We start from the raw sequence: 109,037 nt of genomic DNA on the forward strand, positions 1-109,037 counted from the left end.
GATACACTTCTGCCACAGACAGGAAATTATGGTGGCGAGGGAGTGGGGGGGAGGCAGTTTGAAACTTCTGTTTTAAATGAGTTTCTAAGAGAATTTCTTGTAGCCCTTGCATCGAATTTCCTGAAAAGTGGGTGGAAACCTCCATATTTTTCTTTTTCTTTTTTTTTAAACATGCTTGTGAGGTAGTAGTTTTATTTTATTCTGCAGTAGTTGGATAATGCACTTAATCAGGGAATGCCAAAAAATTTCAGGACCAAGAGTGTAGTTTCATGAGCATTTCTTTCCACGTCAGCTCTGATATGGGCTGCCCTGACCTTAGCTTCTTATTCCTGCCTTGTCCCTCAGTTGTGCTGGTATAACTAGTTAGTGTGCCAGGTGGCTTTACAGCAAAGTAGATTGTGGAATTTACCATCAGAAAAATATTATTTTTAACCTGGATCGATTCCCTGACCGGCCTCTCTGCTCAGCTGCACAAACAGTTGTGCCAGCACAGCTGAGGAATGAGGACTGCTTAAGCTGGTACTGCAGTGGAAAAAGTGTTGTGAAACTATAGCTTAATCTGTGTATTCTAGGTACAGTTGTACTATGCTGGCAAAATATTCCTCACATAGATACAGCTTTTATTAGCACAGTTTGATTGTGGAACGGAGAAAAGGATAATTGTGGATTTTGCTCTGATATATTTATATTGTCAAAATAGGTCTATAAAACCTGTCTTGACAGTTCTGTGTAAAATTTATTGTTCTTTACATAAACTGATTTGAACTACTATGGATCATTAGAAAATTGAAGAACTGTAAAATCAAGACATCCTTTGTTTATTTATGCTGTCTACTTAGAATATATGTAATGCTGAGATAGGTGCTTCCATCTTCAACCACGTCGGTGTTCCTGCAGTTCATTCAGCCTTTATTTTTGAAGGTGAAAGCAACGGAAAGTCTTGCAAGAAATGAAATTCACTGGTTTTTTAGTAGGTACGATAAGAAACTAAATGATCTGAAGAAGAGATTTAAGATTTCAGGAGATAATATGCAATTTTTTAAGAATTCCTTCTTTTGTAGCTATGGGTCTTTGCTGAATCTGTGTAGCTATGGGTCCCCTTGGGAAAGAAAGCATAAAAATGCTTTCATTCTTTGTCCTGAAACTTTAGCTCTCCTATTGCTTGTCAAATGTCCTGTACACAGACAATTAGATTCTTTAATTTCTTTTCTGATTGGATTTCTGTGTCGTTTTAGATGTCAGCTTCAGTTCTCAGTCTCATGCTATTTATTGGGTGTGGGGAAAGGCAAGTACTCTCCCTTACTCGGGCTAGTTAGTTAGAATTTTGTGATGCTTTGCTTTTAAATTTTGTAATTCTGCATATTGGTATGCATATTATACAGCGTTGAATAATTAAGAGCTGATATTACATTTCTTTTTATTCAGGTATCATTCTGCTAAGGTGGGCTTCCTTCAGTCATATGTGCCTAACAGTATATTTCTAGAATTTTTTTTTAAATGCTGCAGTATTTCATGGTTTTTGCTGTCTAAGTTGGTAAATATCTAAGCTTTTGTGTGGCTGTGAAACAGTTTCATTTATTTCATTTGGTAATGAGTCTTTGGAGTGCCTTCTACCCAATTCAGTTTCCAAATATCCGTCTGGCATGGACTTAAATACATGCACAATGAGAAGTCTTAGGTTTTGAAACAAACTAGTATTCTAAATGCTTTTGTTCAGCTTTACTTATCATGTAATGTTAAAGTCGAACAATTACAAATCTGTTGAGAAATGTAAAGTAGTGTTACAGTAGAAATTTGTGCTTTGTGTATTCCTTTAAGGGTTCACTATTCCTATGGCAACAACTGGAAAGAGCTTTTTCTAATTATGCAAAGTTTAAGGTTTCATTAAAATGGAGGGGGGGAAAAAGCAGCTCCTAAACTACTACGTTTTGTGGCTTGGAAAGGAAGCACAAATCTGTTCTTTTTAGACAGTTTTTTTGCTGACTGTTTGTAGCTTTCCTATGCACTGAAGAGAAATTTTAATATAAGAGTAAGCTTACTGATCTGTGCAAGAGTGAAATTGTTACAGTCACTGATATTTGAGAAAATTCTGCAGTAGTTGGGAAGCTGTAAAGACAACTCCTGCAGAATTTCCTCTGATGTTGGAAAAAAGAATATGGGCAATGCATTTCACTGTAATTAATAGTGGTTTCGTTTGCTGCATCTGTAAGAAATCTATTTCTAACGTCCGGTGTTGTTTGTAATGAAATTTTCTTTATAGAATTTTAAGTTATGGGAAGAGCTGTCTTTTGTCTCTTATAAATCGAGAAACAAGGAATACTTTTCTTAAAAGGCAAGTTACACATATTGCAGAGTTTAAGTAATTAATTGTTACATTAGCTTTTACTATGAAATGTTATAGTGAGTAGAATGTGTTTTTATTCTACTATTACACATATTAATTTTACTATTAACTCATGCATAGAGGCATTTCATAATTCCTCATTCTAAATTCATATAACTGAAATGGCAGTGTTCACAGTAGGTTTTATTGTTCTAGAATATGTTGATACGATACAAAGCCTCTCAGGTTGGTGGTATTGGTGGCATTTAGGGTTTTTTTGACTGAGCCATCAATCCTGTTAGGAGTCACTGCTGATAAAAAGGGATTGATTTTACTATAGCTGAAACAATGAAGGCAGTGAAAATATTTCAGAATATATTTTAACATCGTGAGGTTAAATGGCTCTAGATTTATTAGTTTATTTATTATGACCAATGTTGCATTATGACAAATTCAGTGCATTCTTTGAAAGACTGAAATCTTTGAAACAGACTGAAATCAGTCATGCATTCTAAACGTATCTTAACTCTCATTGATATAAAAGAGCACAGTATGGTCAAAATTCTTGCTGTGATGTCTCTGAAAATTTGTCTCAGTGTGATTTAGTTGGTTACTGTCACACCTAAATTGCTGTATATGTCCTCTGTGCCTCCCAGTGAAATGGGTAAGATGTGTTGGTCAGTGTCATTAGAACTACTGCATAGTAATAGTGCAGGAGAGGCCTCATCAGTGGTCCAATCACTGAGGGAACTGCTTTTTTAAGATGTGCGTAAGAGTACCTTGACAGTGTCAAAATAAGGATGCAACATTTCCAGTGACAGATCACTGACTTTTTTTACAGCTTGAACATAGCTTTTTTAGGGTAAGGTAGGAGGACATTTAAGCTGTTGTTCTGAGGACTTCTTGTGTAATGACCAAAAGGGATTCTCTGTCAGTCTAGAGACTAATCAGAAGACAGTCTGGAAGACCTGTAGGATAAGAGGAAGCCAGAGCATTTCAAATATTTTAAATCTTTTTTTATTTCCACATAAGGAATTATCTATACCACCTAATTTAAAATAACTAACCATTCATTTGCAACATGGTGGTAACTTCTATTTAATGGAAAGTGTGGCAGTTTCCATTCCTTGTTGGAAAGAAGCAGCTTTTCAGGGCAGTGAGGGAAAAATGAAGTTTAGAAGTCCATCTGAAAACATTTGGTTTTGGTTTGGATTTTTATTTTTTCCTTAGTTTCATAATGACTGGTGCCAGTAGCAACTTATAGTAGCCCTTTTTGATACCTGTATGCCTTTCCATTTGCAAGGCTTACTGTTCTCTTAGCCAATAGATGGCCATCCTGCATTTATCCACAAAGGCAGAGCAAGATCTGCCAGCTGCAATGACATGGGAAGGTATGGAGCTTGACAATTTTTTCTTAACTTCAATATATGATATTGAAAAAGCTTTTCCAATGTCTATGCTGCCATCAAAACTTTCCTGCTGTGCAAATAATGTTAACAATGGCTTTGATTTTTGGCATTAAAAAGTGTAGCATTTTAAAATTTCAGTTTCAAGTATTTAAATGTGTTTCCTGTGATGTCTAGAGAGGACATATGTCTGGGCTAGAAAGAAATGTCTTGCTCAAGTGGAACCAAATTCCACCGAGGTATGTAAGCATCTAGTTAGTGGAGAGGGATCTAAAGGTCTGGAAAAAAGCGTTGGGACTCACAGAAGCTACTGATTAAGGATTTGCATAGAGCCCAACAGCAGCAGAGAAATACTTGTTACAGAGATTTGAATTGCACTGTGTCACAAATTGCACTGAGGCCTATAATTTTTCCTGTTGCTCTTCCTCCTGCCTTATTCAGACCCATAACTTTCATTTCTCTCTGTGTCTTTCCCTGCTTCAATTTTTAAGTAGGCAGCTGTCAAGCCTGAATGGTTTTCTCTGGGTTCTGCAGAAGAGGGAGATGGGGGAGATGTGTGTATTACACATGTAAAAGTAGAGAAAGAGTATTTCTGTACCAGTTACTGTATTTGCTTAGATACCTAGCTTTACTTGATTTATAATACAACTGCTGGTGCAAAAGCACTGTAAAAGCATCAAGTTAATTAACCTTGTTTTTAGAAAAGCATCTTTCCATCAGCAGCTGTGAATGGGCTTGAAAGTACTTCTTAGTATGACAGCTTGTCAAAGAATAAGCAAAAGGGCTTTCCAGACTGAACGTAAGAAATAGCATAGGCAGCATATGGTCGGATGTGATTATTCCTTCTCTCTCCAGCACTTGTGAGGGTGCATCTGACAGCCTTGAGCCTGCCATTGCAAGAAATGCTGACAAATGGGAGCAAGTTCAGCTGATGGAAATAAGATGGTTAGTGATAGAAGTGGAGAGGCTGAGGAACCTCAGCATGTTTAATGTGTGGAAGAGTGGTCTAAAGATGGACTAATGTACAGTTAGAATTTACAGGCAATATGGGGCAGATGCTTTTCTCAGGTAGCAGACAAAATGATGAGAAGTAATAGATTGCAACAAGGGAAATCCCAAGTGGATATAAAAACTAAGTTCCTCTTAGTGTGTGTGATTAATCAGTGTAGGAGATTTTCTGGAAACCTAGTGGAATCTCCATCCTTGGGTGTTTTCAGAATTTGGCTGCTCAAGGCCCTGTGCACCTGTTTAAAACCTGAAGTTAGTCATGCTTTGAATAGTATCTGGAGGAGCTGTTGACCTCTGTGAGTACCTTCCAACCTAAATGTATCAGTAGTTCTATGAAGATAGAGTTGTTTTTTATTGCAGTGTATTCAAGAACTGTAGGCCCAAGTTTAGAAACATTGTAGATCAATATTGTTTTGTCTGGGATGCTGCTGGATGTGCTTTGAGACAGAGCGGCCTTAGATTATATAGTTACAGCTTTTTTGAGGCTCCATGAATTGAGATTAGTGCTTCCTAAAGTATGCTTTTACGTGTTTCTTAGAAATGCTTTTGATTTGTTTTTTTAGGCAGTCACTGCTCTTCTGCACCTATTCTAGCTGTAGAATTGGTTTAACATGTAGTCCCATAGGAGTATAATAGGATTGGGATATAAAAATGATGCAGTCTTAGCACTGATCCAATGCTGGCTGCTGAAGTAACAACACGTGGCCTGTAACTCCCTGCTCCAATTCAGCTTTTGGTCTAGCCATGCTTACAGGGTCTGTAATTCAGATTCTTAATTACAATTTTTGGAAAGGAGGTGTAATTTGTCAGCCTAGTTCACTGTTCCTTTCAGTTTAGCAGTAAAGTTTTTGATTTCAGAATAATGCATTTTCAGGCTCTTTGCATGCTAGGATCTTCCAGTCTGCTGGGTGTGATACAGTTGAATGTATCCAAGATGGTTTGAACTTATGCAGCAGCTCATCACTGCTGAAACATAAAGAGAAATCCAACAAAAAAAGAAAGGTATTATCTTCTAATAGGTTAATGTCTTGAATTTGATGTGGAGAAGAGGTGGACAAATATCATGGCCAGAGCAAGAAAGAGGGCAGAATTGCAGAGTCTAAGTAGAGTGGAGAGGAAGGCAAGGTATGTTCACTTACTGAAGATTTTGGTCTGTTCAGCTTTCTGATATAGTTTCACCCTGTATCTATAAGCACTTCATTAGTAAAGAAGCATGCAAGGCTGGCTATTACTGCCACAAAGTTAGCTTCATCTCATAGTTTTCTCATAGGGGAAGATTCATGTGATAATTTTATCCTCACAGTGAGTGAGAATAGTGATTGTGGACTTCTGATGGTCTTCAGTGAAGCTAATGAAGCCGGTTCTGTGCTTTCCTGGCTAAGGTGGCTTCTTCACCAGCCTTGTGCCACAGGAGGCAGCTGACAGATGTAATAATGCGAGTTCTGGAGCTTCTCTGTTGGCATCTGGAACTATGAGTGGCCTTTACCCTTGATTTGAAAAGGCTCATAGAGATTTCAGACATATATATTCAAAGGATTTTTTTCTCTACTTTTTTTCCAAAAGAAAGTAGGCCAGAGTATTCATTCTGGAATTACTCTGAAAAGTTGAATGTTAGAAAACTTTCAGTTAGCTGACTAGCCAGCTTTCATTTGTATTGGAGCCAGTAGATTTTTATTTAAATATTTAGAAATATCATTTGCTTAGGGCACCCTAATGACAGGCCTTAAATATTTTGTTTTGGTAAAACTTTAACTGTTTTGCGTTAGTATTTATTTGTTATTTAATTAAGAAAGAACAAAGAAGATCAGTGAGATGAGTGTTACCTGTGGAGTCCTTAATCTGAATGAGCACAATTCTCTCTTTAGCAACTAATTTTTTTTTTTATGCATATAGGTTTTGCCATAAATTATGCTCTTAGTTTGGCAGTCTGATTTATAAGAAAGGTCCTGCTTTTGAGAGATTATCCGTATCATTACCATCCTGGACCAATTATTTAAGTTACTTGAATAGTTTTAGGTAATTTTAATTGATCTGAGTGTAATTTTTTTCTTTGAATATGAATATATAAAAAAAGGAACTTTTTGTATATAGATCACAGACTTGAGAGTGCTTTCTGAAAGGAGTATCTGGAAAGTAAAGGGAATACTTGGAGTTACTCTTCAACTTTTTGGATTTCTTGTAGCTTTTTTGTGACACATGCATTCACTGCTTTGTGAATACCAGAGAAAGTGTAATTCGATCATTGAACCACGTTTGGTAAATACCAGTTCTGTGGGGACAGCCTGTTCTGTCCATGGGGGAAAAACTCCCTGCCAAAATCTAAAAGCTTTCTCTGTTATTTGGTTGTCTGTTATTTTGCTCTAGAAGACTGAAATACAGATGTGTGTTATTTGTGACACAACAACAGCTGTATTTGTGTGAGTTGCTGTAGTGTTTGATTAATAAGGTTTCAGACTACACTTGATGAAATATGGCTAAGTAGTTGAAAACTTCTGATAGATGATTTCGCAGAACTTTTTCTAACATATATTCAGTGAAACATTAAAATCTGATGTGATGCCCATAGCCTGCTCCTGTTAGCAACTGTTTGAATACTTTCTTAAGTCTGGTATACATGAAGTAGAGCTATTTTTGTTCTGTTGTTTGATGCGTTCTTTAACGGTCCAAAGCTACTTCCAGTTTTTCTGTAAATAGTGTATTTTAACGCGTGACTCCTAGGAGGAAGTTGTGTGGTGTCATGGCTATACATGACAGCTAGGAAGAAGTAAACCAACCTGTTTCTTCCACTTCTAGTGCAGTGTACTCAGCTATGGGTTACTGATAATCCATCAAATGCTTTCTGCTATGGCTTTCATGGAAATGGGATCACAGATCCCACCGCCGAGCTTCCAGCTACACTTGTGTGTGGTGTCAAAGGTACATTTTGGTGTGCAGGTAACTGCACTTTACAGGAAAGAGCAGTGAAGACGGAAGGTGATGAAGTTGTTTTGCTCTTAAATCATACAGTTTGTAACTTGTAATAGCTTACAGACTAGCTCAAAATATTATTGCTCAAGCTATGCTTGGTATCTTTGCTTTTCTCTAAGTAGATAATCTCTCTAAAGCCAGTTTACTGCTCAGAAATTTTTCACTTCTCTTTTGAGTGATGTTTTGTATAAACCAGGCATTCTCAAAGTAGTCAGTGAATCACAGTGAAATGCTATATGAATGTGGCTTCAGCAAGCTGAATGGAGTTATTTTGTGCACATTGTATACAAGTGCTGACAGTGCCCTTGCTATAAATTTTTGCAAAATGTTAATGTTCATCTTAAAGTGCCTGCTTAGCATATGGGGAATCAGAGATTTTGACCCTATGACCTGGAAAAATTCTTGTTTCACAAGTTAGAATTGCTGCTATGTTTTAAAATGAGATCAGCAAAGAGACTGCACTGATAAGAATGTTTGGAAGATGATATGGTTCAGAAATGCAGTGTTTTGCCTGCTGCAATAAAAAAGAAAGATGATGAATGAGCTGGAGTATGATAAGAAGAGAGGAATTGTCTCTTTGGTTGCGTTCCAGTGTGTTAAATTCAGAGTGTGCAGCTCCCTTCCTGGCAGTACGGTGGAGTTCCTGCATGATGGTAGGCAGGACTTGAGTGATGTGTGCACGAAAGCACATCATGTGCCTTAACTGTGATGTTACATTTTTACTCTTAACTTCCCAGTGTTCTATGATTTTTTTTTCTGCAAAAGTAATGTTATTTTATGTGTATTTAAAGCCTTTACTGAGTTGTCACCATTAATATAGGCTGCTCTGTAGTAGATACATCAACTGTTGAACAGATACAAATGAAAAATAAGTAATGGAAAACAAGATATATTTAAAGAAAGTACTATTTCTAGAGTTTGGTTGTCATTATGTGACTGAACTGGCATTACGGTTACATGTAATTCGGAGTATCGCGACTATTAATTTGCCTTTGGTACAATCATGCTTTTTTGAGGCCTTTTATTCAGTTACTGCGTTGCTCCGGCTTTTCATTTGTAGAGTATGGTGAACAGTACATAGCATGGCTACAAGGGCAAAGACCCAATAGCAATATTCATAACAATGTTATTGTTCATAGTAACCTTACTGTAGCAGGAAATGGGAATTTAAAATACTTTTTTCTTTTTTATTGTTGTTATTGTAATATACCTACTGTCAGAAGCTTCGTTTCAAAATTCAGTAATGAGAATTCCTCAAGCTAGAGGCCTCTCTTGTTGTGTGAAATGTTATTGTATCTCGTTGGCTGAGTTAGAAACTTAGTAAAATATGTTTCCCTCCATGGCCGGAGGAGATTTCGGCAGTGTGCCACAACAACTGCATTCAAAAACACTACCAACAGTGGTGCCCTTGCTGCAGTAGTAAAAACCTTTAGAGCAATAGAATAAATGAAGGATGGAGAAATCTCTTGGCTGGTTGGCTCTGTTTTGGGAATTACAAAGAAAACAAGATTAATTTAAGTCTTAGTGCAGAGATGGTAGTTTCCTCCAAATCAGTTTTCCAGACCTGGGTTCTTTTTCTCCAGCTTCTTATTATGGCAAGAGTTAGCCTTATATCCTTTATATTCCCTTAGATTCTTATAGTTAACCTTACACTTCCATCCTCAGTAGGAGGATGGACTGAACTGTCAACCTTTAGACAAGTTCTGGCCACTCATATTGGTAAGTCGGGTGGGGCTATACTGACACCTTTTGAATTTGTTCCATCTGCTTGGCTAAACCACAATTAAGTTACCTACTTACCTGGTTTAATCACATGCAAGAGACATAAAGGGAACAGGGGAGAAAAAAAAAAAGACCATACTTGCCAAATATAAATATCTTCCAAATAGGAACTGTGTATGTTTTGATTGAATTTCAAAGAACTGGAGAGAGTGTCAAAAGAGCAGCTAGACCTGAACTTGAAATGTGTGCTTTGTTTCTTTTTATAGTCGTACTGATATTTGAGAATCAGGTTTTCTTGGAGTAGGACTTGCAGATCTTTGCTTCCTGTATCTTTGCTTTCTGACAGTGGATGCTGCTCTTTCTGGGCTGTGCTGTGCTGCAGTGACCAGGTTGTGCCAAAGTGAGTCACTGTAGACTGGGTTTGCACAACTAAGAATATAGAAATTTAACTTAAAAAGTAAAGAACGGAGAATGATTCCGTGAAATCAGGGAAATACTTAGAAAAACTTCCTTCCAAAATCAGGAAATAGCCTGTACGTTATGTGTGCCTAAGAAAGAAAGAGAGATGCAAATGTCTTAGGATTTTTTCCCATAAATTAATGTTTTCAGTCAAAGAAACAAGAAAAATTCATTGTAATTTTGAAATTATTTGGGACAAGCTTTTTTTGTTTCACAAAATCTCTTTTTTTAATACACTAGGTGTGTTATCGCAATATTTTAGGCCAATATTATATGTGAGCTATTTCTTTCTCTAGGGAAAGATGTAATGCAAATACTAGAAAAAAGGACACACCATATAATGTGAATAAGACAACAATTGGCATGCCTTGTTACTCCTGGGATTTCTATATGTTTTCTTAATGTAATTGTATGCATTTAACTTGCTATATAGCCTGACTTCAGCAACATCACATAATTGCAGGGGTAAGAAAATTCTAAAGGCATTACTTAACTGCATCAAAATCCAGTTAATTATCCTTGGTTTGGACACCACTGATACAGAATGCATTAGGTCTGAAGGGGCTTGTAAGGATCAGGAAGACCTTTCAGAGTTTCAGGTTGCTCAAAGCTCCACCTAACCTGTTTACCACCAATGAGGGGCACTCACAACTTCTCTGGGCAACCTGTTCTAGTGTCTCACCATCCTCATCACAAATAATTTCTTCCTTATATCCTATCTAAATATATGCTCTTCTAGTTTAAAATTATTACCTCATCTTCAGAAGTTTTTGTCTGTGGCTATGGGCAATTATTAAGATACTTTTGATTGGAAAGTTCTCCCTAAAATGCTGTCATGTCCCATGATCTCTGATTAGCTTCATTTCTGGCTTACAGCTGTAGGCTAATGGGACTTCTCAGCATTTTTAGGGGTACTTGCTTTAGTATCAGTATGAAACACAGAAATAAGTCTTTCAAATACCAATCTAGCCATGAGCAAAACCACTGGAAGATTGGGTTACATAATGCAAGTTCTGAGATTTGTAATGCTGTTGTTGGCTTCTGTATTGAACTGCTGAAGTTCAGCTATTTGCCTGGATACAGAGGCTTTCCAGAGCTTCCTGCTGTGAACTGAATAACCCAAAATACGTATCAGAAATTGAGCTACCAGGCAAGCTGCTAAAACATGGCACAACAGGGCTTGTCTTATTTATGTTCTCATACGAACTTTAATGAAATACAGTAATAGTGTCATTTGGAATATACTAAAAGGGCACAAAGTTCACTCTCAGACTTTCCACTGTTGTGGAAATGTGACAACAGGATAATTTTGCATTCAATAATTGTAGGTCACTATAAATGAGAACAAAATCATTATATATTATTCATGTAACTTAGCATTTCTTTAGCCTTTTGGATTCTTTCATCTTTGAATTGGCAATATAATAATGAAATTGAAGGGGTTTTTTTTTTTTCATGCATAAATCTTTGAGTTATTACAGTTTCAGACCAGTTGGGTTTGAAGTGTTTCTCTGATGCAGTCTTCTGAGTCACTGGGAAGAGTATATAGTGTTAACAGCACTCTTACTTAGTTCTGAATTGAAGCAATGACACTTCTTGCTGTTCTCTTTAGAATGAAAGCTAAGTTTCAGTATCATCGTTTCACTATGAAACCTACCAATGGTTTTTTACTTCAGTATTTCAATGTGGATTTAAGTCTCTTTGTGCTTGGTTAAATGCAATTTCAGTTTGTTTCCATCTAAATTTATTTCTCCAAGTCATATTCCTGTTTACAAAAAAGAAATCATTAATGTATAATTTTGAATAGGGCTTTACATTGCATCCAGAGATATTCCTGGTCATGTGATCTTCTAAGAACAAAAAGCATCATGTCCTTCCTATGTGCCCACTCCTATACGTTGATGTTCCATGATGGCTCTTGAGTAGTAATCATGCATCAGTCTCTTACCAAAAGGTTTAATATCTGGTGTATGTGCTGTCTTGTTTTGGTTTTAAATTGGGAAATCACTGTCAAAAACTACTGCTAAATATCTAGCTTGATGGAAGTTTTGATTCTTATTTCATCAGATGTCTGTTTCATTTATCTGAAGATTTTAAAATGAAATATGAGCTTAGCAAGTGTAAACTGAATCTTCCCTGGGTTCAGTGAAACTATCATGAGAGTAATGATTCTAGAGTTCAGACTGACAGCTCTGAATCAGCCAGTCATGCTGGACTGTGGTTTTCAGTGGTGGAGCCAGAAGTCTGCAAGCTCTGCAGATCCAGGTCTATTTGGAATGTGGTTTCATACTATTGAAAAGGGTGTTTGGAGTCAAGCAGTTTTGAGATGGGCTTCTGTGTACTTAGGCTGCAGGGTAGTCCCCTCTGGCCCAGAGTCAGCTATTGTAGAGGTTCCTGAAGCTCTTCAAAGAACTTGTCATTCACATACATTTTATTGCTGCTGTTGGCAGTAGGTTACTGGCGAGTTCCCTGAACATCTACAGCTTTATGGGGACAACTTGTTCAAAGAGGACTTTGATCTGATTTGGACTGGTCAGATATAAAACCTGAAACTTTACAAACCACGCCAGAGCCAGGTTTTAGAATTGTTCTGTATGTGAGAGTAATGGCTGAAAGTCGTGAAAGCAGGGGGATAGCAATAAACAAAGTAACACTTTCAGGTGCTTGTTACCCTACTTGTTACTGTGGTCACAGCCAACAGGTACACCGAGTTTTGTATCACAAACTTTGCACTTTTCTGACTCTGAGGTGTACTGGACTTCGTTAGCTGTGGCTCTGATTCTTCTTTATGTTGCAGCTTTTACCAAGCCGTCTTCCACTCAATGAACTAGGATGTAGTAAAATATTGGAAAATGTTTAAAACTTTCACAGCTAATGATGTTTAGATATGGAGAAGGAAAGGCATAGGTGGGAGAGAGAGGAATAGGTTATTAAAGTTCTAGTATGTCGTCTTGTAGTGTGTAATAAGCCTGGTCATGCTTACAGGTACTACATTCATAACTGACTGCAACTGAGAAGAGCAGTCTTGGATTTGTTACGTGAAACTTTCGGTGCAATGTTCAGGAGTAGGTGGAAAAGCCAGAGGTACTGGGCATCATGAGAAAGATGCTGAGGACATGAGAAATGGTGTCGTTCCTCTGGAAAGCCCTGGTAAGCCCTACCCTTGAGCACTGAGGGCTGCAGTTCCTGTATTTCAGGGAGCAAATGTTGGTGTTAGAGAAGGTAGTGAGAAGATTTTATTTTATTTTATTTTTAATCAAGGCAACAGCTCTTGCCTTTCAAGGAGGCCTTTAGGTGACAGACTTACCAGTTTGGAGAGGTGAAGATTGTACGAGGATTTATTAATGATGCTTGCAAATTCATGCAGGTGGTGAATGCAGAACTGTTATGAAATCCTGCAACTTGGAACTGTGTAGCACTCAGCACCCGTAGGACAAGAAGTTTGAAGAAGTCTAAGGAAGATTTTTTGGTTGATTTTTAATTATTATTTCAACATGCACAGAGTAGTAAACTTCTGGAATTCTTTGCCACAGTGTATTGGAGGAGCAGATAATTTCAGTAGGTTAAGAAAAGGGATTTGATTAATACATCATCATCGAGTCTGTAAAGAGAATAGGTAGCGCACTGCACTCAAGTTTCCTCAATCACACAGTTGTACATACAGAGGGAATGAGAGGAGTGTGCTCAAAAAAGGCTTAGGCTTGCATGTTCTTCCTGAATATTGCTTTTTGTTGCCACTCTTGCAAACAACACTGAGCTAAAATGACCCTTTCTTTGACTCAGTAGGATATTTATGTTCTTACATTAGTGCACATTATGATCAGAGAATCTGTGAGAGATTATAGCATCTAGTTAGAATTAAACTGGTTGTTTAAAAGCATTGCTTCATTTTAGGAAGCCTTTGTATCTTTTTGTCAGTCATCAATCAGAAGCAGATTTTAAAGGAGATACAGTCAAGTGAGTTAAAGAAAAGAAAATGTTTAATCACGTTTCTGTGTAGACTGTCATTGTTATAGCTTTTAGTTACTTTTTCAAGGTTTTTTAATGAGGGCTGGTCATATAGGTGTGGTTTTCCTGCCTCTTTCTCTGATTGGCATTTTTATTGTCTTGAGTTTTTTTCTCTTCCTTCAACTCTTAGAACAGTTGCACTGGAAATAGTGCATATTATTCAAAATAGCAACACCTGCTGTTGACTCAGGAACGTTCATAGAGGATTATCTTTATGAAAGCTTTATGATACAGCCATAGGGGAAATTAAGTATGCAGAAGGAAAAAAAAATACTTGACAGCTTTCTCATATTGTTAGTCTGTGGAAGAAACCTGATACAATCATAGTTGGGGATGTGTAGATTAGTACTTGCTACTTGACCTTCCCTGTGAATTAATAATGGAGTTTTCATTCATTGGGAAGCTGACAAATGGAAGCAAATGTGTAGATGCATAGAAAAAAAGTGAATCTACTTAAAGGTAGAGAGTTTTGATTACATAGGTAAGATTGACATGAAGAATGTTAAGACTGGAATCTTAATGCAGGCAGAATATGTAGTTACTGTGGAGTTCATTAATATAATTAACAAAAATACCCTGACTGGATTATGTAATGCAATTTTAGCTTTGTGTATTTCATTTCCATATGACATCCTACAATTGCCATGAAATGGGCAAGACACATACAAAACATATGGTTGCTTCTAAGGAAGAAAATGCATCATAAGATTGATAACATTCTTGGGATTTAAATGCTGAGTTTCATCAAGTACTGTATTTAAGATACACGTGGCATTCAGAAATCTTGATTTTTATCTTCACATGTATTTCCAGTGTAACTTAACGGGTAGAGCTCCTACTTTCAGATTAATGTGAATACCTAATAATTCATTGGCTATTTGATAGCAATTAATTGCACTTTCACTGTATTTATCAGGGAAATAGCATACTTAGGATTTCCTCCTTCTGACATTTTCAAGTTGATGAGATTAATCTTGTTCAGGGGAGACTGGTATGGTCTCTTCTTCACTCAAAGGCTAAGTTGTGATGTAGAGCTTCTAGGGGTCTTGTGAGAACTGTGTGGACAGCAGGGCACATGAGAAGTGTTGCTCTTGAACAGCTGGGTGTGCCTTGGAGTATAAGTGTAGGAAAAATTGAAAATGCCTTCTCAGGTGTCTTAGAGGTGTTTTGATTTCCTCACCTTCAGTTCATCTCCAGTAAAAACGAATTAAAACCCTTTTTACAAATTTCAAAGCTTTCAGATCCAGGTTTCTGTTGTTAACGTACTCTGCGAAGAATACAGGTCAAATCTCAAACTGCCAGCTCTTAACAGTAGCTTGAGGCAACCTCAGTAACTGTAGCGATAGATTTTTCTCTAATGAAACCATATTCCTGAGGAAATTTTTATAGTGATCTGAGAAACCTCATTTTTAATGTGCTTATGCATGAGGTTTGCCAACATGTTGCTGAGCTATGAAAAGGTGAGCTATGCTTTGGTAGAGTTCGCAGAATGACCTGCAGTAAAGGAAGGTGGCTTTGTTTTTAATTAATTCTCTTAAGGGAAGGGGAAAAAAAAATCCAAATGAAACTTTGGTAAAATCCATTAATAGAATCCCTTAATGCATTACCATTACTGAACTAGCAAGAATCAGAAATTCACAGTCAAACAAAACAAAATCTTTTTTTATTTGCTCAACATGAAAAAAAGTACAACTGTAAATAACTAATTTCCCTTGAAAAAGAAATTGTATAGCTGCTCATAGTTTCCAAGGAAATACCTGACAGATTAAACCTCTTTAAATGTTTTATGTGTGCACACTTTTGCTGTGGGACCCATTATAGTACATTGTTATTCCAGCCAGGAGTTTAAAAGACATTATGAAATGTGTTAAATAAAAATTTATTTCTGGAAATTTCTCTTCATAATGAATTTGGAGGAAGAAAAAATACCAAGTTGTGCTTCAAGGTAGGAATTGCTTCCAGGTATGTTCACTTAAAATAAATTTGCCATAGGAACAGACTTTTTCTTTGAGCTGTTCCAGAGGTTGCCATTTTCCTCTGACCTTGCTCATCATTAATTATTTGATAGAAGTCTTTTTGTTTGATCCAGTTCAGTAATGTGTTTGGGGAAAACTCTTACTGATGCTTATTTGCAATTCTGATTTTTTAAAGTTTTAAGGTCATGCAATGAAATCAGGTTTATATCCTTCATGTTCTTGTTTGGATTCAGAATAGTGCAGAGTAGAAATCTGGCAAACAGATTCTTGGAAGTATCACTGTGTAGTAGGTTGAGGATGAGATGGGAAACAAACTGATGGGCTAGAAGTATTCATTTTTTACTTATTTAAGAGATGGATGGTAATGAGTGAAGTATAACATCTGGTGTTGATAATATTCTTTAAGCAGAGATAGTAGAGATATTGGTGAAGAACTGTTGAAATGGTTCAAATTAGCCCGGGAAAAACTGAGTAATGTATTAGAACAATTAAATTCTATTAGGAATATTTAATAAACCTGTTTCCATCATCCAGTTCTCACACTTTTTTTTTTAATATGCATTTAAAGCATTAGTGATGTTAGTGTAAGCTTTTAGATTCTGTACTGTTGCTTCTTAATCTCTTTTGCAGAAAGAATATGGCACTCTGGGGTAGAATGTTCTTGTTTCTACATTTTTTCCCTTACAAAATTACACTAAATTTTAAGAAAACAAGTGCATGTTCAGGCTCCCCGACATTTGACTCCATGTAGGCTTTCAGAAAAAGTCTGTTAGGGCTAGATGGGGGAGAAGAGAATTTCATTGTTTTTTGCTGTTTAATTTCTAAATGGTCTTGGTATTGTAGTTTCTCAGAGAACCATACAATTTTGGTTTTGTTATTCTTGGGTTTTTCTTTTTGCCTGCGAGTTGTCAGTGACATAGTTAAGTGTGCAGTCCTGCATGTAGCTGGAAACCAATCTCTTTAAGGAAAGTTGGCCTTACATGCGGTGGGATCTCTTTTATTTTTTTTTCCCCCCTCCATTTGCTAAACACACATACAGTGAAAGTTTCTAGTCTCATGTTTAACAAGAGTGTGCAGTTATAAGTGAGGCAGAAAAGGAAGAATAGGTGTGGAAGTTGGCATATAAGAGGTTGGAGGGGTAGGTTGCAAGAGAACAAGATGGCTTTTTTTGTCTGATGTTCCTTTTTTCCTCAAACAATAGGGATACAAAAATATACTTCTGATTGTAAGGAGACTGATAACACATAAGTAAGTATAAACTGGCAATAAGCTTGCAATGCTTGTTACTGTCAGAGGAGTGGAGATCCTGCTTAGAAGTGGTCTTCTGTGGATAGAGATTCATATATTTATAATGTGATTGCCAGTCTTGTAGACTGGAGAGGAAATTATATTTTGTAAAGAAAGCTGAAAGAAGTGCTGGAAATATTAATATCAGCTATACTTCGTCATTCAAGCAATTCAGTGTAAAGAAACCCTCGATGGAAAGTGACCTAAGGTTAGTCTTAGGTTGAATTATTGGAGTGAAACATCAGAATTGAGGTCTGGCTGAGAGAAGGGCCCATAGAAGTTTTTTAATATTTGTTGGCTTGATGCCTGGATAGGTGTTTGGATAAGATAACAGGAAAAAACGTAGCTAAATATATGGGGGAAGGTAGAAGGTATTGCTCATGAGAGCATGGAGTGAGGAGGGGAGAAGATAATTTTACTTTTTGGAGTTACCAATGCGCAGATACATGTGAGTGTTGGGGAGCTACTTAGTCCTGATGAAGGAGCCTGAGATAAGTATAGAGGGGGTTAGGTAGTCTCTTTTTTGGTTTTTTGTTGGGTTTTGGTGTTTTTTAGTCATCTTTCTAGTTGCTTGTCTGTTTCTGTTCTCTGTTTAGCAGCCTCTACCAGGTTTTTGTTGCAACTTGCTGCATCTGATTTCCTGTCATTACAGCAGTCTTTTTATAAGCAGTGTCTGTAACCTGCACCATTAATGCTACAAGAAAGTGTTCTCTTGTTTCTGCATTCACTTTCTTAAAAATATTTACAGCCAAATTTTTAAAATAAGCTTTTAGATAGATTACTTTTACAGCATTTTAGCCAGGTGAGTAAAACACAGATCAGATGTGATCAGATTAAAACCACGGAAAACTGTGAGCAATTTACTTACTAGATGTAGCTGAAGTAACAAGGGAGATATAAAAGCTGCATTGATTTGAATTTGGAGAAGGTGAAGGGCGTGCTGGTTACTGTGGCAATGTTCTGCATATTTCCAAGAGCTGTTCTCTTGAACTCACAAAGGCCGTTCCCAGAATGTTAACTGACCATTAATGGAACTTCAGTCATTATGAGTGCATCATAACTTGAACTGGAATTACTAAGTACAGCAGTTTTGTAAAATCTGCACAATTACCTTTGATATTTCTTGTGGCATGGACTGTATGTGAAGTTGCAGTAGGAAAAAATTAGTAAAGAACAAGAAGTGCAGATAACATTCTAGTCTATCAGCTTCTTTGTTTAGATTTTGTCAGGTATAATTATTTCATTAAATCCATTTTGACAGAATTTATTCTGAGAACACTTGCTTTATAAGTGTTTTGTGGAAGGTCAGTGTGATAATATGTTAAGGTTTGTATTGAAGAATTGTCTCTGATATGTTAAACATGTGTTCTGTCAGAAGAAAGAAGGCTTGAAAAATCATGTATTTAGTTAGCACTGGTCCAGCACTATAACAGCCTAGTGTTTGGCGTCTGAATCATATTTCACATTAAGTTGTCTTTGATTTTCATAAACAAGAGAGGCAGTTTATTTTGTGTCTCATACTCATGGTTCTAAGTACTTTGGGAGATGACACATTGTTTACTTTGGTTTCAATAGTTTTCACAGAATAAAGCTTCAACCGGAGCTCCATCATGATACAATTTCCAGGCCTTTTAAGTTGTCTGAGGATCATGCCAATACTCTTTGAAAAAGAACACAGCTAATTAATTCTTCCGGTTACTTAGTATTTCTGGCATAAATGAGCACTGGGATCTCTGTCTCTCTTTAACATTATAAAGTCACATTGAAGGGGTTTTTGTTTGGAATACATAGAAGCAGTATGTAAAACGATTAGTAAATGGACATTACAAGAATAGCTTTATATTGTACTGCACTCCAGTATTTAGATGTTTTCCTTTGTAATTAAACTCTGATATTAATGATTTTAGGAACAGTTATTTTTCCGAGTCACCAGTACTGAATTTTCCTTCTTCCAGTAATTAATTTCTTGAATAGATTTTTCTGATTACTTCTGTAATGCTGTGTTGCCTTTATTTTTATGCCAGAATCTCTGAATGAAGCCAAAATGTTGCTGCCAGCAGTTTCCTTTGCCTCCTGTTGGTACCCTTTTCTTCTACAGTCTATTTACTGGCAGTCTTAGCTATTCAGTCTTGCATTCATGCCTTTTATTTTCCACTGACTTGTATATGTAACTTTCTAACAATATTCCAACAATATTTCGAACAATATTCTGGATGATCCTGAGTTCCATGGCGGACAACAGTGTTGTGTGTCTGTTCCTTAGGCTTGTGTCTGTCAAAGTAACTTTCAGTTCCTTTAAGTTTGCCTCTGGAGATGGATACTGAGTCCTCTTTGTAGTTTCTTGCAACATCAAGAATTGGGAAAAAAACCTTTTCATCTGTCTTTACTAGAGAGGCCTCAAAAAGCCTCATGACCTTGTCACTTCAGTCTTCCTTAAGGTTAATTTGAGTTTGTTAATAATCTTTTGATATCTTCGAGCTCTTTAGTGGGTTTTTCTTCTTGAAGTGATGATTGGAATGAGATCTTCATATTCATGTGATATATTTTTCATATGTTACACTGTCAGTGAAGCCATATTTGTTGTGTATTGTAATTGAAACTGAGGGGAAAAAACCCTTTTTTCTTTTTCTGTTGGAGTGTATTCTTCTGAATTAAGATAGTGGGGATCAAAGTCTCTTTGGTTTACTTCCTCCCATACTACAGTAAATATCATATTTTTCCATGTTGACACATTTGATGCACATGTGCAAAAATTTATTAGCAGATTTAGTGAAGTGATACTGCCTGCATGCATCTGCTTGGTGCTAAGCCACCAAAACTTAAAAGTACAGTAGAAAAAATAAAAATAAGCAATCTCCCAAGTTTTGCATGCTACCAAATAATTGAACTCTGCAAGCGTTGAATGATGACCGATAAGTCATTTTATGCCTCATGAAGATGCAGACAAGTTTTTCTGTAGCATTTCTTTGAATTTTAAGATAATTGTTACAATACTTTACTGGTTTGGAATAATAAATGGAAATTGTGGTCATTGTATATTTTATCAAGACTTCAGACACTGAAAAATGAGTTAGAATACAAAATACTTTATTGAAATGAAGCACTGGGGTGACAGTGTGGAACATTGGTTTTAAATACTGTTTTTTCAATTTATTATCTGTGGGTTTTTTTAAAAGACTGCATGCATTAATCTCTTTCCATGGGGTTTTTGCTGTAGCAGCTGTGAAGGTGATTTTTTGCTGATATAATTGAAATAAAGAGTAAATACAAAATTTTAATACTGTACAGGGAACTTGAGATGGAGATCATAGAATTTACTCTTCTGAATATAATAGAGCATATTGCAAAAGGTTTTCTTTAATGTAGGTTAGAGAAATTGGAAAAAAAATTAAGTGGTCTTAGGAGGATTGAGAGGGGGTTAACTACTTAGCAGGAAGTTTTACGGACTACTCAGTGGAAGAGGGGTGGAAAAATGGCATTTGATACTGAACTAGGGTAAACCAGTTTTCTTCTTGTTAATAGAATCCTCTGGTTTTGTGTGCTTGCTGTGCTCTTGTCAGAGTTGAAGTTTAGTTAAAGAAAGTACTGCAGTACAGCTTTTGATAAACAGTGTAGTTGTTCCGTTGTTTAGTTTGAACAGTGTTTTTTCTTATAATTGCTTTAAAGAAGGTGCAAGATCAGTAGTGTCTTGTCACTGCTTAGATTAGTCTAGCACTGTAAACCATTGAAGAAATAACATGGGTGTACTTTTAGTGGGGCATGGACCGAGGAACTTTTTAAATTGCTCTGCTGCTGCCATGGAGAAAGTGGATAAAATTCTTGGAGATGCTTGAATAAGATTTGTAAAGGTAAAAATGCAGGTACATTCAAAAGTGGAGTGAACACAATTTTCCAGTATTTGATGTGGACTACTTTGTGTTCAGTTGTGCTTAAAATAAGTAAAAATGCTGTTCTTAAACCCATTAACTTTAATACTTGATTTTTCAAGTCTTTTTTTATTCATGGTATATTTTATAATATCAGTATAAAAACAAAGAAGGAAACTGATCCTGAGATGTGTCTATAAATGGGCAATTTTCAAGGTTATGAGTGTGCGAAGGACAATTACTTAGCCAGAGATGTCACATGGGAATACATCAACGTAAAATACAAACTTATATTGCATAATTGAGAAGGGATTTTGTGTGTGTGTTTCAGTTTTTTGTGGGGTGTTCTTTTGTTACATCAGAAGTGCCTGCTTTTGGTGTCTCAAGGGTCTCCTTTTTCTTCCAGAAAATGCTGGGACAGAAGAGATGAGTACTCCCTTTACTAAGGCCTAAAACTGCCTGTTGAAAAACAATCCTGACCAGGCAATATACGAATGGCCCAAGGAAGCCAGCAAATTGATATTCAGGTTTTACATGACCTGCGACAGAAGTTTCCTGAGGTACCTGAAGGTGTTGTGTCCAGATGCATGTTACAGGTCAGTGCTCCGTTCATAGCTGCACAAGTAGGCAGCATTGCTTATTTTAAGCTTTCTGTATGGTCATCTCCTTTGAAAGCAGATGTTTTTCTTTCTGTTTTTCTCTATAAATGAGACAAATATACACAGCCGATTCCTTTATATTGCACAGCAAGCAAAGAGTTACACTGGCCTCTCTTCTTCCATGCCTGATCAGGGGTGGTCCAAAGTAAATCAGCCTGTAAATCAATAATCAGTGTGTGCATGGAGACTACTGTCTCACCAATCAGTATGCTCATGCCTTTTGGCCATCTCAAGAGCCAAAACTAACTGTGGCAAAAGGAGGGATGCAAAGCCAACCTGAGTCCAGCAGGGACAATTTAAGGCAATGCTACAAAATGCAGCATTTTAAAATTTTCTTTTAATTCTTATTTGAGTGTTGGGGCATGTCCAGAAGCTACTTTGCTGCCTCGTCTCCATCAGGCTTAAAGGTGGGCCCTTGCCTGCGTGCAGGTTGGCCCCAATGCTTTCTATTCCCAGCTCCCTTGGCCTGCAGAGCCAGCACTGGTGGCCTTAAGTACCCTCCACAGCCAGGAGCCCGGGAGTGTGACGTGGGCACAGCCGGGTGCTCAGAGTCAGGCTCACTCAGGCAGCACAAGGTGGTTGTAGCCTCGCCTCCACCGTGTTAGACCTGAGTGGGTGTGAGGCACTGGGGTGCATCTGCCCAGGGCTTTGCTGCCAGATGGGCATCATTTTTTTGCTGTAGCTTTTGAGTCTATGTAGTTAATTAATGGATTTCTGTTGGGCTTGAAAGTAACAAAGCATTTTTGAGTAGTGCTGCAGTTAGTGCTAAAGCTATGGACTGCATATTCTCAACTTCTACATGCAGCTGTTTTTAATGCTGCCGCTGTCAGAACACATACCATATTTTGTATCAACTTCTTGTTCTATAACTTCATGTTAGCTACTTCAGCAGATAAATTAATGTCCCTTCAAAGCCCCATAGGGACTATGCCTAGAGTTATCAAATGATGGTAGACTTATTTAACTATGTAGCTTAAACATGTTTGCTTTGCATTTTCCATCAATTCAAAGCATCCATACTGATTGATTTTCTTTTTCATTCTAAGATACTCAACCTTTGATTACTCTGGTTAATAAGAGAATTATCCAAATATTCGTACTGATCCATCAGTATACACTGATGGGAAAAATGATGGGTCACAGCTTCCCAGAAGCTAACTGTCTCTGGACTGTGGCTAGGACCTCTGTGGTTATGAGTCAACATTCTTTATATCCTAATTGTTTGTCTTGCTATTTATATGTATTTTTATTTATGAAATACGTATTTATGTATACTTACATATGCATATGTACTCACACGCACATACATCCAAATAAAGTGTTTATACTGTTGGGAAGAGTGTCTGTGACAATTTAACATTCGCATTGTCAAGACTGTATCATGACTTTCCAGACTTTCTAGAGGAAGAAGTTGTGAGAAGTGCATTTCATCAACAGAATTGGTTTTGATTTGCAAGAAGGCAAAATTTTGCTTGCGGCTCATGAGGTTTCAAGCTTTCCCCAATCCCTTCTTTCTCACTATTTAGCTGAAAAGGAAACTGAACCAGAGTATAAATTGCCTGTATTTGTTCTCAGGATTGTACACTGCTATTTTTATTTCAGTGCTCTGTAGGACTTGATGCTACAAGTACAGTTTTGTTCTTCAAACATGAGAACTGCTTGTTGAGCGATGTGTGTGGGCTTGATGGAGTGAACGCATCAGTAATCATCTTTTGAATGTCGTTCTTGATAAATTTAAAAGCTTGTCTTTAAGAGACTCAGCAGTCTTCATAACATTGAATACAGTGGATTTTTTTTTTAATAAAAAGAACCATATAACTGTGAAGAAAAGATACTGTGCATCCCATATTACGACAGATTATGGGGAAGGATTTAGATTTTGAGTAAGTGTTTTAAGTCAGCTTTCATAAGCAAATCTTTCAAAAACAGTCTAGGGTAATTAATGTTCCATGTGTGCAGTACTGTTAAACTAATTTGTCACGCTCGAAAGTTTTTTCTTAACTGAGAGCTAAGACTCACCGAGAAAATCCTGTCATGTTGTGGTGGTTCTTTGAAATTTCATGAGCTCTGGTTTCCCTGACTCAACTTCTAGCTTTGCTACTCTCTTTGGCATGGGGTTTTGTTCGTTTGTGTTTTGGTTTGTTTGGGGGTTTTGTTATTATAAAAGCCGCCTAACATGACTTCTTTAAACCAACAAATTTTGTACTTGGACTGATGGGAAAGATTGAAATGCAGAATTTGGGAGTACTTGTGCACATGTTTGCAATACTGCTGGAACAGTGTCTGAATCCTGAGTTCTGCCACCTTGTAGTTGAGCATAGTGGAAGGAATTTCAAATAGAAGCAGTAAGCGTAGTTTAGGTCAAAGACAAGTACTCGAGGACATTTGGTATAAGAAATGCCTTACCCCCACAATACCTTGCATGCAGGCATCATATGTCAAGGTGAAGTTATTTTTAAACTAGGAATTAAACTCCAGGTGAGAATCCGAAAGAATATAAGCAGTTTTGCAGTTTATGGTAGTATTGATGAGGCTTTTATAACAGGGCAAGTTTCTTTGGATCACTGTGAATTGTGCAGAAAGAATGTATAGTCCTCCATGAATTCTTTGTAGCCAAACACAGTTGTTTTTAAAGGAAGGTTTTATAGCATTATATGCTTATAATGAAAAAATTAAGGCTAACGAGATTATGAAAATACCTTGGGGTAAATAGCCCACTGTTGAAATACCTAAACAATAAATTGCATGCTAAAAACAGAGGACCACCAAAGAGCTAATAGGAGGAAACTTAAACCTGCTTAATCTAGGGAGTAAAACGTTTTGGGCTGACAGCACTGAATATTCCTACAAAGTTTTGCATCCTGTTCTTCCCAACATGCCTCCTGCATTCAGCTCTCCCATTCTCCTCATTTAAAGGAGTCACTGCAGTGCCCACAGTCTGTGGACATTATTCCCTGTTGTTCTATTTTTTGTGTCCGGAGCATTCTATACCTGCTCCTCAAGTCTACGTCCTCTCCTTGCTTCCTCGTTTCCCTCCAACATTCTTATTCTTTCTTTTTTTTTCTTTCTCTTTCAGGGTGCCAACATTTTAAACTCAATTGGGACATGGGCAGAGATAAGATGAGGGGTATTGTTTTGCTGGAATATGCTCAATTCTGCCATCAACCGGTTCTCTGATCTGTAAAGAGCTAGAAGCGGTTGAAACTCTGCCTCTGCCAGCCAGAAGATGCCAGGGGTTCCATGTGCCCCCGTTTCCCCTTTGAGTTCTCCAATTTTCTCATTGACGTCACTGAAATTTTGGAATTGATTGGATGCAGCCTTAAAAAAGAAAAAAAAAATTGTCCAAAGAAATGCATTCAACCTGAATGTAAGGGCCTGGCAAGCTTGGCCTGTTCCTTTTTGGTTTGGTATTTTTGGCCTTTCTGTTAATAATTTTAATTCACTTAAGTTCATGCAGAATCTGCCTTTGAGATCTTTCTAGCTTGTTTTTCTGTGGCATCCTATCTTTTTCCCTTTTCTGGCTCCCTTTTCTCCTTTGCAACAAATACCAGGCTATTGTTCTTATCTTCTCTTACCCACTGTTCTGTCCGCGTGTTTCCTTTCTTCACTACTAACTTCCTTTGATTACTTTGTCCTCTGGTGCTTATTCCAAACTAGAGCCAATATGCATATCATCGTTTGATCCAATTTCATATATCTGAATACTTTTTTGCAGCAATCCTTATATCGAGCTGGCTTGTTAGATAGCCTTTAGGGAATCCTATTATTTTAAAAGGTTTTGTGGCTGGGGTTTTTTGGGGATTTTTTTTTTTGCTTTAGTTTGGAGGAATTCAGAACTGCATCTGGTCTGTATGAACAGATAGTTACAGTTTTGTGGGTGAAGTTTAGCCTTGTCATTGCTCTCCCACTTCTGTTTTCTTTTCTCTTTTTTGTTTTTGTAAATCTGTAAGGTAGAGACAATCTTGCTATATCTGCACAACGCTGTCACCTCCGTCGTGGTTGAAGAATGAGAAATAATGTCTGCTGGTTTAACAAAAATGACATAATAGAAAGCATGTAGCATGGATCAATTTATCTGGTTGTGTTACTCTTTAACTAACTGATAGTGTTGCTACTTGGCATATGCAATTTTTTTCCTTGATCACTTGCATTTTTTTCGAGTAACTGTTTCTATGTGCTGGATGGATTTGCCACCTATTTAGTGTTAATAACATGGGCCTGAACAGGGGCTCTTCTGGCTGAAAGTATTAACCTTTATTTCTTGGGGGGTGGGAGGTTCTGTGGGAAAAGTGATACAGACAGAGCACAGTATGAAGAAATTATGTCACTGATGTATGTCCACTCTTTCTAAAAATCCTTCTGTAGGAAACTAAATTGGGAAGATCTGAGTACAACATTAGTAAACGTGGAAAAAGAGAAGAGATTAGCTGTTTGCTTCTGAAATGTTCTTAAAGAATTAGCTAGGTTGTGGTTTCTATTCTAAGTCATCCTATTACAGGTTTTAAAAGGTACAAATATAAGTATTTAAAAGCTTTGCAAGCAGTGGCTTAAAATGAAAGTACAAATGTCCTCTGGGTTTTAGATCATCTTACAAAAGAGTAGTCCTGCTGTATTTGTATAAACTGAATTTTTACATTTCTTCTGAAGTCATGTACAGTTCCTTGGGTCAGCGTGTTTCTTCTCTTCGTAAGATTCACTTTCCATTTTCAGCAGGAGGTAATGCATAACTGGTATTGAAGTTTTTGGGAAAACATTTAAAATAAACATGTTTTTATTTCTCTTTTTAAGTTATTAACCAATACTGTGCAGATGCTGTGAATCTATTCCTGCTGTCATTTTCCTCCCTAAAGCCAGAGATTTGGTCTCTGCTGAAGATGGTTCTGAAACTGAGAAGGAATAGGGAGAGTATTCATCCAAGGTGTATCATACTGTATAAAGCTAGCTTGTCAAAGTCCGGGATCTCCCTGTCACTGCTTCAGAGACATTGCAGACCTCCACTCTTGGTGCCACTGGCTGAGTCACTGTTCCCAGAACAGTGAGCTTCACATGCAAGCCCCTTGTGTGTGTAGAGCAGCTATGCTAGCCAGCCACCTGAAGCTTTCTGTCTGATGTTACGTTGTTAATTTTTCAGTTATGATTGGATGGATGCATACGTAACTATGAGAGTATTTTATCAGTAATGTCAAACTTTCATCTGTCTTTTTTAGAATAACAATAATTTGGATGCCTGCTGTGCAGTTCTCTCTCAGGAGAGCACAAAGTATCTCTACGGTGAAGGAGACCTAAGTTTTTCGGATGATTCTGGGATTCCTGGACTACGAAATCACATGACATCTCTTAATTTGGATTTGCAGTCACAGAACATCTATCACCATGGAAGAGAAGGAAGTAGAATGAATGGAAGTAGGACTCTAGCTCACAGTGTTAGTGATGGACACCTTCAAACCAGTCAGTCCAACAATGAACTGTTTCAGCAGGAACCACAGACAGCACCTGCGCAGGTTCCACAAGGATTTAATGTCTTTGGGATGGCTAATACAGTTAGTGCTTCTAATCCAGGGCAGCATCTTGGATTTCACCTAGGCAGCAAAGGAGTATCTAACTTGTCTCAACAAACACCCAGATTCAACCCCATTATGGTAACTTTAGCCCCAAACATTCAGCCTGGTCGCAATACCCCAACGTCTTTGCACATACATGGTGTACCTCCTCCTGTACTTAACAGTCCCCAGGGAAATTCTATCTATATTAGGCCTTACATCACAGCTCCTAGTGGTACTCGACAGACACAGCAGCAGCCAGGCTGGGCATCTCAGTTTAATCCCATGCACCCTCAGCAAGTGTACCAGCCTTCTCAGCCAAGTCCCTGGACTACTATTCCTACATCCAGTACTACGCCACATACCTCATCGCAACACTCAACACAGCCAAACCAGCAAGGCCACCAGACTTCTCATGTGTACATGCCTATCAGTTCTCCTACTACTCCACAAGCACCTATGATTCATTCATCTGGTAGCTCACAATCTTCTGCTCATAGCCAATACAACATTCAGAATATATCCACAGGACCTCGCAAAAATCAAATTGAAATCAAACTTGAACCGCCACAAAGAAACAGTTCTTCTAAGTTGCGTTCAACTGGCCCTCGCACCTCCACTGTTCCCTCTTCCCTCAACAGCCAGACATTAAGTAGAAGTCAGCCCACTGTTTACATATCGGCCAGTCCTCCAAATACTGATGAAGTGATCACACGTGGTCAGCCCAAGGTCTACATTTCAGCAAATGCCACAACAGGAGATGATCAGCTTGTGCGGAACCAGCCCACACTTTTCATATCGACAAATCCTGGAGTATCTACTACTGCTAGGAATATGTCTGGTCAAGTAAGCATGGGTCCTGCATTTATTCATCACCATCCACCCAAGAGTCGAGCAGTGGGCAACAGCACCACTGCAACCTCTCCTCGAGTGGTTGTTACGCAGCCTAACACAAAATATACTTTTAAAATTACAGTTTCTCCAAATAAGCCCCCTGCAGTTTCCCCAGGGGTAGTGTCCCCAACTTTTGAACCTACAAACCTTCTAAACCTTCCTGATCACTATGTTGAACCAGAGGGTATCCAGCATCTTACTGACCCTGTTTTAGCACATGTGGATAGGATCAGTGATGCACGGAAATTGAGTATGGGATCTGATGATGCTGCCTACACGCAAGGTAATATTCTTAATATAAATTGTAGAGATTTTGACCAGGTTGTCAATTCAGTATGTAGATTGCAGAACAGGAACCTTTGTGATGTTAATATAATATCTTTAATTTTAGCATTTGTGAGTGTTTCCTAAATAAATAAAAGTGGTTTATAAGCAAATCATAGATTTCTTTTTATGGTAAAGATATGAAACTGAATATTCGGAGATATTCTTGTGTTTGTCTTAAGTAGGTACGTTATCTGTTTAATGGAGTCATACCATCTTCATTTTTATGTTGTTCTGAAAGAAACGTGTACGTTTGTTCGACTTGTCCGAGTGATTTAAAGCTACAATTCCACTGTCAGATTTTTGAATCAGTTGAGATACTGTTTGCATTGGATAATGTTCCCCTTTTATTTTTTTGCAAGAGTTATTTAAGAAGAAGGAAAAGCAGACTTCAAAAGCAATTAGTGGGATAAAGTGTTGGCCTCCATGTTTCCTACTCTGTGCCTGACAATAAAATGCTTAAAGTCTTGATACTTCTGTTACATTTTAAAATGTGAGAAGGAGCACCAAGCCAAAGGAATCTGTTTTAACGGTTCAGTGGTAATGGAAGAGTAAAATTTAGAATATGTGGTACAGCAAGATAACCTGTTAATATTTTTCCTTCTGTTTTCATGGGTGTGCATGCTTTTATGACCAGCTTGATGGTTTATTAACTCTGCTGTAAGCTTTTTATATAAAGATGTGGGATGAGTCTTAGGATATTTAAGCAGTATTCATGATAGGTTGTCAAAGTAATTTCTCTTTGACCTCGCTGGTCCTCTCTGGACTTAGCAAACAGTTCAGAACTAAAAAAACTGGCTTGTTCCATGACCACTGTAAACATTTTTCAGATGAATTTTGCCATTTTATTTTGTGTAAGTAAGTACAGTGATCAAGACACAGAAAGCCAGGTCTGCATCTGGAGTACTATAGTAATGAAGTAAATCAAAAAGCGATTCTAGCTTGTGCACTACTTCTGGATATAATCATCTTTGGTGAGGAATAGTCAATCCTAACTCAAAAGTTTCTAAAGATTATGTGTCAGAACCAAAAAGCTAATCATCCTTACATTCTCTTATGTTCAGTGCATAAAGAACTTCAGAAAATTCATCTGTAGGTAAGCAAAACAAATTGCCCCCCCCAGATCGTATTTCCTTTTCTTACTTTGGAGGAAGACTTAGCTGTCTGTTTTAGTCTTAGTCCTGGAAAACTTCATATACCCAGAAATTAAGCAATTGCAATCTTGTACTTAGGCTCTAAAACACTCTTCTAGATCATGAACTTGCTTCCCAAGCAAGCTGGGTACTTTTTAGGGGTTTGCAAAACTTCATTTTTGGTACTTTTTGGGGAGTTGTCCCTTTCTTCTGTTTTTCCTTTCTGAGGGCACCGACTTCTGCCAGGTCTGCCTCTTTATCTCTTGTACCCTTGGTAGTGATGGCCACTGTAACGTCCCGCACAATCTCTAAAAGCTGCAGGTATCAGCATTCTGCTTATCAAGATGAGGCAAGCTTGATACACAACCTGGAATTCCAGAAGCATTGACCTCCTACCTGCTGTGGAGCCCAGCTCTTCCAGACGCCAAGATGCAGCTTTTAGATGATGTGTAGATGTATGACGTGGGCTGGTACAAGGGACCTTAGGAAGACACCATCCTTCTGTGTCCTTCACTACAAAGTTCACTTGTGCTGCTGAAGTTCTTTACACCTAGAGGTGTTTTGGATTTCTGTCATATGTGCTCCATTTCTGCAATAAGTGCAGTATTTCTAACATTTTTGTTATCATTAATATTTGGAAGGTTGAGAAGTCTGTGATAGATTTACTTGTATGGTATTGATGTCTGGAAATCCTAATTGTTGCTTTTAAACATGTTTCTTACACTTAGCAGTGGGGTTTTTTCCTCTTACATACAAAAAGGGATTTGAGTTACTTGATGTCTTCTGTGTTCTAAACTGCTTATAATTTAGCCAAATTGCCAGAAGCCTTCCATGCTAGGTGCTTGTTTCAGTTTAATTTTAGCCAGAGAAGATGAGTAGTTTCTCTGGCCACGATTGGAGAAAAATACATTTTCATCAGCTTTTCCATTTCTGCCAGAATGCTCCTTTTCTTGGCAGGGAGAACTGGTTTGGGGAAAAAGAAACCTTGAGGTGGAAGGTAGAGTTGTTTTGATGTCAAAGGAAATTTCCTTTGCTCTTTTTATTTGCTTTACATTTATATGCATGGTCCAACCCAGGAGAACAGAAGATGTGTTGGACCTCTCTCTAGGTGCCGGTGCTTGCCATCTAAGAAGTTTTACTTGATTATGGTGTGTGTAGGCACTCCCGTCTCCTTCCATGATTATGTTTCGGGTTTGCCTCCCAAGAAAGTCACAGGGGGTAATAGAAGGCTGCCCCAGATCTGTCTTTTTTTCTGCCAAACCTGGAGGTTATATAATGTGTAAAAGAGTGCGTGCTGCTCAGATAAAATCAGTGTCATTTCCCTGGAAGGCTTGGTTGTATCTCTGGCACTGACTCTGTGATCCTAAGAAACTTGCTGTCACCAGACTTTTCAAAACTGGTTGCTGAGGGGTGTTTCTTGTTTTCTAGGACTCTAGTTTGAGATACTGAGGACTTGCTTGTGGAAATGTTGAGTGCATGTGTCCCCTATTGAAGTCAGTAAGAATTCATAATGCTGTGAGAAGAGTAATGCTAGGTGCATGCCCAGAAGGACGGCCAAAAGGGGATGCATTTTTATGCTCCTCTCTTCAGTATCAGTTCTGTCTGTGCACAGGAGTATTCCCATTATTTAGCAGAGATTACAATTTATAATTAGTTTTATTAGTATGAAGTAGTTAAGTGAGATTTCAATATATAATATATATGTAATTTAGTTTAGTATAAAGTGTCTTATGGATAAAAAAGTGAAATCCTGTTAGAAACTGAAAATTCTGTACTCATACATTTTTGTGATGGACACTCTGTAAGCATGCAAGTCATGTGATGAGTAATGAGGCTGAACAGTTATTTAATAGTTGCTCATTCTGCATATAGCTTTCCATCTGTATAATGGGAAGGCATTCAATCAAGAAAATACATAATTGTGTAATAAAATCATTAGGTTGATGTTTTCTTACTAGGGAGCTTAAGTCCTTTGGTTAAGTATTACATGTCTTTGACTGTCTGACTTCTTCATAGTATTTTCTTTAACTTGAAAGAGGATGGTGTGCAAAGTTGAGTGAATCATTGGTACCAACTATAGTTATATATGTGGATGCATGTTTCCTTAGCAATTCTTGCCACTGTGTTTTTAGTGTAATTAATTGATAAACTAGATTAGTAAATTAACATTTTGCACAGCTCTTGATTTGGTTTCTTGGAGCTTTTTAAAACTTAGAAAAACAAATAAAGCTGCAGGAAACAAATTTCCTTAATTCTTAGCCAGTCCTTGTAGATGTTTAAGAAAAAGGACTTGAATGAGATAAAGCTGTGGCACATACTCCAAGGGGCTCTGAGCCCATTGCATCATGTGGTTTAAGAAAAAAATACCACCTTGTATTTGGCTCTGTATATCCGGCCCCACTCGTCAGTGAAGCTCCTTTTAAAAATTAAGTGAAGGGAGTATTGAAAAGAGAGAACAAAAAAATCAGTTTGAACTACTGAATTTGCATATCAAATGACTGAATTTTGTGCAGCTTCAAATACAGGTTTTGAAAGCATGCATAAGCATAAGTGTGTTTTGAGACTTCATTAACCTCCTGCCACAGAGTAATTGCATTGCCAGAAATCCCCTCCATATCTGGCAAACTAAGAAATTTAAGAAATAGTAGGTCTATAGAATAGAGTGAAATCTTTGTATTCCTAGATTAGAATTTATCTTAGAAACACTTAAAATAACAAAAGACACTCTAAAATTCACATGCACAGAGTCTTTGAGAAAACAGTTATGCGTACATTTACAAACTTAAAGGTATATTTAGTGCCTGACTGAGAAGGTCTCTGGGAGAGGAAGAGTGAACTTTTGTCCTCCAGACTTTCATGCTCCCTGTAATATGATGATATATATCATTTTTGTGAAAAATGTGCACTTTGAATGTTAGAGGAAACAGTGGCATCTGCCGGAGCATTGAAGTGTACTGCACTCTGCTGAATGCAAACGTGCAGAAGTGCAAAAAACTTAATGTGCCAAGTATCCTGTTTGCACTTAATTAAGAAATTGAACTGCAGTTTTTCTGAACGTTTTCAGTTGCTCTGAGCAACACTAGAGGGAGCTGAATACTTAAATTGCCAGTTTCCATTCATAAATACCGCACTGAAAGGCAGGGGGGGTTTTGTCTTTCCCCCACCACTGTTTTCCTGCAGCTGCCAAATTGGTATTTAAGCAAAATTACCAAATTATATGTGGAAGTCTCTACTTAAACCAATCTCTTTCAAGTTCCTTATCAAAGTTACTTTTAATAATAGAAGAATAGTATATGATATCAAGTGATTCTTCTTTAATCATAGTGGTAATTTTTAATGTGTGTTTTTAAAACCTGTTGGGGTTTGAAATTGTCAGATGGTAGTCACAAAGCTCATATGAGAATAATTTACATAGCTTTTCAGACATGGCATGAAAATGAAAAGCATGTAGTAGTGCTGTGGGCATCCATCAGTGCCTTCTCCGCCTTGTGCAGTTCTGTAATGACCGCTAAATTTCCAAGCCTCACAAGTGGGAGAACATCGAAATGAGAAATGGTGGGTTTTTTCCTTTACAAGAGTAGCTTAAACAAAAAAGGAGGTGGGGGATGTACAGGCAAAGTCTTAGTCATAGTTGTACTCTTGAGGCCATGCCATGCCGTGCAACCTGATATTCTGGTAACTGTGCTCTTCACCTACCACATCCAGCAGCACTGGCTACTCACCAGCAGCCTGCATCCACAGTTTAACAGGTCTGAAGAGTTCTGAGTCTGGTCAGTGGAGCATAGCTGTGGTGCCTCAGCAGTCTTACCAAGGTAATGAAAACAGAAATGTCTAAAAGTGGAAATAAAATGTAGCAGGAGAAAGGGCTTGTACGCTCCCTGCAGGAGTAGAGGCAAGGTAGTCTTTGATTTCCTTTCTTTAGAGTTGCAGCTACATTTGTTCGTAAAAGGCTTTTTGAGAGGAGAGACTGTCTATTGAGATTACTTACTTGAAAATTCCAAGTCTTCAACAAAAATCCATCTTGAGATTTCAGTTGTTATGGTTTTATGTTACATATGAGCACAGCTGCAATTTTTACTGTAGTGCAATTACTGTGACCCAAAATAAAGGTGTCTGTTTATGAAAACTTCTCTGATTTGTACAAAACCTAGCAAAAGGCAGGTGTCATTTCAGTATCTTGTGAACACATGTGACTCAAAAACCTAGGCTCGATCTCAGTAAGGCCTTACAGTCTGTTACACTGTTCCAAAATAGTTTGACATGGTTCCTCCTTTGGAAGAACCTCCGGAAGACAAAATGTGATGTGTGAATGAATGAATGAACAGGCAGGAGCTGGAGCAGAAGACAGTTCTTGCCAAAGATGTGGAAAGTTGCATCTTTATAATGTGCTATTTTTTTCTCCTGCTACTAGTTTGGAAACCTAGGCAACCAGATTTGAGTGCTTCTAGTTTTTTGGTACCTGAAGAAATCGTGAGGATCTAAGCATCATGTTCCAGCTAGAGTTTGGCTTAAAGGCTTTGTGAGGCAAATTCAATCTTTTTAAAATACCTTGTTATTGCTACTTTTTTTTAATTTCCAGGGTGATATAAAAGTATTCATAGTCTGTGAAACTGATCACAGTTTATATGAATTACTAGTTTAATGGATGAATGAATGGCTGCGCAGAAGTTAAAATGATTCTTTGGTTTCTTTAATGAAATACATTTTTATAGAAGGTGATTATTACTTTGAGCAGTGAAATCTGCTTTTGTGATGATATGTGATAGTAAATGTGCCTTCAATGAAATAAATCACAAATTGCATGAATTTGTGTCATCTGCTACTTAGGTTCTTCATACCTTTAAAAAACTGGTTTAAATGCTAACTTCATTGTTTCTAAATGAGGTCTCCTTGTGCCTTTTGCTTTAGAAATAGTAAGCAGTGTTAGAAATTAGAAGCTGAACTAGTGGTTCTGCACCATCCAGCTTCTGATAAATATCACAGTTTGCTAGTGGTGTGCTTACTTCTGGTTTGGTTTCATTTGATGGGTCCTACTATGATGAACACTGGGTCCAATCCTAATTGCAATAAGCATATGTAGTGCTCCATATTGCAGTTGTCTGTCTGAAATCCTCTTCATGCTACCTGTTTAACAGTGGTTAGGCTGAATACACAAAGAAATATTAGTTGCTGGCTTTGGGTAGTCAGTCTTGTAGGTTTTTACAGATTACAGTTAAATATTGCATGGCCATTTATTATGTTGTATGTCTTTCTCATATTTGCTTGTCTGTAGTTAGTTTGTGCTGATTTCAAAAACAGCACTTTCTGTCTTATGGTAGAGATTTTCTTGTGAGGAGAATGGAAAAGCCGTCTGTAATAGTGGTTTTGTCTGTTTTTTCCCAAAAGAATCCTAACTTGCATCTTTATCTGGTGTTGCCATGTGGAGGATAATAAAGTAGATAAAATGGGACTTTATGTATTGCAGCTTTACTGGTACACCAGAAGGCCAGGATGGAGCGACTTCAACGAGAACTTGAGGTTCAAAAGAAAAAGTTGGATAAACTAAAATCAGAGGTCAATGAAATGGAGAATAATCTAACACGAAGGCGCCTGAAAAGATCGAATTCTGTTTCCCAAATTCCATCAGTAAGTTGAAATGTCTGTAGGGTATAAACCTAAACCACAAGTGTGGTCTGTCACAATAAATTGAAAGAGGGGTTATTCATATATTGACAATAGACTAGGGATGGGCAGTATACTTAGATTTAAGCTGGTAAACAATATAGTTTAGAGTAGGGACTAAAAATGTGTTGTTTAACCACAACCTTGTGGGTTGCTGATCACTTTATGAAGTATTGCTTTTAAAGACAGTCACAAAAGGTTTGACCTGGTAATCCTTTCTAGCATTTCAGACTACGACTTAATACTCATACTGCTATCACACTAAGTACTTTTTGGTCTTTGTGCATATACTGAGCTCAGATAAACTGATTAATGCACCAGTTTTCAGTGCTCTCTGATCATCCATTGATCTGCTGGACCAGACCACTGGCTGTGCCCTGTCTGCTGTTTGGAGTTGTTCAGTCAGCTCTGAACTCTGGTGAGAGAGAACTATTCAGTGGGTCTGGAAGCTTTTTCTAAGATTATGCTTGGATTAAAAGAAAGGTGGTCATTAGGGAAGATTCTTTTATCATCATTTCTGAAATAACTAAATGCTGTCTACCTGTGTGTGAATGATAACTGTTATTAAACTGGGAAAATTAGACTAACAGGCAGATTTATTTTTTCAGCTGGAAGAAATGCAACAGTTAAGAAGTTGTAACAGACAGCTGCAGATAGACATAGATTGCCTAACCAAAGAGATTGATCTTTTTCAAGCAAGAGGTACAGTATGTCTTAGTCCATCAGTAACTGTAAATGTTGATTTTTTTTCACTGTCCACATGTTTCAAAAAGGTCTGTGTCATAAATGATGACATAAATGATATAAATGACACTATTTGCAAAATCTTCACATTCGTTTGAGTGAAACCAAGGAAGTAACTGTCTTTAAAGCCTGTTGTTTTTGTTGGCCATATGATTTTCCTAATCCCACAGTCATTCCTATTTCATACTTGGCTCAGAAGAGAGAAGTTTGTGATGCCATTTATTTATTAAGTGCTGGGGGGAGGGGGGGAGATCTCGTTATCTGAGTATCAAAAGAGAGAGAACAAGTTTTTTGAATGATACAACTATATATATGTGTCCATCTCTCTCTTTTGTCTTCCACTTCTGTCTGTATTTAGCCTCTCAAGTTAGCAAATATAAAGTGCAGTTGTAACTTCCAGTATGCTCTCTGCTTTACTTGTCTGCAGGGACTCAGCCTTTGCTCCTGGGGGTGAAATTATGAGACAGCTGAGCTAGTTCAAGAGCTGCCAACAAGAAAGCCGCCTCTCTTCCTGCTTCTCTCTTGCCACTTACTGAACTCTGTCTCTGTAGTAGTTTTTTAGACCCTTTGCAGAGCTGATTCTGTTCACCAGCCAAGCTACAACTCTTGCATTGCTGGAAAAGCTTGCTACAGCTGATGTGAGGGAGAGGCACGGGAAGGGAGAACTGAGATACTGAGAGGGAAGGAACTAATACTTCCCAATTTCAGCAGCAGTGAGCTGTTAGATCAGTTGGGACATGAGCCACAAAAGTTCTCCTTCAGACAATGTACTTGCAGTTCAGGAGAAGGTAGACAGGTGTGCTGAATGTAATGCTGCACTAAAAACCTGACCTTAAGAGTGAATGGTGGGTGATGTTTTTTTGCTTGTTACAGTAAATTGCATTTAGAACTTCGTCTGAGTTTTAATTCTAAGCATGTATAATACACTGCATAGTAGGTAAGATATCTCTGAGTAAAGTTGCAATGTGAAAAAAGTCAACTAAGATTTACTTACAAAATTATCTTAAAGAGTGGCAGAAGGATACCTCTAAGGAGTTTGGTTTGCTAGATTTTGTCTCTGACTTATTTTATATTGCATATTTTGGGCAATAAGTTTCTTAAAGCGTATTGCTGGCATCACTAGTACCTCACTGGGGTCTGTATTGACACCTTGATATAAAAAGTGATAAGTGAATAATAGTATTGTTACAGAGTTACTGCCAGAAAAAACTGATATGCCTCACTACTCAAGTTTGTTTTTTTAAACTGCTGCACCTTTTTTTTTTTTATTTTTAGGACCACATTTTAATCCCAGCGCTATTCATAATTTTTACGATAATATTGGATTTCTTGGTCCCGTGCCACCAAAACCCAAAGGTATTGTATTGATAAAATTTGGATACAAATACCTGTTCTGTATCTAATGCCAAGTTCTAATTTATGAATCTTGCTCAAGTGTTGAGAATGAAATGGATTACTTCAAAAGCATACAAACCTTGAATTTTATTTGTATTGGCAGTAAGTGTGCTTCTGTTTGCTCTTGTTTCCTCTCTATTCATACATTAAGGAAAGAGAAGTATATTAAATGAGTTATGTTAAAGATGGATAATACATTGGAAGGTAGTTTATGTAATGGAAGCATCTGTCTTTTCTTTAAAAATGAGCATGAGGTACGTTGTTTAGGGATCAGTGAAACTCACTTAAATGACTTCACCATTATCCATAGTGAAAAGAGTAGATTTACTTAGATGTAGTAACAACTCAGGTTGGTTACCCTGACTGGAATTCATGGCTACTGTAGAATATGTAATAAAAAGTTACATGAAAGCCTCTTCTGACTATTGGTAAATATAGTTCTAGATAGTTGAAGAGGAAGGTGATGCAGTCCAGTATGGCAGTCAGTATTGCTGAATATCAGCCACTCTTAAACATTCTACTTGTCATTAGTTTGCACGTTACTTATTTTTATCCCTCTCAGGATGCCAAACAAAGCAGAACAATTACCTCTTGTGTTTTACGTAAAGCAGAGAATGAAATTAACTTGTTTGGAGCAGCATCATACTATGACCTTAGGCAGACCACCACATGAAACAGAATCCACTGATGTTTCTGTGCAGTCTTTCTGTCCGGGAAGTTCTCCACCTAATACATATGTGCATGTGATTGGTCCTTGTAGTGTGCAGTAACTGTTGTTACAGAATCTCATCTTAAAGATTTCTGACATTTCTGCATTGTAAAATGGTCTAGATAAATTGGACTTCTTGTCCTGCAGACTGTTTGCAACACTTCCAAACCGATACTGTTCTTCATGCTTTATAAAGCATTTTTTTATCCTTCATTACCTCACCTGGTAGTGAAAATACAAAGTAAACTTAAATCCATACACATTCCTATTAGACACATTTTACTACTAAAGCATGAAGAACTTACAAGTTCTGTCAATTATGTAGTTCCTTTTACAGTAAATAAAAACTAATCCATCAAAGAAGAAAAGTTAATTTTTTGTGACTAATTGTTACAAAACATTTCTATTGGCTTATCTTTTAGGAACTCACAAATTTAAGTGTTTCATTCAATCTGTCTTGAAAATGCAAAATTAACACTGACTGGTTTATAAAGCTCTGAAGTCCCTCTATCAATTATCTTTTTTTTCTTCTTTCTTTTTAAAAAAGTATCACTGCTGTATCTTAGTTCTTCATTAACTTGAATTTTCATTTCATTTTAAGCTTCAATTTAGCTATCATGTAGGCTTTGACTTAAACCACGATTACCGCTGTTCACAAAAGAATAAAAATAATTCTTGCAACTGTGATCAGTACCACTGTACTTCCTGAAGCTCTTGCTGTCATTTTGCAGTAATTGCCATTGATTAGTTGCTGATGAGATGTTCTCCAGATGAAATAATGGGCTAAAGTATTTTGCAGTTGCTTAAACTGGGAATCCTTAACTTGAGAAGTTGCTCATGTCTCTTTTCATCCTTTTCATCCTTTTTCTCTCCTTCTTTTCTCTTTTAAAATAGTTGAAGGTTGTTGTCTAGCACATGCAAAAAGATGTGTTCGTGTGGTAGGGAGGATTACTCTAATGTTACAGAGCCAGGCATTGGTTTTTCTTCAGTACATCTCCTGCTGAGCTGGCTTGAGGAAGAACTGCTACCTTTGTTCTAGGATCAAAAAGTTAAACATGTCAAAGGGTTACAGAGCACTTAGTTCTTGTCAGAATGAATTTTAGACCACTCCGTAGACCTCAAACTTCTAAATCTCATCTGTGTTTCCTGTGCTGATTAATTTGCAAATTTTACCTCCTTTTTATACAATAGCTTTGAACTGAGAGAAGAAAGCAGAGTTAAGGGATGGGAAACTTGCTTTTCATAGTTTTACCTTGAGCCTTTTGGCTGACTTACAATCAAGCTGTAGTCAAGGGGGCGGTAAAAAGCTGCTTCTGTCACTTGTAATAACTATGCTGTTCTCAGAAGAGCAATATAGTTCTCAGTTTCAAAAAAAAAAAAAAAATCTCAAAATTCTTTCCATGCTGTTTTCAGTTAGTAACTGCTTATCTTATCTCTTCCATGTCACAGATCAGAGGTCCATTGTGAAAACACCAAAGACTGTTCCAGACACAGATGAAGATGAGGGAGCTCAGTGGAGTTGTACCGCCTGTACTTTTTTAAATCATCCGGCCTTAAATCGCTGTGAACAGTGTGAAATGCCCAGGCATTTCTGAGCCAACAGGCCCATTACCTTCCGTAAAACAATAGCAAACGTACAAGGAATTGTCCAGTCATTGGGGGGCAAAAAAAGCATTTATGCATAGGATTTTGTAAAATGGAAGGTGTGATGAGATGGTATTTTGCTAATGTTAAATGTCAGCCCACAGAGCAAGCAATACCTCAGAGTTGTGTCGCAGGCAGTTGACACTGATCAGCTGAAGGGCAATCTGCTGAGAGACTCGCCAGCTGCCTAAACCATGTACAGTATTACCAGTAACACACACCGTGTTCAGTGCCTGGGTGTTGTCCATCCTCTTCTCTGCCCCGATGTCACTACTGAATTTTGACAGGGGAAAGGAATAGAGTGCTAGTGTTTTTGTTTTCAGAGCTTTCAGTGAAACACTATATGCACAGAGGAGATCTTAAAAGGATCAAGGTTTAAATATTTAAACTGTTTGCTGCCACATAGTGCCTTTGATAAAGGGAAGAACTTCACAAATCAGTGGTACTCTTTGCCTTGTCTTCCCTGAAAACATCTCTGTGAAGCCAGAAATCAGTACAATCACATCTAAAGATGAAAAGGAAAAACTGCATGCGTTGTCTGTACAATACACACAGTGAAATACCCCAAAGCTTTTCCTACTGTACATAGCTCTAGAGCCTGCTTTAAGTGATTTCTTTTCTTCACCTTTATTATTTTCTTGTACTTCTGTATGTATAGTGTAATAGTCTTTTTGTTAACTTTCTTTTTTCCCTTTAGGTGATTAAGCACGATCATGTCCCTTTTTTTAAGCTTTTATCTGAGAGAAGCAATGCCTTAAAATAAGAGCATTAATAAGAAACTATGCACAAAATAGCTTTCCTCTGCTCGTTCTGTACATTGCTCTTGTAAATGCTGATGATCTGTGAAGACCTGCAGATGCAGCGTGGTAAAAGTGCAGGAAAAGTTGCAAGAGTTATGCATATAGTTCACTCTGTACACTGAGTTTTACGGTGGGTGACACAAAAAGGGAGCATTTTGTCTGGTGTGAGGAAACTTTATACTAGGAAACTTTCAACCCACCAACAGATCAGCATCCGAGTTAAGCTTGCTTCATCTGCTGGGTATCTTGCAGACTCCTGAAGAGAGATTCATTGGGGAAGTACATACAGTGCCAAAATCAACAGCAGCAGCATCGTACAGCTTTGTTCAAGGACTTTAAATGCTTTCCTGTTTTGGCAGCCAGTTTCTAAACCTGACTTTGTGGTGAAGTCTCATATTTATAGAAAACAAGGATAGCAATATTTAGTACAACTGAAATAAAGGCTGGAAAAGAGAAATCAAACAGACTTGAACACTGAAGCAACCTCAAGCATCTCTTTTATTTTGATGATCTATTTTTTTAAGGAAAATACTCACATTATCGGGGATGTATGTAACCGAGATCAAGAAAATGGAATTCCAGTACAATATGCATGAAAGACGGCACACAAAGAATTATGTAGCAGCAGCACTTAGCGTGAGGCTGGAGGGAGTGCTAACAATGTAGCAAGAGACAAAGTAGACTGTCACCCACTGTAAACATCCGCCAGTGGACACTTTTATTAGGAGTTTTACAAGTGATCTATGTGAATGCACAGAGGCCTTTGTTTTGAAGGCTTTGCATTTTTTTTATGTGGGAAGAAAATGTCAATCCCAGGTAATTAGGCAGTAGACCCAAAGCACTTGCATTCAATGCATTTTGTTTATAAAATGAGGCCTTGTTTTTCAGCTTCATCTGCAGTTCTATGTGAAGATTGACAAATCAGTTTTTACCTGTTTATTAATAAAACCTAATTTGGATATCTTGAGTTGATGGTTTTGTGATTTAGCTGGGTAAACTGCCTTTGTAACAGATAAGTTATTTATAAAAATTAAAAAAAAATTATATTCTAATGTTTTCTTTCGTTATTTGTTTGCTTTTTCCATGCTGTGGAGCAACAGAATACTCAACAGAACAGTAAGCATTAACAGTATTAAAAGTAGGCTGATTTCTAATGACCAGAGTTTTTATTTAAGCCTTTGTTTTGTTGAACCTTGTCTCTCCTCCCATGCGTTACTCTGTTTAATTCCAATTCAGTGAGCATAAGGAATGTATTTCATAAAGTTGCACTGACAAGATTGTTTTCTGACCAAAAACCCACTCGCTCTTAAAGCAGTAAGCTAGACACAGGCCCTTTTTACTTCATGCTTCTGGGGTTTATGATTTTAAAAACATTTTTCTAAATCAAAATGGGCAGCCATTCTGTGGTAACAGATGCCAAACTTACGTTGATATAAACACAGTTTAAGGATGAGCATGGTTAAACTGTATCCTGGTGCTATGGATATAAGTGCTGAGAGATGTGGAGTGTTCCTAGACGTGTTTCCCACATGGACCCTGTCTAAGCAGATATTTGTTATGTGGAGTTGGGCTTTCCTGAGACATGCTGATGCTGTGTAAAAAGCCTTCAGGAGACATCTATAAACAGATTTAGCATAAAAAACCCCTACAGATCCAGGAAAAGGAACGCATATTATTCAACTAGAGTGCCTTAATCTGCAATATGAGAAATAGTGATTGGAGTGAGGGCTGCTGTATTTATAAAGCAAACAATAAACTCCAGTCAGCTGAGGGGTGGAAAGAGCATATTTGGAGAAATAGGTGAGATGGAATCCTACTCATTCCATGAAATGCGTAATTGATCTTCTCCCTGCATTTGAGTGTTTACTTTATGAAGAGAAAAAAATACTTACATCCTTGCTCCAGCTAGCTGTGCACAACATGAGCATGTATTGGACAGCCTGTTCAGTAGCTGATGCTGGAATAGTGGGGTAAGAGAAATTATGTCTCCAGTGTCTTCCACAGACTTTTACCTTCCCTTTCAAGAGTTTTATGTTCTTTATGTACCTCAGGTCACATATGTCATCAGCCCCTCCTTCAAGGTGATGCCAATATAGTGCAATATCAATGTAGTATGTTTTTAAGGATTTAAGTTTGAAGGATAAACTAGAACTAGATTTCACTGCTGGATTTTTTTTCCTCGTAGAACATAAAAAAACGTTTGAAGCAAGGTTAAACTTTGTATTGGGAACATCAGTAGTTTATCTTGGATGCTGATTTATTTTACTTTTCTACTGTCTTTGTCAGGGGTCTCTGTAACAGGAAAAAAAAGTACTTACGGGCAGGAAGGGAGTACCCTCCTTGGCTTTCAGAGGCACTCCTGTTTATTTTTTGTGAATGCTTAAGATTATCACTTGGTCCAGTTTCAGAATTGGGATAACTTTAGAAATGTAGCAAGGAAACTGAGACAAAGCTGGTACTGGGCTGATGTGTGACATCAGCTTTGTGGAACTGACTTCAGTTCACCTTGCTGCTTTATGGATACATTAGAAAAACATTTGTCTTGTGCAGTCTCCAATCAATAGTTATTTTGCTGTCCAGGAGTGTGGTCAGGTGTGGCACCCGTAAAATTCAGATTAATTGTGAGATTCAGTATCTTCAGTCTCAAGCTAATGATAGACTGGCTTTAAAACTGCAGGGTTGGTATTTGTGCCTGTGTATTTGCTTTTATTTATGTGGATTTCATCAGTTTTTGTGATCTTGAAATGTCTGCCTTCAGTGTATTTTATAGTTGAGCAGGGGGAAAATTATCCTTATCAGTACTATATTTCTTCGGTCAAATTCCTCTAACTTGACTATACATTGCAGCCTGGACACAAAGGAGGACTTGATTAAAGATGTAGAAGAAATATTTTAAAAAAAATTAAAAAGCCATCTATTGAAATCTACTGAGTATTCACTGTTTTCAATACTACTTTGGTATTCTGAAATGGGAGTATTGCTACAAAGCAGTGGCAGAAACTTTTCAGTACAGTTAACAGAATATGCAGTGCAGCTTGTGAATGCACAGCAACTGTTACTAATGTTTAATTCTAACTTTAGCAAGAAAATGCTCTGATATTTTATTTATCTAATATTTGTTAAAAATGCCCTGATAAGTTGAACAGAATACAAATTAACTTTAAACTTCTGATTACTTTCATCGGCACAGAGTGGAGTATTTACAGTACATTCCTTTTCCAAGCCTGACTGCTTGAATAGCTCTTTCATTGCTAATTTTGAGGAACAGTCTTTGATTTTATGTAATCCAAAATGCCTTGTGAGGTTTATATTTTGTGTAAACTAAAAATTACTGAGAGAGAACAGGAAGACTTAGTATGAAATGTTTGAGGGCTTCAGGCTCACAAGCTTAAATCCTATATGAACAATTGGGAGTGATGATGAACATTGAAAATTATGTGATCAGACTCAATTTTGATTTTTTGATACATTTCTTTGGTTTTGATTTGGTTTTTTTCTATGAGCAGTTCTGTATGGATGGCATCTACAGTAGAACTTCTCAAATACCCACCTTCAGAGGCAGCACTGGGCAGAACTCTCAGAAATTCTTGCTTCAGTCAAGACTTCAGACATGTCATTTCCCAGCAGTGCATATAATTATGCTTTCATCATAAATGCAAATATTTTTAATATTTAACCAAAATATAATGATCTTCAGTCAGTGCAGTGCTGCTGCAGGCATGAGATTAGCTGATTATTTTTCCCAGTGTCCCATTCTCTTCATTCATTTCATTTGCAGATCCCCATGTGTACTTAGAGAGGACTTTGAGCCAAAATGATTGATTATGTACATGGGTTCAAAGTGCCTATTATTTGCAAGTTCATTTAAAATAATAAAACTCATTGTATTGCAAGTGAGTGCAGCTTGCAAAGGCGAAAAGTAAGCATCTCAATTCGGGTACTACTCAAGCAATTTGAAATCGCTGTATAAACCAGTTCTGCTTTTTAAGGGGTGCATTGTGTTACAGCTTTGAATTCTGTGACTGCTTTTTTCCACACCCTTTACAAGAGTGCGGTGCCTAAACAATTTTGGTGTAGCTGATGTGGTAACAAATGGAGATGCTGCATATTAAGCATTTTAATGTGCTTTTGTCTTAGTAGATATCAACAGACCTTATCGGCCTGTGACTGATAAACTTTGCCTAAGTTCAGGTTCCTGTTGCAAGTGATTGAAGATCCAAGGCTGAGGAATGCGGTGTTGGAGACATCAAGGAAATGGACTAACGAATGCTCTGCCCTTTGTTCTCCATATACAGATGCAGGTGGTGTTGCTTTCCTTGCACCCTGATGTAACATGCAACTAAAATGTAGCGAACAGAAGGCCTCAGAGCTGCACAGGGTGTTGGAGTCAGGAACTTGGGAAATTACAAGAGAGAAATGCAGGTGTCACCGCTGTGCATCTGCTGACGTGACAGCCACGTCTCCATTGTGTGCTGCGGTCTTGCGCTTGCCACATTTCATTGTGTGCCAAGGAAAAGTTCACAAGGTTTTCCTGAGGAAAGGACAGTGGGAAGCAAGTCCCTGGAGTTCCTCATCTGGCTGGTACACAGCTGCTTACCCACAACAGAGAAGAGGTGCCTGCATGTGAAAGAGGTTATTCAGCGTCCATGGTTTTGGAGGTTGGACACTGATTCCTTAAAAGAGATGCTTGGTACTCTCAGAAGAGTAGCCCGTGCATGACTAATTCTGAATTAGCTTTGTACCATCGTACTGCAACAATAAATCCGTAAAAGTGGTGTTTCCTAATTCAGGTGGTAAATCTAGAAGTGAGCTCAGAACAGGTTAAGGAATATTGTTAGCTTTTCTCAGGTGGCAGGAAACATGTTTCAGATGAGAGAATGAATGCACGTTTGTAATAAAAACTTGATTGCAAAAGTTATTGTCCCAAAAACTTTAAATAAAGAATTTGTTTTATAGTGGTTTTATGTTGATCTAAGGTTATAAGCAAAGCATTGTTTGCATGTACATAATGTCTCTTACCAGCTGATATAAAAAATATTTCATTTACAATCTACTTATTCATGGTAGCAGCTCTGTACTTCATAGTTAGCTGTAAATGGTAAGTCGGGAGCCCTTTTTTGATTGTTATTTTGGTTGTTTAATTTTCTTTTAATATTTGGTATTTCACGGGTTGTATGCTGTATAGAACAAAATTGGATGGATGGATTTAATGTTTTTACAGAGTCTTTTGGCAGCTTTGCTCTTGTTTGTACTTGCTTTGTGTCTTACTGTATTGTCATGGAGAGCTACTGTCACTCTGTCTGGGGTGCTGCTGTTTGGAAGGAGGACGTGTTTGGGTGCATTGTGCCCCATCCCACTACTCTGGGACTGGTGCCTGTGGACAGTAGTGAAAAAGTGTGAAATACCACTTACTGCCTTAAAAGGCATTTGCCCAAAGGCATTGGAGAATCACTGAATGGTTTGGGTTGGAAGGGACCTTAAAGGTCATCTAATTCCAGCCCCCCTGCCATGGGTGGGGACAACTTCCACTAGACCAGGATGCTCAAAGCCCCATCCAGCCTGGCCCTTGGTTTGTCCATCTCAGCAATATTTCTGTGTCACTGGCTCAGTTTCTAAAAGATGCTCTGTTCTTGTGCCATGGCAGTGTGCAGAATGCGACCCCAGGATTTTGCTCTTCCCTGTGCCTTCATCTCTTCCTCTGTCTTTTCCAGTTTTTCTTTTCTCCATCTCTAATTAGAGACTTGAACAACCACTCAGGCCAAGTTTCCTATGTTTTGTTGCAACTATCTCACTACAGTGAAAATTTGGATTAAAATTGGGATGTATTTTTTGGTTTTTTTCATGAGCCTTTTTCTTCCCTCTGTGTTTTGGGGACAGAAATAGAATTTAAATATAACCTGAGGAAAGAATATACTGTCTTCTGTCAGATACCTGATACAATTATAAAAAGCTTGTCATGAGGCATATTTTCTGCTAGCAAGAATCACTTTTTGGTCGCCAATGTCTATAGTTTGGGGTCATAGAGAGGATGTTGGATGCTGTCATCAGACACCCAGCTTGAAATTTGATGGCTTGTGGTTTGATGCCCCGTCACAGATTTGTTTGGTGGCTTGGAGAAAGTTGTGCAGGTCCTTGTCTATCTGATCCACAGCAGCAGTCTGGCCTCTTGCTGTGTTTCTTGTGCAATTCCCCTGCAATTGAGAAAGTATTTGGAGGTGCATACATCTTTTCATGTCTACTATGCATGTTCCTGAATGTTAAGGTTTTGAAGAGGTGGGGTTGTTCAGCAGAAAATCTTACTGTGTCACTGCAGCTAAGCTGCTGCTGGGCTTGAGGCAGGGAGGGGAAAGGCAGTGTGATGCTTGGCTTTGGAAACTTCATAATCCTTGGCACAGCTGCCCTGTACATGGGAAAGTAAGTGTCTTGATGGTGTTTTTTGAGCTGAAGAACATGACAAAAGCCTTTCTCTTTAATAATGGTTAGTAATGTGGGGATTTTTTCTGCCGAGCATGATACTTTTAAATTAAATGGCTTAGATTTTTTGAAGCCCTAAGGAAACTGTTATAAATAAAATATGTAATTCGTGCTATTATATATAAAACTGAAATGTAATTAGACCCTACAGAGACCGAGTTTCTAAATCCCTGCACCAGCCTGGCTGAGAGAAAAATTTCACAACACTAAAAGTATTTCGTTCACAATAAGTGAGGATTCCACCTAGGTGGGGTTGGATCTTATCACCGGGACATTTGCATCATGACGACTTGATCACCACACTCTGATATCTACATCGCATCCGATAAGGAATCGGACATTCCGGGAAACTAAAAATAACTGTTCCAGGAACCAGAGATGGCCCATCCATCAGCAGAAATGGCCCACTCATCACCCAGGATGGACAATTCATCAGACCCAGGAAAGGCTTTGTGCGGCCCAACTCCGGGACAAGGAAGCTTCATGAATACGAGAAGAATAGAATTAATCTGGACTCTACCCAAAAACTGTATAAGAAGGGACCAGCCAAAGCAGCAGTCATGAACTTGGGAGGTCTCGTGCGATAGCGATCAGATCTATGAGTGTTCACCCAGCTCCGACCCCGGGCTCGATGCTGCTTTTCTCAATCGTGGCGTTTGAAACCGATATTTCGGTCGCATAATAAATGTCATTTCTTTATTACTTTTGATTGGGAAATTTTGTTTATAATAAAACCAAGTGCTGTCCTGCCTGGCCACTGTTCTGCCCCCATGAGCTTCACTTCTGGCCCTGGGGCTCTGGACTAAATGAAACAGAACAGCCAGCTAGCATGGCCAGGGGCTGAATTTCCTTTTGTTAATGGACCCTACAGCTCCCCTGATGGATCTCACCAGGGAGTGCTTTTCTGGCAGCCCCACAGCCATGGCCGCCAAGCTCCACACTGCAAATGTGGCATTTGCACTGAAGAAAAAGGCTTTGCCGTTTTTCAAGGCAACTGTGATGTGTCCCAGTTCTCAGTGCTTCCTGAAAAAACAGTAGGGTTGAGTGATGGAGAGAGATACTTTACTGTTGACAGGATTTACTATTTGCACCCAACACAACTGTCAGGCATAGCTGTGCCATGTGATGCCATGCTTGGAAACCTGAGTTCCGACTTAAGGAGCCCAGCCGTGTTCAAAGTGGACATAAGGTAAGTAGCACGCAAAGGTATGTCTTACATAGATGCATGGGAGAGCGTGTCATCCATCTCCTGATCTATTGCTTCATGTTGGTTTTCCTTCTCTTTTATTTCATTTCCCATCTTTTCATCCTGTTCTTTTCCTGGGCCAGTCCCTGTATCCTGGTAGCAGGGTTGAACCTATTGATAATTTGATTGCACACAGTGCTTGACTTCAAGACTTGAGTCAGCGCATAGATCTCAGTTGTTCATCAGTCTGTCACCCCATGGCCAACATGCTTCTCTCTTGGTTTTTGAAACACCCATTAGTCACAGTACTGGCCCAGAAGGTGGTAGGCTCCCACGTGGTGATTTCTGCTCAGTATCTTTTCATTTCACATGTGAAATTTGTCTCATGAGCCTGAGACCAAATGCATTAGTAATCCTTCAGAGCAGGGATTGCATCACCCCCAGCTGGAGGTGTCCTTGTTGCTGGTTTACAGGGCTACACTCCATGATGCTCCCATTCTCTGCGGAGCTGTTAATGAGCTGTGAATCCGGTGTTCTGGCACCAGAATGGCACACCCCTCGGGCTGACAGGGAATGGCTGATCTTGGCACTCCCCATTGTTTGGTCACAGCTGCTGTTTCCTGACTAGTGCGGAAGGGCTTTCACTCCTGTCGCTGAAAGGAAGACACTGGTGGTTGGCAAGTGGTGATTAGTATTTTTTTTGAATTCTGATTTTATGACTCCAGATGAGTCTCAGGAAGGTAACAGCTCATTTCACATCACAATTGGCTTCTGCTGTTACTGCCATGACCTAATTGTTTTTATTTTCATTGTAAGAGTAAAAGCATTTAAACCCAACCCTGAAAGACCAATGAATAAAACACACCAGTGAAAAAGCTGTGGCTGAGGGCTTGAGGCAGGTGGCATAATTTAGATTGCTCAGAGGCTCGTTTTGTCAGTCATTATTCATCTGTTAGCAATTCCTGTGTGATCCTCTAAAGCATCAGCCGTCGCTCATGTTTGACAGGGTCTGCTTTCTGTGGGATTTCTCCCCTGCAAGCCCTCCTGTTGTGAGTTTAGCTACAAGAGCTGCTCTGTACCTGCAAGTTCTGTCAGCTGCCTCTGGTTGGTTTTCCTGTGGTGGTTTGAGGGGGTGCCTGCCAGCTGTCAGGACACAGGCACAGTTAGCTCTCTCTGCATGTCCTTTAGCAGTAATGTGAGCCAGCATGCTTGCTGACCTTTTCCAGATGTTTTGTCACAAGCCTCCAGTACCTGGGTCAACGGAGTTTTCTTTTCCTGCCCTTTCAGCCCTTTCCAGTCAGAAGATCAGCCTGCTGCAGTGCTGTGAGGGGTTGTACCGCGTTACGGGCACGGGTAGCTCCCAAACCAAGTGTTTCCTCATTCTCTTGACTTCCCTGCCAGCGTGCTTGATGGTGCAGGGCTTGATGTAATGCACACGAGCTGCTGAGTCACCCCTGAGCTGGCCAGGTTTTACTGTACTCTTAACCCAATATAGAGTGTTTGGTCCCCAGGCAGGCAGGAGCAAAGCTCGTGCTTCCTGCTTCCTTCAGAATCACGTCAAGGCCAGCCTGGGGGAACCTTTGCTTTCAGGGCAGGTTACCCTGTGCTTCAGAGGCCAAGTACTGCAGAGCAGCATTTCCACACTGGGCCGTGGTAGCACCCCGGGGATGCTCCAGCAAAAGCCTCTGTGTTTAGAATCATAAATATGCTGAGTTGGAAGGGATACATCAGAATCATTGAGTCTAACTCCTGGCCCTGCACAGGACACACCATGTACCTGAGAGTGTTGTCCAAATGCTTCTTGAACTCTGTCAGGCTGGTGCTGTGACCACTGCCCTGGGGAGCCTGTTCCAGTGCCCAACCACCCTCTGGGTGAAGAACCTTTTCCTGATATCCAACCTAAACCTCCCCTGGCACAGCTTCATGCTGTTTCCTCGGGTCCTGTCACTGGTCTCAAGAGTGAAGGGATCAGTGTCTGCCCCTCTGCTTTGCCTCGTGAGGATGTTGAAGATTACAGCGAGGTCTCCCTTCAGTCTCCTCCAGGCTGAACAGACCAAGTGACCTCAGCTGCTCCTCATACGGCTTCCCCTCAGACCCTTCACCATCCTCGTGGCCCTTCTTTGGATTCTCTCTAATAGCTCTATTTTTTTTTTATATCGTGGTATCAAAACTGCACAACACTCAAGGTGAAGGTGCACCTTGTGGGTCCTTTTGGATCTCAGCTCAGTGTCAATACAACATAACATAATGTTTATACATCATTTATATATATTTATATAGAGATATTATATATACACATATATAGATATACATAATAAAGTAAAAATATTAAAATACGTAAAATATATTTTTATAAATGAGACATACACATTTTATACATCATAAAGTTGTCTGTGACCTCTGGAAGATTTGCTTTGGAAGTTGTTCAGGAAGGATGGGGATGACTTCTGTTTTTCGGATTCTTTTATGTATGGTGGAGTTTAGAAAGCATGTGTAACTTTTGTAGTATCAGGGCTAATGGCTGTGATGTAAATCTGCCTTGAAGTGGGATGAACTGCATTAACCAGAATGTTAAAAAAACTGCATTGAGCCCTGAAAACCAAGAGCTGGGCACCACAAATGCAGCATTTAAAGCAGGCCTGAATAAATGAAATAAAGTATGGCACCGCACTGGGAATCATCTGCTGGCTTGTGGACAAATACAGGCTCCATCAGGAGGCTCAGGAAATCCTGCCTTCAAGCCAGTTTTGCTGCTCCACTGGTGATGTGATAGCTGGACCCACAGGGTTATTTGTGCCTCTGGCAAGGAGCTTAGAAACAGGGCTGCAGGCAGGTTTCAGATAGCTGTGAGTTCAAGCCTGTAAGTGCTGAGTTGCACATCCAGCCTCTGCCTGGCGAGTGGAGAATTTTATTTTCAGTTCTGTGGAGATGTGGGTGCACAACCCAACTACCTGGCTTTGGGCAACTGTACAGCTATGGTGACCCTGCTCCCCAAAAATGCAAGGCAAGGAGGTGTAAAAGGAATGCAATAGGAACCTGTGCTGGTTTGTTTTGGAAGAAAGTTCACACCCCATCCCCCCAAATGCTGCCTTACAGTTGCATGCTGGGAATATTTGTTGTGTATCTGCCTAACTGCTGATTGACACATACAAGATAATAAACTTAATTAGTTAAAATCCCCTGTGTTCTGATTGTCTGCCAATGTCCCAAGTACACCTGGAAAGACGTGGGAGATAACATTTGTAAGGCAATGCTATCTGGGCTTGCAGAGTGTTTTTCCAATTAATTTCTGCCTAAGGATTGGCTGTGATACTTATCCACTGGCAAACCTAGTTTCAGATTTCAGCTTTAAAATATAATTGGCAGCTCAGCAAATTCATAAAATTGATCCCCATTCACACTTATTTTTGGCTTGCGTTAAGAATGTGCCAACCTGGAACTCTAAACTTAACCCCGAGTGACTTTCCCAGGGCTGCTGCCCTGAAAGGAAAGCCTGGCAGCAGTGCCTGGGCCCCAGCCAAGATAAATCCTGAGCCGCCGATGGCAGGGCAGCCACAGCTTGAACTGCAGGTGAGGGGACAATAAATAGACAGAATAAAGGGTGGGTTTTGTAAAATGCCCCCTTTCTGAAAGCTGGTATTCTGCATTTGTCTCTCCCTGCTCCACAGCCTGACACTGCTGCAGCTTCTAAGTCCGTCTGAGCTGCTGTGTGCCCTTGCAGGGCTGCTTAAACATAAACCACAGGCTAAAGTCCAGATGTGAGTAAATGGTTAACAACGCCACGTGTTTCAGATGGCAGAAGCAGCAGAATTGGTTCGGCCGGTGTGATCAAGGCTCCCCCGCACGTCCTCGGTTTCCTTCAGGCTGCGGGAGCCTCTCGGGCCGGGAGGAGGAGGAGCGTCCGTGCTGAGCCCAGCCGAGCCTCTGCCACAGAGCCCCGCGACGCGCGGAGTCCTGGCGCTCCTGCGGCTCCCGGGGCAGCTTCTGCTGCCAGGGCTTACCCGAGCGCGTGGGGCCGCCTTGGGAAAGCCGGCCATGGAGCAGCAAATCCTGCTTCCGGTGCTACCACATTGACACCTTGTGGTGGACTTGGCCATCACGTTTTTTAAAAACACGTTATTGGTGTTATGTCTTAGGGATGTCAATTGCTGGACATTCCCTAAAGGCTTCCATTTGGCTGTTGACAAATTCAAACATTAGAAGACCAAAGAGCAAAGTGCAGAGGCTGACCTAAACCAGTGTCTTACAAATACCATCCCCAGTTGCTTATCAATTTCATAGAAGATGAACAGAAATAACCTCTCGAGAATATTTTTTCTACTTTCCTACTGATGTAGAAAATTGGATTCTCTGCCCCTTTTTTCCATAATATTGTTTATTTGACTTCAGCTTAAATTGAGATTGACTTTTTTCACCTTCTGCAAGGCTTAAACATGACCTAAGGAAGATGCTCTGAAGATTTAAAGATCTTCCATCTGCTTCTTTAAGTGAAGCCAGTGCTCCAAATCCACCACGTCATACATTACGTTATGAACAAAAGGATATGAAGTTCTCCGAGAATGTTTCCCTGCTGGAAATAACGTTTTTACAAGCTTCTGTATTCACTTCAGCCTCTTCCTAACAGGACCTCCTGTGGGGAGAACTCAGTATTTCTCATTCTGATGATGGTTTTGAGTAACACTTATAATTGTCTGCCAGTGGCTGTGTATATTTTGGCAATAACAAATCATAGTCAAGTTTGCTTCCCTGCTAAAAATTTCCTTAGCACCACTTTTGGAGCAGTGGCGGGGGTGGACTGCAACCTTTGCCAGGGCATCATGGCACTTCTTATGATTTTGGTTTCCCTGTAGCTGGAGAATGTGGTTTTATTTATGAGGTGCATTTTGCCATTTACCATTTCAAGTACTAAAAGCCATCACATTCCTCTGGGATTCTCCTGCTGCCCCCTTTGGCACACCTTGCTTGTTCTTTAGTCCTCTTAGGCGGTTCTGGTCTCTGCACAGCTCTCCTCCTGACCATGCCAGGAGAACTTCAATTCCTGTAATAAAATGAAATCTAATCTGGAAACCAAATCAACAGATGGTGAACTTACCTTTGTCTTGACTTTATGTTCAGTGCTTCAGCTCATTTGGTTACTACAGTTGATGCTTCTTCTTATTTAGCACTTTATTCACTTGTTTGGAGTCTCGGCAGATATTAAATTACAGATTCTAAATTCAGCAAGCTGAGAGCCACAGGAGAGCTGGGCCTGCTTTGCTCAGTCGTGTAAGTGTGTGGATGGGTGGCAGATACCTTTTGCAGTGTTACTTTGCACAGCAGCTCCTTTCCAAGGTTCATCCTACCATATGTGACATTCAGTACTTGCTTCTTCAAGCTCTACCACTCATTAATTGCATTTAAATATTTTTTGTTCTTTTCTTGAGAAAATCTACCTGTTTGTCCAGGTAGATTTTTATGTTTCTTATGCCATCCCTGTTTTGCTGCCTGCTCCTAGTTTATGTTTTTCTTCTGCCATTAAGTGTGCTGATGCCCATTTGTCTTTTGTGTGGAACCACTAGTGTCAGTAATTCCCTTCAATGCCCGAACTAGGAAATGGTAGGTGAAGGAGGAATGTGGCTTTTACAGAAGGATTTAAGGTAATTGAGAGCACATGGTGGCTGAGTTTCTTTGAGCAACCCCTTTGATCCACAGAAGAAAAAGGGAAGAGAGAAGAAGAAAAGAGAAAAAGAAGACGAGAGGAGAGGAGAGGGGAAGGGAGGGGAGGGGAGGGGAGGGGAGGGGAGGGAGAAGAAGAGAAGGGAAAAGAGGAGAAAAAGAGAAGAGAAGAGAAAGAGAAGAGAAAAGAAGAGAAAGAAGAGAAGAGAAGAGAAGAGAAGAGAAGAGAAGAGAAGAGAAGAGAAAGAAGAGAGAAAGAAGAGAAAAAGAAGAGAAGAGAAGAGAAAAGAGAAGAGAAAAAGAAGAGAAGAGAAGAGAAGAGAAGAGAAGAGAAGAGAAGAGAAGAGAAGAGAAGAGAAGAGAAGAGAAGAGAAGAGAAGAGAAAAGAGAAGAGAGAAGAGAGAAGAGAAGAGGGGAGAAGAGAGAAGAGAAAAAGCTGCATGAAGCCAGCACAAGCGCCTGTGAATGAAACTTTGTTTCCTTCCCCAAACAGCTTTTGCTTTAAGGTGTAATGGGAAAACAGCCTGAGCATGTTGCATCTCTGCCAGGCCAAACCCATCTCTGTCATGGTTTTAATAGCAACAACAAAATCCAGATCAAGCAATAGAAATAAAAAAGGTTAAAAGGAAAAGAAACCCCTAAAAATCCCTTCAGCTGGAGGGTGGAGGGAAAGGGAGACACAAGATGCTATCTGGGCTTGAGCAGGAGGAGTATGTGGGACAGCAAGGCAGGAGGTCAGCATGCAGGGGGGGAGCAGGGAATTAAGGGAGCACAAAGCAGGAGTTGGGGTGGCAGTGTCTGGGAGTGTGGAGTTTTGTGGAGGTGGAGGGTGAGGGATTGGCATGGCAAGGTGTTTTGTAACTTGTGCCCCACTCCATAAAGGGTGCAATGGAAATCCTGAGCCCAACAAGAATGAGATAAGAAAGAAAAGACAAGGAAACAGTTTGACTCAGGGAAAGAGGAGGAGTTCCAGTGTGGTTAGGGTGAACAATCCTGATGCCACCATTCATTGGCAGACGCACATCATCCAATTTCTTGACTGCTCAAAGCCCTGCCAGCCCTGCAGCATTGTCCTGACTCTCTGGCTCACTGCCTTGCCTGTGCTGTTCCCACAAGTCGCTGTGTTCATGTGCTGCTCTGCTCCTCTTGCATGTCTGCTTGGATTGCATTTGCCAAGTCAGCACATCAGCACATCTCACTAAAGAGCTCCTCTGAGCCTGCTGCAACACTTCAAGGCAGTGAGCCCAGCTGGGGGTGGAGAAGGGATGTGGCTAAAACACTATAAAAAAATCCCTTTGCTATCAATTGCAAGTCATGGCACTTTCTCAGTAATGCTCATGGTGCTCCAATACTAAACTCTTCTCAAGAGTTCAAAGCATCCCAGTCCCACCAGTGCATGGGAGGTAGATCCTACAGCAGTCTTGTGTATCCATGAGTGGGTGCCGAGGTCTGTCACGCTTGGTGAAGCACAGGCCTTGTTCTTCCCTAGCAGTCCAACATTTTTTAAGGCGGAGAGAAATCATGTTCTATTTAGTTTTTGTGATTAGTTCAAATGTTTGCTTATAAATTGTGCCAGCTCTTATGGGAACTGAGTTAAAATATTATCAAAACTTCTCAGAATAATTGGCAAATACAAGTGTTTGATACCCAGCATGATTATCTACTTTATAGAGTGTTTTATGGCATTCATTCTTATGGTACCTCAGCTCACCACATCAGTGGGCTTGTCATCCACGTTCTGCGAAGGAGAGATTTCTGTATGTAAGGAGAGGTGGAGGGAGGTACTGTGAGCTGCCCAGGACTGCATGGGGTGCAAGGACCACCCTCTTTCCCCCTTCTTACACTGAGGAGCTGTTGCAGGGGTGACCCAAGAGTTTTCAGTGAAATATTTGTTATTTGTGTATAGTTTTCCTAGCCCCTTGCAAAGGAGGGTATCTGTGGCTTTCTGACTTTTTGGGAAGGGATGGGTGTAAAGAAAGGAAGAGGATTCTCTTTTCTGACTTTTCTTTTTTTTTTAATCTTAAAATGAACTTGGCAACTCTGTAAATCTCCCTTGGGAAAGCAGCCCATCTATTGGAAGACTGCTCCCCGTGCTTCCAGCTTCTTCTAAAAGAGGCTTGACAACCAAAAAGCAAAGAACATCAAGGGCTTTCTGAGCCTGTTAAGATTTATGGGTTCATTTTCAATTTGGCAGCAAGAGCTGGCCTCAAATGCATCTCAGCAGAGATACCAAATAGCAACAGCCTCTTACCCCTCTGTCCAAGAGCTGCCTGGGCTTTCTGTTTGCAGCCCCTTCCCTTGCTCCAGGGGCTGACAAAGGCAAATAGAAATCCCTGCTTTGGAAAGTGCAAAAGGCCTGCAGCAGGAACTCCTGAGCCCCATGTGCTTGTGCTGTGGTGGAACAGGGAAACAGTCCCTGCTTTCTGAGGGCTCCTGGCCAGCAGCAGAGTTCCTCTCAAGCACTGACACAGTGCTGCCACTGAGCTGCCCTGCCAGCAAAATCTCCATGAGAAAAAACCCTCTGGTGAGCACAAGAGCCAAGAGAAATCAAGTTGTGCTTAGCACCAAAGTCTGATTTATTTTCTCAGACACTTTCTCAGCAGAGTGCACATTCTATGTATTTCACAAAAAGATTCCTCAGTAAATATGACAGAAATGAAACGAAAAAAATTGTTAAGCATCGAGAGGATTTTGAACAACCACCAAATTCCTGTGCATCCTCAGAGGAAAAAGAGAAAAGTTTATGCATGTCTCCAGCAAGCCAAGGGCACCATATAAAGGCAGTGTGCCAATTTTCCTATGGATTTTTAAATGCTTTGTGTATTGAAATATGTAACGTGCATGCCAGACATGAAAATTAATGTTGGCATGTACAGTTACATCCTGCTCCATTGCTCTGTGTGTGTTTTCTGAATGCTGCCATTTGGGACTTGCCTTGTTTGAGTGGGTGGAAGGTATTTTTCCACCCAGCATCACACTTTGTCTCCTCCAAGCATGTGTGTGTGCAGCAGTAGCTGGGCAAGATGTGGCACAAGCTGCTGGGCAGGCTGCTGAGCCTGGTGTTTGATCTGTGAAATGCCCCCGTTCCTTCAGGGCAGGTGTGGTGTGGGGGCTACTTCAGGGCAACTAAAGATGGCTGTAGGACTCCAGTACTTTCCAAGGCATTTCATGGAGAATTCTTTCCACAGTTTTGTTTTAAGACAATTTCTAATCCTTATGTAATATGTAGTGGGTAAATTTATAAGCCATTCCCACAATCCATAGGACATATGGAAAAAAACTGTCATGTTCTGTGAACATAAGTCATACCTCCAAAATCTGAATTGCAATTTCTTGGAGCCAACCACATGAGCACAAGAAATTGAACAGATACAGTATACTTATTTTCTGAAGATTCTTCAAACACCATCACTAAAAAAAAAAAAAAAAAAAAAAACCAACCGAGCTGGTGGTGGTTTCCAGAGGGAAGCAGGTCAAACTATCACCACCTTCAGAAAATGCACCATGTGATAATGTCACTAGCAGTAAATTACTGCTACCTTTTTGAAAGCAACAGAATTCCAACTTCTCAGTGAGGACCATGTTTAATTCCTGCCTGGAACTAAAAACTCTGCACTTCAGAGAAATGAGATACTGCAGGGTCAGGGAGTTCGAAAATCTCACCAGAATGTTGAAGCATCAGTGCTAAGAGGATTGGGAAAAAAAGAAAACGAAACCAAAACCTAAACAAAACAAAACAAAACAACCTATGCAAACCCCAGAAAATAAACAAGACATTATTCAGAACAAAATGTTACAGATGAACATTTTATAATGTGTTAAAGCATTTTTAAAATGTGTCATACTGACATACTCAAACTTTGGTATAGTGCCAAAAACCTTCAGGATCAACCTTAGTATTTGAATTATAACCTGAAGAATTCAGTGGAATAATGCAGAGATTAGCAGCTTTACAGCTTACTGAAAATCAAACGTGTCCTAACAGAACATAGTTCAAATGTTTACAGTCATATATCAGCTGCATAATTGCATTATGGGGCCACATCTGGTAATTAAGGGTTAAGTCAACAACAGATTTCTTGTTCAATACAGGAGACACTTTCAAGGGTTTTTTTGGTTTTTTTTCCTCTTTGGCTGGACTTCTGGGGTTTTTTAATTACCAACCCCGAGCCCTCAGTCCACACCAGGACTTGCATTGAAGATGACTTCCCTGATTTGACTTACATTGTGTGTCCCTTTTCTGAGAAATGTACCTATGGCTTCCTTCAGGCGCTCTGGTGCGCCTCCAGCCCCTCTGCTGGTGGTTCTGTGTGTTCTCAGCACTGCTTTAGAAGCACGAGATGTATCTTTGAAAGCTCAACAACAGCTGGTTGGGCCTGTATCGAGTAATAACAGGGACCCAAATCTGCCTTCTAGCTGGGAGCACAGCCTGTGCAGGGGGAACAGGGCAAATCATCTTCTGTGCTGGCTGAGCAAGTGGTGACAGGGAGGTCATGGGAGAGCCCTTCACTGGGCACGGTTCTTTTACAGAAGTTGAACTATAGGTTAGGACTCTAAAAACATGTCCAGTGCTTCAGGGCATTAATGAAAATCTGTGCCGTCCTGAATCCAGTCACTAGTGAGGTTCGAATGCTGACAGCCCTGTAACCGTGAGCCCTCCTGTTCACTTTCAGGGGAGGTAGAATGCAATCCCACTGCAGGGGATGACAGCCTTTGCCTCGACTCGATGCCCCGTGCAACAAAGCTGGCTGATGCTTATACTCGTGTTCCTGGAGCAGCTGTAATCCTTGCCATAACGCCCCTAATAACACTTAGTTAAGCCTCAGAATGGCATCTTCTTGCCCTAGGACTTGTGCTTATTGGGATGGTTTGCTCTGAAGGTTTCACAAGTTTCTGTGTCTTTGAATCATTAAAGTCAAGCAGGCAATATCATAGAACCACAGAATGGTTTGGAAGGGATCTAAATGATCACCTAATTCCAATGCCCCTGCCATGGGCAGGGATACCTTTCACTAAACCAGATTGCTCAGAGCCCTGTCCAACCTGGCCTTAAACACTTCCAGGGATGGGGCATCCACAGCTTCTCTGAGCAACCTGTTCCAGCGCCTCACCACCCTCACAATGAAGAATTTCATCGTAAAATCTAATCTAAACCTACCCCCTCTCAGTTTGAAGCCGTCCGCCTGTGTCTTGTCACTAGAGTTCCTGATTAAGTGTCCCTCTCCAGCTTCCTTTTAGGCTCCCTTCAGGTACTGGAAGGTTTCTATGAGGTCTCCATGCAACCTTCTCTTCTCCAGGCTGAGCAGCCCTGACCTTCCCAGCCTGTCTTCATAGGGGAAGCACTCCAGTCCCCTTATCCTTGATATTGGGGTACAAAGTGGTGACCTGGCTCATCTCACTGTAAGGATAAGGGGAACACAGCTCCCTGTGTATGTTTACTTGCTGGGCAGAGGGAGGCCTTGCAGCTGGGGTGGGCCAGTATTCCCTGTAAGAGGCACTGGGGTACACATGGGCTTTCTGGAATAAGCCCATTCCGTTGCTGGAATCTAGCTGAAAGGGCTGCCCTGGGGGCTGGCTGGGGAAACAGTGGTGCTGCTGCTGCTGGTGCTGGCTGTACAGGGGAAACCTGTCAGGGGACAGAGTTGTGGGCTGCAGCAAAACATGGTGCTGTGTCTCCAGGGCCTGTTTGTGCTGAGCACCCTGGGGGATGTGATGGCTCCTGTGACCTGTTCCGTGCACACCACGGCACTCCTGAGCCCAGCTGTGCTCTGAGCACATCCCACCCCATGCAGGTGGGAGCATCCTTTGCTGGAAAGGGCACCTGGGTGAACTGGTGTGGTCCAAGCTCTGAGGGTGATGAAGTGAGAACAGCTTGTCCCTGAGGTCAGCACAGTGGTGAGGGCTGTCCATGGCCCCCCTGTCCTGAGAGGTGCCTAAGGACCAGTTGCAGCCGTAGGTGCCGTCGCTGATGGACACTGCTGACATCTTCTCCAGGAGCGGCTCCTGCTGTGGCAAGCGCTGCTCCAGCCCCAGGTCAGAGCCAGGACCGCCAGCCCAGGCAGGGGATGTCTGCTCAGGACAGCTCCCCTGGGACCTGCCTGGGTAGCAGCAAGGCCCAGAGCAGCCTCTGGCTTCTCGCAGAGTTTCTGTGCAGGCATCGCAGGGTGCAGGCTCTCTGGCCGTGTATGGGGAGCACTGACACCTCTCCTCCTCTTTCCCCAGGGCCAACGGGACCTTTGTTTTGGCCCTAAGCTCATCAGCAACTGAAAGCTGAGCTTGATGTGGTCTCTCTGGATGGTAAAATTTGCATTTATTGCCATAGGTGCATTTTTTACCTGAAAGAAAAAAAAATCAGGCAGGAAGTTGTCACTAGCACCAACATCAATTAATGCACACATCACTTCTCCCCAGCACTGGGTGTGATGAACGCAGAAGAAAGGGGAAGTACTTTTTTCAAACGCAGTACTGTTGACTCCAGATTTAAATACTGCTGATATAAATAGCACGGTGAAGCAGCAGTAAAAGGAAGTTTCTGCTATTTTAGAAGTGTCTGATATTCATGCTTCAGTTCCTGCACTCGGTGGGCTGGGTGGGAGGCCTGTTGCTGCAAAAGGTTGCTTTAAAAAATGGCATAGGGATTTACGTCTGAGAAACCTGCACTTTGCTAGGGGGCTGTTGGGAGGGGAAAGAGGGAAATGGTTTGGATGGCAATTCCCAAGTGCTGCAGGACAATCCACTCCACAAAGTGAGAAGCGTGTGCAGGCAGGATGGTCAGCACGGCCATGGAAGCTGTGTGCGGGCAAGGATGGAGAAGCCAGAAACATCCCCTGCCTTTGCTGAGGCCGAAGCCACTTAAGCAGGAGAACAAAAAAGCATCACACCTTTGAGCAACCCCAACCCAAGTCCCTACCACACAAAGCAGGACAGCATGTGGCAGTGGCCCTTAGCCGAGGGACAGCACTGCTGGGAAGCAGGGGGCAGTTCACAGCATGGGGAGAAACCAACCATAGGGGCAAGGCTGCCATTTTTTTTCAGGAAGGACTGGCTTTTTGCTGAGGAAGTTACTAAGGGTGGGTCCGTGCCGGCCTAATGGATCATCAGGAGGCATAAACCTGGAAAAGTAAAAAAAAAATCACGGATATAAGCACATGTCTGTGCACACTGGATGTCTCAGTGAAGTGCCTTTCCCCTGCACACCTCAGGCATTAGGAAACTCAGGAGAAACGTTGGTATGAACAGAAAGAGGAGCACTCAGCTCAGCCTCTCAGACATGGTGCAAGTGCTTTAATGAAAACCCTCCCCCCACGGGGATGGTGAAGGGCCAGAGAGACAAGCTTCTTGTGTTTGCAGAAACACAGGGAAAAGTCATGCTTTGTTGTGTAGGGGAACTAAAAATACTGCCTGCCAGCCTCCTCTCATGGATTTAATTCTGCTTCTTACAGGAAATAGAACCTGGAAGATAGCAACCCTTGGTTTAATATCACAAATTGGACTGGAAAGAAGGAAAGCTGGTCACTAATGCTGCCATTCAAGTAGAAAAGTTCATAGAAGAGTGACATGGGAGGTTTTAAGACCAAAGCTGAGGGAGCAGAAACTCAAGAAATGAGATAAGAAAAGCTGCAGTAAATTCCTTTCATGAAAAGGCTCATGTATTCTGCTACTCATGGGAGGTACGGCCCATAACGTTTAAATTCTAGATTCTCTAACACCATCCATCTCTTACCTGTTACTGACAAAAGAGTACATGAGCAGTCGTTGCTCAATGAACCATTTCCACTCGGGGTTTTCATTCTGCAGATCCCGGTAGTGGTCATTGGAAACAATGACTCCGTCCTTCTCATAAGCAACTTTCACTATGTAGCGATCGTCGTAGCAAACCACCCTCTTGCCTTTCACCTTCCGGGAGGGTGTGTAGACCAGGATAGATTGCTTTTCAAGCTCTTCAAGAATGTGCTGATCTGGTTGGGTGGTTGGCAAAGTAGGCAAGGGAAGAAAAAAAAAAGGAACTAATTAATTAAAAATGACCAGCTCTCAATCATCTGCTACAAACCTACAGGAATCTAAAGATATTTCAGCACTTCAGGAAACTCACAGTGGTGCAATTTTCAGATGCAGTGATATCTGGTGGTTATTCAGCAAATCAAAAATTAGGTCTTTTAGAAGAACATCGACTTGTAAATTTTGAGACACCCTTTTTTGATTTTTATCTGCAAAAGAATCCCTTGAATTCTACACCACAGTCTGATACTGAATCCCTGCAGTGCCCTTTTTACCCTGCTAGATGCTAGAAGGCTCATAACCAGCCCTGACATAAGCTTTACCTGGAGATAAAATGTGTGTGATAAAATACATAAATTAACTTCTTCTGCTGCTGTTGAGGACACTCTGACCTCTTGCCATTCCTTCTCTGCAGGAAGGTGGATCTGCCTCCTCTGCAGACACCAAGCTGCTGGCACAGATCTCACAGATCTACTTCCAAAAAAACTGAGTCTCACTCCCCTCCACAGACTTCTGCTGATGCATTTTCTTCTCCTGGAAGGGGAGCCCGTGCACCCTCTGTGTTGGGCAGCCGGCTAACAGATAATAGTCATGCAGTAATGAACATCACTGTCTCCTGGAGGGCCTCAAAAGCTCTGTAGGCTCACTGCAAGCTGACAAACTTCTTCTTTAACTCAGCTGGCAGCACCTGCTGCTTGTTAAGCAGAAGGTTCAAAGCAGTGTAACAAAGCCTTGTAAGCAATTTTAGCTGCTAGCCAGGAGCACTGAATGGGGCAATGAATTAATGACTCATTTAAGTGAGGGAAGTCTGATGCAGAACTTGCACTGTGCTTGTCTTTACGGGAAAAAAACTGTACTGGGTTCTTCACACCCCCTGTCTCCAAACTGCACCTGATGGCCGCCAAATTACACCCAGGATGGTGACCTACCTGCAATGGGGCTGTCCTGTCGAGGGGGCTCCTTTCTCCAGAGTGGGACAAAAACCTTGATGTAAGTGTGCCCCCTCTCTCGAAACCAATCCACTGCCAGCTGGATCCCCCAGCAGGAGAATACCTCTTTGTTTCCATGACTATAAAAAAAAGAGAGGATGATGAGGAAAGGCTTTTATGAAGCTTGGAGTTCTCTTTAACTGAGCCAGTAATGAAAAGGCAAAATAAACAGTTTTTTTGTCATTCACCAGTTTTCAAGAAAACAACCTGGCACAGTGTCCTGGTGGGACAAATCCAAACACCTCTTCCAGTACAGCTGAAAAGATTTATCTGAAACAGTTTGGATACTTAAAAACAGAGGTATCATATCCCCCACTTCTGTGACCCAAGCCTTTTCCTTCCATCTGTATCTGGATGGACTTAAGTACAAGCAAGACCTTAGGCTTTGTCAAACCCTTCACACACGTTGTCTGAAAAAGGTTAGAGGAGTGAGAGTTTCTTCCTGCACAAGCAGAAACCCATGAGGCTCTCCTGTGAGAAACAAAATGTGGGAATTTTCTTCTGTGGTAACAGGGCTGTTAGAGATTTTAATGGCTGAAGTGGCTGCATGTGTGATCACAGGGCACTCCACTGGTGATCTTTTTTGGAAACATGAGAACATGTGGGGGAAGGAAAACTGTAAGAGGCAGGATGGGAAATATAAAGAACCTAACCCAGGACACCAAAAAAGGGACAATACATCAGTGGGCATGGCCACAGGCACCTCAGGCCCACTTTTATCTTGCCCTAGTTGGTGGATATTTTCTTCATTGCACAGAGAGGTAGAAAAGCCGTAAGACAAGTGTTTTAGAGGTGCCAGCAAAGTGGGTTCTGAACAATTCAAAATGTAGCATAAGACCAGAAATAGCCTCAAGGAAAACAACTAGGGGTGACATCCCTCTAAATTTCTCACCTTCCCTGAAAATTCCTACTGCTTGGCATTCACTTACCTAAAATTTGACCACAGTGCAGTGCATGTGTAAAGGAAGGCCATTTGTCAACTACCTCGGCACAAGAAAACGAAAATAAACTGTGCACCAAGTCCTAAATGGATAAACACCCTCACAGTATTGACAGAATGCTCATCCTTCTACTTTGACCTTCCTGCATGATATTGCCAGTCTCACTCAGGCTTTCACCTCTGCAAAAAGCCCTTGTGAATGACTCTCTTAGCTGCTATACCCACCTGCAGTCACAGACCAGTCAAGGACAATGCCACAGTCTTCAATGAGTCTCCCACCACCACATCCCAGGGATCCATCTCTAGGTTCTGCCTACATCAGCCTCATAACCAAAGCTCCATTTTACAGCCATTAAAAGTTTCTGTCCTGAAATGGTGACCACAAATGAAAAATAGCACCATTTGGTGGAAGAAACCTGGTTGCCTATTAAGAGGTATCAAGGCAATAGGAAGTCATATAAAACCCTTAGCAATAATAAATGGCCTGAAGTGCTTGACATACCTAATCTCCATTTTAGAACAGCTGTTTTGTTTGGTTTTAAAGGATAGGATCTACCCAGGATACTCATAACATCACCTGGACAGGTGAATTGGAAATTTGGGTGACTTTTTCAGATAACTGCCTTTAAAAGGCAGTCCAGGTACAACTTTGATGCCGTGACTCAAACATAAGTTCAGCAACAGCTTTCTTTAATATTGACTACTTGTATATGTAATCCTGTGAGCTTTAGGAAGGCAGTTCTAGGTGTACCCCAGTGCAGAAAGTGAAGTACTCAAGCACAAGTGGTTGGCCAAAAGGCTGAGTGGAACAAGCAAGATGAGGCACCTGGAGCTGTTCCTCAGCGTTATCACTTAATCCAGCTACTGCCACACTGCTACAGCCAGACCTGGGGGCCATCTGAACCACTCTGACCACGTGTGGGGGGCTGTGGTGTCCCCACTGAACACCAGGGACTGCTGTGCAATGGAGCAGGGCCCTCAGGGCTTTCCATCCTCCCTGCATGGGCACGGACTGGCTCCTGTCAGTCCCCTTTCCCACACAACCCTGAAATCCATGGACCATAACGTACCCATGATCTGTCATAACTCAAGGTCATCTCTCCCTCCTGCCAGCAACAGGGTACACTGCACCTGGGCCACAGACCAGCAGGGCCCATCTCTCAGAAAATGAAGCAGAAATTTGGCATCTTTGTGACTCCAGCAGTTAATCCATCATTAGCACTCAGGAAGTCCTTTTTAAATTGTGCCATTCCAACTCCTTTGAGAGGAAGTTTAGGCAAACCAACTTCTTCTGAAAGCTGCAAATGGCCCCATCTCCACCTGGCCATGACACAGCATCAGCCACAGCTTTGCCAGAAAGGCCTAGGGAAAGGCCTCTGTAGCTACCACAGCTTTAAAAGTAGCTGTAAGTGCAAGCACTAGAGGAGACAGCAGCCTCTTTGGTGATGCATGTGCAGTGAATATGGTTATGACAGTTTCTTTTCCCTATTAACACAACTCCATTTATTTTTTCCACCAGCCTTGCTAAACTTCCCATGGACAGGCTGGCAGGCAGCTAAGTTTCTCATTGCATCTGATGGAAACACAAAGTGTGCTGAGATGTTTGCTGAGTGAGACTGGCTGAAGGCAAGGTTATTTTCAATTCAACTTCTCTGGGTGGGCTGATGGATGCTTGAAGACTGCCGACTCGCTTCATTACCCTGGGGCATCCACATCCTTTTCAAAGTCTTGCACTGTGCAGTGGGCCCTCAGTGCCAACCCCGAAATGCTCCAGAAACACCAATCCTAAGATGTAAATACAAATGCTCAAGGTATTTTTCTCCATGCAGAAAACTGCCACTTGAAGCTCTAACTTCTTGATTGTTTCATCCCTAAACTGCTGCTTCTGCTGCACTTTTATGGTTGTTGGTGATGATGATGATGGAGTTTTTCCCCAGCAAGGGAACCTAATATCCCTTTCCCCTGACATCTGCAAACAGTCCTTCCCTGCCTGATAGTAGCAAACCAGAAAAATTAAGGCAAGGATACTGAAAGCACTCACCAGGCCTACCCCGTTAGCCAAAGCAAATGCCATTCAGCGCCACTTTGAAAGGCACCCAGGAGAGGAAAGCAGCTCCTTCCAGGCTGCGCCCGTTCAGTACCAACTGAACTGACAAGCTCAACAGTCTCCTCCATCATCCACAAACTTTTTATCAAGACAGAGGTTGGGACATCTGAGAAGAGCTGTAAAACCTTTGCCTTTCTGAAGCTCAAAGCTGCTGTGCCAAGAGAGCTGAGAACAGAGCACGTGGCCCGTCAGGAGTCATATTGACCCTGGCACACTGAAAGGGTGGGTGATCAGCTCTGCCACACTGCCTGAGCGGGTGCTCAGTTCTTTTGCAGAGGCAAGAAAGACACCCTGAGGAGGGGCTTGGGTGAAGAGGCAAAGCAGGGCAGGAGAGCCTAACACCTGGCTACTGAGCTCATGGCCCAGAGAATGCCAAGCAAGTTTGCTCTGTGGTGTATTTCCCACTCCTCCGGAGCTGCCTTGAGCAGGGAACCTTGGTTTCGGTTGGGATTTCTCCCTTCACCCACAAGATGGCATAATTTGCTTAGTCTCCAGTTGCTCTGGATGTGCTTGTCCACTTTCCTCTCTAACCAGAGGGGGTGTGGTCTCATCTCACCTCACAGGACTGCTGACTGAAGGAGGAAGCCTTCCTTTGCCCTGTCCCAGCCTGTAGGGATGGGCTTGGCCCTGCTGAGTGGACAGGGAAGTTAACAGAGAAATGGATAGCCATTTCCTGGACTCTTTACTCCACATTGCCTGGATAAACAGAGGCCAACCCACTGCTGTCTTTGGACATCCCGTCCACAGGGACATGCCAGGCTCCCCATCTGTAAGAGTGCTTTCACAGTGCCAGGGCACAGCTCAGGAAATGTAATTGACCAGGATGGGCTGATGCAACATTTCCCAGAAGAAGAATGACTAAGGAGGAAATGAATCTATTCAATACAAGTCAACTATCAATTCCCTGATATTTCCCTAAAACAGAAGCCAAATCGAAAACCAACAAAAATTATACAAGCTGGGAACATTTTTGGGGTTTACTTGCAAGTCAAAGTGGTACAACTGTGATATTGTTAGAAACCACAGCCACCCGACTTTATTTCCCCTCTCCTTCTTAGATTAGTTGGGTGGTCTGTCTATCTATTCATCAGATTTTCCTGGAAACATCTCAGCATATCGGTTTGGAAATTCTAGGTGCCCATTTGAAAAGGGGGAGTAATTTAATGGTGAGCTCAAAGGGAGAGACACTGCCACAAACAGTAGTGGTTGGACAGAGGCTGCCCTATAAAAAGTCAGAATGTAGAGAGAGCCAGTAACTGCATGTGATGTGCATATTCATGGCCATCAAGAGAGCAGGTCCTTAGAAGCTGTGCATCAGCCAAAGAACAGGAATAACCAATTGTTCATACGTCAGATGCATCAACACACCTCTCACCCGAAGGAAAAACACACTTCAAGCCATCAGTTTTAAAATTCAAAAGCCTCAGAGGAAGAGAGATGCCTTTCAGGAGCTTACCTCATTGCAACATTGCTGCCATCGATCACAATGGGTCTCAAGCAATTGGAAGCATCACTTTCATCTTCTCCAAGCCACTTCAGCCCCGGTGTGGTGCTACATGATCCACGGGCAACCAGCTTTAGCTGGGAAGGCTGAGCCTGGTTCTCCAGAGCTTGAGGTTTGCTCCCCATCCGAATCAGCTCTTTCAGCACATCATCCTCCAGGGCCTCTTGGCCCAGGTTCTCCAGCACTTTGCAGATGTCCTGCTTACCATAGCCCAGCTTGCAGAAGAAATCCAGCTTGCTCTGGTGCACTTCCACCCCTGCTGCAGAAACTTTTCTGGAGCGTGGTGGCACCACTTTGCTAGAAATTGAACTGGCCAGTGCCATTTTAGCACACATTTATGTTCCTTTAAACTCAGTGCTCCTGTCTTCCCAGCTATGTCCCACAGGCATCAGCTTCTGGGAGGGAAAGATTAGAAATAACAAAACACAACCATTGAGGAAGAACATGCAATCTCTCAGTTATTTGTCTAGTGCACAGCAGAGACCACCAGATCAGCTGTCTTCTCTCTGAGGAGACTATCCAATCTTCTCTCAGCATTAATTTTTTTTTCTGGTCTGCTCTTAATTATAAAAGCACCAGTGTGTCCCATGCAATGTTCATCACTCTCCAAACATTATGTCAAACAGGTGTCACCTTACTTGGAGAGCAGCGCCAGGCTGCCTGTATGCAGACAGGCTGCATGCGTGAGTTGGTTCTTCAGACTTATCTCACAGGAAATGACACAAAGGGGATTTTCAACTTGCTCTGTGGCTTGTCAGCCCAAGATGAATATCTGTCAAATTCTACTGGATGGGCTCAGATGCCATAGCAACTTAACAAGTATAGCAAATTTCATCCAGTGATTTAAGGAAACATGCTGTTTGCAAAGTATCTGGAAACTCAGATTTTTTTTTATAGTTTTTTTTTCCTGCTATGTGTCTGTCTGTGTCTGCGCAGACATAAATTCTGAAATTCTGTCACTCATCAGTTCTGATGACGCCTGACTACTCTTTTCCTGTTACTTGCTATTTCAGTGAGGGCTTTTATGTTCAGAGAAGCAGCTTGTTTTTTTGAAAGCCATCAGGACGGTGCTTGGAAGCAGGTGATCCAGAAAGTGGTTTCAATTTCACTTACGTTTATTGTCAAGAGAAACTGGTAATTCAGAAATGAGTGTACAAAAGTAGCAAAAAGCTACTTCATATTCTCCAGAACTGCACCACGTAAATTTCTGGTCTACCCAGTGAATGAAGGTGATGGGCAGCATAGTCAGGGATACCCAGAGCTGCTTCAGCCCAACAAGCATGACACAGAAGAGCATACATGGTGACCACTCATCTATCAAGCCAAACACCTTCAGTCACCATTGGCTTGCTTGCACTGAAGCATCTCTTGCCACATTTCTGCAGTTATTGGTGCTACCTGGTTAGAAGCTGTGGCTGGTTCTTCTACCCACGTGTGGAATGTAAGGGTGGCCCTCTTCCCTTTGCTGATTGCGGTCAGATGCAGAATTAACTGACCAAACAACCACCTCCATGCTGAGCCCAGAGCCAGAACCACATCCCACACACCAGCTCCCCTTCCTGGTCTGCCAGCCACTCCCTGCCCAGCAGTGGGCCACCCCAGGAGCCAGAAGCTGAAACCTTGGGGAAGAAGGCATGGAGGTACTGGAAAGAAGGAGCTGGGAGAGGATTCAGAGTAAAGCTCCTCCCCAAGGCATAAGAGCCGCCTCAGGCCGTGAGGAAGATATCCATGCTGGGTTCAGTTCAATTAAAACTGATTGGTTCAGCAGGAAAGCATGATAATTAGTTATAACCCCACCTCATAAAATTTTGACCTTTACTTCTCTGTGTACCTTTATACATTTCAAGTATTCTGTGGAACAAATCTGGCTCTCAGTTAAAGGTGACAAACAGCATCAATAAAATAAAAAAGACCTTAAATATATCATAATTTTAAGGGGAAAGCAGTTACTGTGTGTATTTTTCCATCTAAATTAAAGCATTGCTTATTTTAGTCAGTGACAGTTTTTCCTTATGGTGCACTCTGTAACAATTTTTGCATCTAATCCTTGTTTTTAATTCATTGACTAAAGATGAAAATTTTCATTACTGAAATGATTTCTCATCTTTGAAACAGCTACTCTCTGAGCTGATATATGTTGATGTAACCAAATAAAGCAGAAGCAGTCACATCTGGGCCAGCAGCACAGTAAAACCTGCTTCCAGGTGTGAGGTCAGTGGCTCCAAACACTTCATGTGTACTACTTGATTTTTTTAAAAATGCCTACATTACTTTAATAAATTATTGTTAATTGAAAACTTTTGTTAGTATCTATCTCCAGGTTGAAAAGAAAATACTTAACACATATTTTAATAGCCATTACTATTATTTTCACTGTACTTCTGTCCACTCTGATGCTCCATCGGAGGCAGCACCAAGCCTGTGGTCCATGTCTGCACCCTTTGCTTCCTTTTGCAAAGCTTGGTCCTTCTGCACAAGCACTGAATCCCTTTGGCTTGGTAAGTATGGGAAAAGCTGAGCTCTGGATGGCTGCCTGAGGTTGATGTTATGCAGTATCAGCCATCACCAGCAATATGGTAATTCTGCAAAGTTAACCACTGGAATTCTACTGCAGCATGGCCAAACATTAAGAGTGGGCGATAGAGTCACTGCAGGGTTTTCACCACAGAGACCAATTTTGAAAAACTGAGATGGAAGCCTTGGTCACAGACAACACTGAGGTCACCCTTCTCAAGGGGGAATTAAAGGGCAATAAAATCCCTGGCTTACACATTCATAAACAGTCAGGAATGTGCCCAAGTTCAGCATGTCAGTCGGTTGCTTATAACCAGCACAAAAAGCATATGACAAGAGGAGAAACTGTGCATCACAGAGTCCACCTTTTGCTATCACAAACAGGTTGTGAAATTCCATTTATAAACTTTATGACCTTCACTGGCAAACTACTTAGATTTCCTCCTGCCACTTTCCTCCCTTCATCTCAGCAGACCCCACTGGAAGCTGGTTTTGTTTTCACTCCATTGAAAGCCAAACTCTTCTCATATCCCAGATAAATTTATCCATATATAATGGTATACCCATCCTATGTTCTAGCTTAAAAAGCACTCTCTCTGTGGTGTTGTGACCCCTCTTACACACACAGAAGAAATGGCTTCAGTCAGGTTTCCAAAACTCTCTTTCAATCTTAACATTTTAGAATGTTAGTATTTTAATGAGTACTTTTGATCAAAAAAATCAGAAGACCTCTTATGATTTTCTGCCTTTGGTATATTTTGACAGGTTTTTAAGATTAGAAAATCATAATTGAAAAAACTTTTCAAAAAACGTGGTGGTAACTACTACATCTTGAATGACTTTAAAGAGTAATTTTTCCTTGTCCTTCCACCAGGTGTTTGCTCCACTTGCGACCAGTCAGAGCAGCACCTCCAGCAGCCTCAGGCCACAGAACCACAATAAGGACCAGTTTGACCCAGAGGGAATTAGGGCTCCTCAAAGCCCCCTCCCCAAAGCCCTGCTCTGCCCAAGCAGAGGCAGAGGGGACACAGCCCCAGACAGACCTGGCACTGGTTGAGGCAGAGCAGGTTAGGTGTTATCTGAAGTGCTTGTGTATGCTGAGCAGCACAAGCAGCACAGCTACAGCTCCCTGCCACCGCAGTGTTCCCCCTCACACCTCAGGGCTGGACCACTTCTTCTTCCTCCTTCACCACTGAGAATAATGCTGCAAACCACCTATGACTGACAGCCCATTTGAGCCCTGCCATGAGGTCTTTCTCCAGAAGCAGATGGGCTACTCTGCCTTCAGAAAAATAAGAATTTTTGTTTTCACAAACTAAATGTGAAATGTTTTATGTGCGTTTAGATTCACATGAACTCTTCATAACAAGACCGGTCATTTGTTTTCTTGATGACTAAGAAAAGATTTGCCTTTTTCTTCCCTACCTTCACTGCTCCATTTGCTAAAAACAGTAAAGCCAAACTTCCCAGGGAGTGAGCTGTGCTCACAGGCAACCCACTTGCTCTGCACCTTACCTGGCAGTTGCTCTTTCTGTGTCCCAGCAGTGTTGTCGCACCATGCTCCAGCCAGAAGCTGGATTCAGAGCAGTACCAGGCTCACAAGGAAGTCACCAACTTGTATTTAAAGGTAAGGCTGATGTCAGCTGAGAGCAAAGAAGTGCAGTGGGCAGAAGTAATTTTATAGGAAGGTTTTACTTCCTCATTTGGCTGGCCAAGCTCTCATATAACCATCGTTTGATAAACTTCCGCTTCATTTTCCAAAAGGAAAATAAAATAAGAGAGGTTCCCAACACATTTCTATTCTTAGTCACAGGCAAAGGTTAGTCAAACTCACTCCAGCACGGATCCAGAACATTGGGTAGTGAGAACATAGCATATGAATTCTGGGTCAAGTGAAAAGTTTTCCACCAGGGTTGCTGTACCAAATTAGCATAGCCTCATTCCCGTGCATCTGGGAAATTCCTGGCCTTCAGGGATACACAGAAAAAAGTATTTTTAAAAACCAACATTTTGCTTAGCACCCAATATTGCAAAGCCTCATTCAAACACCTCCGTGTCTGAGGGAACCTGCTCTGGGACACTACAATGAAACATCAAAAACCAAACAACCCCTTCCAGCCTGCTGGTGCCTCAGTTGAAAGGCTGCTTCAGAGACACTCAGCCTCTCCACAGCAAAGACTGACAGGCACTTCTCCATGGCCACCTGATGTTTTCTGCTTCTTCCTTACCTCGTGGCAAAGAAATATGCCTCAAATCCAATTTTAGGCAGCAGGAAGGGTTGGAGGCTCAAGGAGGGGTTGACCTCTGGGACCCTTTGGATGCTTCAGACAGCTCTTGCAGATGCAGTGCCCTCTGCCTCGAGGGAGGGTTGGGGTGGCCCCACTGTGGAAGGGGAGCACCTCTGCCATGGTCACAAGGCAACACACCACAGCAAGGTTGACCTTTCCCAGTCAGAAATCCCACTACTTGCATACTTTGTGGGAGGAAGCAGGGTGGCCGAACCCCTTGTAGTGGTATCCTGTTTAATCCAAAGAGTGGTTGCTGGTTGCTGCAAGCCTCACCGTTGCTTCCTGGATGTTTCCAGGTGACGATGATGCCTTTGCATCACACCCAGACTCCTGGAAATTCTTTGGGACCCAGGATGCCCTGCTGCTGTGTAAAACTGTGCCCAGGCAATCACAGGATAAAGGGGCAGCACACAGCCTCCTCTGTCCTACCTCTGGCACAACACTTTCTCTGATCCACTAAGCTCTGGCTGGGCAGGTTAATGCCACAGAAATAGGGGCATGCTCCTAAGATCACAACTAAAGGAACATGTGGGTTCCCTGCTGCCCAGAACGGCTGTGAGAGCAGAACAGCCACAACCCTTGACTCCTCACTCCTTGGACTCAGAATTACACAAAAAGTTGGAAAAGACCTTTGAGATCATCAAGTCCAACCTAAACTCCAAACATCCCTGGAGAGGAGGGATCTTCTCTGCTCCATTTAAACTTTCACAACGCCACACACCTCATCACAAGACCACCATGAAGCAGTACTATTGGAAAAGAAAGTTGCTGCATTATTTATAACCCAGGCAGGCAACAGAGGAAAGCACACTACATTGTGCAGTGTCATTGCAACCCCTACTTGTCAGTAAAATGGGTTTTTTACTACATAAATAGGAGCAAAATGGATCCTATAAAAAGAAAAGTCAATTAGATAAGAGAATTTTAATTTCTGTTGAAATGACTAAGCCTGTCTACTGTAAAAAGCCATGAGCAAAAGCCTTTGACATCATTCAAATTGTAGGCAGACAATTAAGGCAAGACCCTTAGCCAATTCCTGAAACCTGTCAAAAGCCTTTACCTAGGTGATCCCCAGTTACCAGAAAGAAGACCATGAGAAATAGAGGAGCATATTTAACTTTTCAGATGGCCTCACACCCTTTCGCTCACCAGAGCAGGCACACATTTGAGCACCCAAGGCTGTGGTTTCATAGACATTTCCTTTCTCTGCTGTGCTCCCTAGTGCTGACAAGCACGCTGAGTTTTCCCAGCACAAATTTACTGCTGCTCAAGCCCATTGTTATGTTCAAGAAGGGAAGACCTGCAGTAGGAGTTTTCAGAAGGGAAGATCTCCCCACTAATGGATGTTCCAATGCTGAGCTGAGGACTGAGGATTTACTGGTTTGTGAAACAACTAGACCTTCACCAGAAAGAATCACTATCGACCTCAAAGTGGGGCAGCCTTATTGTGGCAGCTCCTGGAGGCTACGGAGATGACCAAGCATGACTTTCAAGGAGGCTCCCTGTGCAAAACCACATTCCTGATGGTTAGACTTCTGCATGGAAAAAACATTCTCTTGAAACTGGCACTGTGGAATACCTCAGGTGTTTTGGTCTACACACTCCACTGAGGTATTTGCTTTGCTAAAGGAAACGGTCATTATTGCCTCAGCACAAAAGAAAAGCGTTATCACCCTCTGCCTCATGTGAAAAGCTCACCTGCTGTGAATACCAAACAAGCATACATGCCCATAGTAACACAGTGAAAATTCTTTAGCCCCTAATCAGCAGAAGAGGGTCAGGATAAAGCAAGTGCTAAATCAAATGTAGGTCTATTGCCAGCAATATTTTTAATAGTTCTGGAACTAATACATTCTCCATCCTGCCTCAAGTGAGAATATTTCGCTACTCCCTTCAGGAAGGCTTGGGTCAGACCCTCAAGCCAAGGTCTCTCAACAGTACAAGATACACTCCCGATTTTAACTATGGTTTTTTACACACTATTAGGCAAAATCTGGATGTCTTCTGCCAGTGAAATTCTCTCCCTGTTGGAGACACTGAAAATCTTGACTTGGAGACAGGTGTTCAGCCTACATCATTAACTCCTACTAGAGTACCACCAGCTCAGTTACTGACAAGCAATCCCGTATTCAGACTGGCAAAAAGCCGCTACCTTTAGAAGAGGTATGCTTGCCAAAATGACCACCTTTCCTACTTCCCCAAAACTATGCTGCTGTAGCAAGCACTCCATCTGACCACAGAACAGGGAGACAAAAAACAGGAAAACCAATTTCAGTAATGTAGACAATGGTAACTTCCTGGAAAATTTCAACCCCATCCATAAGGTCTGATGTAGCAGGATCCCTACTTGGTTTTGCCTAAAATACCTCTTTTTCCTTCTTTTATATAACAAGATACTGCTATGACTCAAGTTGTTTTCCACTGGGCTTAAAATAAAAAAGTACCTTTTACAATCAGAAAGTCCCAAACAAGTTTCAAGTTCAAAAATTTACTGCCGTTCAGGTTAAGATTTCAGAAGGCTCTTGGAACTGTCTTTCAGCTTCAATGATTTATTGTAAGCTTGTGAGACCTAACCCTACATATGGTCTGCTGGTACTTTTTAACACAGCTACCACGTTTAACCAAGGTGATACTGGCTTGCTCACTGAGAAAAAGCACATTCCACCAGACCAAGCATTTTACACAAAGATACAGCCATGTAGCCAGTATATACATAAATCTTACTGTAATTTAACATTTTTCAAATTGCTTGTGCTACCCCTGTATGCAACAAGTGATTGATAGAAAAGGAGAGACATTACCCATGCTCCAGGAAGCTTACAAGCAAAACCTGTAATCCTGTTGTCAATAATGTACAAATTTTACATTAAAAAAATCAGGCTACAGGAAGGCGAGATGGACAAAGATAAGAGCAGCAAAAGCATCAGAAATTGTTCTAAGCTTCTTGAAAATTTTAAAACGCTTGTCCAAATAACTAATAGATGAGGGGAGGCGGGGGAGAATTTGTTTTGTTTAGCTTTGTTTGTGTGGTTGTTAGGGTTGGGTGTTCTTTTGACAAGTGGAAGGAAGCAGGTACAGACCATTACCTCCAGAGAATACAGGGTTACCATGACTGGGTTTGGGTAACTCCCAGCCTGCAACGCCAACCACTTGGATACATCATTTATGCTTCTTCTCCTGACTTGTGTGATGTCTGTGGGATTAGAGAGAGATCTCTGTTGCAACCTACCCCTCTCCCACTTGCCTTTAGTGCTCTACAACCAGGTCCTATTCACAACATGGTTTTAGCCAAGTCCACTCCAGGTCTTGGACTCGAGCTCAAGAGATCTACATAGAACTAAAGGAACTACACCACATGACATCAAAATAAGTCTCAAACTTACTCAAATCCATGAAACAAAACAGTTCAGAGTCTACATCATATTTTTAAGCTGTTGCAGGTAAACTCTGAGGAGCTGGTTTCTAAGCCTTCAACTAATGAACAAGGAGCCTAAATCATGAGGAATCCCCCTTCAAACAGGCCTCAGCTATGTCACAGTGAGGAAGTTGATGTTTCTGCTACAATATTTTCAATGCTATTTTCAACATTAGAGAGGAAGGTGGGGTTTTTCGTTCTGTTTTTTAACTACCACAAGCACCACAGGTCAATACTGAAACTGAGGCTGGAGATACAGCATTGACGAAAAGGAAATGACAGGGAAGTGTGAATTCTCATTAGATTAAAACAAGTCAACTCTTCGACTCCCAGATAATGAAGAGTCCTGTCCACTCCAACACCTCTGGCTGGACAGGAACAGCAGGAAATGTTTGTGGTTTCAGCTGACCATACAGCTTGTTCGTGCAATTTCCAAAAGAACCACATATACACAACTGTAATTTCTGATGACTGGAGCAGTAAATCCCATCTACCCCAGAGTGCTCAGCTGTCTGTGCATGTGCCAGGTGAACAGCAATCCCTCCAGCGTCAGCAGAGACCAGCAGCCCTAAGATTTAGTACTTGCCTCCAAACTGGAGGCTGTCATTTGACCGCCTATTAATATCACCGTATTTCTGAGCATCCACATCTGAAAGCTTCCTCTTAGAAACAGGTAATTTCGCCCATCTGAAGAAACTGGGTATTTTTAAAAGCAGCAGGGCATACTGAAAATCAGAAACCTGAAACCTTTTGGATGCACTGATTTTTTAACCCTTTATTCTGAAGACTTTGGCCAACAATGCAAATGGACTATTTACTTCCATATACTACTCATTTAAACTTTCAGTTCTTAAGCATTTACCTGTTTCAAAGAAAACAAAAGCCATTTCTGCTGCAGAAAAGTGAGCAATTCACCTGAAATAGGGTGTTTGTTGCTAAACATTGGTAAGTATGTCCCACAGATGGCTGAGGGCTAGCTGAAGCCTAGGAATGACTGCTGAAACTCTGTGATGTTACATCACAACTCTCCAATAAGAGGACCTCTGGTGTTCAGCAAGAATTCAGCATTCTCCCCAACTGGAAGCTTTTTTGTTTGTTTGTTTCTATGACTGCCATTTCCTAAAGAAAGCAAGAACGCAACTGCTTCACTATCTCCATACCCTTGTCAAATCTGGCCAGTCTTTCTGCAAGTTAAAAATGCAATGTAGAAAAGAAGGACAGCAGGACTGATAACAGTATGATAGTGCAAACTTTGTTTAACAGAGCAGGCCAAGAGGAAGAAGAGCTCAAGACAACCTACTGCCTCTGCAGCACTACTCTGAATGCACCATATCCTGACCTAGAACAGTTCCTTGGAATCTTCGTATGCCCAGACTAAGGCAGAAACATTCCTGAAAGGAACAGTGAGCAGTCCTCAGCCCCAGATTCCCTGAGACCTCCAGGAACAGGCCTCCTGGCTACCTCTCCTCTGGAACAGAAGGCTCTCGCTCAGACTCTGCAACGATGGCACCAGCCCCTGCAGGGTCTCAGAGGGTGTCATAGGTTAGCAAGCATAGTCCTGGAAAGGATGTCCTTGCTGAGGGGTGCTTACAGTTTCCTCTGGGACCTGATAGAACCTATCAGCTGGCCAGTTTGAATATGGACAATTCTCTAAGCCACTTAAAGTTGTGACCACCTCTGTGATCCACATTTAAGAATAGGCAAACTCCCCCTCCAAGCTCTCTCTCGTTTCCGGCGCTGGCACAGGTGGCTGCGGGCCCCGTGTGGGGGCCAGCGGGCCCGGCCAGGCCCTGCTCGGGCCAGGCCGGGCCGGGCCACGGCCATCCTGAAGCCATGGACCTGTTCCAGCCATGGAACCCCCCCCCACTGCCTTGCCGTGGGCAGCCGGAGCGGCTCGGCTCTCCCCCCTCTCCACTGCGATAAGAAACATTCAACATTCCAGCTGCAAAGCTGCAAGGCCGAGGTGAGATTAACCCTTTTATTGCTGTGAAGAGCTGAAAACCTGAGGGAAGAGAGAGAGGAGATGCTTAAAGCTGAAATTCTCTTGTGAAGCTATGATATATCAGAGTATCCTGTTGTAATTTCATGAAGATTGGGGGGGTGGAGTGTTCAACTCGTAAGCAAAAGCACCTGCGCTGAGATAGGCAGATGCTGACGCAGCTGTAATTTCATGAGGAGTTTGGACAGGGAGAGATGAACCAGATGAGGACTTTTGCTCCAAACGGGAAAGGAGAAAACCTCAGTCCCTAGAGATGCTCCCAGAGATAGTCCTAAAGATGAAGATGATGAAGACCCTTTGCTCCCAGGGAAGGAGAAGGGCCTCTGTTTTTGTTTCTGAACGGCTCAACCTTAAAATTGTACCCCAAAAAACTTCAAGAGTGGACCCTCGAAAGCAGTTGCGGGAAAAGCTGCAAGTCGGGGGAAGGGACTCACACGCAGGCAGAGAGATTCCTCTTCCTAAATGGACTGAACATATTTGGAAGTGGGCGGCTGTCTCGTTGTGATAATGTTTTCATAGCATGAGCAAGAAGAGACTTCTCTTTCTAAATGGACTGAACAAGGTTATTATGGAAGTGGTAAACAGACTGAACATCTTAAGGGTTGTCTTTTCACATTGTCAGTGGGAGAAGGGAGGAAGGTGGGGGGAGGAGGAGAGTTCTGAAGGTGGTATAATTTTTTTTTTTCCCTCTTTTAGGTCTGTTAATAAACTTCTTTATATTCTTTCAAGTTTGGTGCCTGCTTTGCATTTCTCCTAATTCTTATCTCACAGCAGATAAACAGTAATGAGTATTTTGGACCAAACCACTACACTAAATTGGTGTTTCTGCCTGGTTACAAACCGAACCCGCGACAGAGGGTTAGAAATGTTTTGCCAGAAGACAGTTATGGAAGCCCTGGATTTCTAGTTCCATACTTTGAAGGACATAAAAATTAGAGATTCATCAAAAGGCAGCTTCCTAGACAAGTACACTTTATAGTCAAGTCCACTTTAAGCCTTGGACTCAAGCCAAAGACTACAGAGAACTAAAGGAACTGTAATGCATGACATCAAAATAGATATCAAACTTACTCAAATACACGGAATAAAACAATTTAGAATCTACATCACATTTTTAAGCTGTAAAGGAATCCAACAGAAAACTGAGGAGCTAGTTTCTAAGCCTTCAACTAAAGAACAAAGACCCTAAAGCATGAGGAGTCCCCCTTCAAACAGGCCTCAGCTATGTCAAAGTGAAGAAGCTGATGTTTCTGCTGTGACATTTTCAATGTTATTCTCAACATTACAGAGGAAGGTGGGTTATTTTCGTTCTGTTTTCTAACTACCACAAGCACCAAAGATGTTGGACTCTAGCTTTGTTTTTAACAAAGCAAAGACAGAGCGGATGCTGCTAAAAAGTACATTCCTGTATTAAATATCCTCAGTATCCCCACTCAGCTCAGGTCTGGAGATTATGGTCATCTGGCCTGGCCTGCTTAGTCAGAATTTTCTGCCATGGGGTGATTTCAGCTGCTTTTGTTCCTTAAATACCAGCCTTCCCAAAGAATCATCTTAATAAGAAGTTCTCCTTCTGCACAATCCATTGAAATGCTCTAGCTACTGGCACTCCAGGGTAGAGCAATTTGCAGCGATTCATCTTGAATTTTAGAATTAGCAGATCATGTTCCAATGAGGGGTATCAAGCTATAGAATCTTACTGCATATTGCAGTCAGACACTACAGCAAGTACTAGAAAAAAACCACTATCACAAAAGAAAAAAGTTTAATTTATTATTTTACTTCCCCTCTGTCTTTTTTCTTGTCCTTCATCTGTATTTGGATCTCTCTTTATCTTTTGATTTCTTAGGACTTCTGCTTCTGTCTGCTTTTTTATCCCAGTCTCTTACTCGGACGTCTTCTCTGTATTTGTCCTTTTGCCTGCTGTAAGTGTAATCTCTCTCCTGAGAATGGCTGCGGCTCCGATGCCTGTCTTTCTTGTCACTCTTGGTCCTTTCCCTACAGCGTTCTTCATGCTTTCGGTCAGAATCCTGTCAAAGGAATTGGACAGAAATGCAGTTACAAACAAGAGGGGGAAAACATACAAAGGCATGAAGAGAACTAGAGAAGGAAGGAACTAAGGTGGTTCCTTAGCTACAGCTGATACTACCTTAAAGAGATTCACATCCATGATGATTTGAAAAAGGTAACACAAAAATACCCCACTGAAACCACCTGGAAAAAGTAAGTTTACAAGTAAGTTTCTGTCAGTGTTTATGGAAAAAAAGCATGGCTGTCAGGCATGCTTCTCGTACGGCCTAAGGAGCTTTAGCAAAAATTGGTTATAACAGGGATTCCACTCAGATGGATATTACCAAATTCTTCACAAGCATTGAACAAGTCTGTAAGCTAGATTTGGATATTGGATTTTTTACCTAAGCAATGCAAGTATTTCTGTAAGTTTTGGTTCAAGCCCCACAGGCATTCCAGTGCTATGCAGATGCATAACATTTTTTAAGACCTGCCTGCAATAATTCTTAACGGCCTAAATTCTAGGCTTCAGCAAAATGAACAACCTGACAGTTTAGTATCACTGTATGTGCTAACAGAGAGATACAATTTTAAGGGATTTTAGTAACAGCACTGTTAAGCACAGATCAATATGAATTAAGAAAAATGTCTGCATTAAATCACACAGTATTTCTTTCCTCATTTCAGATATTATTTTTCTAAGTATGTACATTGACAGCAGCCTTTACAACTGTATGGCTAAAACCTATACTCCATGTACAAACAAGCAAACTTCATTTACTTAAAAGAAAAGTAAAAAACTCTACTTCGAACAGATTTTATGCAGAAAGCCAGTGACTGGGGTGGTTCCCAGAGCAAACACCACCTTTAGAATGATACTGATAATACTGAAATACTAGGGTTACAATAAGCAACATAAACGCCCTGGATAAACAGACACACAAATAATCACAGGTTTGATCTTTAACAAAAAAATTCTGCTACTGCTGGGTACAGAAATCTCAGTGGTGGCCAAATGCCTATTCCACATCTTTAACATCAAACTTTATTTCAGTACAGATTTTAAAATCTGGATCTGCCAAAAAGACTCAGTGGTGCTTCCAGCTACTTATAAGAGCTTTGTCCATTCATCCTCAAAATGACACATAGCCATATTACTCTTGTACCCAAAAGCTTCACTCTCCATATGTTTGAAACAGCCCAATAGGTTTCAAGCCCATCTGTGACAAGGCCTGAGTAAACATCAGATGACAGACATGCTGGTGGAGGGGTAGAGAAGAACAAGACAAAAAATATTGGCCAGAAAATGAAATGGTGGGATTGGTGTATGGCTGCCTCCTAACAGGTTTGTTGCTGGAGATTCCTGCCAGCACATGGGAGAAATGGGAGAAAAGCAGGACAGCACTCAGTTGAACAATCTACCAAGTAAACACTGGAGACAGGCTACTGGCTAAGTGGGGCCAGGAACAGGTGAGTGAACACTTCAAGTTACAGACAAATAGCCCATACTGAATGCCATAGAAAAGGACAACTTGCTGAAAGGATTAGAAGTCATACAAGCATTGAGTTAGACAAGCACAGTAACCTTCACAAAAGCATTTAAAGTACAGGTGTACAGGACAAGTCTGAAAGTAACACAAAAAAGTCACCACATATAGCTAATATGATCACAATGTAAAGAAAAAAATGTGTAATTTGAACAGAATGAACTGCATCTTAATTTCTTGCCAGCGTAAGTTACATTTCCCCTTAAATAAGATTTTTCATTTTAGTCTTTGGCATAGAAAAAGCTCATTTTTAAAACACACTAAATTACTAAAAATAATGGTATTTTGAAATCAAATTTTTATACCTGAAACTCAAAAACATGCTGTTTTGGAAGAAGAAAAAGATCCCTACTTAAAAACAAGCTCTCTCTTACTGCTGAAATATGTACTTCTCAATCCAGGATCACAGCATCTCATCAGTCCATGAGTAAGTGACGATCACCCCAATTCTTAATCCAGCACTGTGTTGCAACACACATGAAGAAGGAAATAAGGAAAGAGGGAAAGATGCTGCTCTGGAAGTTCATGGCTGATTTTGTCAAAAGTAGTAACTTGCTAAACAGCAGTTGCAGGTGAAATAACTATAAATATCATGGCCACAAAAGTAGAATGCATTTGCCACCTCTCACATACATTAAACACACTAGCTAAAGGTTAAAAGGAGCAAACAAACAAAGAGTGCCTTTTTGGGGGGGGATTTTGATAAAACTTGACCCTGAATATAAAGGGAACAGTGTCCAATAAGCAGTAAAAGCAGGAAATTAAAACCAGAAAAATCAGTACCTCTGCCAAAACCATGCACTGCAGAAACCTGAAATCAGGAAGTCTCTATGTCTCACAAAAATCTATTGGATAGGCTATACTACTTCACAGATCCAGTTATCTTAAAAAATAAAATCCAAGAGAAAACACACAGAAAAAACTGGAAGGGGAACAAAGTCATAATATCGATCTCGGGCAGAAGCATGACCTGTATTCAAAAAAACTCTACCAAATCCTATTCACAAACCCACATGGGAGTCTACCCTCCTGCCCCTGACCCACATCCTGTTGCCTACTAAAAGTAAGCCCCAGCACCCTACCTCTTCTACCCACTGGAATCAAGTCAAACACCACAAGACTGAAAAATACATTCTTGAAACATCAACACAGAGGCCAAAGATTCAGGAAACAGGTGTCAGACCAAGAAAAGGATGAGTCAAAATATACTAAAGAAAACAACGTAACACCAGCAAGAGAACAGAAAAACAACTCATCATCATGGAAACTATTGAGAAAATAAAACCCCTTCAAGTCATAGCTAGAGTTGATAGCACAAACTGCAGTTCCAGTTGCCAGAACTTCCCATTATAAGCCCCTGATCTCTCTTAATTAAAATCTCTGCCATGGTACGGACTACGGGGTGGAAGTTTCTGTATGAAGCATGGCTACTGTCGTCTTTGGCTGATGAGTTGTGGAAGGTCTGCTGCTGTTTTATTTAAAAGTTTTTACCTCAAATACATTCAGTGATTTACAAAATCGGGTTATGGGAGAATGCTTTGTTTGCCTATACTAAAAATGCTACCATTCACTAAAAAGTTTCCATCCTGTTATGCTTTGTGCTGCACTCACTGCTCACACTGAACACGCTCCACCTCAGAAACATGCTTGCTTCCCCTGAGTTCCACATATAATGCTCAAAGTATGAATAGTAAAAAATAAAACAAAATTAAAATTTTGTATATGCTAAACAGGATTTGTCATCTAAGCTGCCTGCTGATTTCACTAAAGAGGCCATACCCAAAATATTGTCTGTGTGAGACTCAGTACATACTGCTCAGTATGTGCATATCGTACCATACACACTCACGAGAATATTCAAATCCAGAGAGAAAAATTCTTCCCAGAAATTAATTTTCACAACTTTAAGAGGGAACTACGATGCTTGCCATCAGAGAATAGAAGTAAGCCTCCACCTGTGATTTTGGACATAAGAAAGCTAAGCTACCTATAGCAAAATGGGTAAAGATGACTAAGAGAGAAGAAAGCTGTGGGAAAGAAGATACCAGTACACAGCAGCAGCAGGTGAGATCAAACCACATAAGGAGCAGGTGACTAAATCACAAAAAGATACACATAAACACAGAAGAGCTCACATAGTCAAGCACTAGAATATATTCTATTCCAGAACCTGAAAATAGCACCAGGAATCCCTCTGTCCTTGTTCATGTTTTTGTGCTACGAAGTCTCACAATCCCTTTGCAACAATTAGAACAGATGTTGACAACCTATTGCTGCCAGCACTTTCTGTGCCACCTGCAGGGGTGAAGACTTCTAAACAATTTTAAAATGTTCTCTGCTGATAATGCATGACCAGCCAGTTCCATGGGTGTAATTCCTGAACAATCAGGAACAAAGATTACCAGCAAAAATACCTGTTTCAAGAAGGCTAAAGCAACAGTTTCACTCAGCCAGTCAGGAGGAAGACAAAACCAACATTAGTCAGTATCTCTTGTATGTACATGCTCCAGTCAAGACTTTACCGATCTGAAAAAGTCCCTCCCCTCCACTCAAAGGCCCCTGACTGAATTAGTACAGTGACAAAAAGCCTGGGTCCATGAATGAGCAATAGGGCTTACTGCTGGCACAGAAAGATTTTAATTGCTGATGTTCATGAGAAAAATTACTTTTAAGCATCCCAGCATGAAGTGATGTATAAGAACAGAATCACGTATGCTCTGTGTACACAGATCTTACAGCAGTACTCAAAACTCAGGATGGGACAATGGCCTGATATGCTGTGGCTGAAACTTTCACTTTCTGCAAATTTGCTAGAACACAGGTTTGTTCTCACTCATAAAACTTGCACTGTTAAAATAGTGGGGTTCAGGTTTTTTTCTTTTTCAGCTTAGCTCAATTCTTCCTAATGCTCACTTCAGTAGCGGTTAACCCTCCACTTTCTCACTGCAGACTTTGTTTCCATGAAACACCACATCTTGACTATCCCAAGTTCACAGAAATGACAGGCTGCAGTGGAACTAATGAATGACAGAACTACTGTCTCCTGGTGCTCTCCTCCACAGTCCCAGCCTCACAGCACCATACACTTGCACATTACAGATGCAAGCAAACCCACATGCAGATTTTACACAAACACTTCCAAAACAGTTAAGGACAAATACAAAAAGATAATGTAAAGAGACTGTGTTCCAACTCCATATAGGAAAAACCCAACATAAGATGGTCTAGCAAGAAAATGAGAAATAGCCTACAGTCTGGAAATATGATTAACTACTAGTTTATGACTGGGAATATGTGAACAACAGGTTCAAAGTGCTAAAGATCCCCTACTTTACGAGAGGCTACATTACCTCTTCAGGATGTTTTGGCAAAAAGCCATCTAGACGTGCCAAGCTTCAAAAGTCCAGGAGGATCTGGAAACCCTCTTCCATAATCAAATATTAACATCAGCCTTCTGTAGGTTTACAACTGCTGTGTTTTACATGGGACTTTGCACGTCATGTCCTTATTCAATATCAGACTTTTTTTTCCTGGCTTCTTTCATGAGGAAAACAATGAACAGGCATAAGGTTAATGCATGAAGAGGCAAGTACCTTAGATTTTTTGGTCCTCTTGTCATCATCTTCATCTTCAGAGTGGTGGTGCTTTTTCTTCTTTTGTTTTTTAGCCAAGTGTGACTGACTTGTGTGAGACTCTTCTATATCCTCATCCAGCACAAGGTCATACTTGGTGCTGATGGAGTTGGTTAAGGACAGATTTGTCACCCAATATCAGTAAGGAGCAGAACACAACAGCCCGGGAAGCAAACAAATCCCTGTTTATCCGACATGAGTTTACCAAGACTTAACACGTATTTCAGACTCAAAACATTATTTACCTGCACACAACATGGATGTGAAACAGCATATTCTGATTTGACTAAATTCATCAAAGCTTATAACGTGAAAAACAAAAAATGCTTAATTACATCTCAAACACCAAATGGTTATATGAAGTAGCAGGGAAACATCCATTTGGCAGGCTTTAAAAATAAGAAGTTTTTTCCAGGCTGTTTTCATAAACTCTACTTAATTCAAAAAGTACCTTTGAGCAGAAAAAGGATACTCTTGCTTTGGTTTTACCTTCTCTTTCAGAGCAAGTTTTGAAGGCTTGTCACGTTCCTTCTCATAGTCCTTGAAATCTTCCTTGGTATACCTCCCACCTGTCCACAGAAAAATATATTCATTTCACTCTAACCACAAACACAACCAAGACTCACAGCTATCATTAAGTTCTGATTATGATTTATGGGCTGTTTATAACCATAGAGAGGTCCACAGAAGAATCCAGTTCCAGAAACAACACTGACATCTGCGTAACAGAGTAGAAAAGAGCAGGACAAGCTGTGATGTTCTGTCCTTCTCTTGCTTGCAGATCCCATTGAACAACATCCAGCTTTCTCCTCATTCATGTCCAGCACAGACAACACATGAAAAGGATCATAAATCAGGCTTCAGCAACTGGCTTAGGCCCATTTTTATTACAGGTCCTATATCACACTGCTTAAAATTCTGTTACCATGAAAGCTCACAGACTGTTCTCATTATTAAATGACTTTTTGCTCTGGTCTGCACTGAGGGGAAACTTCTGAAACAGCTACAGCTTAAGAATTCAAACAGAAAACTAAGAAAAAAAGTTGTTCACGTCTAGATTTAAAGAGGGACACTACAGACTTCAGTTTCCATTCACTCACTGAAGCACCAGCGCACAGATCAACAAACTACAGCAACGTGCTGCCCTCCCACGGCCACGCTTAGAACTGCAACACTCACTGGCTAGGCCAGAAACCACTACCGAGGGTAGGAAGGTCATTTTTTGGGTACCATAGAAGCACAAGACGGCAATACAGTTAGCTTTCCAATATTTTGGACAATTTAGACCTCAGATGGAGTTTCCCACGCAGGCAGTCAATACAGGATGCACTGCAGCATCTGGTATAGACAGACTACAGAGTCATCTCAGCTCTGTGAGGACAAGCTCCAGTACCCCAGTATTCATGACCAGAACCCCATCTGGAGAAACTGCATCCCAACAGCTGAGGGCTGACTGCATTTTTAGAAGACGACACACAAGAATGTCACCAATGCAATGCACAGACACCTCTCCAAGTCCAGTGTTTTCTTCACGCCCCCAGTAATCAAATAACCACTGCATCCACCTCTTCTACCATCCTTTTCCTTCCAAAACATCCTCAAACACCTGAAAACGGGTTTTTGTAACATACAACCTGCCTGCCATTCAGTATGTTTTACCTACAGGAGGTGAAGAGCAGAAATCCCTGGCCTGAATACTGACTTTTTCTTGTATACACCTGATTATCATATAGTGAATAAAGAAAAGAAACTAGAAAATAACAATTATTGTCATATTATTTTGCTAATAAGTAATATAAAAAAAAACCAATGTCCAAAGTTTGAGACAAAAAAATGTTTTAGTGGCAAAAATACATTGACTAAAAAGGTAATCAGTGGCAATGCAATGTTAATGTAACAGCAGGAAACCCTTCTAGTTTTTCTTATGAAACAAATGAAGGGAAGAGCTAACAACTGTGTTGCACTATTTATTACAGTACCAGGGAAATTGATAGCCCTGAAGATGAGATGATTTAAATTCCTAACTCTTTATATAATGCTTAGTTTACGAGTCATGGATTATTAAGTTATGAGGATAAAAGAATTACAAATATACCTACCTTTTCCCTTCCATTTAATCTTTGCAACAGACTGGCTAAAATCCACATGTATCCGTCTGTCATCTATCAGCACATTGTCCATTTTGAAGTAGGCTTTCTCACAGTCTTCCTCCTGATATCAACCAGGAAAATCTTGAGTCACAATTATTTCATAGGAATATTCACTGAAGAGCTTGAACACAAATTCAGCAGTGGCATACATTTCTTTCTGAAATTGACTAAAGCACCACAGTTCTTGCATTGTACCATTCCAAAAGAAATAGTTACGCTTTGTCTGAATATCAGCATTTCAAATCCCAATTCTTCAGTTCATTTCACTATTTTAAAAATTTGCCAATCCAGCTACACATTTGGCACATGTAATACATTCAGGAAAAAAAGAAAGGAAAATAGGACAACTAATAAAAGCTCCATTTTAACTACATAAGTAGGCTAAAGAAAAGTGAGAACACTTTTCCAGTGTTTTCCTCACAGATGAGAGATACCAGCACACACAAAGCTATGCACCACCAAGAGAACTGCTGCCATTAGTCTCACAGTAAGAGCAGTGTGTTGATACCGCAAGCATCATTTACAAGCCCAGAAGAGAACACTACTGTACACACTGACCTATCTTATTCCATACACCCTCCTCTCTTTATGCTGCATGCTCCTAGCATTCCCTTCGTTAACTCTTCAAAGTCCTAATGTGCTCTGGGGAAAAAAAGGGCCTGATCCCCTCCCACTGGTTTCAAGACAACCTAAGAACATTTCTGCACTGCTTGCTCAAACAGAGAAAGACTTAAATGTTTGTCTCATTTAGGACCTACAACTTGTATAACCAAGTCAGTAAGAGTAAATATTAGCTACCCCACACTTGAAGATGTCAGTGTTTTTCCTTAAAGGAAGTACACCAAAAAGGGGCTTTTACATGCAGAATCTACATACAGTTTATACTGAAAACCCATACCTTTTCAAACTCAATGAAAGCATAACAAAGAGATTCGCCAGTCTTCCAGTCTCGGATCACTTCACAGCTGAAAAATTGATATGAAATTAAAATGTTAATGCTATTGGAGAAAAAAATGCAAGCTAGGACAGCACTGCTTAAAAGGGAGAGTAAAAGTTAAAAGAAAAACCCCAAAACCCCAACCCACAAAGCCAAAACACCTTGAAGGTATTATAACACTTGATTCTGAGAGCCTCTACTGATCTGGGGGCATCTGCAAGAAAAAATGCATGAGACACTATTTTGAGCAACTATAGTAAACTCACAAGTGGCTACCATGAAGTGTAGAACTAGAGATGGATTTCTAATTGGTGAAACAAAATGTATTTTCCAACATTGCTGTTTGTTATTAATTTTTTTGCATTTCACTAATGCAAGACAAGAAATTTCACATTCTGTTTTCTCGGTCATTTAAAGCAAAGTTTAAACAAACATCCTGTGACAAACTTTCTCTTCTTAGAAAGCACCTGTTTAGCAGCCTGTCTTTTTATCAGGCAGGTCACTGGCCAAAAATAAGAAGCCTGAAAGTACTAAGTAAGTAGAACAAAATGGGAAGAATACAATATTGCATCAGTATTACCCAACTCTTGTACTTGACATAAGAATTCTGACTACAGGATACTGAAGGAGGCAAGAAGGGCAGGAAATGTGACATTAAGGTGAGACTTAATAATGAGAGACCTCCCCTATGTGTACTGAGGAAGTGACAAATCAGGATCTACAATCAAAAAGCTGGGGGGAAAAGAACAAGAAAAGAAGTAGTACATAACGCTATTCAGACAAGCTATAGGAATTCTTTGCAGCAGAAGGAAGAATGGCTTTGTGCAAGAACTCTCCTTCATGGATTATTCTGAGAACCTATCTGAAAGTGGGAGGTCTGCTGAAGAGGTAGTAAACAAACTGAGAGAGGAAAAAAACTTAGAAATCCCTAAGGCATAGACAAATCACGCTGGAGTTGTAAGAGTGGCACATAATGCCAATTTCACCCACACACACAGATCTGGGATAGCTTAGGATCTGGGAGCCTGCAGGCCTGTGTGCCAGTACTGCACAAACTGCTAGAAACTCCAAGCAGAACAGAGTTAGCATCCATCTCAATACACAGGACCTACTCCAGACCACCTGAATAAACTTAAGTGAAGTGCTCTGAGAGAGTCAATACGCTCATGTGTTGTGGTGATGATGATGAATTCCACGCAGTCTTTTGAAATCCCTCTGCAAATTCTAATAAACTGCCGCACCGAAGGCTTTTGAGGAAAGTAAGCAGCAAGGGCATAAGGAACATCTTTGCATTGATAAACATGCAAAAGACCAGGTAAGAGTAAACTAATTCAAAGTTTGCTGACGGTACTAAATTGTGCTGATGATATTAAATTGTTAAAGGTAGCAAAAATAAAGACTGAAAAAGTTGCAGAGAGCCCTTACAAGATCAACAAAACAGCAAATTACCTCAATATGATATAAATAAATGCAACAAGATATGCATGGATGGAACCCTAACTGTATATTGTAAACAAAAATCTCAAAGGAAAAAAACAGCTTTAGCATTCACCAGAAAAGGAGTTGAGAGTAATACAGAGAACAAAACTGTTCCACTGTAAATCTGTAATTTCTTCAAAACCATGTGCAGTTCTGGTTCTCTCATCTTGTGATGAAAGGAAAAGGAAAAGGTTAAGAAAAGCAAAACAAGGTAAGGAAGTCTCTACTACGAAGAAGCATGGGTATGTAGACTAGTGCTCTTAGCATGGAAAAAAAATAACTTTGGGGTGTAGGACAGAAGAGTGCAGGAAAGCAGATTTCATTGCCCATCATGTCTTCTGATAGCAGTACAAGGAGCAATCAGATGAAACTACTAGAAGCCAAGGTCAAAACTGAGAAGGGCAGTAGGAATGAGGAACATCTTACAAGGAGTATATCAGATGCCACAGATGTTTGCTTCTTTATCCCAAACCATACATACTCCCACAGGAAAGAAAAACCCAGAGACTGTATCCAGCTCGTTAAGCATCTGATATAAAAACTGTCAAAAGGAGTGAGAGGACATGGGGCAGGGAGGAGTGTCATGCGCTTTCTTGGTTCCCTACACTTCCCTAGGCTTTCCCTTAAAACCACTGCTGGGACAGGATACTCATCTAGCTAGATCTGCCTTTGTATCCCCATTGTTGTGGTCTCTATCCAAACAGAACATAAATCTCCTGAGACACCAGACTACTCCTTAATAGCCAAACCTAAACAGACTGGGAGGAAGCAAGCTGAGTTTCAACAAAGACGGTTTTCCCTTTTATCATAATTACCTTTTAATGGGACCAAATCGTGAAAATATTATCTCCAGGTCTTCACCTGTGGTCACAGGATTCAGTTTACAAACAAACAGCACATTTTCTGGCGGCTTGATGTCTGCATCTGGTAAGTCTCCCACCTGGGATACAGAAAAAAGACATTCATCACTTCTGCCTAAAACTCTCTACAGGCAGCACAGCACACTGGGAACACATCTTTTGCATCATCTCGCATTCCCATCACAAAATCAAAACTTAATAAAATATTTTTCCTACTCAGTGTCACAAAAAAGTGTTTTCTATAGCACCTAAAATTTACTACTTATTTGCAATTCCACCGCTGGACTCCACGGAACTTCACAAATACATTTGACTTTGCTTTTCCTGTTCTTAACATAACAGACAGACAGTTCTAAAAGGTGCAAGTGTACCCTTTTTGTCCCTACAAATCTTCTGCAATCTTGAGGCCAGATCTGGCTTGACCTTGGAATTAGTCTCTGCTGCAAACTATTCAGCATAAATTTGAATTCGGTAGTTGTAAAAACGTGAGATGGATCCACTCATCCTTCAATGGTTTGTATGCTTTTCTGGAGTTTGTCACAAACTAGCTCAGCTCTCTCCCACACATGCTAAACCTCTACTAGGACTGGAGGTATGCAGCAGCACACTATATATGTTACATTTTTTAATTGGATGCATTTCTAGCAAGTTTTTAGAAAGCCTCCGCTGGCCCACTTTGACAATGAAGTATCATTGGTTTTACCAGAAAACCACGAGTGCTCATGCTCAATCCTTTCATTGTACAACAGATATTTAACAGCAGATTCTGAAACATGACATCATAACCAGATAAATAATTTCAAGATAAGTAGTACACATCCCCCTAGACTTAATAACATGCATGCACACTGGAATAAGATCTAAAAGGTAAATACAGAAAGAAGTTCACCATTTCCAGAAGAATGGCACGAGTTTTTGCTTCTTTTTCTGCCTGAACTTCTTCTATTTCATCTGCAGACCGTCCTTTCATGTCATCAATTTCTTCATCTGCTCCTATTCTGCCACTCTGAAAAATGAAGGAAAAGGCTATTTATTACCAAGCCATGGCCAAAAATTCTTTCTCACTTTCCAACTATTACTTGGATGATCTCTCCCCTCACCCCTCAAGACATGAAAAATGCTTAAGCACTGTATGTTTACAGAACTGGGCTTTCATTCTGTTCTTCCCACTTAGATTAGAAAAAAAGAGATGATGTTATCCTTGTATTTCAGGCACTGTGAACTATTTCTGAACTTCCATGACCAGTCTGAACTATATTCAGTGATCTAAATTCTAAATTCTTTTATAAGCCCACCTAATACTCAACATCTCGCCACAAGTGTTAACTCATTTCTAATCCACATAGCTCCTGCCAGAAAGGAAGGTAAGGAACACAGCAAATATCTGTTGTGTCTAGCAAGACATTAAATAGAATACATCACAATAGTAATTTTGTTTTTACACATCTAAACCTAGGCAGGACTTGAGGTTCAATTTATTCTCCTCACCAGCAACTCTAGAATAGAGATGCCTTTCTTATAGACATTCCTATGCCAAAAGGGGTATCTTCAGGCTGGCTACAAGGGAAGAGAACTCAGTATAAGTCTTCACATCTCTATGCAGCTGGCAGTGAGCTATTAAATACCTTATTCTTAACATATCTGAAGATACATCAGAGATTAACCATAGTGCACGCGTGAAACCCTAATTTCAATCTTGTATCTATTAAGCTTAAAAATAAACAATATTCTCTCCAGTTAATTAACTGTTTTCTTGTTTCCATACAAGGAAATAATCTCACATACAACTTCTGCAACTGCATACTATGGATGAATTATTAATAATTGCAACTATTTTTTAGAAAATTCCTTCTGTTTGAACAAACAGCCCACAACAGTACGTGTGCCTGCACATATAACTCAAAGAATGACCAAGATTATTTCCACTGAAACACAGACCATTCACATTTAAAAGGAAAACAGCAGTAACCATTTTAATATTAATTATGTTATTAATAATGTTAGTTATATTTTGTCTTCTACCAGAGTATACAGAAAACCAGTAATACCAATGCTGAATATTCTGAATGTTCTGCTTATCTACACTGTAAACAGAAACCTAAAACACAGCTTTCAAACCTAACTCCACCAGAGCCACAGGGGAGAACATCCAAGTCATGCTTTTATCCTTCTCTTCAGAGGTTAAGCAGCTGCATTTGATTAAACACAGCAGTAGCTCCAAATAACTGACAAGCACTTGACATATAAGAACTCAAGCTGGCACAGCTGAACAACACCTCCTGTGTGAAAAAATGTGTAGGCCTTTCAGGACATAGACTTGAGAGACAAAATCTTTAAGACTGATTTCTTATTTTGGCCAAATCTGTGCTGGACACTAATTGAGATAAACTTATAATTTAATTATTTCTTCCAACTTTTTCCTGTCACGAACACTCACATCGAGCTGTTCCTTTGTAGGTTCTGGAGAGCGATCAGGAACACACAAGCCAGGTGGATCATCAAAGGGATCATCTAAAATTACTGTGTGATTTATCCTTAGAGAAAACAAAATCGAGATCAGCTTTGATTACATGCAAGTAAAACTTGGTTTACCCAACTAACAGCAAACCAGCCCCACTAATTCTCAGTTGTATCCCAAACAGCCAAACAACCTGTGTGCTTGTAAATTCTAGCACTGATGCTTTTGTAAGGGCAACATAACTGAATATTTTCATATATACTTGTTTATTTAGTACTTGTTTATTTTACCAGTAATACTGGGGTAAAAAACTATTTGCAATAGCGTGTACAGGTCACCTGACATCATGATATTCATCTAGTTCCAAAAAGAAGTAAATTCATTCAATTCTAATGTATTCCTCAAAAAGTAATGTTAAAAGCAGTCACACCTGATATCTTGATATGGGATAAAATCCTTATCTACAAAGGTTTCATTAATTGTCTTCAATACATCCATGCCTTCTGTCACTTCTCCAAATACTGTATGTACACCATCAAGGTAATCCAGGTTTTCCCCTGTGGTAATGAGAAACTACAAAAGGAGATACAAAACTAGAAACAGTAAACAGAAAAATTCAGATTGTGCTTTCTTTTTTACCTTAACGCACTCTCACTGAATTCAGTGGGGGAAAAAAAACTCTTCCCAACTTTTGTAGAAGATTGCTCTTCTTCCATCAGCTCTGAGAACGTGGTGAGCCAACCTACAGCTCACAGCCACTGCCTGAGGAAATCTCCCTCTGCACGAGCCTGCAGGTGCAGCTCACTGGACCCTTCTGTGATTTGGTTTGAATTGGTAATCGGGCACAAAACCAGATGGGCAGAGGAGGAGCAGAGAGCTCTCTGCTGGGGAAGTTTGTTGAGCAAGACCAGGAAAGGTTGTGACTGGCATCACAGCCAATGAAAGAGAGAGGACAGAAGGAGCAAGGCTACCTCTTGGGAGCTGAGCTCAAATCACCTGATCACCAAGCAGCATTCAGCAGGTACTTTTTCATAAATTTGGCAAAAACTCCCACAGTACTACCTTTATCTAATTCTATCCAGACCTTTTTCCTTTCTTCCACAAACCCTTGTCTCCTGAAAAACAGGATGCAGTAGCATTGAGAGAAGAACTAGCACATACTGACTTAGCTCAACTCGAACTGGCACTGGAAAGTATCTTATCACAAATCAGATCTTTCATTTTAAGGCAAAACTGAAACTATGAAAATTGATACCAGCTGAGCACTTGGTAACAAATTAAAGATAGAGAGCACTTGGCAATGAAGGAGGGTGGAAGAGGCAGATATGCACAAATAACAGCACAACCATTGCACCCACACTTTACAGTCTGACTGGTAACATCCCACTCCTCATTCTCTCTACAACACACTTAAGACAGGTTAGTATTTGGTATAGGTTACACTAAGCTACACTGTACTTGTAAGGCAACTCCTCACTGGAATTTTTCTTTCCCAAGGAAGAAGCTGCAATAATGTTCTTGGGAACAGCATTCATTCCCACGTGCCTGCACATACACTAGTAGGTTGCATTTTAAATATAAATACAAATGTCATCTCTTTTTCCTAAATTCCCCAACCATGCAACTTAATATACACAATGCAGAGAAGCAGCACAATTATCTGCACACATTACAAGCTCTAGCTAGAATAAAAGCCTACCTTTTTTAAAATTGTTCTGTGATTATTAAAAATCCCTCTTTTTAAAAATTAAAATATATGGATATTACAAGTGAGGCATTTTAATTCACAGAAGTGACGATGCACCTAAAATAATAATAATTTAGAAATAACAGTGTTCTATGAGCTTTAAATATAAAAAAACCTTACAAAATAAGTAAAAAGAATTACCCACAGCAAAAACTTTGTGTGCGTGAACAGCAAACAGCAAAAGGAAAAAGACCACTTTCAAAAACTGTTTTATACCAGCACTGGGGTAAAACTGTAAACTTACATTATTTATGCATACTTTCATGTAACCATACAGGAGAAACTGTGATATGATTTCAGTTTCCAAACTAACACAAAGTCACATTCCAACATTATTTCAAAACCCAGCTTCCTTAATTTTCACTTCCATTTAACTACAGAATTTTTTTCCTGACCATTTTATACATTGGCAAAATCACATCAAAGTATTAACACAGAGGAAGAAATAAAGAAAAAAACCACAGGACTGAGTACTAGCAAAAAAAAATTAATCTAGGACAGGATTTGAATCTGAGCATTTTAATTTCTCTATCTGTAACCAAATACCCATTGGCACCTGCAATGCTATGCAAAATATTTAGCTATGGCTGGTTTCTTACATGCCTTTTGACTGTATTACAAGATGATGCTATTGACATGACACTGTCATTGTTGTGCTTTTGTAAACTCATGGAATTTTCATTTTAGTTACTTAGACTTGTACCAACACCATATGCTGACCTGTGATCCATGCTGATCACTGCCGTTGTTCACCATGGACACAGTTCCCTTCTTCTTGTGCTTGATTCTTGGCATCTTTTCTGCCTCAAAAAATCTAGCTTGATCACCATACAGTTGACTGAAAAAAATATGTAAGAAATATGTTACAAGAAATAGGACTTTTTAAAAGTGAGCTAATCAAACATTGTAAAAGCGTAAATGACATCTCAAACAATTTTTACACTGGCCTTCAAATAAACCTAGAATTGCACCCATGCATATATTTATGGACCCCTACGCTCACACAGTTTATATTACATGGAACAACAAATTTTTCTCTGGACACTTCACAGAAGCTTTTTTGGGGGTGGGAGGGATGGGGGGAATATTTATATGTTTTTAAATGCAGTATATAACATTTGTCTGAGGCATGAAGTGACAACACATTTCAAGTAGGTTCTGTAAAAATAATTTCTCCCACAGTATAAAAATGCAGTAATTTATGTCAAAAAATTTATCTTCCAAGATAAACGCAAAACCAATAAATCTATGTGTAAGATCAGTTCATCATACAGACAGGACTACATACATTAATTTGGGACATACAGGATATAGCAAATTGTTGCATTCTTTTTAATTTTTTAAGTCTAACCCTGATACCACTTATTTCATCTCACTCCATAAACTGACAGAGGCATGCTCAATACCCGTATTTGCCCAAATTTAAGGACAGTGTTGTGTTTAAACTCATTTTGCTAAGCAGCTGTTAGCCTCTGTGACGAGAAGATCCAAATTAAACTTTGCCTGCAAGAACAGAAACTCCAGTTTCATGGACTGCAGCAGTAGCAAACAGGTACAAGAGATGAACTGACCTACTCCAAGCTAGTGCCAGACAGGATCTGACACTCTCTCATCATACTGTACTTCCCCATTTGCCATAACAGTGAGTCTCAGAAGACTTGTAACAGAGCAGAATATCAAAACAAACCTAATCTACTTGTGTGCAGAGACAGCTCAAGTCTTGCAAACTTACCAACCTAGACTTCCATCTGCTTAGCACAGTTACACTGCTCCCAGGATCACCAGAGTGGTGATTCATGGATCCATGAGTTCCAGGTTTTGTATTTAAGAGGCTCTGACAGACTCACTTACAAAAGCCAACACTACTCTAGCAACACTGTCTCTGTTCCAGCTGAACTCTTTATCGCTGTATATTGTGCACCCCAGCACCTCCCCAGTAATTAGTTCTGCTCTGTAATTTTAATTCTACTTTTAACAACTGTTTCAAAGGAATCATACAGAACATGTGCACTTTGCTCCATCCTAGCTGTTTGAATGGTTTCTTCAACTCTTGTCTGCACGACCACTGAAAATGTCTTGGACAAATAAGTCAGAAAAGTGATTTCCTTATAAACATTCAACATGACTTAAATAAGTAAGGGAATCACTTTCCTAGACACAGAGGAAATGAAGCAGAGCCTCTATGTTCCGCTCATGCTCAATTTAGTACATTTTGTTGTAATAATAAATGTATTAACAATGCTAACTGATTCTGTCTTCTACAGAGCACTTAGTTACGATACTTCTCTTACCAAACACGTAGTTATTTGCCAGCTTTTAAACAGACAGAAATGTAGGTACAACTTCACTTCTAAGGTCAGAGACAGAACAATGTCCAGGAAAAAAACAGTGAATGGCCAAAGGTAGCATAGAAATTTAAAAGGTATCTAAGTGTGACAACCAAAGAAGCTTATGCATCAACATTTTTATTTCCCACCCGTAATTCTGCCCCAAGAGAGCTGAAAACAATCTAATGGGAACTCCTACTCCCTTACATAAATTCTCTGTTGAGATATATCTATATCTTTATCTATGTACATATGTATGTATCATTTTTATACACAAATACTTACCAAAATATGGATTCCCCTCCACGGCCAGTTCCCATGGGGTCACCAGTTTGTATAATAAAATCCCTCTGTCACAAAGGAGAATATATAAGATACTGCTTTCATGTTTGTGATTTTAAACCAACCAAAAAACAAGGAATCGAGAATACTCACCTGTACATTATAAATAAGACAATAGTTGTAGTACTTCACTTTGCAGAGCTTCAGGAAATTCAGACAAGCTGTAACAAATCATTCCAACATTTACAAAAGGAAGCTCCAGACACAGTAAGAATAGATGTAACAGATACCTAGTCTAATGTGTAGGAAAGTGGTCTGGGAGCAGGCTGGGTCGAAACTTACCAGGGTACAACCTATAAACGCTGAGAGAAATGCTCAAAGAAGAAGTAACATTTCCTCCCTTCCTACAAGTCATCTCTAGCGATTCAAAGAACCCTAAACACGGCTCGTTATACAGGAACGCACTTCCCCCACTCCCCGTTTCTTTTCAAAGAAAAAAAGCTTCAGAAAGAAGATCACGGCAGCCCGCCGCTTTAGCAGACGCTACATTTGCGGCCGGAAGCGCTGACTGCAGCCTCCCGGCCTCCGGCCCGCTCGGGGCCGCCGCCCGCCCGCCCGCGCAAGGGGAAACCCGGTGCCGGGGGGTGGGGGGGAAGGGGCGATCCCGGTGCCGGCGGCGGCCAGGGGAAAGCCGGTGCCGGCGGGCTCGGCTCGTACCGCGGGGCCGCTCCTCCGTGTACAGGTCGATGACCAGGTCGCCCACCGTGGTCTCCAGCAGCACCGCCATGGCCGCCGCGCACCGCCCGCACCGCCCACGGCTGGCGCGCCCTCTGCCGGCGCGGAGGACCCCGCGGGCCGTCAGGGGCGGGACGGGCTGCCCCGGCGGCCCCAAGGGCGCAGGTGGTGGAAAAGGTGGAATGTGTCAAAATTAAGGCAGGGTGTTCTTTGATATCTAAGGTCCTTGTATACTTTCACACAGAATCAATGAGGTTGGAAAATACCTCCCTCTGAGATCAAGTCCAAGCTGAGAGCTAACTGGCACACTCAGTCGTTCCTTAAACACCTCCAAGGATGGTGAATCCACCGACTCCCTGGGCAGTCCTTAGCTCAGTCCATGCTCCTGTATGCTACTGAGTCATGCTGAACTGCTGTGCCCAAGCACAAGAAGCTGGACTTACAATTATGAAAACCTGGTGATGACTCCTGTGTCCCTGTAGTTCAGGGCCACACACAGACAAAAGGGTCTGCCACTGACGGATATAATTCCCCCATCTTCATCACACAGCTGGTGACCATGAAGCATCTAGCTCCCTAGTGACTTTAAAATCAATGAGGAGCAGGCATCAGGTAAGGACTGGAATAAGTGGAATCATTTAAAAAGGAAGGTATTTAAGTGTAATCAATCTGTTCAGCTATGGAAGGTGCATAGAAGCAATGAGATCAAGTTAATTCTGGTTCACTAGATAGAGCTTCCCCAGCATCTGCTTTGCTGAGTGCCCTTCTAGGTTGCTGTAAGGCCCTAAAAAACTTACTCAAGGAGTGCAGGCAGTCCACTCAGTCTCTTGTGCCACAGGCTGGTAAGAGCCACAAATTACAAGAACAGGGACAACCGTCAGCTTGTAGTTGAAATGAGAACCTCAGGTGCTCTGGTGCCAGGGTGGTGGAAGAATCCTGACAGCAGAGGTACGGGAGGATGTGCTGACACGCTGACGAGCTGTGCAGGGCATCTGACATCCACAGAGCTCATATCTGACACAGCTGATGCATTCCAGTGCCTGCACTGCGCTCTGCAGCACGCTGGCAGGGGATAGTCGCTTGTAGGAAACACTACAAACCTGTATTTTCCTGAGGCATGCACAGACTTTAGCTGGTGCCTTGCAGGCCCACAAGCATGTCTGTGTGGTGTTCTTTGTTCTGGTGCTGCACGTGGTCATAGCTTACTTTCTCAAGCTGTACAGGGGTGCTTGCCTTTTCCTAGTCTTCAAGTTGCCCCTTGAAGGCTATGCATTGTTTCCAAACAGGTATTGTCACAAGCTGAAGGAGGACACCTTTTTTCAAAATCAGTATATCATATTTATATATCACAGCTCAGCATCTGAAACAGATAAATAAACATAGTGTATTATGAGCAAGTGCTTGATATGCTAGGACTTGCTCCAGAACCCACTGAAATTGGAATTTTTTCCCGAGGCATTTAAAGAAAACTGTTGTGCAGGCAAAAAAAAAAAAAAAAGCCAATATGAAATCTAACACCTACTCATTGTCTGTGACATGCTGCATCACATTCCCAAATCGGTGTGAAAAAGACAGATAGAGGGTTGATGTATAAACTTTCTCTCTCCTTTCCAAACTGTAAGCAGATAAAGAACACAACCTTCTAGTTTGGAGTCTCCTTACCTCCTTGCCGGCAAAGCACAGCAGACGGGCTGTCACCCAGGTTCCTGAAGGGCTGGGCTGAGCTGAGCTGGGCCACAGCAGGGAATAATGGGATGGGATGGGATGGGATGGGATGGGAAGGGCCAGAACAAATGTGCCAGGAGTGGAAGTTTCTTTACTCACTTTGGCCACAGGGCTTGTTTTTGTCCTCACTCCTGAGCACTGCCTGGCAATGCAAGAGAAACAAGGGGAACAGCACTCAGGAAAGGCCAGGAGGGAGGCTTGGGCATGCTAACGCTTTCCCTTCCAGAGCCACCAAGGCCCTGGCTGGAGGACAAGGACATCTGAAGGGGCAGCGAGGAACTGTGGCCAGGCTGTGCAATGGAGAGGGCTCAGGCAGGGCCTCCAGGGCTCCCCCAGGAAAGGTGGGATGCATGTTCGGTGAGCCACAGGGAGAGCTGCCATCCCTGGCCCCTGGGGTCCCAGACACTGCAGCCCTGCAGAGGCCAAAGGGACAGAAAGGTAGAGGGACACAAGGGTTGGCTCCATGGTACAGGTCACAGAATCATGTGTTGGAAGGGACCCAGAAGCATCATCGAGTCTGACTCTTTCAGTGAATGCTCCATACAGGGATCAAAGCCGCATGGTGCTGAGGGCCCTGCCCTTCATGGGGGGTGGGCACCGCGGCACAGCCGGGCAGGCTGGAGGGCAGTGCGGCCGCGCGGGCACGGCCCGGGGCCTGCAGGCAGTGGCTGGTGCAGCGGGGGGCAGCCAGTGTGCCCCAGAGCAGCTGTTGAACCCGCTGGTGCCCAGCAGCCATTGGAAGGTTCTGGAAGGCTCTCTGCTGCTTTGGCCGTTGCCACAGCAGTTGCTGCTGCAGTTGAAGGCTGCGCTTCCAGCCCGGCGCCCGTGCTCTGGCTGTAATGGTAACTCAACCTCAGCCCCTTGTTCCATTCCCCCAGCCCACACTGGCTGTACTGCTGAGGCTGGGGCTTGACCCCAAACCAGGAGCCTGAGGAGGTGTTCTGGCCATACGTGGCCCCATGGGCACCGCTGTGGGGTTAAATCTGATGGGGAAGCTGAGGGTGTTACACAGCAGGGCCTGGTGCCAGAAGGAAACCCATGGAGAAAGCCTTACTGGCTCAGGAGGGCCCTGTGCCTTCCACTCTCAAGGCTGGGGGGACCCAGGAAATTGCCACCATGTGCATGGCCTCTACTCAAAGTATTGTTGGGCCTTCGCTTCTGGCCACCATCAGAGGCAGGAACTGGGCTAGAAGGGCCCCTTGCATGTGCATGACACATTTTTACCAAAAATAATGAAACTTGAAATATGAATTTTAGTCGTTTTCGTGAGTCCTCTTAAGACTCTTTGATGTCTTCATCTCTGGTGAAGAGAGGGCAATGGTGAGGTAGAGTCATAAAAATGAGATTGTGAGACCAGTTCAGATGGAAAAGATTTATATCCATGAAATCTAAATAATAGGGAAATCTGTGCTGCTCAGTTCCTAAATGTGAGATTTTGCTTTGCAGTCTGCAAGTTTTAAGAAGAAAGAAGGATTTCTTTCAGATTTTTTCTTTTTTGGTGTAAATAAGGAAATTTTAAGGCATGTAAATATAGTCATTCTTTTTTTCAGTTTTATTGGGAACCTTGAGACCCATGACACAAGGGGTAATCTCTTAAACTCAAGGACTGACAAAATGACACAACCAAGGTCACTACTGTACATTAATATGTGCACTGTAATGTACAGTACAGTACATTATTCATCAAAGTTGGAGACTATACCAGACGAGCTCCATCACTACATCAATTGGTTCAGAACTATCACAGTTGAGCTACAACTTCTGAGAATCAGAGACTTTCTCTTCTGCAGTGACATCTGCCTGTTTTTTAGCTGGCTTCACAGTTAACCAAGATTTCTTTATCTCAAAAATAGAAACCTTTTTTCTTACCTTTTTTTTTTTAGTTTTAGTTCAATTGCTGTGTCTCCAGGTTTCTGAGACTTTCTGGTTTTTAAGATGCTAATAGACTTTCTAGGTCAGAAGACTGGCCCTAGCTTTATCATACCACAATGCTGGATGTAGTAAAACCCCCTAAAACCAGAAGTGAAAAAGCAGAACAAAACAACTCAGCTCATCAGATAAAGCAAAGGAAAAAAACTGATTTACAGTCTGCTTCTACAGAAGCACTTCACTCCTCCTGTATGTACAATTAATTATTCAAATAACTTGCTGACAATTGATATAATTGTTCTTGATCAGAGTCCTGGAGCTGGGTGATTACATCTTGATGTATGCATCATAAATGCAGGAGATACAGCTTAGATGATGACAAAATGTCATTTTATATTTCAGTTTATTCATTTTTACTAAATAAAAGGACTCAGAAAATTTAATTTTTATGATCCTAAACAGCTCACAGCTTGCTGAACTTGTCTTTATTGCATTTTTTTTTGTGAGTTAAGTAGTAGAACCTCTTCAGTTATGGAGGTGAATCTCACCTGTATTTTAATATTTAGGAAAGCTAAAAGCCACCTTAGAGTTGTGTGACTGACATACAAGTAATGTGAGTGTGTATGTTTACTTTCTACAAAATCATGTCTGTAGTGCTGAGTAGGTTATTCCGAGGAGAATATAACCACTGGAGAACTAGCAGTTAATTCAAAGTTAATTTGTTAATTTCTCTCAGGATACAAATTTAAATTTCATGTTTCCTTCTACTGTAAATTCAACTATATTCTTATGATTGTTTAGTTTTTTTCAGTTACACTGGTGCTTAGTAAATTGTAATATGTATCAGATAAACATCTGAACTTGTTTTTTTTTATCTTTTTACATCTTTATTAAAAGCCATGACAAAGCTACCGGGTCTGATTCTGCTACAGCAGAGAGTAGTGTAGGCTGAGGTTGATTGCTGAAGTGAAATCATTCTGCTGATGCCTTTTCCTGGTCTTAAAAATCAAGAGTCAAACACAGTTAGAAGGGGAAAAGGGATTTTACCTCTGTATTTATTTTAAGGATCCTTAGGTGCACTACATCCAGGTCGAATGCACCTCAATGCACACCACAATGCACCCCCCAAAAGATCTGGTATATCATTATAGGTCTTACTAATTAGCATACCTATCAAAGATTCCCCAATGAGAGGCTCAAGTGAGCCCCCCCTCCCTGAGGAGCCTTCCCCTGGATGGTTCTATCTTAGTTTACAAAATGTGTTCTGGAGAGGACCTTGGGGTCTGGGGCACACTGATCCCTAGCTACAAGGCTTCTAAAATGTTTAGTCTCCTAGCTTGAATAACAAGTCCAAGAATGTAGGCAAAAAGCACTAAGAATATAGAATTTATAAAAAGGTATAAAGGGGTTTAAAAGAAAAGGCAAAAAATCATCATGGCATCACTGCAAGCAAAGTACAAAATTGATTGTAAAGGTCTTTGGTTAAGACCATTATTATTAAAAATATGCATTGATTTTAACAGTGTTGTGTCTAAGAAGATTGTATCTTCTTACATGAGGGAGTGTGACATCTAAACACAATAGATCCTGTCCACCAGCAGCTTGCAGTATTAGGTAAATTCCTATGGAAGCAAGCAGAAACCCACTGCCAATTTAAGTCAAGATTGGAAGTATCTCACAGCAAATTACTATTGCAGAAAAATTCTATTGGCTAGATGAGCTGTAGTTAATACTTAAATGACATATTTCTGTTTATTAATTTTCTTTGAGGTAATGAAGAAAAATCTCCGTGTGCATTTACAAACATGTAATCACATTTTAATTTCTGTTCACTTTTATTGTAAGCATGTGAGGCTGCACAAGTGAAGCCCTTCAGGAAAGAGGTGAAAATAGATGAGATCTGCTGAAACTCCTTTTGCATTCTCTTTCCTCCAGAAGCCTTTCTAATGTGTACAACTGCCCCTTCACAAAAGCTCATCTGTCTAAACAGAATCCATTAAGTCAAACCACAACAATTGTTAGGAGGTGGATACCAGAGATGCATCTGCTCTGGCAGGAGAGGATCAGCAAATGAGCAGCGAGGAAGATTTCAATATGCTAGAATATAGTGGCATGACCTCTGCTGGCAGAGGAAAGTTCTCAACAGATTTTAAGTTTCAGAGTAATGAAACCTCAGCTTCAAAGCACTCTCTGCAAAGAGGCTTCTCACTAACTCATGCTAACCAAGAAGACAAAATATCCATTTCTGAAATTTCTGATCCTCTTAAACTTACTGAAGAACCTCAGGCACAGATTTTAAAACCTGATCTAGAGGTACCACATCAAGCCAAAATTGCATTAATACCACTATCTTTCTTCCCATCTAAACTACAGCAACTACTGTTAACTGCAGCAAGAAGGTTCTCTGAAGTAAGACAAGCAGCAGAAACACAATCTGTAATTTACATATGGCCAGTAATAAAGACGCAAGAGAGCTCCGGATCCTTCTGGCACAATTTTTCAAAGCCTTTAATACCAAGCAGCCCAGACTTAACAAGGCACTGTTCTAGTCCTGATGTAACTGAAGATGAGAAATGTTCCCAAATAACCCCAATGAAAGAGCTTGCACAGAAAGAGCCAGATGGAAAGACAGCAAGATCCTATCCTCTTATTGTAAAGTCATCTAACAGTGTTGTTTCAGAAATTTTAAAGTCACTCAGCAATAAGGATTATAAGAATATGTTAACACTTTCATCTATTAGTCCTGTTGGAGAGCAACCGGAAATTCCTCTCTTTAAGGGAAATGCTCTAATGATCTCTAATGGTCAAGTCTACCTTCTATATGTAATGAGGCATGAAGAGTTGGCAGCAGAAATGAAAATAGCTGGCCACCATATGTTGTTTATGAAGACCATCGTTTGGCTCATTACGTGTCCTTCTGTTCGTAAACTAACATTCCAAGTTTCACATCCACTGCTGTTGAGAGAGGATGCTGTGAAGCAGAACATAAAATGTCTTACAACCTGTGCTACCCCCACACCCCAAAAGAAAACATCAAATGAAACACATTTCTCTTCACCCAAGATGACTACCATCTCTCAGCCCAAGAACTGCTCCCCTCTTGCTAGGAAAAGGCAGCAGGTGGTAACTTATGATGATCAGGTGAGTGTCTGTGTATGGACAGTAAATTGCTCTCCTCTTCAACAGAGCTGAACGCAAAGTGCACTATTCAGAATATTGATAAGAGGGCAAGGGCTGTGAAAGATGAGTGACCTGGTTTTGTTCATGCTTTTGTGGGGAAGCTAAACAGAAATCCAGTGGATACAATCACTGTAGAGGAAATCAAATTAAAGCTTGCAGGCCTGTAAGACTTTACTGTTTATAAAAAAAGATATATAATTACATAATTCTGAGAAAAAAATACGGCCTGAGATATACCAAAATTTTTCTAGTATTTGAACAGGACCAAAGCATTTCATTCTATTGCTATTTAGAGAACAATAGGGCAAAATTTAATACAATGGCAAGATATTTCCCAAAGGAGAAGGTTGTTCTGAAAACAGGTGATGAGTGCCATCATGATAATTTTTTAAAGTAACAATGGAAGAATAGAGAAGGGATGGCTTGCAAGATCCCTCCTGAATTAAATTCTTCTTGCAAAGCCACATCGTCAAGGTACGTGAGTGTAGAAAAAAAGCTGTGAAAATAAACTGGGGTGGGAGGAAAATGACTAGTCAACGCTCACTTCCTGATAGTCAAATTCTACTCTTTCCCATTTCAGTTCCTCAACAAGACTGCATTCCCATCCAAAGAAGGCTTGCAAAAAAGAAATGATGAAGAAGCACGTCAGGATATAGACAAGGAAATGAGAAAGAAATTTGGTCTTGTTAAAGGTGTAAGAGTTGTTCTCAACAGGCTTAGTCCCTCTGAGCTTCGGAAGTTGACTGTCAAATCTTCTGCACTTAAAAAGAAAGGTAACAATTAGGACAGAGAACTGAGGGGAAGTGCCACACATACTTACCTCTCTGTATACAAATATGAAGTATACTTCACCTTGAAGTATTTATTACACAGCATTAGTATAATCTTCAAAATTTTTGAGCACTTAGCCCCATAACATAAAGCATTTTCTGTAGAGAACCTCACCACAGCTACTTCTAAAATGTCAGGATCTGGTGCTTTCCCCTCCCCTGGCACTTCCTCCAAAAACTGCAGATAGAATGCCAGCTACTGCTGAAGTCTTTTCTGACTCTGCCTTCTCTTTAGCACTCATACAACTGCAACTGAAAGTAGAAAAAGTGCCTGCTGACCTCTTACTGATAGCAATGGTTTGCAGTCTGTCTGTGCCAACATGTGTCTCATAGGCAGAGACAGGAAGCTCTTCATACCCGTGCTGAGCTCTTTCTGGTTTGAGCATTGCTATTCATTTCAAGTGAAGGTGCCAGAAGCACAAGCCACATGTTTATAGTCATTGACCTGCTTTTGAGAAAGTCTTGCCCTATGGCCTTCCTTAGAAGTATTATTTGGCAGTTTTGCCTGATATCATCAGAGCCTCTGGGAATAAGTGTTTGCTTTCTCTAATCCCTGACGTTTTCAAACTCTCAGTTCAGATTCACTTCTTGTGTCTATTTTGTATTTTTCTACAACAAAGCTCTTAAGATTTTTGCAGCAGGTAGATTGGGCATGGACTTCCAGAATCCTGTATCAGTTCAGTAAACATTTGTTCAAATTGTTACTCTACAGATAAATTAGTGATCAATAATAAATCAGCATTTCTCCTGGATCTTTTTATTATCTCATATTTAGCACTAAACTTCCATTTCTGTCAACTGGACTTTAAGCCATCGTCACCCAGCCTTTCCCAGATCTTTGAGAATGGTTTATTTTTGTTGTCTCTGAATGGGAACATCATTGGTGTACCCTCGACATTCATGAAAATATACTGTATCTTCTCGTGAAATATTTTGAGGTCAGGTAGACCAAAACTCTCCAAAGAATATATTAAAAAAACACAGGTACAACTCCTGGGTTAGGGTTTTTTCTTTCTTTCCTTTGTGCCAGTACTCAAATGAAAGTAAGAAAATTAGTGGCTGTCATTTCACCTAAAATTTCCTTCCCAGTTAATATGCCAAGGCAGACTCTTAGGATAATCAAATTTTTATGGTGTTTCTCCATCTATACACATGATAATTTTTTAACATGTCTTCCAGAAATCAAATAGGATCAAATACCTGGGGAAATATTTCTTGTTTGGCTGTTTTATAGAAATGCTTCCATTTGCTGGACTGCTATTAAGAAGTTTCAGTTACACCAGTGTTAGTAGTTCTCATTAACATGAACTGTTATTGTGACTGCTTTTCAATATTTTCTGCTGCCGTGTCTTTTCCTTTGCACATTACATTCATTTTGTTACATTCCGTCATTTCATACAGACTGTGTTCTTTGCATGTAGAGTCATTCAAGTAATAAAAAGATACTGCATCTTTAAGTTGTTCCTCATTTCTATCTTGCTCTGGTTTCTTTAATGAAAATTAAGTTCATGTAGAGGTTATGACAGTGGGATTAACCCGCATTTGTTGAGTCTTGATGGAGGACCTTTCAAATCCAAGTGCCCCTGGCTAAAGGGAACACCTGTACAAAATGTTTTGTTTTATATGCAAGACATGATTTACAAGAAGAATAATAGCTATTATCAAAGGAACTGAAATACCTAGGAAAAAAAGCATCATATTCCAATGTCAAATGAAATGGAAGAATAATTGGTAAGGATATAATTAACTACATAATACATCTACTTTTCAATACATAAACAATAATCAGTATTCAAAGAGCAAAGAGGTTGATGGAGCAAGAGAAAAAAGTTAAGTAGGTTGTGTCCAGAGGGCAAGAGAATGACAGACCCTAGAAGATTGTGGAACGTGGATATAGGGGAAAAAGAATTGCAAGGTATTGTGAACAGCACATACAAATGATGATTCGGAAATGACAATGTAACACAAAACCAATGCCTAGATTGTTTAGCTGATTTTGGTATTCAGTATGCTTATTAATTTTAGTGGATGGTAAGTGGGCTTCATCAAAATCCTTCGGCTCAGTCCCATTACCAAAATACATAGGAGCTGATGGCAAATGCAGTCACGTACCTTTGCTGGGAGCTCTAACAAGCATCCTGGGGGACGAATCCTTCATTTTCAATCACATGATGATAAAGTTGCTGAACTTATCAACCATTGCAGCTTCTGAGTTCCCCTTTTGGCCAGGGGCCAAGCTGCTTCCACCTTCTCCAGTTCCTCCTCCCTTGCTGTGTGGAAGGCCTCTGTCCTCTCCCACAGGAACCACCACCTTCACCACTTTGCAGGAGCCTCCTGCTCTAAAGAATGGCTGGTATAAATGTGGGAGAAACCAGGTGAAACTCTGTTTCCTGTGCTACATGTGATGTGAGAGGGAAAGACCTAACCTTTGCTTCTGGCCCACATTATTTTATGGATTTATAACTATAGATTTGTTGACTGAAAAACCTATCTAGACTTTGACAAATTCCCTTCCAGCTACAGTAGTCAGATTATTTGTTTCTGGAATTATATATAACACTATCTGTTAAAACCTAGTCTGATTTAACCGGTTATTTAGAGAGAAAGAGTGTTAGGAAACACATTAGGACTTTAAATGTAGATAATACCCTTCTGTGCTTCTCATTAGCATCAATCATTATAATCCACTATCTTTATACATTTCCTTTGTGTACTGAGACTCCACAAGTCAAGAAGCACAAGCGACCTGAGTTTAGATGAGAGGATGAAGTCATCCAAGTTAGAACTGAGGACAGCCAGGAAAGGGGGTTTCCTGCTAACAGGAAACTTCATTTTTTCAGAATTTGGTTTCAGTTTGCATTAGATGAAATCTTTTTATTCTTCCCAGTTCTCCAGTCAGCAGGAAGCTGCTCAGACACTGGAACGTCTCAGCTAAGTTGTGTCTGTCCTAATACCAACAGCAAAGCCAGGTATCAGAAGTCTGGGGCTTCCCAGACTCCCTGACTCCTTGGCCAGTCTCCCAGGGGATGGCTGTAGGGTTACTTCAGGACTCTGGACATTCAGTAAAAGTTCACCAAGTGCAAGAAATTTTAGACTCTAAAACATGGAATCTATCAAATAAAATTTGTTCCATGAGGAAACTTCAAACCTAATCTTTTCATCTGGAAGCTCTGTGTAAGGCATGAGTTTTTATAACACAAAGGAGAAAGGCAGTGGATACAGAACCATTTGTGCAGTCATGATAGCACTAAGAACAATGGGAATTGAAGTTTCAATTTATGGAAACTCCCACAACATACTTGAGTGTCAGGAATCTTTTTCTGGCCTCTCCTCAAATGTGATGTTTAGAGAGTGGCTGAGCTTCAGCTGGCTGCACTCCAAAACCACTGTTGCATATGAGAGAGTGCTCAGAGACATCTTACTTTTGCCCCTTACAAACACAAGCAACTTCTCCACTGCTCAGGGTGGAAACCATGGCAAGATGCTCCTTTTGTACAGGGTGTGTTTTGCACCCAGCAAAAGTGGAATGTTCAGCACTCAGCTGACACTAACAAGAAGAAAATAGAAACAATATTCCCCCACTTCCCCCCCCCAGTTAAGACCATTATCAACATACATAGTTCTGTAACAGGTGTTTATTCAGCTATATTATTTTGGAGATATAAGGGATTTTTTGTT

The 109,037-nt window shown here is 40.7% G+C and overlaps 4 protein-coding genes across 5 annotated transcripts; 2 read left to right on the forward strand and 2 right to left on the reverse strand.

Annotated features, from left to right (window-relative positions):
* The first annotated feature begins 21,428 nt into the window (after positions 1–21,428).
* Positions 21,429–47,698, forward strand: TAB2 (TGF-beta activated kinase 1 (MAP3K7) binding protein 2). Its single transcript, XM_032102173.1, has 6 exons — positions 21,429–21,618; positions 26,889–28,398; positions 35,037–35,197; positions 35,842–35,935; positions 37,253–37,333; positions 39,531–47,698. Exons 1-6 carry the CDS (start codon positions 21,517–21,519, stop codon positions 39,674–39,676), a joined length of 2,094 nt encoding a protein of 697 aa, XP_031958064.1. The 5' UTR covers positions 21,429–21,516; the 3' UTR covers positions 39,677–47,698.
* An 11,219-nt stretch (positions 47,699–58,917) lies between these two features.
* Positions 58,918–77,172, reverse strand: ZC3H12D (zinc finger CCCH-type containing 12D). The gene is made up of 6 exons (XM_032102174.1): positions 71,408–77,172; positions 67,331–67,773; positions 62,768–62,907; positions 61,564–61,798; positions 60,846–60,952; positions 58,918–60,175 (listed from the first exon to the last, which is right to left on the reverse strand). Exons 2-6 carry the CDS (start codon positions 67,711–67,713, stop codon positions 59,169–59,171), a joined length of 1,872 nt encoding a protein of 623 aa, XP_031958065.1. The 5' UTR covers positions 67,714–67,773; positions 71,408–77,172; the 3' UTR covers positions 58,918–59,168.
* A 2,167-nt stretch (positions 77,173–79,339) lies between these two features.
* Positions 79,340–97,839, reverse strand: PPIL4 (peptidylprolyl isomerase like 4). Of its 2 annotated transcripts, none has more exons than XM_032102195.1 (13): positions 97,738–97,839; positions 97,174–97,241; positions 97,024–97,088; positions 95,132–95,249; positions 93,095–93,237; positions 92,644–92,740; positions 91,096–91,212; positions 90,162–90,286; positions 87,829–87,895; positions 86,880–86,991; positions 85,253–85,349; positions 84,742–84,880; positions 79,340–79,621 (listed from the first exon to the last, which is right to left on the reverse strand). In XM_032102195.1, the coding sequence occupies exons 1-13, from the start codon at positions 97,805–97,807 to the stop codon at positions 79,400–79,402; spliced, it is 1,440 nt and encodes a 479-aa protein (XP_031958086.1). In that variant the 5' UTR covers positions 97,808–97,839; the 3' UTR covers positions 79,340–79,399. The 2 variants fall into 2 exon arrangements, with proteins under 2 accessions (XP_031958086.1, XP_031958084.1); XM_032102193.1 differs by lacking the exon at positions 97,738–97,839 and adding an exon at positions 97,363–97,636.
* Positions 97,840–103,194: 5,355 nt separating this feature from the next.
* LOC116440881 (ligand-dependent nuclear receptor-interacting factor 1-like) lies at positions 103,195–106,760 on the forward strand. The gene is made up of 2 exons (XM_032102196.1): positions 103,195–104,490; positions 105,110–106,760. The coding sequence occupies exons 1-2, from the start codon at positions 103,420–103,422 to the stop codon at positions 105,311–105,313; spliced, it is 1,275 nt and encodes a 424-aa protein (XP_031958087.1). The 5' UTR covers positions 103,195–103,419; the 3' UTR covers positions 105,314–106,760.
* The last annotated feature ends 2,277 nt before the right edge of the window (positions 106,761–109,037 follow it).

Source organism: Corvus moneduloides, chromosome 3 (assembly GCF_009650955.1).
Source record: "Corvus moneduloides isolate bCorMon1 chromosome 3, bCorMon1.pri, whole genome shotgun sequence".
In the NCBI taxonomy this organism is placed as follows: Eukaryota; Metazoa; Chordata; class Aves; order Passeriformes; family Corvidae; genus Corvus; species Corvus moneduloides.

Bases quoted from the DNA above. Each gene is read 5' to 3' on its own strand.
- TAB2 (XM_032102173.1), top strand. From the start codon at position 21,517: ATGGCCCAAGGAAGCCAGCAAATTGATATTCAGGTTTTACATGACCTG. The intron at 28,399-35,036 runs GTAATATTCTTA...TATGTATTGCAG, and splicing joins TGATGCTGCCTACACGCAAG to CTTTACTGGTACACCAGAAG. The intron at 37,334-39,530 runs GTATTGTATTGA...TCCATGTCACAG, and splicing joins CGTGCCACCAAAACCCAAAG to ATCAGAGGTCCATTGTGAAA.
- ZC3H12D (XM_032102174.1), bottom strand. From the start codon at position 67,713: ATGTGTGCTAAAATGGCACTGGCCAGTTCAATTTCTAGCAAAGTGGTG. The intron at 60,953-61,563 runs GTAAGAGATGGA...TTACTTTTCCAG, and splicing joins TACTCTTTTGTCAGTAACAG to GTTTATGCCTCCTGATGATC. The intron at 60,176-60,845 runs GTTGGTTTCTCC...TTTTTCTTTCAG, and splicing joins ATGGCAGCCTTGCCCCTATG to GTAAAAAATGCACCTATGGC.
- PPIL4 (XM_032102193.1), bottom strand. From the start codon at position 97,435: ATGACTTGTAGGAAGGGAGGAAATGTTACTTCTTCTTTGAGCATTTCT. The intron at 95,250-97,023 runs GTAAGTATTTGT...TATTTTTTTCAG, and splicing joins GGAGGGGAATCCATATTTTG to TCAACTGTATGGTGATCAAG. The intron at 91,213-92,643 runs GTGAGTGTTCGT...TTCATTTTTCAG, and splicing joins CTACAAAGGAACAGCTCGAT to AGTGGCAGAATAGGAGCAGA.
- LOC116440881 (XM_032102196.1), top strand. From the start codon at position 103,420: ATGAGCAGCGAGGAAGATTTCAATATGCTAGAATATAGTGGCATGACC. The intron at 104,491-105,109 runs GTGAGTGTCTGT...TTCCCATTTCAG, and splicing joins TGGTAACTTATGATGATCAG to TTCCTCAACAAGACTGCATT.